This window comes from Haliotis cracherodii, unplaced genomic scaffold (assembly GCF_022045235.1).
Source record: "Haliotis cracherodii isolate W230 unplaced genomic scaffold, xgHalCrac1.p SCAF_7, whole genome shotgun sequence".
Classification (NCBI taxonomy): domain Eukaryota; kingdom Metazoa; phylum Mollusca; class Gastropoda; order Lepetellida; family Haliotidae; genus Haliotis; species Haliotis cracherodii.
In genome coordinates this window covers 8339923-8484101 of record NW_027266330.1, presented here as the reverse complement: position 1 = coordinate 8484101, position 144179 = coordinate 8339923, and the positions used below count along the sequence as shown (strand labels likewise).

The 144179-nt window shown below is 40.5% G+C and overlaps 5 protein-coding genes across 7 annotated transcripts; 2 read left to right on the top strand and 3 right to left on the bottom strand.

Annotated features, from left to right (window-relative positions):
* Positions 1-24842: 24842 nt before the first annotated feature.
* On the bottom strand, positions 24843-28773 carry LOC139447672 (ankyrin repeat domain-containing protein 39-like). Of its 2 annotated transcripts, XR_011652035.1 has the most exons (4): positions 28585-28773; positions 28055-28261; positions 26391-26871; positions 24843-25146 (listed from the first exon to the last, which is right to left on the bottom strand). XR_011652035.1 is itself a non-coding variant. In XM_071229101.1 (3 exons), exons 1-3 carry the CDS (start codon positions 28771-28773, stop codon positions 26734-26736), a joined length of 534 nt encoding a protein of 177 aa, XP_071085202.1. In that variant the 3' UTR covers positions 25636-26733. The 2 variants fall into 2 exon arrangements, 1 of the variants encoding a protein (XP_071085202.1); XM_071229101.1 differs by lacking the exon at positions 24843-25146 and having other exon boundaries at positions 25636-26871.
* A 329-nt stretch (positions 28774-29102) lies between these two features.
* LOC139448010 (putative serine protease K12H4.7) lies at positions 29103-45943 on the top strand. Its single transcript, XM_071229510.1, has 10 exons — positions 29103-29404; positions 30599-30780; positions 31119-31255; positions 33881-33976; positions 34592-34727; positions 37476-37590; positions 38880-39078; positions 39906-39999; positions 41817-42025; positions 44521-45943. Exons 1-10 carry the CDS (start codon positions 29192-29194, stop codon positions 44625-44627), a joined length of 1488 nt encoding a protein of 495 aa, XP_071085611.1. The 5' UTR covers positions 29103-29191; the 3' UTR covers positions 44628-45943.
* A 9341-nt stretch (positions 45944-55284) lies between these two features.
* LOC139448041 (trichohyalin-like) lies at positions 55285-56598 on the top strand. The gene has a single exon (XM_071229542.1). The coding sequence runs from the start codon at positions 55285-55287 to the stop codon at positions 56596-56598; it is 1314 nt and encodes a 437-aa protein (XP_071085643.1).
* Positions 56599-58139: 1541 nt separating this feature from the next.
* On the bottom strand, positions 58140-68474 carry LOC139449101 (uncharacterized). Its single transcript, XM_071230574.1, has 2 exons — positions 68416-68474; positions 58140-65341 (listed from the first exon to the last, which is right to left on the bottom strand). The coding sequence occupies exons 1-2, from the start codon at positions 68435-68437 to the stop codon at positions 64965-64967; spliced, it is 399 nt and encodes a 132-aa protein (XP_071086675.1). The 5' UTR covers positions 68438-68474; the 3' UTR covers positions 58140-64964.
* A 6407-nt stretch (positions 68475-74881) lies between these two features.
* On the bottom strand, positions 74882-128262 carry LOC139449099 (uncharacterized). Of its 2 annotated transcripts, XM_071230572.1 has the most exons (6): positions 128058-128262; positions 90444-90485; positions 89536-89571; positions 85790-85831; positions 83440-83508; positions 74882-80278 (listed from the first exon to the last, which is right to left on the bottom strand). In XM_071230572.1, exons 1-6 carry the CDS (start codon positions 128065-128067, stop codon positions 79902-79904), a joined length of 576 nt encoding a protein of 191 aa, XP_071086673.1. In that variant the 5' UTR covers positions 128068-128262; the 3' UTR covers positions 74882-79901. The 2 variants fall into 2 exon arrangements, with proteins under 2 accessions (XP_071086673.1, XP_071086674.1); XM_071230573.1 differs by lacking the exon at positions 85790-85831.
* Between the last annotated feature and the right edge of the window lie 15917 nt (positions 128263-144179).

Sequence of the window (144179 nt, the reverse complement as noted above, 5' to 3'; positions counted from 1 at the left end):
CATTGCGAGGGCTTCACGTAGTCGTGTTGCCTGCCTAAGACAATCGGGCAGCTTCTTGTTTCCTTCATATTGTCTTCGTGGGCGAAAAATGCCGAATGTCACCGATGATCACACGACGTAAAGACGAAGATGACACGATGTGACCAGATGCCCTCACGATGGCCTAACGAAGGGCAAAATGGACACACGAATTCAATACGAAAATGAACCTTCGCAGGGTCTTTCGGCAATTTTTTGGCATGCCAAAGATTTTGCCACCGCTCACGAAGTTGCTGCCGGAGCCTGAGATACTCCACCGGCGGTCATACGATGGCTAAAGATGCCCTCACGAATGGCCCGATGTTTTACGATCAGAGCCGAATTTGAACATTTCATTTATCGTGTGTCAATCTGGTGTCAATTTCGGGACAGTGTGACGCCTGCATATTCCAATACCCAAAACTGGGCGGGATCATTCTGATCCATCAAATTACCGACCTATCTCTCTAACTAGCTGTGTTTGTAAAACTATGGAACGCATGGTAAATAATCGATTAGTGTGATACTTGGAAACAAATAATCTTCTTACCAATATACAATGTGGTTTCCGGAAAAACAGAAGTACTATCGATCATTTAGTGCTTTTAGAATCGTTCATTAAAAATTCCATTGTAAATAGACAACATGGTGTATCGATCTTTTTCGATTTAGAAAAAGCTGACGATACAACATGGAAACATGGTATTTTAAAAGATCTTCATGATTTTGGATTAAGAGGCCGTCTGCCTCTTTTTATATCCCAGTTTTTAACAGACAGGCAATTTCATGTCTGTGTGGGTACAACCCTGTCTGAGCATTATAATCAGGATCAGAGTGTCCCACAAGGCAGTATTTTGTCTGTCGCTTTATTCAGTATAGAAATTAACAGTTTGTCAAAAGTTTTAAATGATTCAGTTGATGGATCACTTTTTGTGGATGATTTTAACTTATCTTGTCGTGGTAAAAATATGCACACAATAGAAAGGCAATTACAATTATGTCTCAATAAAATTTACAAGTGGTGTCTAGAAAACGGGTTTAAATTTTCCAAATCAAAAACTAATTGTATACATTTCTGCAGAAAATATAAGCCACATAAGGACCCTGAACTATTTTGGAATGGCACCCCTATCAAAGTTGTTAAGGAGGCCAAGTTCTTGGGACTTATTTTTGATAACCACTTAACTTTCCTTCCACATATTAAATACCTTAAAGCTAAATGCCTGAAGGCACTCGATCTATTGAAAGTTGTTTCTAATTCAAAGTGGGTAGGGGATCAAACATCCCTCTTACACTTATACAGGTCACTGATCCGTTCAAAACTTGATTATGGCTCCATCATCTATGGTGGAGCCTGCAAAAATAATTTACAAAAACTCGATACCATCCATCATCAAGGCCTGAGGCTTTGCCTTGGAGCCTTTAGAACGTCTCCCATTCACAGTCTCTATATAGAAGCAGATGAGCCTTCTCTTAAACAACGACGTTTAAAATTATCTTTACAATACATCACTAAATTATATTCTAATCAGTTCAATCCAGCATTTGAATGCATATTCAATCCTCTCTACGAAGATCTTTACAATAAGAAATCAAAACTCACTCCACCACTAGGAATCAGAATAAAATCTGCAATATCAGCTTCTAATATTAAACTCCAAGATATAGCTCCTACTAAACTTTTCTCCTCTCCTCCTTGGCAAATGGGAAAGCCAGAGGTAGACCTGACATTAACCAAACTTAAGAAATCAGATACTAACCAATTAATCTACCAACAAGAATACCATCAACTAAGAAACACTTACGACACTTATAAATCTATATTTACAGATGGATCCAAGGATGGTGGCGCAGTTGCTAGTGCCACTGCCATTGGATCCAGAACAATCTCTTCACGTTTACCTGATAACAGTTCAATATTCACTACAGAAGCAAACGCCATTTTTACAGCACTTAAATATATCAGTAACCAATCTAAACATAAACAATTCATACTGTTTTCAGATTCTCTTTCATGCCTTCAGGCAATTAAAATATGTCCTTTAAACATCCACTTTTAATCCAAATTCTAGATTTATTTAATGATCTTGCTACTGGCCAATATGACATCGTCTTTTGTTGGTTACCAAGCCATGTTGGTATCAAAGGTAACACAATGGCCGATGTTGATGCTAAAGCAGCACTCAACAAATATGTGACTCCACTTCTGATCCCATACACTGCTTTTAAACCCATGATTACATCTTACATCCGAGATTTTATGCAAAAGAAGTGGGGCGCCCAAGTAGGTATCAATAAATTACATGAAATTAAACCAAATATCGGTTAAACCTACCTGGGCTGTCAGTCCAGATTTGAAGAGGTCATTATGCGACGATGTCGTATTGGCCACAGCAGATATACAAGTGAATATTTATTGAAAGGTGAGCATCCTCCGTTTTGTTTCCCTTGTGATGAAAGAATTACGGTCAAGCATGTCCCGCTTGACTGCATTGACTTTTCCATCATAAGGGATAAATGTTTCAATGTTAAAAAAATTAAGGACCTTTTTAATGATGTTAATTCTCGTTTAATATTATGTTTTTTAAAAGAAATCGAACTTCTTCATAAATTTTGATGTGTTAAATGTATTATTTTACCTATTGGTAGTGCTTATTTATAACTGAGATTGTTGGTGGCTGTACCCTCGAGGGGGTTTAAAGTATTATTGTCCCCCTAAGAGGGTATGTAAGTCCCACATAATTCAAAGTATTGTTATGCATGCCAGAATTTTAAAACGTAGGATTTTTTAAGAGATTTGATTTTAGATTTGAAGAGGTCATTATGCGACGATGCTGTATTGGCCATTCAAGATATACACATGAATAACTGTTAAAAGGTGAGGATCCTCCGTTTTGTATCCCTTGTGATGAAAGAATCACGGTCAAGCATGTCCTGCTTGACTGTGTTGACTTTTCCATCATAAGGGATAAATGTTTCAATGTTAAAAAAATTAAGGACCTTTTTAATGATGTTAAATCTCGTTTAATATTATGTTTTTAAAAGAAATAGAACTTCTTCATAAATTCTGATGTACTAACTGTATTGTTTTAAAAAATAGTAGTGCAATTTAATAACTTAGATTGTTATTGGCTATACCCTCGAATTATAGTCCCCCTTAGAGGGTATGTAAGTCCCATATCATTCGAGGTATTTTTCTGCATACCACGCTTTTAAACGTAGTATATTCGTTATTTTAATCTTAGGCTTAACTGGTACACTGTCGCCAGTGACTGAAGGGATGATATAAATCCTGCCGGGGTCCGTGCAGGAAGCTAAGGTACTGTAAGTCCACATGGTCCCCAGTGGCTGACGATTTCTAGCCCATTTTTATTTTGTGGTGTTCATTAATGCTTACTGCTTTTTTAATATTCTCAACTAGTTTTTAATCAAGTCTGTGATATTCTAGTTATTCTACTGTCCATCGTTGACAGCTTTTTATTTAGTCTACATATATGTATCATAAATGTAACTTCTCGTCACGATATGGCTGAAATATTGCCCATATGACGTTAAATAATAACTCACTCACACTCTAATATAGAGAACTCACAGTTGTCCAATTCCCTGAAATCCGTAAAACACCTTGACGGAATGCGGATAAACAAAGGCCTTTCTCACCGGAAAGCATGGTACTCCTTCATACCCCAAGGGAGCTAAAAAAAATACTCACCACTAATGAGAAGAAACAATAAAGCGCTATTAAAATATCTTATTACCATATCTAACTGACTACCGTTACAGTACGTGTACCTTTCTAGCTAGAGCATACGTGTAACCATTTTCCTTCCTGGCAACCAATGCAGAAAAACACATACGCATTAAATTATTGATCTCAATCGCACAAAATGTCAGGATAAACGTAACACTGAAGCAAACTGTCGGCAATGCTGACGTACTTTGTAACAGATTTTCCTGCAAAGGCTGGCTTTATCTGTTATACCACGTGACATGTATTTAACTGTTGTACTATATAGGTGTGTCCCTAATTCACGTGAACACGAAGCGGGAATTTTATTCTGGTTCCATAGACAGGTGTAGGAGGCCTGACTGACAAGGTCTTCTGACTGAATTAAGTGGAACTATAGCAAAGGGCGATCTTATACCAGGTATGACTCACTTGATTAAATTTATTTCATTTGTTTCTTAAGCTGGTCATGTCGTAGCCAGTTGTAACGATGAGGGAGGTCGTCATATGGTTTTGAGAGTCTATTGTGGGTTATTATTTAATCATTCGCGGGCTTCACATGAACACTTACTCAAAGAGGCCGCCTCTGTGATCTTATGGTAGAGCTTCCGCCCGGAGAGCAGAAGGTCCGGGGTTCGATCCCCGGCCGCGTCATACCAAAAGATGTTAAAAGATTGTACTTGTTGTTACCCTGTCTGGCGCTCGGCATTAAGGGGCTTAAACAAGGACTGGTTGGCACGGAGTCAGTATACTGTGTCTGAGTGGAGTATTCATGTTAAACTGCTGCATGGTATCTCAGTGAGCTAGCACTATAAATAGGCATCAGTCCGGACTAGTACAAGCAGCCACACACACACACACACACACACACACACGCACACGTGCATGCGCGTCGATATAAAAGTGCAATAATCTTGGACGCGACGTTAAACCCAATTTCACCTCTTACTCAAAATCCAAACCTTGAATAACATATAGCATGTAAATACAAGCGACAAAACCATTTCCATAATCAAAGAAACATCTGATAAAAGTAGAGTCCATTGTACGATTTCGACTATATCATAAGCATGTGGTTATGAGTCACTATTAAATAGTGGGACCGCCTCCGTGGTCTAGTGAAAGCGTCCGCCTGGAGAGCGGAAGGTCCTGGGTTCGTTCCCGGCCGCGTCATACCAAAAGACGTTAAAAGATGGTACTTGTTGTTCCTCTGTCTGGCGCTCGCCATTAAGGGGCTAAAACTAGTCAGTTCGGAGTCAGTATACTGTGTATGAGTGGGTATTCATGCGGCATGGTATCTCAGTGTGCTAGCACTATAAATCGGCATCAGTCCGGACTAGTACAAGCAGCCACACACACATACACGTGCATTCACGTCGCTATATAAGTGCACTAATCGTGGACGCGACGTTAAACCCCATTTCACCTCACCTCACCTTGTACCGTGGTACATTTAGGTGGTATATAGAACGCATGATTGACCTCCTTGTGATGATTAGTGGTGTACGCGCCACATTTGTATTAGAGGGACATGTGATATCTTAACATGGACTCTGTTGAATCTTTGTTGTGTAAACGTATTCATATCAGTTTCATAGTATGCATCACTGTCGGTAGAAGATAGATCTTGTATTTAGCATGAACATGAGGTAGAAGACACAATCTTGTATTTACATGTAATCCAATATGTAATTTTTAATCATGCATATATTATAATCAAGGATTTTAGGTAAACATGTGATGGTGTTGCAACACACTGTATGTGACATTCAAAACAGACATGAATCATACCACAGTAGCCAAGCTCTCAACATTCGTTACCAGTTAGTTTCGTTTGTTTGTTGTCTTTTAAAAGTCTGTACACAATTAGTGCTTGCGTTGGTTTATGGATGTATACGTGATGGCCGCTATTATGATTCTGTGCGATTGTATTATTATCACAGGGGCCGTTATGTAGCCCAGTGGTTACAGTTTAAGGTTGCCATGCTTTAGACCAGGTTCGATTCCCCATACTGGTACACAGTATGAAGTCTGTTCCTAGTGTCCTAGTCAATATATGGCGGGAATACAGCCTGCCAACCCTACTTACGCAGTGATCATCATCATTAACTTGTTAAACATTGCCACTTTTATCATTATGATAATAATCACAATACTCGACATATTTATTTTCATGATATTAAACCCAGTCTATATCATTATCATCAACTCCTTATATTGCTTAGTACCCCAACATTGCCCAAGAGTCCCCACGGTCCCCAGTAAGGTGGCCTACCTTTGGTTGCTGGTGATCTATAGCCCATTTTTATATTGTGTTGTTGAATTGTTCCATTGTTCTTTTATATACTCTCAAACTAGTTTTAACTAAAATCTGTGATACTCTAGTTATTGTACTGTCCTTTGTCGACAGGTTTTATGGTTCATTTTTTGTGTTTCATGACTTTATAACTTGATTTAGTCACGATATGGCTGAAATATTGCCGATGTGACTATAAACCATAACTCACTCACTCACTCATTGCCCAAGAGTCACTTTCAGCACACAATGTGTAGATTTCCAACTCAGTATCAATGTTCATATTCACAATTAATGACGTCACAGCTCTAACTGGGACAACCCAAAGCGACAATTAATACGCATTCCGTCGGGTGACAAACATCTTTCAGTCGGTGGTTATGGGGTTGATATATAATCACCGCGCATGTTTCACTGCAACGAGGTACATGCTTGTACATGTTTTACAGTTGAACATATTATTTCGCTCGTTCACATTTTGGTTTGAAAGGTAGGTGCCAGTTTTCCTTTCCTGAGTAATTAGGTACCACTAGACTATTAAAGAAATATAATATAGAAAAATAACTTGAAATGAGTTCTGGATGATTCGATTCACATTTGCTGGCACTAATCTTGCACTAACACTGCCTTTCTCAGACTCGATTGTTTACAGGGCGTTGTGAGAGGGTAGGTACAGTATCTGACCATGTCTGATTGTGCTCCGTATACCTAAACGGTAATGTAACACTGCCTTTCCTAGACTCAGTTGTTTACAGGTTGTTGTGAGAGGGTAGGTACAGTATCTGACCATGTGTAAATTGTGCTCCATATACCTGAACGGCATTGTAACATTGCCTGTCCCAGACTCCATTGTTTACAGGTTGTTGTGAGAGGGTAGGTACAATAATTGACCCTGTGTGATTGTGCCCCGATGACCTGAACGGCATTGTAACACTCCCTGTCCCAGAATCGATTGCTTACAGGTCGCTGTGAGCTGGTGATTAGAATTGGTCTTCAGCAATATATGCTCTCGCTTTTCCCTTTGAAGTTTCTGACCTGGCCCGTTTCATAAAACTATGTTACGGATAAGGTGAACGTTACTCCCATACTTTAACATGGGCCTACGACAGTCGCAGCGTTAAGATCGCTTGGTGCAACTGGGCCCTGTTGTTCTGCGTTTCATGTCGGCTGTACCGTTGTTTACTCTCTTATACCGAAATACAGGTATCTTGTCACATGGTACAGGTGTATTGTATAATTGAACAGGTGTGTTGTAACATGGTATTATTTGATTGTTGTATTCACAATAGTCGGCTACATGACGTCGATCTGTAAATAATCGTGTCTGGACCAGACAATTCAGTGTCTGACATCATGAGCATCGATCTAAGCACTTGGATTACGATGGCATGCAGCACCCAAGTAGTGTAGTGCACGTGTGCTGTGTTGTAGTGCACGTGTGCTGTATTGTAATACATGTACATATATGTTGCATTGTACAAGAGGTGTGTTGTACCGTGGAACAGGTATGTTGTGTTTTAGTAGATTTATCTTGTATCTTAGAACATTTGTATCATATATAGGTATGTTGTATGATAGTACACGTGTTGTACTGTGGTACAGGTGTGCTGTACTGTGATCCAAGTGTGTTGTACCGTGGTACAAGTGTGTTGTATTGTGGAACAGATGTGTTGTATCATGGTACAATTGTGTTGTGTTGTAGTAGATGTGTCTTGTATCTTGGAACATATTTATCATATATAGGTATGTTGTATGATAGTATACGTGTTGTATTGTGGTAAAGGTGTTTTATAGTGGCACAGACGCGTTATGTCGTGGGACAGGTGTACTGTGTTATGGTACATGTGTTCTTTACAGTTGTACATATATGTGTATCGTGGTACGTGTAAGTTGTATTGTAGTACAGGTGTGTTGTATTATAGACTCTCAAAAATGAAATGAAATATAAATATAGCAAACATATCAACTATTTTATTGACGACATGTGTTGGTGTGAACAACAGTTATGGCACCTGCCAAGCAGGTGGTCTAAAATGTTTGTAAACTTGTGACTTTAATATTGACCAGAAAGAGAGCTGTTATCATTTTGTTTCCTCGAAGTAAATATATTTGTTGTCAATGTTTAACTTTATCTTGTCACGGCATGGCTGAGATATTGCCGATGTGACGTTAAATCTTAACTCACTCACTCACTCACCTAATCAATAAATGATTGATAATTGATGGATAATTAATAAACATCATATAATTTGAGCAAAGAGTTATGGTTTGTGGGATGTCTGAGCCTATTTAAGTATCATTCCGTCTCTTTATGACTAAAATATAAATTATAACTCACTGATGGTCACTTTACATATTCGTGGATCACGAAGATACATGTTGCATGGTTCTGTCGTTATTTACGAAGTTTCCTATTACAAATGATTATTTATTTGACACACGTATGTGATTGTAGTGCATGTAGCTTGATGACTTTGGATGAACATACATAAAGAAGCTACCAGCCCAAGGAATGTCATTAGACTGCATTCCTATCACCGCATATCATGCATGTAGGGACACATCACAAACTCTAGCTTTACCGTCCGATAGTGATACGTCATGGCGATTTAGTCAGGTGTGACATATGTTGCTGTTTTGAACACTATCATGTTTTCAACTTACTCGTTACTGACGTTCTAGATTGCTTCACTGTTGAACATGGCAGCGGCCATATCAGGCGGTCTATTGCTGTGAACCTCTTTCGTGATATCAAAGTTATTTCATGTATATTGAACACTCTGGCTGATAATAGATTGTTCATGTGTACATTTTGTTGAAGCATTGTGTTTGAAGCCATGAATGTGTTCAGAGACATAATGTAATATATGTTTACTTTATCTATTGAGTTCAGTGTTTGTGTTCGTGTAGATATGAGGCTGTTCAAATATAAACGACAAAATCCTTTCCATCGCCACACGAAATCTCGATTGTCGATTGTACGATTCCATCTATATCATGAGCATGTGTTTATAAATCACTATCAAATAGTGATGGTATCAGGTGTTCGGGAAACGGTATGGTTATCCAGGAAGGAACAGGCATATATGATTTCAGGTTTCATTTTAGCTGGTCAAACATGGGTTTTGGCAAAAACAAATACGTTTCACGAAGTATTTTCTCCATTACATCGCACGATATGACTTACATACCCTCAAATTTGAGATATTGAAGTTTTATATATTAATGCAGTTCAGAAATATGTTTCATACATAACTTCCGTGTGTTTAACCCAATTTATTTTCATAGGAATATTGCTCTATGACAGTTGTTGTATTTTAGTTATACCACTAATTCGAAGCTACATTACTTCCTGGTGTTGTGTCTCTGAAATGTCATATATGGAATGCCATTCCGAAACGGATGCTTATGTGTTTTACCGACAAGGTTTATGTTTTCAGCCATTGGAAAGACTTGAAGAACAAACTAAACAAAACGACATGGCCCACGCTGACCTGAAGGAAACTGTTGAAAAGGAAAGAACTGAAAAGCAGAATGAGGATAATGAGGCTCGTAAGCTGACAGTTAGATTTTCTATTTCAAATCAAGTTTTTATTCGCAATATAAGCATTGACCACATGGTCGTCGTCGTAATACAACTGTACAAGTGTGGAATGTGCCGTTAAGCAACAAAGCAACAAACACACACACATTGACTACATAATGTATTAACTTGAGATACAATTAGTTCCAACATATTTACTGTAACACATGCTATGTAAAGTCAGGATTTTTTATCTTTGCAATTTGCTCATTACAGCTACGAATAAAAACAAAGTTTAACTCTCAGTTTGAGATTGATTAGGTAGTACGTACAGTCGAACCTCGTTATCTCGAACCCCATCATCTCGAATGTACAGATATCTCGAACCTATTCTCCGGCCCCAAACGCCTCAATATATTAATATATATAAAGAATATATTCTGCTTATCTAGAATTCGAGATATAAATACACAGTGTTATCTCGAACTAACTATAAAATTGTCTACCTTTGTCTCGAAGTTGGCATTTGCCACATTAACAGTTTTGAGTAATTTAAACCAATTATTCAACTAATTATGTACTTATATTGTAGGCCCGTAAAAGGTGACTATGCTTGTCCGAAAAGGCCACTAACGGGATCGGGTGGTTTACATGTTGATACATGTCATCGATCCCAATTGCATGGATCGATGCTCATGATATTAATCAGTGGATTGTCTGGTCCAGACTCGATTATTTTACAGACCGCCGTCATATAGCTGGAATATTGCTGAGTGCGGCGTTAAACAACAAACCAAACCAAACAAAAAAAACAACCTATATTGTAATTCAATTGTAATGGTAATCTTAACTGACACACAAAACATCGTGAATAGACACGAGGAAAAACAGGACATCACTTCCTGAAAAAGCCACTTTACGCTACTCACAATATCCCAGCTGTGAAGAAACATGCTTGAGCTGAGAGGGGCACTTTCTTGTTTGTGGGCAGACTAAACAGTGACTGTTTTTTTGTAATAAGGTACATGTTATCAACGGGGAAGTCCAGCATTTCCCGTATTGTTTTCTCAGTAAGCTTCAGATGGCATTTGCTTTCATTTTTGACAAATTGCCCTGGATCTCTGAGTATAGGTACTTAGCTGTATCTGATCACGATGTTTTGTATCAAAAGCCCATGAATCAAGGAATGAAATTTGTCCTTAAGTTTGTCACGTTGGATAGTGAGGTACAAAGTTGATAAAAGTCAAGCAAAACCTTTGGATTTTTAAGAATCCATATGGTATTAATTCCACTTGTCACAAACACTTTCTGTGAATATAAATAAAGTCCTTCCTTGATTGTATTGATTGGAGGATTATGGTTATTGTGTTCCAATTGTTTGTCATGAGCATCAATCCCCGCATTTAAATACAATGACATGCATCAATCAAGTTAGCGATCATGACCACCCGATCCTTTTGTCGCCTCCAGCAGAGAAATCGGCCCTGCTAGGTTGGAGATAATGGGGTCAGACTGAATGTGTTTTTGTAAGTTTGAGGAGACAAATCATGAAGAAGTTGGTTCAAATAAAATGGTTAGCGAGAATCTTGACACTTCACATGCCGTCCATACTTCAGCAGTGTCAACGAAAGACAACGAGGAGCCCAAATCTGATGACAATCTCAAGAAGAAGCCTCCAGGGAATGACACAGACAAGAAAGCTGTGGAAGATGTTGCCGACATATTTGCTGGCCTCGCCCTGGATAAAGATTCACAGTCTGCTTTACAAGGTAAATACAATCAAAAACGTGTAAATTCAAAATAATACTCAGGGCACATTGACTAGTACCTCATTCGACATAAGAGGTTTGCTTAAATGTCTAAATCAACTTAATTGATGATGCAAACACATAAAACAGCATTTAATCCCGAGAGGGTTCAGGTAGCCTAGTGGTGAAAGCGGTCGCTCATCACGTCACGCAGAAGACCCGGGTTCGATTCCCGACATGGGTACAATGTGTGAAGCCCATTTCTTGTGTCCCCCGCCTTGATATTGCTGGAATATTGCTAAAAGCGGCGTAAAATCAAAGTCACTCACTCGCTATTCACGAAATATCTTTGTAGCACTGAACCACACAGTGCGACTCAAGTGCCTTATGAGAATATACATTGTAAAGAGACCATTATTTACTACTAGATATTGGATCTTTACTTCTCTTCATGTCTCCTCCTGAGAGGACAAGACACCAACACGATAAAAAGAATAATTTGAATTCAAGTATTGCTGGAATCATGAGTATAATATTTCTTCTATGAACCCATATGCATATATACACACGGAAAAAAGAGATTGTGCTCCTTTATAAAGCTCACTAAAATATATATTTATTCTGAAATTTTATAACATAACTTTCACTCCATATTCATGAATACATCTCCTCGACTTTAAGGCATGTGCATGCGTTTCTAATACTCACACACGTGTTTTCCTTTTTATGTAAAACAGCACACAATGATTGGTTTACTATCAGGTGCTCCCGAAACACTTGCGTTTAACTGTAAATAATGCTCATGCAATGTCACGGCTTGCTGAAAATCAAAGTCAATGGCGAGAGGAATGGCGAGAAAAGAATTTTCCAGACATTTTATTGTTCATCGAAATACAACATCATCTCCTAGGAGACGTTATCTACAGCAGGACAACACTCATGACTTGCCACGGGCTGATCGTCCACGTGTGACGACAACCATATACTGTTCGTGCATCTATGGAATCGATATCAAACTGCTGCATTAACGGCTCAGCTAATTCCTGGGTTGAGACCTTTTAGTGGCAGAACCTTATGCAACCGGTAGGGGGAGCACAACACCCAGCCTCTATGTCCAGTGATGCAACCAATTTTGCTCGCATGTCTCCGTCAGGCACGCCTTGTTTGGTGTAGACAGCATATGGGGTTCAGAAAACAAGATAGGGACAGTGTATACTGTTCACGTATGAGTCCAGGTTTCATCTGGACATCTGATGGTCGTGCAAGGGTCTACAGGCTTCCAGCAGAACGTTTGGGCGAAGCTTGCGTTACTGAACGTCGTCAGTTTGCGGTTGAAGTGTAATGGTATGGGGTGGCATCAAAACTCATAGGAGAACACATCTCATCATGTCAATTTGAAAAGCGTACGCTACCTGGACGACAACACTCGAGATCATGTTCTACCCTTCAAATGCAGGGAAGTAACGTCAGTGTGCAGTGGAAAATGCCCACCTACATTTTGACGTTTTGAGGTAACATAACACAGCTGTACTGCCATGGCCGACAGTTTCAACAAACCTCTCTCCCACAGAACATGTCCAAGATGAGATAGCGCGATGCCTAAATCAGGACCAGAGCAAGCCGGTAACGCTAGCTCAAATGGTCCAATCTCTGAGTGACAATTAGAACATCTCCGAGGCTGTCTGGTGCCTCGCCTCTATCAACGCAAATGGTGGTCACGCCAATATTGGCATTGTTAATTGAGTTCTTCACCATCCCTCTTTTAGAGCGTACCACTGTCCCCTGTTACCCAGTATGGGTTTTGTTAATGCATTTGTAATGATAAAACATTGATCAGACTAATGACCATATATTATGTTGTTATTTTTAATAACATAACATTTACACCACTTTATATTGATCACAGTTACTTTTTGACGCTTGTATATATTGTTGGATCCAACGGTTCTCTTTGATACATGTGTTTCAGCTACGCCTATTGTGCCCAATGCATTGGTCGTGAATGCGCGGTCCCTACGCAAAAACAAGTCGACCCTACAGCGTCGTCTTTTTCGTGATTTCAATTGGGCGCGCGTCATTCTGGTGTCCGAGACGTGGTACACGGATGAACATACTCAAAGGAACATAACTGGGTACAAAGGTTTCTTTCAAGATCGAAATAAGCGTGTATCAGGGAACGAAAGAGGGGGTGTGGCGATCTATCTGTCAGATGCAGACTGTACTGATGCACAAGAGGTATACAAAGACGCCACTAAGATGGCCGAGGCGTTAGGGGTGACCTTCATGTTCAGAGGCGTGAGATGGTTGGCGGTGTGTATTTACAGTGTACATCCCAAGGGTAACAACATGAAAAAACGTCGAACGGATTGGAACAACACATTCATTACGATGGCACGAAAAGAAGCTGGAGAAATAGATTTGGAACAGACCATTATAGCCGGTGGAGACCTGAATCACAGTAAAGTGACATTGCCTGGTTTCACCAACTACGTAAGAACCAGAACTCTAAGACTGGAAGGGGCAGCTGACACTGAATACATCCTCGACCTACTCTACACCAATCACCCCAAGGGATGGGATTCGGTGATGACCTTGGAAGACGAGGATACTAACGAGCAGATCTCGGATCATTTCATTGTGAGGGCTTTCTCTAATATTGAAACAGAGAACGAGCGTGTAATGACACTGGACATGAAAGTCGACAAAATGGCGGCTGAGGTATGCGAACAACGAGACGAAATCGCTCAGCTTCGTGATGATAATGAAGTACTCCATCAACAGATCAGTGCGATGAGAGACCGACTTGATGACTTCGAATCTCGGAACAAGGCGGAATAACCTTCTGTTCCATGGACTTCAGGAAGATAAGAACGAAACATGGGAAACTACGGAGCGCAAAGTTCGAGAGTTCGAGGAAAAATTGGATATCACTGAAGCAGACGATATACTTATCACATGAGCTCATCGATTACGCAATGAGAAGCAAACCCCGAACGAGACAATCATAAATATCTATAACAATCATTACCTACTACTTGCTGGAGATTTCAATGCAAGGATGCATGCATTTCTGGATTATATCCCAGCTGATGATCTCAACTTCATCCAGGAGAACAGTGATGACTATCCAACTGATGGGTTCGATATTCCCCGTAAAACAAAGGATAACACTCGATACAACAGTTTTGGTGTCAAACTAGCAGAATTATGTTGCACACATGATGTCCATGTACTAAACGGGCGGCTATTTGATGATATGGATGGGAACTTTACTTGTATCACTCACAATGGTGCTAGTGTGGTGGACTATTTCCTGGCAAGTACAGATTTATTTCCACATTTTAGCTCCTTTGGTGTTCATGAGAGAGATGAATCTAATCACTTCCCTCTTTACTGTGCTATTGACTTTCCACTTAATTACTCTGAGGAATCCAACAGCAACCCCAATGTTTTTAATAATAGTCATATTGGTAATGAAAACCATCAAGATTCACCTCAACAAGAAAGATGGACCAAGTATACATGGTGCCCATATAACAGTAAATCATTTATGGTGAATTTCCAAGATCTCTTTTTAACATATTGTGACAGTATATACAAACAGATTGAAGAAAATGTAGAAGACAGTGTAGATGCTTTAACAGACCTTTACCATAGTGCTGCAGAAGAGTTTAAAAGAGTTTTTCAAAGGGACATAACCATGTAGAAGATGAATTCCATGTTCTTATGATTTGTGACCAGTATTCTAGAGCAAGAAGAAACTCTTTTCCCAAGCGTCTCGTTACCCCTCCCTCTATTGAGAATTTTATAAGACTTATGTCAGCTGAAAACGAACAAACTATAAAAGACTTAGGAAAATTTCTCTCAAGTCATGAACATCGAAAGGAAACACAGTGTGGAACGGTAAATCATTATTAAATCTACTCAGCATGCATATGCATATATACAGTAAATTGTATTATGGGCCGGTGGCCTGAAGTACCGATTAAATGTGTCTGTCTGTCTGTCTGTCTGTCTGTCTGTCTGTCAAAATAAGAAGGACAGACATGGTAAGGGGTTGACCATTTTATATTCTGGGGAGGGTTGGGGCCTGGAATTTAATCGAAAAAATATATTGTCGCTGAAAATTCTTCACAAAATGTTTAGGTTTCAGACTGGTGAAACAAACATAATTGACTGCCACAGAAAATGACATAGTTGCAAGGTGCTTCTTCATAGACTTAAATACAAATATATATTTGGTTTTTAAGCTGTGACCGAAAAATTTCTAATCTCAACAGAAACGTTCCAGCCAACATAATTCACAGCCAGGGGTTTATTTGGTGTATTCCTCAATGGTCCAACATTCCTGCTTTTATCTCCTGGAATGCTCGTGTCCCATTTTCACCCTTGCTGAAGCGAAAATAACAATTTTCCACATTATAACAAAGTCAAAACTAGAACTGTATTCAGTAAGCATAAATTAATAGTCTATCCAAAAAGATAACACATATTGTATAATTGTCTAAAAGTTAGGATACACTGTAAATGTGATATCCACATGTAGAACGTCGAATCGGAAATATCTCAGGCTACAGGTATCAGATATAAGTAACACAATTATGAAAAAGTGAGTGCCATAATAAAAAACACCTAACGTAATTTTGTGTCCATACCATAGTCCGGTCTGAAAAGAACAGATTCTTAGCCAGACAAACCAGTGATTGGTATTATGAGCCACGTCCCTCAACCTCGGTCAGAGTACTATTACACACAATCAGCCTTCATTGTATCGCCCCTTAGCAGCTGTTAGTACAAACATAGATAATTGTACATATTTGTCCCGATTCGTTGAAAATTCCTTACACTATTTTAAATCCAATTTATTAAAACTACAGCTTATAGTATAATAAAATATTTCCAACTTAATCTTATATACCTGTATATTCAAATTCTTGTACATTTATTATTCTACTTTTATTTCATTTTAATTATTTTACTTACCATATGTTTTATATAAACTTTATATTCCCCTTAGGCAAAGGATTACCGGAAGGCAAACATTATACCAAATGCATTGTTTTTAGAAAGTAATCCTCTTATCGTTAATGTCAAACAGTAGGTTAGTAAAACTCGGGAAATCAGTCAGTCATTACAAGCTTCAGGTCAGAAATTCTTATCCAATCAAAATTGGCGTTACATACTTTGGACCAATAACAGTAAAGGCGCAGTTCCAGCTCCTCGGCCTCTCAACTATATAAAACCATGCAGATCCTCCCTTTGGTGCGAAATAGCCAGAGACTGAAGCGCTCGTAAAATCTCCAAATATCTCTCTCTCCTTTGGTATCACATCTGCTAGAGAATAAATACTGGAACTGTCGCCATCAACTCTGTGATTTATATTCTCAACTTTATTTTCTAAGGTAAGCTGGTTTCCCTTGTTCAAAATATTTACATGTGTAGTTATTGTTTAGAAATGTTTGAAGTTAGACCAAACAACTCTGTTTAAATATGCAGTAAAGTTATCTCACTTGAACTGAGTACAGGTAATGTATTTATGTTGTCGTTGTACAATGTAAGTAATTATTTGGGATATGTGTGTTTATAACGTTCTATTCAGTGTTGTTGCAATTAATTATAAAATGTTGTTCATATGTTTTTATAATACTGCTAACAATTATCATTAATTGTATGTCACACTTTGTTGTGAATAGTTGAATTTGAAATGTATTATACCGACCTCAACATTGTTGAGTTACCGCACATTTATCGTTAATGTGAGTATTATTAATAATATTGTAAAAAGGCTATTTAAGGAAATGCAAAGGGCAATACCTATCGTAAGCCTCCAGCTGTTTGAATGTGTACATATCCCAGCCAATATTATTAATATACATACATTTTCATAATCTTGATAGATGCAAAGGTGGTAGTCTGTATATCTGTGTAATCTTATGTGTTTGTGCTTAGTCTCGAGTTTAATTATGTCCTTTCTACTTTCAGTATCCAGTTAATTGTAATATTTAAATGATATCAACTGTAGCCAGTCATTTTCCCGCCATTGTCAACACTACCATGCTAATTCCCCCAACAATCAATTATCAACTCTATGAGCTTATTCTCTCATGAATATTCATTGATTAAATGTTAAATTGTAATATTATACAATATCTTATGTACATCTTTATTATTGTAATAACTTGAAATTTTGTATTGAATGTATCTACATAACATCTGCTCAAGAATAAATACTGGAACTGTCGCCATCAACTCTGTGATTTATATTCTCAACTTTATGTTCTAAGGTTACCCAAATATATGTGAGAGCGCACAGCACGCGTTCTCATACCGAGGCATAACAACTAGCAGAGACTGCTTTTGAAAAATGAACTAACCTCAACAACTATCCGGTTCCATTTGCTTCACAGTCACTTGGTTGTAATAAGCCTATGTATCCAGAGTGAGCTTGAACTAAGATGGCGGGTGACAACATATCTTCCGCGATAATGTGACGTCATTCTGAAGAATGGGGTCTGAATATTTCTGAGAATGTTAGCGTGAAAAGTGTAGTTGTACGTGTGCAAGATATATGCATGGGAAAGTATGTGTCTGATTGGAATGAACGGTTATGCAAGCCTGGCGGAAGAACGGGTGGTAACAAATTACGTACGTATAGAATGTTTAAAGATTGGTATGGATGTGAAAGTTAGGCAAGTATGTATATGCCTCGTTCTTACCGCTCTGCCTTTTCCAAATTTAGATCAGGTACTGCTCTTCTGAAGTTGGAAACAGGCAGCTATATGAATATGAATGTGAATGAAAGAGTGTGTTTTCAGTGTAAGGAAAGTATTGAAGATGAATGTCATGTATTACTTGATTGCCCTGTGTACGATGATTTGCGTGAAAGTTTATACGAAAAGGTCAGTTTTACCTATCCCATCTTTCAAGAGTTATGCAATACTGATAAACTTTTTAAATATTATGTATATTTTACAGCCAAAAGCTGCTTTTTAATTCTCCAACGAAGAAAAAATATTTGATATGGCTAGTTAAGGATAGTATATTTTCATATCCCTTTTACACCAATATATTTATGCTGTACATACTGTGATATATTTTAAGTCTCTCGTAACCCTTAACGGGTGGCTCACTTTTATGTCCTTTTATATGTATTTACGTAATTATTTATGTGAGGTGAAACTCAAATAAACAATCTGTCTGTCTGTCCGATATTAAACTACCGTATTTCCTCATTTGGGCGTTACGCCGTCTATTGATTTCGCGAGAGGCGTTGACTCGGCGTGTATTAGATACCTGGCTTGTATTAGAGACCCAGCGTGTAATAGAGGAAATACATTTTACAGTTCATATGGGGGTTGATTGATTTGCAGCTATTTTTTGTTAATCGATATGTAGGCTATCTATGTATTCATACGCACGTTTGTTTGTGTTTTGTTTCTCTCAGCAATATTCCAGCTACATGGCAGCGGTCTATAAATAATCGAGTCTAGACCAGAGCATCCAGTGATTGATATCATGAGCATCGTATTGTGATACGATGACATGCATCAACCAAGTCAGCGAACCTGACCACCCGATCCCGTTAGTCGCCTCTTGCGACAAGCATAGTCACCTAACAACGGGCGTGATAATGGCCCGTCGTCAATTAATATGAGGGCATTATCAAGTTACAGTGGCCCGCTCATTTTTGATATGAGCGGGCCACTTTAAGGATTGACTATGGGTTTTTTTCGGTTCATTGAGGTATGAATCGAAAAGCCGATGTGCAAACTGTATGAATCCGCGTAGCGTTTGCACATCGGTTTTTCGATTCGTATCTCAATGAACCGAAACAAATACACAGTCAATGCCTATAATTAAATTCGACAATGTAAAACATGTTTTATCTACAATAGTTTAATAAAAACAGTTGTACATATCAAAACAGACAAAAATGACGAGATTGATAAACATTCCAGGTGTAGGAATACATACTGTGGCGTGGCATGAATCAGGTGATCGTTTAAGTGATGCACATAACTTGACACGCCTACACCATCATTAACTCAACGGAGAGTAGAATCAAAACAATGTTCATTGAACCTGTCAATAAGGCAAGAGGCGAAAAGAACTGCAACAGTCAGACTGTAACGAACCGGAAGAAATATGTCCGGGAGAAGGCGGCTGTTTCAAATAACATGGTAAGTTACCGCCAGATTCAAACATTACTTCCCTGATTATGGTAAAACACAGATGGAGAAATGCTAGTTACAAATGAAACCCGAAGACATGAAAGTTGAACCGAGGCGGGCGGGACAAAAACAGGCGAGCGAGCGAGCCTGCACGTTTGCTGTTTCATTCATTCTCGGCCTTAGGTTTCAAACGGTAGTTTGGACAATGAATATGCATGAAAGTTGCTAAATGTCCTGTGCATGACGATACACGTGAGCAGAAAGGGAATTCCCTCGACTGTAATATTGGGATTCCCCGACATTCCGCGGTAATAAAAGTAGTGCACCTCGGTGGGAGCGGCCTAATTCTTTACATTCATTGGGAAATGAATGCAATAACACGTGACCAATTCAGCTAATCAGAATGCAGGAACTTCCATGAACAGAAGGAAAGTTTACTAGTATGTACTAGTCCGGACTGATGCCGATTTATAGTGCTAGCTCACTGAGATACCATGCCGCAGCTTAACATGAATACCCCACTCAGACACAATATACTGACTCTGAGCCGACCAGTCCTTGTTTTAGCCCCTTAATGCCGAGCGCCAGACAAGATAACAACAAGTACCATCTTTTAACGTCTTTTGTTATGACGCGGCCGGGGATCGAACCCCGAACTTTACACTCTCCGGGCGGACGCTCTACCATTAGACCACGGAGGCGGTCCTGCTTCCAGGTAGTATCGACCCGTGACGATCTGGGATAGAATAGGTCTTCAGCAACCCATGCTTGCCGTAAAAGGCCACTAACGGGATCGGGTGGTCAGGCTCGCTTACTTGGTTGATGCGTGTCATCGATCCCAATTGCGTGGATCGATGCTCATGACATTAATCACTGGATTGTCTGGTCCAGACTCGATTATTTACAGACCGCCGTCATAAAGCTGGAATATTGCTGAGTGTGGCGTTAAACAACAAGCCAAACCAAACCAAAATCCAGGTAGTATCGTAGACCTTCTCAAGATTGAAGAAAACAGATACTACATGTTGTTTGTTTACAATAGCATTTGTGACAAAGGATTCTAGTCGTACTAAATGGTCTATAGTACTTCCGTTTTGGAATATTCCATTGAATATTTGTAGTTAGATTATTGGTTTCCAAAATACCAAACAAATATATTGTTTACCATTCGTAATTTGAGGGATCTGATAGAATACAGCGGTCAACATTACCACATTTGCCCATGAGCCACCGCCTTCTGACATAAGACTCTAGGCAATATGTTACATAAATAATTTGTAAGTTCAAATATGTTATATACTGGCCGAGACCAAACAATACATGTATATAAAACATGAATGTGCATACACAATTTTATGCACAGGCCTTTGCATGACCAGCCGATTGATAGGGTCGGGCCCATCCTACCACTCGTCTAGGTGAAGTAAGGGTCGAAGTGGTGTGTTGGGCAAAGGAGAGCTATTCCTCCGCCGACACTGGGACGCAAGACACGACAAACGGGCTGCCCGATTCGGTTGCCTTTTACGGCGAGCAGTGGAAATTCAAATATTTACATGTACGTAACACCAACACTGGTGTCGTCTCATACCATTGTGTCTAAGGGACGGATCATTTGAGGGGATGAATTGAGGACATTTTGTAGCTGTAAAACCCGATATTTCTTAAATAAAGTCTATTAGCCTAAATAGAAAACAATGTTAAAACACCTTGCAACAATGAATTTTTTGGGTGGCAGACAATTCCATTTTTTTCAACAATCTGAAGTATTATTCTTGTCTTCAAGCATTTTAAGGGATACCCATTTGTTGTTCTGTTTATATCAAACAGAAAACCCGACCTCTGCAAGAGGTCTTTGGTCATATCGGGTAACAATGTCTTTATTAGTCAATGTATTTGATGATGTTCACATATCCACAATGTAGTCCTAGCAAGTCTTGGGAGTCAATATCAACGAACCGATCAACAAGTGCATTTGATTGTAAGATGGTGAGCTGCCTTGATTTATATATTGTTTACTCAAAGTAATTGGACACCAGGTCGTCACGCTCAGATCTGTACACGTCTCATGTGATGTGGTGTGTGATTAATGCATTACAACCAGATCAACAGACAGACATGTATTTTATTTGAGTCTCGCCTTGTTACATTACATAAAAACACACACATATACTATCATAAAAGTATTTAAAAACATTTTAACAAGGTATGGAGCCACCCCATACGGGCTTAATCATGAAAATGACAAGGTAAGATTTTATGTATGTACAGGTAATATACAAAGTATCACAGATCTCTAAAAGTACTAGAAACAATTACATAGCGAAGTACAATTTATCCTATATACAAGTCAAATACAAAATATCAGATATGTCATAGAGGTTATCACTGGCATTATTATTAAATACATTATATAAATATAATGTAACAGCACATTGTGTGCCTCATCTTCTATTACATCTGGACAGAAAGGACATGTTCTCTGTTCTACTGGACTGTTCGTTTACCGCCTCTATCTTCAGGGGTGCAAGTCCATATCTCAACCTTGACAGGGCGCTTCTCCAATGTTCCAAGTTCGTCAAAGATTTCTTCCATAATTTTGGAGGTCCCATGTTTCTTATCATAGACGTGGTCAAGCGAAATGAAATTACTTGTGCCAAGAGCTTCAAACTGCTTGTGTACACTAAATATCTGATTCCTTTTTCTTCTTATTGCCCACGGATGACCCCGAATGAATATCCGCATATTTCACCTGGGTATATTGTCTTGTAACACCGCGAGTGTCTGTGGGGATGGTAAATATCCTGCATTAGGAATAAACATTGTATTTATCGAGCCTTGGCGAGCTAAATACATAGTGTTTGTTCCTAATACAGGATATTTACCATCCCCAAACACACAAGCGTGATAACCTCTTTATCATATAATGTCATTCTTTAATTCTGAGCTTCAAAATCGCTTTCCCTCTCTCATAAACATTACCGAAACATTGCAAGTTTTCCTGAAATGCGCGCATTAATATTCATTACGTCACAGGGTAAGTGATGTGTCAGTCGGACAGTGACAGTAGCCAATATAGTTCCAACTGAAATCTCTTTCATATACACGGGCGAAGCAACATATACACAAAACAACAATTGTTTTTAATTGCCTTTCGCGGCAATCCATCGGTCTGTCTGCTAGAGTAACTGCCCTTTATCAAAGGGAAGCTACTCTAACCCTAGTCTATGAGACGTCACGGCCACGGTCAGACGTTGTTGACAGTCGGTCTGTCCTGTCATAACGTTAAGAAGTGTAGTCAGATGTACACACAGCGACAAAACGAAACAGGGTAACAATTCAAACATGTTTCGGCCAAATCCAACTTTTTTTTATTTGTGGAGAAAGATTCAAGCCGCAGAGGTCTACAAGCACAGATATGGCTACTGATCCCGCTTGGCTAGGCCTCGTGCCCTCGCAAAATTGTGTCGAAATATATATCTACCAAATTGCCGAAACGTATAAAATGCCTTAGCTACGTCACAGTAAGACACTGATTTTCAGTATATCAGACTGATAATGAAAGCAATTATCTCTGTAGTTTATCCAGATTCCCGATGGTTAAATCTGACTCGATCGCCGAATGACGAGGGCGACGCCATGTTTGTTTATAAACAGTGAAAGAAGTCACTACCTGACCTTTGATATTTGCATCTCTATCCGCATATGACCCCAACGGATATCGCTGTTATCCGTTGGCTTTATCCTGCCGAGAAACCATTATATGATAAATAGAGAATCTCACCCGAGTGTCTTTTGATATCAAACATATCAACAAAAGTTGATAAAAGTGGAAAAACTCCAAGGCTTGCTTGTTAAGATTTTATCTATCATCTAACATCATTCTTCAAACTTTTGCAATTTTTGTAAACAGTAATAAGCAGTGTCTTAAATGTAAAAAGTACTACTAACAGCTTCAGTAGCAGAGCTATTAGTGATGTCATTTTTTGTGGCGTCATGGTAACCAATGACGTCACAATGGTCTGCAATTACAATGTAGATATCGCTTGATCTCACCCAAGCGATATCTCCAGTGGGATCCAGTTTTGGATGATAAATATAGAATACTAAATGAGCCCCTGTGTAATACCAATTTTATGAAACGAGTGAATAGTTTTGGTATCTGACGAGCGATCGCTCGTCAGATACCACAACTATTCACGAGTTTCATAAAATTGGTTTGACACGGGAGCGAGTTTAGTATTTTATTCATTACTGGCCATTTATAAAATAACGTTTTTAGAATTATACTGTTGAGTGTGAATATGCTGACACCTACACGATCCACGGCATAATCGAATTGAGTTTAACACAGTAATACTTCAAACACGTCAAAAGTTGAAACGTATGAATTTAATACCAGACAACGGTCCACCTTTAGAATTCAGGCGTCCGTTCCACAAAATTGTCGTAGCGTTAAGGTTATCGCAACTCAGATACTTTAACTTAGACCTACGAGTGGCGTTGCGCTACCGTACGATCGCCTTGTGGAACGGGGCCTTGCACCTCAAAGTTTACAATCACGTCACAATACTCGATGACGTAATTTGTGGAATTTTGTTGCAAGATCCTTCGTCGAAACAATGCCATGTGACGTCAGCCTAGCAACAAGGTTGCTGGGGTCATCGAGTGTGCATAAGCTCCTCTCGGTGATCTATCATCTCCACACGCAATGTCGTTGAATAAGCCAAGGGATGTTGAGAGTTTTCAATATTTGTTCGTGAAACGTGTTCCGAGAGTACATAAGCACGCGTTTTGGTATTACAAAATGTGTAATACAGCTGTATGTTTATTCACGTGTGTGAAATAAAAAAATATAAGAATTCACTTTCACTTGTGTGAGTGCAAGCTCCGACGTTCATACAGATTAGTCCTCACTCTATGAAGGTTAATACTCCAATGAATGAATTCTTAAATGTGTTTAAATATTTCGCTTCAACTCTGTAAAGTATATATATTTAAATGCCTACATGTAAAGTGGAGAAATGAAATTATTGTATCTAAAATACGCCATATGATGATTAGCATTGTGATGAAAGTGATTGAAGCGGACATATAATATATTAATTTAAGTGTGTACAGGAACGTAATTAAGTTCACAGAACAGTGTGTTTCTTTATTGTCCAGTTTTGCTTCCCCACAACAGTATTTTTGTAATTAAAACAAATTTGCGCTGATAATTTCAAAATTGATTTTTCTAAAAATAAACGTAAAGTCTTCGGTGTACACCAAAATGTTGAGTGAAGCCAAACTGTATTGTGAATTGAATCGAATTGAATATTGTCAGTTGTATGGCAAGAAAGAATTTTCAAACGTACTTGAATCTGCAGTATCATGAAATAAAAGTTGTTCATTTTAAGAAAACAAATATGGCTATATACTATTATATATATATGTGTGTCTTGCTAACACCGCACCCATATGCCTGATGTTGCTGCAGTACACATACACAGCTACAACTATTGTTCGTGACATTGTGATGAGGTGAAATGCAGGGTAACGATGCTTTCAAGGTCATTGCAATGATGTCGCAGGGTACCTTCTTAACTGCGTCTTACAGACTGAAGCGGAGGGTATTTCCGGTCACAGCAGTGTCATGTTTCCATCGACGAGTCGGCGACGATATCCTGAAATGACATCGGGACCAGATGGGTTTGACTGTATATAGTGTCTACAATTGCGTGTATGATCAATAGGTTTTGCTTTTATTTAAAGCCCCAACGGAGAATTGAACTGTCATTTGTGCGTTTGTAGACATTTCCGTGTCATGTTTCGAAAGGGGACAATCTACAATTAATATGTACACATAATCAGATAATCTGACCCTTAACACCAACCAGCCAAATTCCCCTTTCCCCCAACACCCTTGCCTAGTGACCTACATGCTGCCATTGACCAGTGCAACATGTTATGTTCTGTTACTAGCAACGCATTCATTCAATCCTGAAATCGATTCTTGATTCAAAGTTCTAAGCACATTGTGAAAATATGGATGAATCCACCTCAAAATCAAGCCAAATGCAGCGTTTATATTCAGAAGACGTCAGATCCTCGTCGTCCTCAAAGTCCCCAAAACAACAGCCGCACCCATATCAAAATACAACATGACGCTTCGGTAAGAAAAGGTAAATATGCATTAATGTGTCTTTATTATTGGTGGCCAGGAGACGCCCTGATGAAATATGTACATAAATAAACAAATATTACGTTTGGTACATATGACGATGTGATGATGAGATTCAGAGGTGAGGTGAAATAGTGTTTAGCGGCACGTTCTAGGTCATTCCACTTATATAGCATGTGCATGCACTTGTATGTGTGGCCGCGTGTACTAGTCCGGACTTTTGCCTTTTTTTATAGAACTTGCCCACTGAGACATCACGCCTCTTCCTAACACGGATGCCCCATCAGACACATGGAACTGACTCCAAGATGACCAGTCTTTGTTTAATTCCCTAATGCCGAATGCCAGGCAGGGTAATACGAAGTACCATTTTTTACCATATTTTGGTACAACGCGGCCAAGTGATAAAAAGACCGACCTTCCGCCCTCACAATAGACGCTCTATCCATTAGACCATGGAGGCTGTCGAGGTAACAGTGAATGGTTTCAAATTCTGTCGGAAGATATTTGGGTTGCGCTTGTTTGATTAAAAAGACATGTGATGATCGGCAACGGCTGCGTCGACACATGACAGAATAGCGTGAAATTGACAACTAAATATTTTCATAATCGTTAAAGTTTGAAGAAAATGTATAACCTTGTGTGTACCCAATATGGTACACAGCTAAAGGACTTAGGTAATCCTTTGATGAGAAAAACCAATAAACATATTACATATCCTTATTCGGAGCACCATATTTAACTAACAAAATTCTCTTTGAGGGCCCCGAGAAATTAAGCAGAATTTCAAAGAGCTACTCGAGCCAGGCTGAAGCTGCAGATTACACTCGTCATGCGTTACTCAATGCTGACTCGCACAGTATATACACATACTGCAAAGGGGCTATGAATAGGTTTTCAGATATTTTCCACAATAAGAGCACTAGGTCAAAGTTTAACAGTTGGGGTGTCCTTAAAGTTGGAGAAAGTCCTCGTATGGCCTGGCGGCGTCTCCATTGTACATGCTATACACTGTTCTGGAGTGGACAGTCATTGGGACTTCCTACAGAATGTAGATACAGCAAAAGTGTGAATATTTCAATATGACGAGTCAGGACAGCAGGTGTTTTATGGCCTCATCACTGGCGCAATCTGACGGCGTGCGTCCTCTGGAATCACGTGCAGTCCTGGCAACCGAGGCCGCCTCCAGCAGGATCGTCACGCACTCGTGCCGACCTCGTTCTGATGCCTGGGGAGAAACGTGCATGCATTACTTGTCTTTAAAGCGGATTTGTTTGTTTGTTTTTTAACGCCGCATTCAATTCTATTTCATTTATATTTTACGGGGCGTGTGAATAATCGAGTCTGGACCAGACAATTGAGACAATTCAAAAATCCGATCTATGCCCTCGGCGTATCATAGGACACAATCGACCAAATCTCCGAGCCTGACCACCCGATCCATTTGATCGCCACTCCAAACCAGCATAGTTTGCAGGAGACCTGTTCTAACCCGGAATCCGCACGAGTGGTACATTCTTGATTATCCAAAGTAGAACACGTCTAGATTTCCATTCCATCATGATAAATACCGTATATGCCTTGCTACAAGAGCTATCTAATCATTAGCTTCCCAATCTCATTAAACTCAGCCCCCTGACGATCCGGATAGAATAGGTCTTCAGCAACCCATTCTTGTCGTAAGAGGCGACTAACGGGATCCGGAGTCAGGCTTGCTGACTTGGTTGTTGCATGTCATCGTACCCCAATTACGTAGATCGATGCTCATGATATCCATCACTGGATTTTCTGGTCCATATTCGATTATATACAGACCACCGCCATAGAGCTGGAATATTGTTGAGTGTGGCGTTAACAAAAAACAAACATTAAATATTGATAGTTTTCGGTGGGTGTTCAAAACATTTTTACTTTCTGCTGTCTAGTCTATTGAGCATTTTAAGCCAACCAGTAGACCTTCAGCTTGAATACTTCTACATGAAACAGGCTTCCTGACTTGGTTGTTGCATGTCATCGTGGGCCAATTTTGGATCGATGTTCATGATGTCAAGCACTGGGTTGACAAGACTCAATTTGACGGCTGGAATATTGCTGAGAGCGGCGTAAAACAACAAACAAACATGAATATCGAAAAGGCACGTTTAAAAGTTTCCACCGTATGTGATACATCAAGACAAGATATAATAACGATATTTATTTTTTAATTTAATAATTATCGCCACGCTTCAATCTGTACAACCATACCACAACCAAGCCTTTCTCATCATGAAGCAATTTATTTTGATATTTCCATTGATCTTTTGCAATAATATTCCATTCAAATACACTTTTCGGCGATATCTAGACTTGTTACAGGTTGTAAATTGTTAAAACGCAATTAAATTAAAATTGCTCTAATTTGTTGTGCCTACCTTGTGCAGTGGGGTCATTTCATCCAAATCACGTGACACAGGGTCAGCCCCGCGGCTCAAGAGGAACTTGACGATGTCAGTGTGACCCATGTACGCAGCTCGGTGAAGGGGCGTGGCATGTCCAGACTTTGTGGCCACGTCCACGTGGGCACCAGCGTCCACTAGTGTCCGAACTACGTCCAAGTGACCGTTCCTGCTGGCATAATGCTGTAACATTAAGAAAGAAAGCAGCATGACACAACTTGGCTTTTGGTCGATTAACACTCAATACGTGAACATCTCTACCGACCATAACTAACGCACATGTATTTGTTTTGTTTTTTTGTAAATTGTCTCCGTTTTCTATTATTGTCACAACCAAATGAAGCTCCGCCCGTTTTCCAGTTTACCCCTTAATAATTATTATATTTAATCACCATGCATATCAAACAAGTTGAATCTATCCCGCTGAATAATGTTTATTTATACTAATTTGAGAGTGAGCTATCATCATTCGTCCTGAGGGTTACATTTTGTACAAACCCAAGTACCAAAGCAGTGTAGCCCGATTTGTCTGTTTTGTCCGCGTCTATATCCTTCAGTAGATGTCGCTTTACTTCTGTCAGATCTCCATTTAATGCGGCAGACCAGATTCCCCGCTCAAATTCTAATTCATCGAGTGTCTGATGAGCCGATGGGGCACTGAAGTGTCCCGAACATTCGTGATCCGTGTGAGCCATTCAGAGTTGTGTTTTTGATAAACCCGAGGGAGCAGTAATTTAAAAATAATGCCATGATTACGGATAAACGCCCATTATATCTTTGAAATAAAATGCGCTTCAAATGAAAACATTCCAACATATCATAATATATCGGTGTTGTGGGAGAATATATTAAATTGCATATCAACCAAGTGAAAACAGTCGAATATAAATCCATCCTCACCGTATTTGTGTCTTAAAGATTACTCAATTTTCAAGCTCCAAACCAGCGCGTGACTTTGCCTCTTCGATAAACCAGGGATTATCGCTGTGAGGAGCTTGTCATTTTGTCATATGACAGTCACGTGCACTAAGAGCGCTTATCCGCTTATCACATGAGTGGGTTGGCCCAGCTGATTGCCATCATCGAAACAAGGTAGACGTGGTATCAATCAACATGCAAAAACTGGCATTTGTTGTCGTGGTAGTTTTGGCGTGTCTTCATGCATCGGCTGCTTACGTACCTAGATTCCTCAATGGAAGACCGAGAGGTGGAATGGTGGGTCGCCCGGCGTCCAAACGACTGTCCACAGACCCCCTCCCACCCGATATGTGGATGGAGCAGACATTAGACCACTTCAACGATGCCAACACACAGACATGGCAGCAGGTAATGTTGAGAGCTAACTAAGGAACCAATTGTCTTTGTGTTTCATACATCGCGATCGCCTCACTTTCATCAGTCGATCGAGTAGTAGGAATAACCCATCACATGGACACTTAATACGAAAATCTATATTTAGGGTCCATGCCCATCATAAAATCACAGGAACTCGATGATAGCGTGTATAGCATAATATATTCGTATCGAAAAGAAATTCACACCCCTCTATATATATATATAGACATAGAGGGTGTGATTTTTGTCCTTCCCGAATATATTATGCTATACTCGCGATCATCGAGTTCATGTGCATAAAATGAACCAACATTTTTTTTCTCATTAGGGTGGGTGTGTTGGTGAGGGGAGGGGTTGGGGGTGGTCAGCAGTACTGTTTGAGGTTTAAAACACATTTAAAAGAGCAAATAATTCAAAGAGATGTGGAGGGGATTGTTTCATTGTTCACACAGCTGCTTGTAACAACAGTATAAGGATCTATGCTGAAACGTCACCCTTACAGTAAATACAAAAGTTGTTGTCACTAAATTGTGTCTTCCAAGAAATGCCTATCAAACACCACCAACCACCACCTCCCCTTCTTCCCGTCAGTAATCATCAGTCTTTTATTTACTTAGCTGCAATTACTGTGTCTGAAAACATTGTTGTAACTTAAGCATGTTTTTATATGATGCAATAGTGAAATAGAAAAGGATATCACAATATCTCCTTCAATGTCAAATTTGAAAAAATACAGGTAGAATGATCAAATAGATTTAGATGTAAAATATATTTAAATCCGACCCAATCATGCCATGGGCCATGATACAATCCTCTCTGTAACCCCCATTCCTCGGTCTCAAAATATTTTGCAGAAATGCCTTAGGTGCAGGAATGTACCCATTTTGCACAAAACAATTTTTGGTGTGCAGAATTTTGCTTGTATCTGCAACCTATTTCATCAAATACACTGCAGAACATGTAGGGGGAAAGCTGGCTTTAAACATGTAAAAGTTACGTGGGTTTATTGAAACAAAGTCATTATTTGAATTATGCATTGTATAAATTCAATCATTCTGAATAATCATTTGAGGTGTGTGTGTTACATGGAAGAAAAATGAAAATAAGCTTACAAGTTTGCAGAATTTTCAAGATTTGCCATGGAACATTGGAGTATTGTGTTTATTAACTGATGTCTTTTATCAGAGATACTTCGTGAATGAGAAGTACTTCAAGCCGGGTGGCCCTGTGTTCCTGATGATCGGTGGGGAGGGCACTGCAGACCCCATATGGATGGTGGAGGGAATGTGGGTGGAGTACGCCAAGAACTTCAACGCCATGTGCTTCCAGCTGGAGCATCGCTTCTACGGCAAGAGTCATCCCACACCGTATGTGTGAAAGTATATTCTACTGTGCATTAATAATAAATAACTTCACGTCACGTTATGGCTGAAATATTACTGATGTGATGACAAATATTAACTCACTCACTCTCCTATGTCCTATCAGAATCATGCATTCTTGGCCTGCCAGATGTATCAAATCTATTTGACAATGATTTTGCTGATGACAGCATCACAGTTCATAAAGTATTAAAATGGTGTGGGACCACCATTAAGTCACATGTAAAGCAAGCATAGGTTGTTGGGGATATATTGTGACCCAGAAAATCTTAGATACATATTTAAGTATATTTATTGAAAATATGCTGTTACCATGGTTACAGAGACATCAGTGATGACAGTCTGCAGTATTTGAGCAGTGAGCAGGCTCTGGCTGATTTGGCAGCTTTCATTCAATTTGCCAAGAGCAAGTTCAACCTAGATGACAACAAATGGATTTCATTTGGAGGATCTTATCCAGGTTGGTCACAGGATTAACTACGGTTGTGAAATGATTCACAGTTTGAAATTGAGAGGGGACTTGGGGGGGGGGGGGGGGGGGGCATGAAGTTTGCTGCGGTGAATCTTGGGCCCCCGAAGTCTTATTTATTTAACATTAGGGTTATGACAAAGACCCCATCACTTTATCCTTAATTTCAAACACTGATTCACCGACCTCCCAGTACTTTGAGAAGTTCAGGATACAGAACCTCAGACCACAAAGCAACTTCACTGCTACAATCATTCTGAGTCTGTGTTATAAGGGAGTCACATTCTTAGTTCTACAATGTTTGTAAATGTATGTTCAAGTAAGTGAGTCACAATCATCTCAGTGCAACCATCATCATAAAGTTATGTTACAGTATGGGAGTAACTTCTTAGTGCTTCGATCATAGTATATCTATGTTTAAGTAAGGGGGTCAAGATCTTCTTAGTGCTATGATCATTGTAAAATTATGTAAATCAAAGGAGTCATGCTCTTAGTACTACCATCATCGTAAATTTATGTTTGCATGGCTTAAGTAAGAGAGTCACAATCTTCTTAGTGCTTTGATCATAGTATATTCATGTTAAAGTATGGGAGTCACAATCTTCTTAGTGCTTTGATCATAGTATATCTATGTTAAAGTATGGGAGTCACGATCATCTTAGTGCTTTGATCATAGTATATTTATGTTAAAGTATGGGAGTCACAATCTTCTTAGTGCTTTGATCATAGTATATTCATGTTAAAGTATGGGAGTCACAATCTTCTTAGTGCTTTGATCATAGTATATCTATGTTAAAGTATGGGAGTCACGATCATCTTAGTGCTTTGATCATAGTATATTTATGTTTAAGTATGGGAGTCACAATCTTCTTAGTGCTTTGATCATAGTATATTTATGTTAAAGTATGGGAGTCACGATCATCTTAGTGCTTTGATCATAGTATATTTATGTTAAAGTATGGGAGTCACGATCATCTTAGTGCTTTGATCATAGTATATTCATGTTAAAGTATGGGAGTCACGATCATCTTAGTGCTTTGATCATAGTATATTTATGTTAAAGTATGGGAGTCACAATCTTCTTAGTGCTTTGATCATAGTATATTTATGTTAAAGTATGGGAGTCACGATCATCTTAGTGCTTTGATCATAGTATATTTATGTTAAAGTATGGGAGTCACGATCATCTTAGTGCTAATATCGCCATGTGGAACAGGACCAAAAACAATGGATGGCATTTAAATGATTTATATTTATGTTCTATTGCTGATAATATCTCTTGCAATTTCCAATGTCTTCAATTCATTATTGACCCCCGAACTTCAATCTAACATGCGAATTACAAATCTCAATGTTGGGTTGGCGATATCAACAACATTGGTACCAATCCCATTCATTACAATAGAGTTTGCGAGAATCAACATCGAAAAACTGACTGACATGCAAGAGCAAGTCCTCCAAAATGTCTTTGCTGGAATGAATGTCTTCATGTCCAGTAAAACTGGTGGGGGCATGTCCCATTTCCTTTTTCCTTACCTCGACATTTGATTGGTTGGTAAAATGTTAATGAGATCGCAAGAACCATGAGAATGGATCCTGGGGTTAGTGTAGGTTTACTGAAGTGCGAGTCCAGGAGACATAAATTAAGGATGCTGTAAGCATGGTGAAGTGTTTCTCCACACAGGCGTGGGTTCGAATCCTAAATTTGTCAAGACCTCATTGACTCTTCCCCTCAATAAGCTGACACTTTGTATTATCACTGAATGACTGTTCAAAGCTAATCTCATTAAAATCAGATCTTGGTTCTTGCTGCTGCTAAACAAAGATCTGAGGACATTCCATTAGGGTTCACGTCAGAACGACCTTTCATCCCACCAATCAGTGTCGCTTACCAGATTCGGAAAGTGACAGTGAGAATGTGATTTCTTATCATGCAACCTCAAAAGATTTAAGACAGGGTATACCAAACAACAGTTATGGGCAGTATGACTGAATCCGTACAATCTAGGGCATCTATTGGGCCATTCCAGAATGTTTGTATGTTTAGTTTTCAAAGTTTTAATCGATAATACGTCAACATATATTTCAAAGCATAGCCAGCCAGTTTGAAACCTGTGCCGTAAAGGAAGAGAAAGTTAATGTCGCCTTCTTGTCAGTCGTTCCATTGGTCGGTCAAAATTCTGACATGACCCTAAATTGGTATGTCCACAGATCTTTGTTTAGCGGTAGCAAGAAATATGATCTGATTTAGATGAGATTGGTTCAAAGCAGAGTTTATCTCATTCACTGACCTTCTCTGAGGTGGATGGTCGGCCCCAAGTCTGCAGCCAATGTCAGTTAAAGTTCACAAAGTGGAACATTTTTTTGTCTCAATTTCATGTCAATATATTCATAACTAATGTTACGGCTTTATCATGTTTATGGAGGTGACTTTTTTTTTCAATAAAAACTAAGATATTGGAAGAGGCATAATTAAATTGAATGTAATATTAAAATACCTCTGAATGTTAGAACATACAATCGTTAAAATAATAATGATTTCTCAGTTTGACTACCATGGCACTTAGTTAACTGTAAGGAATCTCAGATAGAATCCTGGTGTTGTTTCCTCCGTAGGGTCGCTGTCAGGTTGGCTGAGGATGAAATACCCGCATCTTATCACCGGTGCTGTAGCAACAAGTGCACCTGTGTTGGCTCAACTCAACTTTGTGAGTAAGTATCTGTGACACATTAGTAAGTATCTGTGACACATTAGTAAGTATCTGTGACACATTAGTAAGTATCTGTGACACATTAGTAAGTATCTGTGACAAGTTAGTAAGTATCTGTGACACGTTAGTAAGTATCTGTGACACGTTCCTTTCACCCTGTGAAGATCTGGGTCTTCAGCAACCCATGCTGGTCATAAGAGGGTGGACAGGCTCGCTGACTTGGTTGATTCATGTCGATTGTAGTCTATCACTGGTTTGTTGTAACAAGACGATTGTTTGCAGTTCTCTCAGCGCTAGAAACTAACAGTTATCATGGTTATAGCCCACTAGGCCTTATAATGATAACGTATAGCAAATACAATAAAAATGGCAAATTTATGCTTGTCCTTATGCTACCTTAAGTATTGGGCAATTTGGCAAGGACTACAGGACTAGTGCCAATTTCTAACGCTGTCCTCTGTAACATAGCTTGAACTGCAGGGCCTTAAACAACAATTTTTTATCAATAAATGTTTCATAATATATAGAGATTTTAGCCAAGCGTTTTTTACTATATCATCAATCTCATACCACAGAAATAAACATTATGATATATGAGTTGTGTGTTGTGTGACAGACTACCTGGGCGTGGTGCGGGACTCGCTGGCGACGACGGGGCCGGACTGTAACAAGAACATCCTGGAGGCCACTGTGGAGGTGGAGCTGAGGCTGCAGACACAGCCGGGCAGGGACGAGCTCAAGAAACTCTTCAAGTAAGTCACTGCTAGTGCTTTGGGCCATTTATCAGCAGCATTATTAACAGTCCAAGATTCACTTGGTGGAATAGTGCTGAATTAACATTAAAAAAAACCTAACAAGCAAGCAATAAGTATTAAAAGAAATTTCAATTTCTGCCTTGAATTATTCAGCCCCAAGTCTTCAGTATATTTCAATATGTAAATATTCCCATATTGGAACCAAATATTTTCCAATTCATGTCACGGGTGAACATTGTTACACCTAACACTACAGCTTTGTAGAGGGGACTGTCAGTATGTCACGGATGAACACTGTTACACCTAACACTACAGCTTCAGAGGTGACTGTCAAGATGTCACGGATGAACATTGTTACACCTAACACTACGGCTTTGTAGAGGTGACTGTCAATATGTCACGGATGAACACTGTTACACCTAACACTATGGCTTTGTAGAGGTGACTGTCAATATGTCACGGATGAACATTGTTACACCTAACACTACAGCTTCAGAGGTGACTGTCAATATGTCACGGATGAACATTGTTACACCTAACGCTAGAGCTTTGTAGAGGTGACTGTTAATATGTCACGGATGAACATTGTTACACCTAACACTACAGCTTTGTAGAGGTGACTGTCAATATGTCACGGATGAACATTGTTACACCTAACACTACAGCTCTGTAGAGGTGACTGTCAATATGTCACGGATGAACATTGTTACACCTAACACTACAGCTTTGTAGAGGTGACTGTCAATATGTCACGGATGAACACTGTTACACCTAACACTATGGCTTTGTAGAGGTGACTGTCAATATGTCACGGATGAACACTGTTACACCTAACACTATGGCTTTGTAGAGGTGACTGTCAATATGTCACGGATGAACATTGTTACACCTAACACTACAGCTTCAGAGGTGACTGTCAATATGTCACGGATGAACATTGTTACACCTAACGCTAGAGCTTTGTAGAGGTGACTGTCAATATGTCACGGATGAACATTGTTACACCTAACACTACAGCTCTGTAGAGGTGACTGTCAATATGTCACGGATGAACATTGTTACACCTAACACTACAGCTTTGTAGAGGTGACTGTCAATATGTCACGGATGAACACTGTTACACCTAACACTATGGCTTTGTAGAGGTGACTGTCAATATGTCACGGATGAACACTGTTACACCTAACACTATGGCTTTGTAGAGGTGACTGTCAATATGTCACGGATGAACATTGTTACACCTAACACTACAGCTTCAGAGGTGACTGTCAATATGTCACGGATGAACATTGTTACACCTAACGCTAGAGCTTTGTAGAGGTGACTGTCGATATGTCCCGGATGAACATTGTTACACCTAACACTACAGCTTTGTAGAGGTGACTGTCAATATGTCACGGATGAACATTGTTACACCTAACACTACAGCTTTCCCTCAAGAGAAAAATAACTTTATTCTCCTGTCAAGGAGACACCTCAAGAATAAACTTTTAGGAATGGGGTTCATGATTCTCTGCTTTGATAGAGTTACTTCCCTTTGAACTGTTGTGTTGGGGGAAAACTAGGCAAGTTATCTTGAATCTGCATTAATGACAGTGTGTTTCATGGCATGACGTTTTTTTAAATTTTATTCTTTCATTTTTGAACTTTATATAGCTTGGGTTTCACATAATCGTTAATGTTTCAAGCTTGATTATTTTAAATGTGAGATGGCTACTGCACCGAGACATGACGATAGGGGTGTTGTGTGCCACTTGGACATGTCTACCAGCTCTCTACAAACCTCATCTGCCCTGTGGTTAGAGACATCACCTGGGGAGATGTTGGTGGTTTGTCACAAGGGCTGTAGTTAGCAGCCCCCACATGATGTGTGATTTGGTGGCCCAACATGCCCAATACTTCACAATACTTGCAACAGTCATTATGCTCAAAAGTGTTCATTGTCAGATGATTTATATTTATCACACAAAAACCTTGAGTGTGGTACAGGAAGGGATTTGAGTCACTGCCTGTATGTGGGGATACTGGCTGTTGTATTCTAGACATGCCAGGGGTGAAGTTTACACAAAAAATTACCCCCCAAGTTAGCATCATATTTGGTATAATCCCACAATTCCTCCTCACTTCACTTACACAAAACAAATTCTTTTGAAGGGACAAAATAATGGCCATTCCATATATCATCTGACCAGTAAAGAGACAGGGTAGAATAGGTCCTCAGCAACCCATGCTTGCCGTAAAAGGCGACTATGCTTGTTGAAGGAGGCGATTAACTGAACCGGGTGGTCAGACTTGCTGACTTGGTTGATGCATGTCATCGAAGCTCGTGATATTAATCACTGGATTGTCTGGTCCAGACTCGATTATTCACAGACGGCCGTCATATTGCTGGAATATAGCTGAGTGCGGCGTTAAACAACGAATCAACCAACCAAACAATATGTCATCTGTATTTTCTTGCACAAGAGCGCAAAGGGAAGTAACTCTGTCAACAAAATACAGACTCGTGACTATTTTTGTTTTTGTGGACTCTCCTTGACAGGGGTAAAAAACTGTTGTGTTCTGGAGTTAGGTTTGGTAATAATTACCCCCAATCATACTATTTTGGGTGTGTTAAAGTACAATGTTGTTATACATCGAAATTTAGGAAATGATATATTTTGAACGAAATGTTTTTCTTCCAAATTTCCTTGCGAGGAATGTTATATAAAACCCAGCTCTAATAAAAGTTGTTTTCTGTCTCAGTCTGTGCGATGACATCGACGTAGGAAACGCCAATGATGTAGCTAACCTGTACCAGACCCTGGCCGGCAACTTTGAAGGTGTCGTGCAGTACAACAAGGACAACAGGGCATTTGAGGTCAGTGTGTGACGTACTAGGATAATTACCTTCAAGCAATGAGGAATTACACATTTTACAAGTGAATCTATTTTGTAAGTTCCAAGCCTTGGCGATGGACAGATAATTCATAAGTTTTGAGTTGCGAATAGGCCATTCTTTCTTTCTTTCCATTGTATTTTTTCTGCAAAACTGTTAAAAATGTTGGTTTCCTGATCTCAGATGGATTCATCAGCTCAGTTGCTCCTCTCAGGGAATATTATTACATAACATCGTCATGACATATTGAACAATTGATCACCTTGACAACATGATGCATTGAGTGTACTATTGCAGGGGGGAGAGGGAACCAACATCACCATGCCAACATGATGTATTGAGTGTATTGTTGCAAGGGGTAATAGGGCCAACATCACCATGACAACATGATGTATTGAGTATTGTTGCAGGGGTGAGTAGGGCCAACATCACCATGACAACATGATGTATTGAGTGTATTGTTGCAGGGGGAGTGGGGACCAACGTCACCATGACAACATGATGTATTGAATGTATTGTTGCAGGGGGGAGCGGGGGCCAACGTCACCATGACAACATGATGTATTGAATGTATTGTTGCAGGGGGGAGTAGGGCCAACATCACCATGACAACATGATGTATTGAGTGTATTGTTGCAGGGGGAGTGGGGACCAACGTCCCCATGACAACATGATGTATTGAATGTATTGTTGCAGGGGGGAGCGGGGGCCAACGTCACCATGACAACATGATGTATTGAATGTATTGTTGCAGGGGGGAGTAGGGCCAACATCACCATGACAACATGATGTATTGAGTGTATTGTTGCAGGGGGGAGCGGGGGCCAACGTCACCGTGGGAACATAATGTATTGAGTGTATAGTTGCAGGGGGGAGCGGGGGCCAACGTGACCATGACAACATGATTTATTGAATGTATTGTTGCAGGGGGGAGTAGGGCCAACATCACCATGACAACATGATGTATTGAGTGTATTGTTGCAGGGGGAGTGGGGACCAACGTCACCATGACAACATGATGTATTGAATGTATTGTTGCAGGGGGGAGCGGGGGCCAACATCACCATGACAACATGATGTATTGAATGTATTGTTGCAGGGGTGAGTAGGGCCAACATCACCATGACAACATGATGTATTGAGTGTATTGTTGCAGGGGGAGTGGGGACCAACGTCACCATGACAACATGATGTATTGAATGTATTGTTGCAGGGGGGAGCGGGGGCCAACGTCACCATGGGAACATGATGTATTGAGTGTATTGTTGCAGGGGGGAGCGGGGGCCAACATCACGGTGGACACACTGTGTGGCTTGATGACTGACTCCTCCATCACTCCCATCGAGCGCTACGCCAAGGTCAACAACCTTCTCATGACCACATATGAACAGAAGTGTGTTGACTTTGTCTACTCCAAGATGATTGATGGCTTGAAGATGACTGACTGGAACAGCAGTGCTTCAGAGGGAGGTGGGCAAAGACATCATCATCATCATCACCACCACTATTGTCATCATCACACCTACAATACATGTACAAATATACAAAAATACATACAATCCCGGGCCTCAATGTTTATTTTTTACAAAGTAGCAATATTGCTACAAATACATTTTTTCCATGTAGCCACTGGCAAAATCAAGCCGAAATCAAGAAAGTGAAGACAAAAATATTTAGAATTTTAAATTCCTATTATAAAATCTAAAAGTCATAGCAATAGTCTTGGAATCATACATTATCCATGCATGCTTCATTAGCCACTAATTGCTTTATGTTGTTTTCACAACTAGTTTTGATTTACTTTCAAATGTCAGCTGCATGGACAGTTTCTCCATGTCTTTATTTGCGTCTATCAGCTCAGAATCTCGTCATCCATCACTTTTATGTGATCAAAAGTCATCATCATCATCATTTTGACTCACACTCTTTGATGGTATGATCCTTTTTGGGGGTGCAAAGATGGAAAAGTTCTTTGCCATAATGTCAAATAAAACAAAACAATCAGAAGTTTGTAAACTCGATTCACTGCACACAGTAAAATTATTTAGCAGAACCAAATCCTGGCAGGGCTGCATGGAGCCATCAAAATATTAATGGACCCTGTTTCATTATCTCTATGTTTGATTAGTCGGTAAAATGCTGATGAAAAGCAAGCACGGGTTATTTGAGATCTTGAGAACCAAGGGGATGGATCCAAAGGTTAGGAAAGGTTTACCGACATGTGAGCCCTGGAGATATTGAGGGTGAGTCATAGATAGAATTTTAATTCTTTCATTTTAGTCCATTTTCTGTTCCAGGTCGCCAGTGGACTTACCAGACCTGTACAGAGTTTGGCTTCTTCCAGTCTTCAGATTTAGACGATCAGCCCTTTGGCCACAACTTCCCTGTCAGGTGGGTTTATAGCTACTACACAACCTGTCAGTCTTTCCCAGGGGTGGAGTTTGTCCTCAAAGCTCCATTGCTAGTTGTAGGAGGTGACTATGTCTGGAACCTGTGGGGATCCCAGGTAGTTGGTCCCTAACAACCTCACTCTTTACCCCGGGGTGGAGTTTGTCCTCAAAGCTCCATTGCTAGTTGTAAGAGGTAACAACCTCACTCTTTACCCCGGGGTGGAGTTTGTCCTCAAAGCTCCATTGCTAGTTGTAAGAGGTAACAACCTCACTCTTTACCCCGGGGTGGAGTTTGTCCTCAATGCTCCGTTGTTAGTTGTAGGAGGTAACAACCTGTCAGTCTTTACCCCGGGGTTTAAGTATGTCCTCAATGCTCCATTGCTAGTTGTAGGAGGTAACAACCTGTCAGTCTTTACCCCGGGGTGGAGTTTGTCCTCAATGCTCCATTGCTAGTTGTAGGAGGTAACAACCTCACTCTTTACCCCGGGAGGGAGTATGTCCTCAATGCTCCATTGCTAGTTGTAGGAGGTAACAACCTCACTCTTTACCCCGGGAGGGAGTTTGTCCTCAATGCTCCATTGCTAGTTGTAGGAGGTAACAACCTCACTCTTTACCCCGGGAGGGAGTATGTCCTCAATGCTCCATTGCTAGTTGTAGGAGGTAACAACCTGTCAGTCTTTACCCCGGGGTGGAGTATGTCCTCAATGCTCCATTGCTAGTTGTAGGAGGTAACAACCTGTCAGTCTTTACCCCGGGGTGGAGTTTGTCCTCAATGCTCCATTGCTAGTTGTAAGAGGTGACTATGTCTCGAACCTGTGGTGATCCCGAGTAGTTGGTCCCTAACAACCTATGCTGGTCGTAAAATGCATTTTGAAGGATTGGGTGATCAGGTGCTGTGACTTGGTGGATGTTGTGTCAGCATGCTCAGACAGCATGGATAATTGGTTATGGTGTCAATCACTGGATTGTTAGGTCCAGATACAGCTTACATAGAGCTGGAATAAAAAAAACAAAAAGCATGCACATGCACACACTCACTAATGCTTCTCATCGGCAACTTTTTCATGTTTTCTCTTGTTTTCTTTATGGGCACATTATGAGTAAGAAAAAAATTATTCACGTTGGTACATTGTGGTTTTACTTACCTCTGGTGTTGAGGGGGGCACGGGTGGCCCAGTCGTCTAAGGCGCCGCGATTCGCTGTGCAGAGTTGCGTCCCTTAGGCACGCCAGAAACCTATGATTGTGGGTTCGAATCCCGGTTCGCCCCGATTATGTTTCTAGGTTTGTCAGCACCATACCCGTGCTCGTGGGTTTCACCGAAGTGGTAAACGTCTGACACCTGCATCACTTCGGGCTTTCCTCCCACATTAAGCTGACACGCCCTGATATAACTGGAATACTGTTAAAAGCGGCGTTAAACCAAACTCACTCACTCACTCACTCACTCACTCACTCTGGTGTTGAGACTTTGTCACACTTCCAGGAGTTTGATCTGTGTGTGGCAAGGATGGCCAGTACTTGCAGAGTAGTCTCCCTTAGCCCTGCCTCCACCACGTTGCCTTCAACTCGTTTGTTTTTAACTATTATGATGCATTCACTTATAAGGTTTGATCTGTGATAGGCAGGCAAGTTATGGCAGCCCAAGTAATTAACAGGCTGTTGAAAACCTTAGTAAATAAAACTTTTTGAAAATTTGAAACTTATCACAATACATGAATCGATACATTGCTGGGCATGTCTCATTGTCAGGAGTAAATATGTGATTGATTTCATCAATAAATCATGGCAACCCAAGTAAATATGTCCATGTATTTCAGCTTCTCAGTGCAACAGTGTATGGACATCTTCGGGTCCAAGTTCAACGCTGACCTGATACAGCATGGCATCAACCGCACCAACACCAACTACGGAGCCTATGGAATCAAAATTACTAAAGTTGTCTTCCCGAATGGTTCCATCGACCCTTGGCACGCTCTTGGAATCACAGAAGATCTTGGACCCGATGCCACTGCAGTCTTTATAAACGGTAAACTAATTGCAGGGATTTATCTAGAGCTGCTTTTATCCCGATATTTGACCACAAGCTTGCAGCATACGTCAGTGAATATTCCCATTTTTGAATTACAGGATAACTAATGTGGCCTTATTGAGACTGATTGCCACGATTTCAATAATACAAAATATTCACATGATTTATCAGGGGGTGGTTTGAACCTCATGTCTCCTACCCCCAAATTAAAACAAATTGTAAACCTATAGAAAGAGTATTCTGTGTTGTGATTGGCTAATTTGGGTCACATGAACAAATGTCAAAGGGTGAAAATATGATTTGCATTCCCTAATCACTGTGTAGGTATACATAATTACTCAGCATTTTTTGCATACTAATTAACATGGTATTAACATACTAATTAAACAATAGGTTTACAATATTGATAAATACTATGTGTGTGTCTATTTCCGGGATTTTATCCAGTTTTTGCATCTTGGAAATTTTCATTCGAGCCCCTCAAGCTAACGCTTTCGGGTCTCTAGAGGAATTTCCAAGATGCAAATACTCGATAAAATCCTGGAAATAGACACACCCATAGTATTTATCTTCTAAATACATTTCTGTCCCTGTTGTTCTGTAGTTGAAATAGACACGGCAATGCATAAGAATAAATAAGGAATTTAGGCATATTAATGTCATGGTTATAAGGTTATAATTTTTTACTTGATGGCAAAAGGCGTTTGCAGAATGTAAGATAAATGTAGTTATGATTCTGTCTATGATGGTTTTCTCTGATGGATAAGAATTCAGAAATATACAGACAATGTATATAAGGGACCCTGCATTTATTATTCTGATGGGTGTGAATTAGACAGAAAAGTCTAAAAAGGCTAGTACATACTATTCACTGAAAAGGAAGAAGGGGTTAATAATATGGGAAATACGTAGAGGATATTATATGAGTGTTCATGTCATACTATGTTTACAACACTCGTGTCAAAGTAATACTGGAATTTAGGCACAAGTATCATAAACATTGTATGACATGAACACTTATATAATGTTCTAGTTTATAGGTGAGGTGAAATGGGGTTTAACGTCGCGTCCAAGATTATTGCACTTATATAGCGACGTGCATGCACGTGTATGGGGCTGCTTGTACTAGTCCGGACTGATGCTGATTTATAGTGCTAGCACACTGAGATACCATGCCACATTTTATCATGAATACCCCACTCAGACACAGTATACTGACTCCGAGCCGACCAGTCCTTGTTTTAGCCCCTTAATGCCGAGCCCCACACAGGGTAACAACAAGTTCCATCTTTTAATGTCTTTTGGTATGACGCGGCTGGGGTTCGGACCCTGGACCTTCCGCTCTCGGGGTGGATACTCTACAACTAAACTACGGAGGCGGTCTTGTTCTATTTGTAACCAAAGAAGATGTCTACATACAGAGACGCTTTTTAGTGTTTACCTATAAGGACAGCAAGTGACAACAGCAGCGGTATCACAATTTGTCAAATGATGTCAACAATCTTTAGCTTTTATATCGTTTCTAATGTGACGTCAACAATGCGTTCCGGATGACGGAAACAATTCACTGTTGTTTTTTTCGTGATATAATATGGCCCTAGGTCACATATGATTTTTATGAACCCCGTTTTGTTTGTCCTTGTAGGTAATGAAATGAGTTATAAACCTACAGTAACACTGAAACACACTATCATATTGTCTTGACCAACTGCTTGACTCCTGTGAACGTCTGTGTAAATAAAAGAAGCTTTTCTACTGATATCTGGGTATCTAGAATTTATACTGACCTGTCTTCATTAACCAATCAGATTAACGTCCATTTTCATCGACCAATCAGAATGAAGTCCCTTCTGTGTTTTACCGGCATTTATCTATCACTATTTAATGACAGAATATTTTCAGTCTGTGCTTCAAAACATACAGTCGATTTTTGTGTATGTAAGACCTGGACTCAGACGATGAAGCGCCAGTCAATCACCTCCTCACTGATCAATCACCGATAGATTAGCAACTAGGTTACAAAGAGTCATCATCCTTGAGTAGACAAAACCAATCGCCACACAGTGGAAACCTCTGTGCATGTTCAAAAGACTGGTTGCGAGACCGAATGGGTTTTTGCGACACCTCTCAAACCTTTCAGAGACCCCTGAAACCTTGTTGCGATAGTCAAATATTTTGGTCGCAAGGAGGTTGCATCGCGGTCGCCTTGTCTGTGTGACTGAGGCTCTACGGAACAGATTTTTACATAAATCAAGGGTCAGCCCCCCGTTATTAATTTGGTCTCACGCTGTTGTTGAACTTGACTTGATTACATCTGCATGCAAACATTGCTATAACTGTCTTGGGAATAGAACCTCTTTCACTCACACCCCAATCAATGTAGATGCAAATGCAGGTTGAAGCTTGTGATGCTCTGTGTTTCAGGAACGTCTCATTGTGCCACCATTGTTGATGCAGATGCAGGTTGAAGCTTGTGATGCTCTGTGTTTCAGGAACTGCTCATTGTGCCAACATGTACCCTCCAACCGACACCGACCTGCCAGAACTGGTTCAAGCCAGAGCGACAATACAGAAGCTGATTGGTCAATGGCTCTCATAGACACCTCAATGAATAACGACATATTTAAATATTCTTTTATTCCAATTGCTCAAAGTATGATTGCTAAGACCTGATTCCTTCATTTGTATAATTTACCGTAAGGGAATTTGAAAGCAGGTAATTATATCTAAATTGTCTTATAAAGCATGTTAAGAGAGACATGATTATGCCAATCAGTGAATAAAACTGAGATGTTTAAAAGTAGTGCTTGCACTGAAAATATCAGAAGCCTCGGCAGCAAGGGCCATTCATGTTATCTACCAGCGACACAAACTGTGATATTGTGATAAGAAAAAAATCAAACGAGAAAAAGAATAATTTTTCTTTTCATTCTTTATGAGATACTTTAATTGATAAAAGAAGGCAAGGTTTTTAAATATATTGTGGATTTTAAAAAAATGTCATCATATTTCTTGTTGGTAGATAGACCACAGACCCCCCCCAAATGAAATGATTGTTCTCTTAGTGCTGTAATAATAATAATAATAATAATCTTCATAATAAGATTAATCATAATAATAATAATAAGTGGTATAAAATGGTTCTACCCAAGAGTATAATTTCAACAAAACTAGATATTACCCTAGATAATCTAGAGTTTCTTTCAATAATTGAAGTTACATCACATAATTGAAGTACGAGGATATGAAACATGATTGATTGTTTATTTCTCCACATACCACTTATTATCATTATTATTATGATGATGATGATGATGATGATGATGATGATGATAGAGACAAAATACCCTGGATAGTCAGTGATGAGCTCAGGGTCGCATCATCACATTCATATGCATTTTGTCATGAAGGCTTTTCAACTGTTTTAACTATCATCAGTGATAGAAGTTTAACTGAAATAAAGTTTTTAGACAGAAACTCAAGAATTTGGATCTACATTCGTGGGGATTCTGGGTTGAAATAAAGATCCCCCAGCAACCTATGTTTGTCTTAAGAGGCAATCTTCAGCAACCTGTGTTTGTCTTAGAGGTGACTTGATGCACTGGGTGGTCAGTCTTGTGACTTACTTGGTTACATGTCAGCGTATCCGAATTGCTTGAATTGATGCTCATAATATCAGTCAGTGGAGTGTCTGGTCCAGACTTGATTGTTTACAGACTGCTGTCATTTAACTGGAATATTTGCAGAGTTGGGCATTAACCAACAAAAAAACAAACCTACACTAGTTTGTTTGTTAGTAGTTCTTTTTAGCCATTGCTCTTCCAGCCCAGAGATTGTGTAAGTTAGATGTATATTTTAGTCCTGGCTGGAAGAGTGATTTTATATCTTTAAGTCGAAATGATGAGTCTTTTAAAGAAGTGTACTATTTTTGTACAGTATTTTTAATAAATTTTCATTTGTTTTAACTTTGCTTTGTGTTTTCGATACTGTAATGTATGCATAGAGAGAGTTTGATTCCTAACAGTACTGTATTTTTTTATACATTGTTGTGTCACCTGTCCCCTTCTTTCTAGACACTGATTCTTACACTTGTTCTACCTTCACTTTCACTTATTCTACCTTCGCATACACTTATTCTGCCTTTACTTACACATATTCTACCTTCACACACACTTATTCTACCTTTACACACACTTATTCTACCTTCACACACACTTATTCTACCTTCACACACACTTATTCTACCTTCACACACACTTATTCTACCTTCACACACACTTATTCTACCTTTACACACACTAATTCTACCTTCACACACACTTATTTTACCATCCACACATTTATTCTACCTTAATATACACTTATTTTACCTTCTCTTTCACTTATTCTGCCTTTACTTACACATATTCTACCTTCACACACACTTATTCTACCTTTACACACACTTATTCTACCTTCACACACACTTATTCTACCTTCACACACACTTATTCTACCCTCACTTACACTTATTCTACCTTCACTTACGCTTATTCAACCTTCACAAACACTTATTCTACCTTTACAAACACTTATTCTACCTTTACACACACTAATTCTACCTTCACACACACTTATTTTACCATCCACACATTTATTCTACCTTAATTTACACTTATTTTACCTTCTCTTTCACTTATTCTACCTTCACATACACTTATTCTACCTTCACACACACGTATTCTACCTTCACACACACTGATTCTACCTTCACACACACTTATTCTACCTTCACACACACGTATTCTACCTTCACACACACTGATTCTACCTTCACACACACTTATTCTACCTTTACACACACGTATTCTACCTTCACACACACTGATTCTACCTTCACACACACTTATTCTGCCTTCACACACACGTATTCTACCTTCACACACACTGATTCTACCTTCACACACACTTATTCTACCTTCACATACACTTATTCTACCTTTACACACACAAATTCTACCTTCACACACACTTATTTTACCATCCACACATTTATTCTACCTTAATTTACACTTATTTTACCTTCTCTTTCACTTATTCTACCTTCACATACACTTATTCTACCTTCACACACACTAGATATTCTACCTTCACACACACTGATTCTACCTTCACACACACTTATTCTACCCTCACTTACACTTATTCTACCTTCATATACACTTATTCTACCCTCACACACACTTATTCTACCTTCACATACACTTATTCTACCTTCACACACACGTATTCTACCTTCACACACACTGATTCTACCTTCACACACACTTATTCTACCTTCACATACACTTATTCTACCTTCATATACACTTATTCTACATTCCAAGACAGTCTTAGTCTATCTGCCCAGACACCGATATTCTATCTGTCTAGACATTGATGTTCTATTTGCCAAAATATGCCTTTTGAAAACAAACCAGTGGCACCGGGTATGATGTTGGACGCTTTAGCCTGCAGGGACAAGTGAGATAACATGACCACACTGCCTGGAGGCGTACCGACCCCAAATAGACGTTGCCGGCCAGTGATATAGCAACGCTCGTTATTAAATGTCACTTGTGATGCAGATCAGACATGGCCTTCAGGGTAAATCCAAACAGGCTACAACAAAGAGGTGAGGTATATGCGTTGTCTGTCTTAAAGACTCGCTGGTGTGGAAAATGGCACGCGAGGCCCACCAATGCTTATCAAACAACGTCAGAAGTCATAATCCGACAGGGGCGGTGGGGTAGCCCATTGGTCAAAGCACAGGGGTTCGATTCATCACTTGGGTACAATGCGGGATGCCAATTTCGTTTTTTTCCCGGTGTGAATGTCCTGGAATATTGAGAAAAGGGGCGTAAAAAACAGCTCACTCAGCCGTCACGTGAATGCAATGTGTGATGCCATTTTCTGGAGCTCCCCGATGTGGTCCTGCTGGAATATTGCTCAAACACGCCTCAAACCATTCTCACAAGCCCTATATTGAATATTGTCTCTGTTCATGCTGGTTTTGACATGAGACTCGTAAAGTGGTGAAAAGGATCTGCATACTTTAAGAACTGATCCGAACATTTTAAAATCGTTATGAAATGTTTCAAATATGTTCAATGAAATGAGAACTTAACTTGATATCAACAATTGATGTTTCGGACTTTAAATTTACAAGTAAGAATAAAATGTGTCATAAATGCTGATTTTAGATTTTTGAAGCGCCTTTCTAATAAATGAACATGGGCGAGTCTATGACCCAAGTGATTTTTATAAGTGCTGGACACAAAAACATATTCCAAACATATGGTAACAAGTTCATACTGGGTCACCGAATGACACGCTGATGCTAACCTTTTATTTGAAGCTCATTTTATCATTATACCAGTTCTATCACAGCGTGTAAGTTTAATATCAGAGGGAAGCCCGAAGTCGAGCAGGTCTCAGACGTTTACCACTTTGTTGAAACCCACGAGCACGGGTATGTTGTCGACAAACCTAGAAACATAATCTGGGCGAACCGGGATTCGAACCCACAATCATAGGTTTCTAGCGTGCCCAAGGGACGCACAGCGAATCGCGGCGCTTTAGACGACTGGGCCACCCGTGCCCCCACGTAAGTATTGATCTTATCACATAAAAACATACCCGTGCTCGTGGGTTTCACCGAAGTGGTCAACGTCTGAGACCTGCATCACTTCGGGCTTTCCTCCCACATTAAGCATACACGCCGCGATATAACTGGAATACTGTTAAAAGTGGCGTTAAACCCAACTCACTCACTCAGTACTTACGTTTCTGTTTCACTACCGAGATGAGTGAGTTGTATTTTACGCCGCTCTTGGGGAGGATGCTCATGTAAAACGGCCTCTCAGCTTGATGTGGGATGAAAGCCCGAAGTAATGCAGGTGTTAGACGTTTACAACTTTGGTGAAACCCACGAGCACGGGTAAGGTGCTGACAACCAACACACGTAATCAAGGAGGACCAGGATCGAAACCACGACCCACGCTTTCTTGCACGACGGAATTGTAAGAAAACAAGCATCTAAGAAGGGAGCCAGCGTACGGACATGGTTACAGCTGGAGCTGGAATTAAGATCTAAAAGTTCGATTGGGCTTTGTGTGCATTGCCATAGTGACGGCCCGTCACCCAAGTCGATAGAAACAACAGCAAAAACGACGCAGCCTTACGATGAATCTATTTCTCCATCACCGACTTCAACTATAACTAACGCACGAACTCCCCATTCCAGGGATCGAACTTAGACCTTGTTCATTCCAAACTAACGCCCAAATTGCTACTTTACTATCCCTAGAGAATTTTCGCAATAAATTGTCTACCATTTGTTATCGCCGACTAAGCTATTTCAGCATCCAATGATAATGGCGGCACGTCTGTTTCCATGTGAAGGGCCGAATTCCCAAGTTTTTACAAGAGACAATTGTCGATACTTAATCAGTTTCTGACGTCAGGGTACTGGAATAATATAATGAAGACGATAGGGTAGTTTGATCTCAATGCAAAGACCACTTTAGTTGAAGTGGGATTTCAAAAGATAATGAAATGCCCCCTAGCATATCCCATCGCCATAGCGAACAGGAACGTGCGGAGGATGTGACAACGATCGGGTTTATTGGGAGAGGAATTAGCGGGTATTTTTAGCCCCCCATGCGAAAAGCCTTCAATAAAATCTCTAAAGTTCATGACGGAAGGAGGCTAGTGTGACGCTAGTTCTTAACGCGACGGTCTAATGAATCAATTTGTTCCGATTGGAAGAAGAGAGTGGAACTAGTGTCAAGTGACCGCCGATCTGATCAAATTTGGCCGTGGTGATGCCACAATCATCCGGCTTCAGACTGAGGGAGGTCTTCGACAATAATGGATTTTGCCTTTATATTCAACCACAAAACATACGTGGACAGAAATGATCAATCTGTTGATAACTGAACATGTACAACAAGGATATGGGATTTAGGAACTGCCGTATGGTAATTCTGGCGGTGGTGATGGCGATGTGTTTATACATTGTGTGTGTGTGTGTGTGTGTGTGTGTGTGTGTGTGAGAGAGAGAGAGAGATAGAGATAGAGAGAGAGAGAGAGAGAGAGAGAGAGAGAGAGAGAGAGAGAGAGAGAGCTGGGGGATCTGTAACATTTCAAAGTAATAAGTTCCCCAGAATGATTATACGAATATTCTCAGGATTTTCGACAATATCAAAATCGAATGTCCGGAGGAATATGCTCTCGTAGGTGCCTAAACTTGTTTTTGGCTCATAAATTCATCAACGTAGATGATCCTATCTAAATATGGCACGATAAGCTTCCATAAATACTTGTCTCCATGTGTTGACTGAAAACCATTATGTAACCCGGGAATATTTAATGGATAGTCCCTTGTAAGGAAGATAATTTATGGATGTCAGCTTCTTTATTATGAGGAACACAACGTTTCGGATTATATGCTTACTCCTTCATGAGGTGAATGGATGCTATTAGGCAGAGAGCATATATATGTACATGTAAGAACAACAAAAGTAATACGATAAAAAATGGTGGAACACTTATTTCCGTCCTGGCTTCCAATTGTCCATAACTATCAGCGCTAATAACTGTAAAGTGTTGGCTTCCATTGTCTAATGCTAATCACCTATCAGCGCCAATCATCTGTTGGCTTCCCTTGTTAAGTTTCCACCTTTTGTTATCCTTGATGAAGAAGTAAGCATATACTCCGAAACGTTGTGTTCCTCATAATAAAGAAGTTGACATCCATACATTCTCTTCCTCGTGTATATCACTTCTAAGTGCCTTTCAAAGACTTAGTCCCTTTTAGTCTTACACATTGATCATGTCGGTCACTGTGTACACAGCAAGCCACTCACACCAGTGTAGCGAGTTGTTTCCTGACGTGTTAGCGTCAGAAAGAAAGACATTTAAATGTTGGGAAATGGCAATAATAAGATATTTCACCATACCTTGGGTTCTAACACACATTCCAAAGGTCAATTGTAATGTGCAATGTCATTTTCATTTTGAATTTAATTACTCTTACAAACCTTATGATGCCCATCTTCAGTTCAGTTAGACAATGGTACACTGCAAGAAAATTAGAACGTTTGAGTTGCATCCTTCTAAAAAGCCATAATAAGCCATAATGTGAACCACCCTCGATTATCCAGAGTAGGATATAAATTCTATTTTGATAAATACCAGGACCCACAGGGGCGTTTCGGAAGTGACGTCACCACCTTTCACTCAGCACAGAAGTTCTCCCGGTATTGTTAGTAATTTGATTTGGCTTTAAGAACGTCGCTGAGATGGCGAATGGTTCCAAGGTACTTATTATGATAGAATGAAAATAATACCCTTTATAATCGAGGATGAATATGAACACGGAATTACTTTGAAGTATCGGGGAGTAATACTAAGATTGCTGTTATCAATAACATGCCACCATTTAGTTCAGGTTCAGTTTACAGACTTCTACGTAATGTCATGTCCAACTGTACCCCTATACACGTAACCTAGCGGTTAAAGCGTTCGCTCGTCACGCCTAAAACCAGGGTTCGAATCCCAACATGGGTACAATGGGTACATCGACATGGGTCGTGATACTGCTGAAAACCAACCTCCCTCACTCCTTCACGCACCCATGCAAGGTTTACAGGGGTATATTTGTGCTTGCAACCATTCACTAGTTAAACTAGTTAAACGTCTCCACTATCGCGAGCAATGATGGGGGATGCTGTACACACAGCGGGAGTATCATGCAGGTGGGAGAGGTACTGCAAGCCTGTATGGTCTCCAGCATTGTGGCTACAACGTGGGAAGACAATTTCTGGAATCAATGACCCACAACACATTGTTTCATTACAATCATCATGTTCATTGAACCTCACTCACTCACTTACTCACTCACTCACTCACTCACTCACTCACTCACTCTAGTATTGTGCTTACTGGCAATCTACAGACCGACCGATCTTCTTGTTGTATTATAGTTTTATCTTTTAAAGTGTAATCAAAATAGTTCAAATGAAATTCTGTGTTGTTTCTGTTTGAATAATAGACCATTTATTAATATATTCCAAATCTGTGTCACAATATTGGGATTGGGGCACGTGTAGCTCAGTCCCCTTAGCAATGATACTTACCTTATCCATGCACGAAACCCATCATCACGGGTTCGATTCCAGGATCCCCTAAATCTGTTCTTGTCGTACTAGGCGATTATGTGGATATGTTGGTCAGACGAGATGACTTGTCGCTACCATTCCTTTAAATAGATCAGGTGGTCATTTCGTTGACTTGGTTGAAAGCATGTCAACGTTTCTCGACAACGTGGAGAGTTGATCCTCATACTAATCACATGTTTGTCTGGTCCTGACTCGACTATTTACGTGCCACCGGAAGTTTACAAAATGCGGAGTCAAAATCAAACAAACAAATAATTACAATGAAGGCAAGGTCCATTGGCTAACTTAAAAGCTCTTAATTTTCGGTGTTGGTCGTTGCTCATAACATCAATCACTGGTTTCTCTGATCCAGACTCGAATATTTACGTGCTTCAGTCATACAGCTGAACTCTTTCTGTAAACCTGAGTGAACAACCAAACAGATTTACCATTTAGCGGATGATTCCTTTCATCTTGGAGACTCTGCATCTCAACGTCCAAAATCATTGTCCATGGCAGTTTTGTGTCATTGAATTCCTTCCACGTATTTGGACACACCGTGCACTCTCTGTGATCTGGTTATATGGAGCGTGCGGGGTAATTCTGGTGTTAAGCACTACTTTCTCGTGGCCCATTGACTTTTAGTGTCTGGTCAGCCTTCTTGTGTGGAACACACCAACAAGGCCCTGCTTCCTTCCTTTCCTGAATAGGACATTATGTCTTTATGGGATATCGGACACTTAACACTTTGCTATGAATAATGGCTACGATCGTTAACCGAGCTTAACACACAGGCCTTCATAGCTCATTGTATCTGGGCTCGTGTTCGACGAGGCAGGCGTGAGACTGGGGCAAGCCCATGTGGTATACTCAGCAGACATTCACAATAGTTGCAAGACCAACATTGATTTGTGGACGAGGGGGGACTGACATTCTTGGAAATGATCTCGACTGCGGGTGAAGTCTGGAATGCATCTTTGAGTTAGCGTGTGACCTGAAAAGCACTGACTGAAATACAGCACTTCAAGACATTTACATCTTTCTAAACGATGCCAAACAATGATAGTTGAGCCACAACACATTGTTTCATTACGAAAAACATGTTCCTCACTCACTCACTCACACACTCACACACTGACTGACTGACTGACTGACTGATTCACTCACTCACTCACTCACTCACTTAAAAACATTTTATAGCCACCAACCCACCCACCAACTCACTCACTCAACTATAACTTTAGGTACTAGTTACAGCTGTCATGATTTTGATACTGAGTTGGTAAAAGGAATAGTCGTGTCCTGATATTGTTCTATCAATTTAGAATATTTCTAACGCTTGTGTATTCAGCGGTCGATGCTTTACGTCATTTTCGTGAAATTTATGTGATATTTCAAACATTTAGTTCAAAGTAATTGTCTAAGTGGTTGTTTGTGTTTCCACTTTACTTTGAGCCTTTATATTGAAAGGGGAAGTGTGTTAACGTGCGTGGTTCAATATTGGTATCACACATTGTTCATCGGACAAGCATTAAAACGTGCTACAGCTGGGATCGATCTCAGTCTCCGCTACCAGTTATACACGTTCACCATCATTGGAACACAGCCAGTTCTTTACACCGTCACTGGAAAACAGCCAGTTCTTTGCATCGTCGATGGTACACAGACAGTTCTTTGCACCGTCGATGGTACACAGACAGTTCTTTGTACTGTCACTGGAACAGACAGTTCTTTACAGCGTCACTGGAGCACAGGCAGTTCTTTATAGCGTCAGTGGAACACAGCCAGTTCTGAACACCGTCACTGGTGCACAGACAGTTCTTTGCACCGTCACTGGAACACAGGCAGTTTTTTACACCGTCACTGGAACACAGCCAGTTCTTTACACCGTCACTGGAACACAGTCAGTTCTTTGTACTGTCACTGGAACACAGACATTTCTTTACACCGTCACTGGAACACAGACAGTTCTTTGCACCGTCACTGGAACACAAACAGTTCTTTGCACCGTCACTGGAACACAGACAGTTCTTTACCCCGTCACTGGAACACAGACAGTTCTTTACACCGTCACTGGAACACAGACAGTTCTTTACACTGTCACTGGAACACAGACAGTTCTTTACCCCGTCACTGGAACACAGACTGTTCTTTGCACCGTCACTGGAACACAGACAGTTCTTTACACTGTCACTGGAACACAGCCAGTTCTTTACACTGTCACTGGAACACAGCCAGTTCTTTGCACCGTCATCTGGAACACAGACAGTTCTTTACACCGTCAAGAGGGAGAGAGAGAGAGAGAGAGAGAGAGAGAGAGTGAGAGAGAGAGAGAGAGAGAGAGCGTGCGTGCGTGTGTATGTGTGAGAGAGTAGACATATATCCACACACATAGACAGAAGGCTAGAAAGAGTAAATATACAGAAATAGAGGAAACCGTTTTGACAAACACAAGGCATTATAACATGGGTGGCATTATATACAGGAGCATTATATCCAGGAAGGACAGTAGTCAGAATGGAAGAAGCAGGAAATACAGATAGAGAAAAGCGTCAAATACAGAAAGAAATAATTGGGAAATACAGAAAGTGGGATAGTGGGAAATACAGAAAGAGAGAAATAGGAAATACAGAAAGAAAGAAAGTGGGAAATACAGTTAGAGAGAAGCGAAAGATACAGAAAGAGAGAAGCGGGAATACAGAAAGAAAGAAAGTGCGAAATACAGAAAGTGAGAAGCGGGAAACACAGAAAGAGAAAAGCGGGAAATACAGAACGTGAGAAGCGGGAAATACAGAAAGCGAAAAGCGTGAAATACAGAAGGGAGAAGAGGGAATACAGAACGAAAGAAAGTGGGAAATACAGAAAGTAAGAACCGTAAAATAAAGAGAGAAAAACATGAGAAATACAGCGAGGGAAGCGGGAAAAAGAGGAAGAGAGAAGCGTGAAAAAGAGAAGTAAGAAGCGTGAAATACAGAAACAAAGAAAGTTTGAAATACAGATAGGGAGAAGCGAAAGATACAGAAAGAGAGATGCGGGAAATACAGAAAGAGTTAAGCGGGAAATACAGAAAGAGAGATGCGGGAAATACAGAAAGAGTTAAGCGGGAAACACAGAAAGAGAGATGCGGGAAATACAGAAAGAGTTAAGCGGGAAATACAGAAAGAGAGATGCGGAAAATACAGAAAGAGAGAAGCGGAAAACACAGAAAGAGAGAAGCGGGAAATACAGAAAGAGAGAAGCGGGAAATACAGAAAGAGAGAAGCGGAAAACACAGAAAGAGTTAAGCGGGAGATACAGAAAGAGAGAAGCGGAAAATACAGAAAGAGAGAAGCGGGAAACACAGAAAGAGTTAAGCGGGAGATACAGAAAGAGAGAAGCGGGAAATACAGAAAGAGAGAAGCGGAAAACACAGAAAGAGTTAAGCGGGAGATACAGAAAGAGAGAAGCGGGAAATACAGAAAGAGAGAAGCGGGAAACACAGAAAGAGAGAAGCGGGAAATACAGAAAGAGAGAAGCGGGAAACACAGAAAGAGAGAAGCGGGAAACACAGAAAGAGAAAAGCGGGAAATACAGAAAGAGCTCGAGAGAAGCGGGAAATACAGAAAGAGCTCGAGAGATGCGGGAAACACAGGAAGAGAGAAGTGGGAAATACAGAAAGAGAGAAGCGGGAGATACAGAAAGAGAGAAGCGGAAAATACAGAAAGAGAGAAGCGGAAAACACAGCAAGAGAGAAGCGGGAAATACAGAAAGAGAGAAGCGGGAAACACTGAAAGAGAAAAGCGGGAAATACAGAAAGAGCTCGAGAGAAGCGGGAAATACAGAAAGAGCTCGAGAGAAGCGGAAAACACAGAAAGAGAGAAGTGGGAAATACAGCAAGAGAGAAGCGGGAGATACAGAAAGAGAGAAGCGGAAAACACAGGAAGAGAGATGTGGGAAATACAGCAAGAGAGAAGTGGGAAATACAGGAAGAGAGAAGTGGGAAATACAGCAAGAGAGAAGTGGGAAATACAGGAAGAGAGAAGTGGGAAATACAGCAAGAGGGAAGTGGGAAATACAGGAAGAGAGAAGTGGGAAATACAGCAAGAGAGAAGTGGGAAATACAGGAAGAGAGAAGTGGGAAATACAGGAAGAGAGAAGTGGGAAATACAGGAAGAGAGAAGTGGGAAATACAGCAAGAGAGAAGTGGGAAATACAGGAAGAGAGAAGTGGGAAATACAGGAAGAGAGGAGCGGGAAACAGGAAGAGAGAAGCGGGAAATACAGCAAGAGAGAAGTGGGAAATACAGAAAGAGAGAAGCGAGAAACACAAAAAGAGAGAAAGTTGGAAACAGTGAAAGGGAGAACATGGGAAATACTAACTGGGAGACAGATTCCTGATGAAGACCAATAACTTCAACAAGCGTTTTATTCTAAAACATAACGACGATTGTGTCCTTCACACAGCGGTTATAAGGTCGGACATAAAGACATCGACAATAAACCAGCGTCTTATATTTGTATATTGATATTGCACCCAGGGGGACGCTTAGTTGTGAATTGGGTTTAGTGTCAATGATCTTGTTCCATCACAAAGGACGAGAGTTGGATGGATCCCGTCATAACCTACTCCATCAGATGATTCAGCGTTCTCGCTCAATAAACGTCAGCGTGGGGCTTACGCCGAGTCTATTTATCACAAGTCATATAAAGAATGTGTTTCCCCACATAGTGCCCTATCGGTATTTGTGGGGACTTATTCTGGATCAATTAGCGCCCCGGTGGTGGGCAAACTGGTACAGACTAGTTATTAAATAACGTTAAACGTATTAATATATCGCGATCTTCATAACGTAAATTGCTGTTGTCTAGTCTGGTTGGCACATTATTACATTTTGTAACGTGTGACGATCAACTGCCAGACAGTCCCCGAACTAGTTCAATATCAATGAGTCAGGCTTGGCACCTACTAACACAGACGCCCGTAAGTTTGCTCGGGAATAGGTTGGGTGGGAGACTACATGTGTGTAGTTTCTGTGGAGGTGGAATTTTAAATTCTAAGGAAGTCATTTTTTAATGTTTTTTATGTGCATATATAGTTTTTCTCTAAATAGTTAAGAGTGAGTGAGTGAGTGAGTGGCTGTGTGTGTGTGTGTGTGTGTGTGGGGGGGGGGGGGGGGGGGGGGGGGGGGGCAGTGTGCCAGTTTGATCATAATTTACATTTCTGATGGCCCCTGAAACAGACTAGAGTTACTATGGACCTACTTTGTCCTTGAATTCAAGATTTGGCAAAAGCCTAATACCGGCCTCCAAACATACTTTATCCCGCATTCCAAGTTGGAGGTCAGCCTACTAGAAGCCTAATCCACCCTGGAGTACCAACGGGGGCCATCATGGTCAAATGAAAACCGGCTCGGCCCGGAGTACCAAGAACGGTGGCCATAATAGAGTAAAGAAAACCTAATTGGCCCCGAATTCCAAAGAGGGACAATAAATGCAAGCTAGAGGATCCTTGTCTGTGCCGACATCCACATGATGGACAATCTTCATCGATAAGGGACATCTGAGTCTCCTCTGCCCCGGAATTCCAGTGGGGGTCATACATGATGTACTGTTGGTCTACGCTGTCCTCACGCACTCACTCACTCACCAAAACACCCACATACTCGTTTAAACCCCCACCCCCCCATCCCCCAGCTCACACACAAACACACTCAAATACCCCACACCCACCCACTCACATCATGTGGGCGTTACGACAAAGCAGGCCCCTAGTATATGCGTTTAGAGTCAACTCCGTTCCATGATACGGCGCATCGGGTACCGGGTGCCTCATCTGTTTGGAATGCACATCTCACCGTTCATAACAACGTTTAATGGTTTGTGTCATACAAACATGTGTGTAATGCTATGTGCGTTTCTTGTAGCTGAGTAAAAATGGAATAAAGGCGCTCGTTCTTAAACAACAATTTATTAATAACTTCAACGTTGTACTTTATACAAACAACGCAGCACTCCATGCATAGATTACACATTTCCATAGCAACGTGTTCATCCTCGATTATCCAGCGTATTAAATCTCCATCCTAATAGGACAAATACCCTGGACAATTTCTACCGATTTGAAAAAACACGACGCTAAAAATAACCGTCCAATCAAAGTACACACACGAGCGAGCTTGTGATCAGAGACATGGGGATGGTGGCATCACCTCCGAAACGAATATTCCTAGGAGATGTGCCTAGGGAGCGTATCATAATACAAATAAGACATAACACACTGGATAATCGGGAATTCAACATGCCAAAACAAACAAAATGAACACTTTAAAAATAAACATTTAGTACATAAGTATAAAAAAGTTTGATTAATGGCAATACTAAATAAATGTTCACCAGAAATACCCTAACTATATCATTTTGCGTACAATGCAGATTAGATATGAGAGAATAAGTTTTGATTATTACAGTGATCGCTAACATGAATTACAGCAAATTATTCCTATAGTATTCATAACTATAATCCTACATACGAAATATTTTTTTCTCTGAAAGGATTTATATTTTTTTTTCAAATCCAATGGTGGGCAAAGACTACCAGTGATTTCACATACTGAACGTTCCGAAAAACCGCATGACTGTTCCCGCAGTATCTTAACAATAATACTGTTATGCCAGAAATAAACATCATATGGTCAAATAACATGTTTCACTGTTACAAATTCAAAACTAAAAGCGAGAAAAGTCATGTACATATACATTGTGTAAAAGTGTACATTGGAAATTTATACTCATCTGACGCCTACAGTAACATTTGGGCACGTACATTTACATTTTAGCTATATTTTATGAAAAATGCTGTGTACAAAGAATCATTTGTTTTACCTCACACTTGTCCGCTTAAACGCAGTTTACAGAATATCTCCATTATCTGTTATTAAAGACTTTTGACAAAGTGACAAGTATGGTCTAAGTATATTTAAGGAAGAATCTGCTCATTAAAGCCAATCATTAATTTCCAAATTCGAACATTCAGTAAACTCGTGCAAACAGCACTCCTCATTTCCCCATTAAAAAGACCGTTTTTATGTCGTCAAAGCTTATATATTATTATATATAATTTTTCGAAATCACCTCTAAAACATTGAAATTGAACTCCAATAGAGTTATCTCCTTATGATGGTAATGTTCATTCAATATCAGTAAACTTGCCTTGATTGCGACAAAAAAATCGTTCTTTGTAATTTGTTCCCGTTCTCACACGTGACCTCTCGTGTATTTCCGTGACTGTATTACGGAAAGATACGAGAAGTGACGAGTTTTCTCGAACTGTTAGGGAATGTCACGAACATGGACGAGGAATAAACAGAAGTAACTGTGTCGGCTCTACGAACACATGTAAGGCCCTGACTGTTTAAACAAAGAAACATAATCAGCTTGAATCTGGTATGCGAACCCAATATCACGGGTTTCTGGCACACCTAAGGGACGTAACTCTGCACATCAGCAAATAACGTCGATTTTGATCACTGGACGATCTTTGTCAGCTTTAATAATAAAAAAATAAGAATTCACAATACAATACAAATATTGTAGAATATTTGTCCAATCACAGAAAAACAAACAGTGAATAATCAACATTTAATACGTCTCTCATAATAACATGCTTTGATCATTTCGCAGCGTTCATAAACATATATGGAGGTTCGAACGATTCTGAAGGCGATATGTATGCACAAAATTGTTAACCTTAAGGCTAAAGATATCATGACATAGACTACCGATCACACATCACACCTAGACACATAGACAGTCATGGCAGCGTATATGTAGATTATATGCAATACCCACGAGTCTGAGCTACCAACATTCACCAGACTACATAGTTGACAAAACGTCACAATGGTAAGGACGTGGCCGCACGTCACAATGCATGTACGCGAAGAAACGTCACGATGGTCAGGTGTAACGTGAAACGTCGAACTGTGGACATCTGACCTCATATCATAAGGATGGATATAGAACCATACCAGGGATAGACAAGCGACCATACGTCATAAGGTCAAGATCGCGACTATACTATTGTTAGACAATACTCATTTTCCACAGTAGCAGTAATCAACGTTTTGTCGAGTTATGACGTCATAAATTGGACTGTACATCAGTATTGTCGTTACGAAGCCAGTAAAGTACGTCGAACAAATATGTCTATCCTTTACTTTTAGACAAAATGTTCCAAATAGTAATAAACTGCTCAAATGTATCCGAATGCTTCGTAACGCTTCTATAACTCGAATTTCGCTTCGTCAGTACTTCACGGGTGTGTAAACACAGCGTCCGTCCATCACCCGTGAATACATACAACCAATGCAGTGAGCTGCTATTTTTAACCAACTTATCAAGCCTCGGCCTGGTTCCAGCGAGGGAGAAGTGCTCCGACCAATGAGTGCTCAGGTTACATCGTATAACCGGCAAAACTTCTCGTGCAACACCAGCCACAATCTCGTAGCTGTCTGCTCTCTACATTGCATCAGTGTCATGCGGTAAGGCTCGTTTGACTTCCTCAGAGACACACGTCCTCGTTTCATTGCTTGACTTTAAACTAGGCACGCCTCACTTCAACGCCGCATATTGTACGCATTCACGTGTGATGGTAGAACATAGAGTATACAAATCAATTAGTGCAACATCAACGAGGGAAATGTCGCTGTATGTGAAATATCTAATCGCGTATGTTCTTTTCTTTCCATTTGTAGTTCCATCATTGACATAATTATGTAAATCATGATGTTTTCATGGAGATTAACCTTTTACGAAGTTGGTGTTAGCGTAACTATAACCAAATGCTTGATGCTATTAATGCTTCTTTTCACAAACATGTTGACTCAGTGAGGTGGTATACATTAATGACTCCATAGGAAATATAGATTGACGGTAAATATGGCCGTTTCACCCGACGTTATAGAACGTTGCTCCTGACGTTTAACAATACCCATCTATAACAAATGGTAACGCATTTGATACACCCAAACCAACGTCCCTTTTAGAAGACACATTGGGAGATGCAGGTGCATGATATAGCTTAATAGACATCATTATGTTTGATCAAGTAAAGCATATTCTTTCAGAGGCAATAAGATGTTGGAATAATAAGTAAGGATAAGATATATGTATGAACAACTTAAGATAAGATATATGGATGAACAACTTCTTTATTACAATTGTAATCATCAGTAATTGTAATAAAGAAGTCGTTCATCCATATATCTTATTCTTATTAAGTAAAACATCATTGGTAAGTTATGTATAGTCTCCCTCAATGGCAGAGGATTGAACACATACACGGCGCATAAACATTTTAGACTCTCTAAGATAAATCATACTTTACTCGCAAGGTGGTCAGGTGATCCAGATTGCTGAAAATGTATAAGACCCAGAAGGAATATATTGACACTTCAGTCATTTTATACCTATGAAGTTGTCCTAACTTAAATACGCATTATCCAGCCAACGTGGCCACGACCAGTGGCACATGAAGGATGCGAGGACAAATATATTTTGGTAACGCTTTATTCTTCAGTTGTGCACGAGAAAAAGCACAATATTGGCTAATAGGATTAATTTTTGGGGATTTTCCGAAATCATAAGATACCTTATTCGTCATATTGAGCTCAAGTAAGTCCTTTGGCCAACTTTTAGACCAGTTTGAAGTAATCTCCATATGCGTGCCCTATTAAGACCGAAAATTTACATAACAGACCATATTTTCTTGTGTATATAACATATTTAGAACAGAGACATCCGCAGATATATAACTGCCTAGTAACTATCAGCGAACATCTTTTACTACATCGACGTTCGAACAGTTCTTATATTCTGCCGCGGTTTTGTACCAAAAAGAGTTCTCGCCTTTGTGAAGAAAAAACTATATCCAAACTACTCGTGAATAATCTACAGTACATTGAAAGCGGAAACACATTCTCAAGAGGGAAGAGGACATCCGGATTGACGTAAATCTATGCCAACCAATGGCGTCAGTTATGGTATTCTATGATACGGACATGCACATGACAGACTATATATTGGACAAGGATCACTCGTTTTACACCAGAGCAACCCCGGCCAGCACTGGCATGGATCAACACTAGAACTAGTTGCGTGGACGTGACGTCATGTGACATAACCTTGTGGCAGCCGCCATACATGACAATTCAAATTATTTCCGTTTGCTTTTGTCTTCAAGTTACAGTGTACACCTTATTTCTGTTATGAATAGAATAAATGGATGTCGTGTTGTGCTAACTATATGTACTAGGATCTGGCGTTCCACGTTCACAGAAACCCGCGCAGTATCTTCCATCTTGTGTCGCCCAAGGCATTATTATAGGTAGTAGAATAATCAGAGGGGACCCGAGTGGTGCAGGAATGACAAATTCATGAATAATATTGATTTTTTACAAATGTATAAGGAATAACCTACTGTAACGGTTTTTGAATGCAGTCCTCGACACATGTAAATTTTCTTAGGAGGAGGACATGATTTCACATTTCCCGATCATGAATAAAAACCAAGATATCTATCTGATGCATTCGTAAGTGCAGCTTTGCCAATAGCCATAACGATACCAGACAAGATGAAAACTTAATAATATCTCAGCTACAAATTTCACGAAAATGAAAACAAAATAATGTAATGAATAATAATGCTCTTGTTTCAGTAGCGGAATATACACAGAGAATAATCGTCTTTTATAATGTATAGCTACATGATTACTTGATACGTAAATACATTTGAAGGGAAAATCAACAGTCTCCAACATATGTCCTCTAAGGAAATCCTTGTACTGAATGCAGATTATAATACATTATATGTATATTACACGAAACCACCTCTCTTGAACCTATATCATCTATAAATTGGAAAATGTAGAACACGATAATTTTAACTTGATCTTGGTGATGAATTAATTACGTATCTGAAAACCAAAGAGGTCCTTCAACGCCATTTGTATATGAGCACTATATGTTATCGCGTTTTGTTACTGCAACGCTCTTCAGAAATCGAATACTAAGAGCAGTTCGATGTCCCTAGAAGAGACGTTTTCTTTCGTACTTGGTCTATAATTAATAGTATAAACCGAAACCTTGTTATTGAAATTGAGAACGAAGTGTAATAAATGGCCCTTATCGAAAAAATAAACATGAGGATTTTTCTTTAATTAATTATTCATTACTCAACCGTCGGACAGAAATTATATACCGAGGTAATCAATAATGTTTTGTCTTTAATTTATTATTCATTATTGAACCCTCGTACAGAAATTATACACTAAAGGTAGTACAAGACCCTCAAGGAAACCACGTAATACTTAGTTGAGGGTTAAGAACTGATAATGAGGGAAACTGCACGTAGAAAAACATTTTACTTATGTATCCAATAATGCCTTCGTTACATGTTATTCTGTTTGTCTCACCTCTTCACATCTAGGTCTCTAACAGATATATACTAAGACAGTTATAGTTTCTATTAATGCACAAACAGGAATTGAGAAAAAGGTGTCAACAAAACCTTACATTATATGTGGACGTTTTACAATATACACTTAAAAAACGTGACAATAGGATTTCAACAGCCACCAATATCTTACACATGGTAAACCTTCTCAAAATGTTAAAGGTGGTCATCGACCGATATCCAAGGGCTGCCAGACCTAAGTTAACACGTGACCAAAAAACGTCACAATCCCTTCACTGAACAATACACCGGTGTACTAAACACCAGGGGTTTGTTGTGCGGGACTAACCGTGATGCTAAAAAGCACGAAAATGTGAGCCTCGATTTTGGTGACGTAGCGCTTGGGAAGAACGCCCAATGGTTACTCTAATTAATATATGTTTGAATCTACAATTTTGTCTGGATATAGGGAATAACATCACAGACCTGAGCAGTCTTTTAATTGAAGTATTCGACTGAAGGCAAATAATGTCTATAACCCACTGAGTTCGTGACACTCGAAGTAAAATGTCTATATGTGTATGAACTGCCGGGTAAAAGAAAGTATGCACCCACATTTGACGGTAGCTATAAATGAAACCAACAAGAAATGGTTATTCGATGGTGATGTGTTTGTAACTGGTATCATTGTTATCTTTGGACCTCAAGTTTGCAGTTTTTCGGCGACTGTTTTCAGCGCAATAATGTGTTGATAACGTTTGTAATTCTTGGTCAAATTCAATTTTCAAGTGTATACTTTCTTTTCCCCGGCAGTTTATCTGTCACGAATGTGGATCATCACCGTGACGTCACTCACAACATACTACCAAAATGAGACATGTTAAAAAGACATCGTGACCTTTAACTTCAGAATCTCGTCTCCCTTGGTGCTCTGAAGCTAGTGAAAAGCAAAATAAGGGTATCACTGGTTGCCGAGTTACTTCATGGAGTTTTGCATCTGACATTTCGCATCAGTCTTCATCCAAGCACACAACGCCAAACAAAGTCTAACCTACGACCATCCCTGCTTCAAATCATTCAGCCTCCCGGCAACGCAGCCTTGTTTGCATGTCCTCGAGGCGCTCAGTGGTACTACGTCATAGCTATAGGCACGTTTCATGGGTTGGGTGATGGCGTTATTTTATTGGAACCAAACGGCCATACATTCATCGACAGTTTCATCCTTCTATTCAGTTGTCCTATAAAACTGAATTAACAACTCTCGAAGAGATATTACTTTTGGTAATATATCACTGTGCGCGGGTAGATCTATGCGCTACGAAACCTCATAACGTTGTTACCATGGAAATAGTCAACAATGGAAGTATAGCCAGCATGTTCCATTCTGCCGACGATCGGACGCCGGACCCCGGGTAAAGGCACTTCTTGTATATAAATCCTGGGGTGGAGGTGCACACATGTTCTTTGTCACAGCAGTCGCGGGTCAAGACACAGTTCTCCCAGTAGGGGGAGCAGCATCTGTAGTTGTTGCCACAGTGGAGCCCATCGCGGCAGTGGTAGTCGAAGACGCAGGTCTGGTTTAGGGAACTCCGCGTGCAGCGGTAGTCAGTCCCCTCGTGTGCCAGGTAACAGTTCTTGCTGCAGCAGTCCGTGTTCCCGGAGCATACCTCGTTGGACCAGTGGCACTGTTCTCTGCGATAGGCTGCAATGGAAAAAAATGACACCGTTATGACCATCATCATCATCATCATCATCGTCGTCGTCATCATAATTAGTTAAACCATTAACACCATCAAAATCACCGCACTTAGCATCGTCGTTAGTTTGATAAAATCATGATCACAATTAACACCGTTATCGTGGCTATGAGCATGGTTTTTATCACCATTACCAACGGTACAATCACATCATATTATAACCAGTTTATCAATTAGCACATGGCAGTATGAAGTATTTTATTAGTCTAATCAATGTTATCATTGGCACATCCGTACCATCAACATAGTTAGCATTACCATTAGGATGACCGTTGTCACCATCATAATCGCCACAATCATACATTCAAGACCAACTCGTGTTATTCCGGGACAAGTCTAAAAGCTACTCGTGCCCTTCTCCGCAATCGGGCATGCCTAAAATAATTGTCAACTCGTCGCGCTATGGTTCACATATATTTCCCCATATATTATATATATTTCAGATACAATTCAAATCACATCTTGACATGGGGAATTATCAGTATGATTGGACACATTTAACTGTGCCTTGGGTATATTTTTAGATGCAAGACTCATATAAAATCAAAAATTATTTCTAAGGGATTCTTTAACGAAAAACTTGAAATCATAAGCTCATTCTGATTGGTTTGTCGTATTTTCGCACATAACATTCATCGACAGGTTACGGGAAGAGGCGAGGGGTGACGAATGCACAATCATATTCTCAGTTAAGATTAGTTTTATGACATCTTTATCGCCATTGATATCATCGGAACAGTCTCGGCCATAGATATTACATTTATGATAAATATAAACATTGCAACAATTACCAGCATCGGTCCCATCGTAAACATAACCGTTGTCATGACAAACCCTCATATCTCCCCAGCTTCATATACCCGCAGTCTCCACACCAACCATAACGCCCACGACAATGACTATCAACATCACGGGGACTCCTACTTCGTGTGAAGGTCCTCCGCCACCTCTGGTGGTCGTAAGAGGCGACTACCTGGACATCATCAAGCTCATTGTCGTGGTCGTCTTGCTCATAATGTCAGTCACTGGTTTGTCAGAACCAGTTTCATTGTTTGTGGTCTGACGGTACATTGCTGGCGTGGGGCGTTAAACAACAAAACAATCACGTCAATCATCCCCACGTCGACAATCTGGGGATACATCACCACCACCAGTATACTCACATCAGCATCACCACTTTCGCGTTCATGTTCAACACCATCATCACGTCTACCATCACCGGAGCAAACGTTGTCAGCAGCACTATCAACGCCACCAATACCCCCAAGAAGTGTCAAAATGTGATCTACCGGTATTATCGCCATCATCATCATCATCATCATCATCACCACGAAGATAATATTTCCCATGAGGGAGTATCACTTTATCAGCATGATTATCACCTGGACTGTGCTCACCTCAATATCACCACCACATCATCACCATGATTATCACCTGGACTGTGCTCACCTCAATATCACCACCACATCATCACCATGATTGTCACATGGACTGTGCTCACCACAATATCACCGCCATATCATCACCGTGATTGTCACCTGGACTGACCTCACCACAATATCACCACCATATCATCACCATGATTATCACCTGGACTGTGCTCACCACAATATCACCACCATATCATCACCATGATTGTCACCTGGACTGTCGTCACCACAATATCACCACCACTATCACCAGATCTATCACCTCCACCACATCATCACCATGATTGTCACCTGGACTGTCCTCACCACAATATCACCACCATATCATCACCATGATTGTTACCTGGACTGTCGTCACCACAATATCACCACCACTATCACCAGAACTATCACCTCCACCACATCATCACCATGATTGTCACCTGGACTGTCCTCACCACAATATCACCACCACATCATCACCAAGATTGTCACCTGGACTGTCGTCACCACAATATCACCACCACATCATCACCATGATTGTCACCTGGAATGTCCTCACCACAATATCACCACCACATCATCACCATGATTGTCACCTGGACTGTCCTCACCACAATATCACCACCATAATTATCATCACCATGATTGTCACCTGGACTGTCCTCACCACAATATCACCACCATATCATCACCATGATTGTCACGTGGACTCTCACAACTACCAAATCATCACCACCACTATCACCAGAACTATCACCTCCACCACATCATCAACACGCCTGTCACCACTAACACGATGACCTCGACTCCTACCACTACCATCATCATCACCTCAACCGCCACAACCACCAACAACATCACCACCACCACCACCATCGCCAACACCGACAGCACCAACAACATCACAACTACCACCATCACCATCAGCATCGCCACCATCTTCACAACCATCATCATCTTCACTCTCATCACAACGCCCATAATCTCCACGAGGCCCGGTATTTGCCACCTTTATTGTCAGCTTCCAAAACCAAATAGCGCGTGAAACAGGTTGTGTCCTTAAGCCAGTATGTAGTGTAATGCGTATGGTATGTGTGGCCCTTTATTACGAATGTTGATACGGTACGTCTAGCTTCATGCATTAAGATAAGTCTGGTCCGGATTGTTTACAGACCGCACTCAAATAGATGGCATATAGGTATGCATGATCTTTATACACACATGTGCAACATGTTGCCTAAACACTATCGACTTCTGTTTGTCAATCAAACAACAAATAAACAGGAGCACATCTGTCGTCGTATTGTTATGATCAGTATATACTTACGTTTATGTCAAATGATTGTTGGTGGCAGTACATCAATCAGAATGTCGTCTGCTTTTGTGGCTAGGTTTTTAATCATTGGAAAATTGAATAATTTTTGTTTACTCAATGGATATAATGCTTTCAATCTACATTCATTCTAGGACTTTTCCCAGTGGGAATAACTTTTTATATTCTGAGGTTATTCCTCATTCACTCCACGGGTCAAATTATGTCCATTTTAGGGTCTTCATATGTTACAAATGTACAACTTACTCGCCTTCCTTTACGGAGATGAACTTACCGTATAGCAGCTCATACGTCATGATGTTCCGACCGTGTCTTTGTAAACCTTGACTGAACTTTTAGTTTTCCAAAAGGGTTAAACATTATAACATGATACATAAATATCACTTAAACCCTTTAGCGAAGTCGAAGGATACTATTTCAAACTTAGTCATTAACAAAATTCAAAATCAATAGTTATTCCCACAAGTGAAATTCCATACATCTTGTTGAAACGAATTCGCCAGTCTTCCAATTACGCCTCTTGTATTTCGCTTTTACATCAACACACGAGGGATGTGTGTTTAATATGTGAAGCTCAATAATTGCGTTTCAGAGCGACCATCCTCTTGGCATTTACACACATATTTTGAGTGTAGATTGGGTAATACAGCATAGAAAGCCTGCCTTACAGTGATCATTGTAACAACGAAATAAGAACATTTGCAAAGAGTGCAATTTCATGCTTGACGAATTCTTATCTTTTCTCACTTGATTTTGCCATGTTTGGCATTTCGGCGTATGTGTGTGATTACGATTCTGAAATGCAGATAATCCAAGTTTACCTCTGACTTTATCTTAATGGCTATGTTTTGGACAGGAAACCTTTTCAAATCCAATATATGACACTGCGTAAACTGCCTCAACGTGACGTTGACGTCAACGTGTTTTCCCCGTTGTGATTCAAAGGTGGCCCTTTTCACGTCCCGGCTTATTACCAATATCATCATAACGGAGTAGCTGCCAAGATAGCCAGATGTAAAAGAGCATGTCACAGCAACCTTTTTGTCGACAACTTATTTATCAACGCCGGTTGCATCTATCACATGAGAGCGGTGTTTGGATGCCCGTCGCTTTGTATTGTATATTTGTGGCATCACTTGTGAATTACATCTGTGTAGATAAATCAGTTACAAACAGATCTGTGACGAATATATTAACAATTGTTTCTTCGGGGGTGTAGTAGTTCACTCGAGTCATTTATAGATAGGTGTTGACCCGTGAAGACCCGGGTTAGAATTGGTCTTCAGCACCCATGCTTGCCGTAAAAGGCGACTATGCTTGTCGGGATCGGATGGTCAGGCTCGCTGACTTGGTTGATGCATGTCATCTCCATTGCGTGGATCGATGCTCATGATGTCAATCACTGGATTGTCTGGTCGACCTGGATTATTTACATTTAGCTGGGATATTGCTGAGTGCGGCGTTAAACAAAAACAAACAAACAAACAAAGATAGGTGTAATGTTCATATCATGGCTATTGCAGGTGAGGTCTTTGGCAACAAATTCAAACTGTGTGATATATATTGATCCTTGATCATTAGACGTTTAACATAAGGGTCCGGGCAAAATACAGTATACGCCCATGTTTTATTGTAGATTAAACTGAATCAAACAGGAAATTTGATTCGATGGTGATGTATTTGATAGGGGTGTCATACTTGCGTTCTGGACCGTCTGCAGTGTTTCGGCGACTAGTTTCAACCAAGTAACGTTTTGAAAACGATTGTACGCTTTTGGTCCAATCACATTTCCAAGTGTACACTTTCTATTGCCCGGCAGTTTAATTATATTTAACAGTTGACATAGTGGAAGTAGATCTCATCTCGGTGTGTGAGCTGGGATGGGTAAACACGCAATGACACGTCGCGAAGTTAGTTCAGATTATATCAACAGTGCTGTGTTGTCCAATGGAGATTCTCAGTCCTGCGTAGCTTACTCGACCACGAACAGCTATCCCGTTTTCACAACGATTGTGTCAGTTACATATACCGAAACGCTTTGAAACCTCATAGTGGAATTGGAATCTTGATAAGTTGAAAGTAACTGGAAGCGTATGCAGTGGTGCATGCCTTTAGGCCTCACTGCCAGCCACACACCATTATTTTGTTTTCATTCAGTTCGCTGAAATGTATTTTTTTAAATTTAACTATGCTCTTTATTTTGTGTCAGTATATCACCAATCTCTAAAGTACCCTTAGTGATGTCCGGTAGACTGTTTCAAAGTATTTACCCTTTCTAACATACATATTTCTAAACTCTAGGTTGAATAAACATTTCCAATTGAAAGAGGAAGGCAGTTAGTGTCCGTTATGTTGCGCCAGGCTCTCATATTACTGACCAAGCCAATACAATGGGAAGCCAATAATGTTGCATACGATTAATTCCCTCAATTTGATGTGACAACCGACATTGCTATATCACGAAAAGAGGGAACAATGCGGTGACGTTAGCTTAAAGAATGTTACAACGCTAAACTCATCCACTTTTGCCCTAAGCAATAAGCGACCTGTCGTAAAATAAGAACGAATTCACATTCGTTGGATATTTAACGCCCGATTGTTTACCATTTGACTTTTACTTTATCCTTCTCGTTTCATCGCTCCATTATAAAATGGCGCTAATGTGTCGTTAATTATGTCCATAAAGGATTTCCGATACACCGCAGTTGCGCAGTGATTACAACGCATGTATGTATGTATGTATGTGCGTGCGTGCGTGCGTGCTTGCGTGCGTGCTTGCGTGCGTGCGTGCGTGCGTGAGTGAGTGCGCGCGCTTGTGTGTGTATGTATGTATCCTGATAATATATGATGTGACACTAATACAAGTATGATAGATGAATCTTGGCGGCACGTTTCATTGTTGAATGACGAAATGTTTTGGTACAACAAACGCATGTGTGTACTGTCAGAATATAAATGACACTTATTCTATAATCAAAATCCTTGCTTTCATGAAAAATTTGTTTGTATAAAAGTATTATATGTATCTCAAGAAATGCACTATTTGCTAACTTTAATCAATCCATCCTTTGTAAACAGGTCTTGTATGTGTGACGATACGAATGTGTAAATATTTCTGTTGAGGTTAATAGTTTCAATGACTGGTATATTGCGAACTGAAACGAAAAGATAGTCACATTATTGTATGTTATAAATGAACAATCACAACACGATATGATAGGTTATTATGTTTCTCTGAATATGACAGCGAGAATATGAAATATGGATTTAATTTAAGAATGGTTGCAGCCATATTTGGGAGAACCTGGGAACGTGGGAGGAGAACCAAGATCGAGAACATTTTGCGCACGTCGCCATCCAACCTCTTCACAAACAACAAGCACTGCAAATCATGTATCATTGTAATCATTTTAGAAGAACGTGACCCAAAGCCTTTTTCTTTTCTTTGAAGGCTGTAGTGTGTTGGTGTGTAATTGGTTGAACGTTTTTAGGTATATCTTTTGTGTCATTAAAATTTTGCTTTAATGTTTTTCACATTCAAATTCTGCCTAGAATGTGATGTAATTTCTGGTTATTATATTTTGCCTAGAACGGGATGAAATTGTATGGTTATTATATTCCATGATAAATATGAGCAACAGCTTGAAAGGGAAAGAGCAACTTTTCTAGGCCGTCATAGTTCTTCAACATTTAATGTCTTTGACCCAAGAATAGCTTTGCAGGAGATGTAGTTGACGGATTTACTCCTATTAAATCTTCTGTTAAATCGATATTAGTATATAATCTTTACACATTTTAGACATGGATATGCACAGATTATTCATGTTCAGATTATTTCAGTTATCCGCTTGAAAGTGTAAGAAAAACATAAGGTTGTGTTGTTAGCCATCTGATAAGTTTGTCGTGTATTTAACATTTGCAATTTCCCGCGGGACAAACAGGGCCCCAACCGTCCCTCGTCCATTAATCCCAATACACGTGAAAATGACTTCAAGTTGCACTCGTCAGTTTTGGAAAGTGGTTTCGTGTGTGTACAGTTAGGTTATTGATCGATATGTATCACTGTATTATCATAACAGTTCTTATTAGCGTTTAGTTATCGATAATCTTCAGTGAGTTTTAATTTACTTGAGTATATATCCATACACACGCCATCAGCACTGCAATCAAACAAACCGATGCTGCCTCTGTATCATCTCGTAGCAAGGCTAGTTACACATTGCAGTCAACATACATAATATGATTATATAAAGTCCCAGCGTGATACACCATGAATTGTGGGCTAAATGGATTCAGTTTGGTATGTGAAGCACCAACAAGGGACTTGGATCAGAGTGTCGATAATTTGTCCTCACGCAGCGGAGTTGGTGGTGATAAACGACCCAGGACCTAAGTGGGCTACCGACAATAGTCATAATACAATAACGCTATAACTTGCATTTATATATATATATATATATATATATGTGTGTGTGTGTGTGTGTGTGTGTGTGTGTGTGTGTGTGTGTGTGTGTGTGTGTGTAAGACTATTAGTTTATATTCCCTTATATGCTATATATTTCATGCCTAGAATCACACACAAGTGTACATGTAAGATTATTAGTTTATATTCCCTTGTATGCTATATATTTCATGCCTAGAATAACACACAAGTGTACATGTAAGATTATTAGTTTATATTCCCTTGTATGCCATATATTTCATGCCTAGAATCACACACAAGTGTACATGTAAGGTTATTAGTTTATATTCCCTTGTATGCCATATATTTCATGCCTAGAATCACACACATGTGTACATGTAAGGTTATTAGTTTATATTCCCTTGTATGTCATATATTTCATGCCTAGAATCACACACATGTGTACATGTAAGGTTATTAGTTTATATTCCCTTGTATGTCATATATTTCATGCCTAGAATCACACACAAGTGTACATGTAAGGTTATTAGTTTATATTCCCTTATATGCCATATATTTCATGCCTAGAATAACACACAAGTGTACATGTAAGGTTATTAGTTTATATTCCCTTGTATGCCATATATTTAATGCCTAGAATCACACACAAGTGTACATGTAAGGTTATTAGTTTATATTCCCTTGTATGTCATATATTTCATGCCTAGAATCACACACATGTGTACATGTAAGGTTATTAGTTTATATTCCCTTGTATGTCATATATTTCATGCCTAGAATCACACACATGTGTACATGTAAGGTTATTAGTTTATATTCCCTTGTATGTCATATATTTCATGTCTAGAATCACACACATGTGTACATGTAAGACTATTAGTTTATATTCCCTTGTATGTCATATATTTCATGTCTAGAATCACACACAAGTGTACATGTAAGATTATTAGTGTATATTCCCTTGTATGTCAGATACTAGTAATTCATGCATATAATCACCCATATGTGTATACATATGATTTTAAATTTATATTCCCTTGTAAATAATATATTTAAACCACAAAGTCACACATACTTGTTTTTAAATAATACTTTTCCATAACATTCCCTCATACATGGCATGCATAGAGCGATGCACAGGGTAATGTTCATATTACGAATACAGTAAAAGAACGTCAACACAATATTCCTTTACAATCGTGACGAAATAAAGGATTGCGTCAAATAGTGTAGTTGTCATGACCGACCCCAGGGTTGAAAAATGGTATCAATGACGAGAACCTATCCTGCCGATGTGTGTTCGTAATGTTCGAGTGAAGGTGTTCTCGTGTATGTACAGATCTCGTCTTGTTCAAATGCAAAATGTTCGCAAATGGTATACCAGGGTAGCAGGCGTATTTGAGTAAAGGTGTGTTTGAAGGAAGGTTTTCAGTGTTAGTCTTAGAAAATTTAGGATAGCACTTGCAAGATTCCGATGTTCATCACACGATCTTTTAATTGAAAAAGGTAGATATCAAAATATTCCGAGAGAAAATAGACTCTGTCCACTATGTAACCTAGGATTAATTGAGGACGAGTATCACTTTTTACTAATATGCCCGCATTATGATGAACTAAGAAAAGTATATTTACCAAAATATTTTCATATAAACCATTGTACATTTAAGTTTAAACTATTACTGACCACTAGCAACATGGAAATCATAAGAAATCTTTCTATGTACATATATCATGCTTTTATACAAAGAAAATCAAGTTTGGAAATTATATGATTGTACCAATTGCTCCTGTAATGATGATTGTACTATAGGCCTGTGGCCTCCTCAGTACGTTAAATAAAGAAATTGAAATTGAATTAAAGGAAGGTGCATGTGTTCAATGCCAATGTGTTCATGTCCAGGTGTGTCCGAGGGAGTGTTTGAATGAAGATGTGTTCGAGTACAGGTGTTCATGACGAAACGCAAGGGTGTGCGTATGCAAGTGTTTTCAAGAGCAAATGTTTTCGTTGGTGCTAATCGGGACCTGTTTATGAATGCATGTATTGTTACATAATTTGATAACTGTAGTCTGTGGTTGATCGATCCTAAATATGCTTGAGTATCACTGAATTGATTGATTTGTAATGTCGCCTCCTTCCAAGTAAAGAAAAGCAATAAATATTTTCAGGGGAAGTTACAGACAGTTGTCCAGCGACGTAGAACGCTCTGTCTGAGTATTCAGAAATGCCGGCACACTATAACCAAGCACTTTAGACGTTACCAACATTCCTAGTGACAAACTATCCACAAACACGAAACTCAAACATTTCTCAAAATATTTTATTTTCGCCTCCAGTGCTTTATGTTGAAATCAATAAGTGTAGAGAAAATAAAGATCACATATACGAGCTCACCCTCCTTGCAAAGATCACACTTTTGCAACATGGCGTACATAGTACAGTCACTGTAGCTCACCTACAAAACTAATTATCACCAACTTCAAAGGCAAATATTTGAACAGCCCTAACAACTGTTCTATGACGTAATTTCAATCTGTAATTATGAGCGCGTATTTCGTTCTAGGATTCCAGAGAACGTTCAACATCGACCGCATAGAAACACGCGTCAGTGAAAATCAATGGCAATGACGTGTGTTTTAGTTGATATATACCTCGACGTCCTTGTATAATAACTAATTCTTGTCAATCTGTCAGTACGCCGTATTGATTTTGGGTAATCTAGGTCCATCGTCAATACTTCGAGGGTTTATGTACACTGCATTCCTCTATCACCCATGAATAAATATGGCCACGGCATAGTCCCAGCGAGGGAGAAACCCGCGAGCTCTTCGACCAGTGCGACCTTACTTTAATCGACAATATTTCTTCAGGAACATCTGCAATAGTATCAGTGTCAAATACGTTCGCCCAAATTGCATATATTGAGAATTCCGTGAGGTCTAAATTGTCTCGTTTCATTTCTAGTTAGAACATAGACCAACGTCACTACCACACCGCATGACGGCCGTATGTATTCACAGATTTAGGGGGAACGTGCCTTTCGAGGTATTATGAAGGTGATCTGGATAACTTCAATCATTTAGTCTTTGGAAATAAGTACCCCTCAGGCTTGTATGATATCTCTTGTCAGATAATTAAAGATACATCCTTACATGACTATGATGGTGTATTCATGGGTAACCTATTGCACAGACCGCCTCTATGGTCTAGTGGTAGAGCGTCCGCCAGGAGAGCGGAAGGTCCATGGTTGATACCCGGCCGCGTCATACAAGACGTTGAAAGATGGTACTTGTTGTTACCCTGTCTGGCGCTACGCATTAAGGGGCTAAAACAAGAACTGGTCGGCTCGAAATCAGAATACTGTTTCTGAGTGGGGTATTCATGTTAAACTGCGGTATGGTATCTAAGTGAGCTAGCACTATAAATCGGCATCAGTCCGGACAAGTGCAAACAGCCACACACACACATAAACACGTGCATGCACGTCGCTATATAAGTGCGATAATCTTGGACGCGACGTTAAACCTAATTTGACCTCACCTCACCTAAAAATTGTACATATTTTTAGTAATTCCTAAATAAGAAAATAACATATCCAATATGGCCGCTAGGAAAACTTGGATATCTTCAAACAGCTTGGTTCACGTTATCAATGAAAGTAAATTAGAGCAAAATCAAGAGCAATATCATAAAAAAATTGAAAAATTCCTTTGGGGGTAAAAAGTTAAATGCCCCTGTGTGAAAAGGTGCCGAGAGGGAGTTGTTGGGCTGTTGACAGGTGTCATATTTTCTATCCAAAAAATCATTCTGCGTGATATTCCCGTTCCAATGCAAAAAATAACAGGTCCAACACCATATTTGTACCGCGGAAAATTAACAGTGTCGTTGGTAAAACAAGATGAAATCCAAGAGAGATGGCATCAGATGGAAATAAACGTGTTGGTGAAGGTCTATACACTATCTTGAGTATTTACAGTGACATAGTGTTCATGTTTAGCTCAGTTATGACACATGTTGTTGGTCCTTGGAATGAGTATTGTCTATTTATATAGTATATTCATATGTATTCAAATACATAATGGCATGCCCATTCTGTCAGTTCTACAGTATCATGAAAGATTACTTCATAGTACCTAATAGATGTTCTGTCCTAGGTCCTGCTGAATAAATGTTTCGTCAATCTTAGGTCTTGTTGAATATATAAACATGCACAAACGTTAAGCGCTACCATATTCATAGTCTCTCGATTTCACGTGTGGGAATCAGAAATACGAAATATGATGATGTATGACTGAATAAGGCTTCCATGGTTTCATGAACCCAAATTTGTCCAGATACGACAAGGAAAGCGTGCTTTACGTGTTGCTGCAGTTCCCCTACCCTATAAATAGTGAAATTTAAGTTTCAGACATGCGGTTGCACTTTGCTCCTGTGTGAGATTCCCCTTCCAATAGGGGGTGAAAATCAGCCATGGTGAGGAGAAAGTTAACGAACGCTGAAAGACGGCAAGTGATAGGCATGAAAAATACTGGCATGTCATGCAGGGCCATTGCAAGACAAATTGGTCGTATTCACAGTGTTATTACTCGTTTGATGTCAAACATGGTCAAACCAATGATGTCAATGACAGGCATAGGTCTGGCAGGCCAAGAACGATCTCTAAAAGAGAGGATAGACGTCGATTGAACTTGGCCAACTAGGATCCATTGGTTTGACGAGTGTCGAATGCTGCTACGAACTGTTGATGGTCGAATACGTGTTTGGAGGCAACGTAACACTCGTTTTGCACCAAGGAACATCCAGAAGACCTTAGCATGTGGCGAGGGGTATGTCATGCTATGGGGTCGTGTTTCCTTCGGCTGCAAACTTCCGTTGGTGACAATTCGTGGAAACCTGAATGGCCAACTATACCAAGATGCCGTTCTTCGTCCAGTGGTAGTCCCTCATTTTGACAACCATCCTCTTCAGACAAGACCTGTTTACATGGACGACAATGCTAGACCACACAGATCTCGGGCAGTTTTGGCTTATTTGCGTCAAGAAGCTATTGCCACTCTTCCTTGGCAGGCCTGTAGTCCGGATCTTAATCCGATTGAGCATCTCTGGGACATTCTTGGCCGGAAAATCAGACATCATGATCTCCCAGTTCAAAATTTCGCTGGACTTGAAGCCGCACTTCATGAAGAATGGATCCGTTAGCCTCAGAGAAGCATTCCACGACTTGTAATGAGTATGAGGCGTAGGGTTGAAGCTGTGGTCAATGTCCGTGGATCATACACACGTTACTGACGTTTCTGTCTTGCAATAGACTCTGCACTCCCTAGGGTGTCTATGTGACACCTGATATGGTCTGCTGATATCATGACAGTTACATGATAAAAAATGTTTTTCAAAGTTTTCTAATCCTTCAATTTCTGGTCTTCGGTAAAGTTCCTTTCTGCTCATACTCTTTTGGAACGAAAGATACACTTGCTTTGGGACAACTTTTGCATCACACGAGGTTTACATATACGGCTTATAACAATCGTACATCTCGTTATAATAGTCATTATTAAGTGCCAAAAGTAACAGGTCACAAATATGATGGGTGGCGCTTAACTTTTGTGCATGTGTATATGCTGTTTCTATCCTAGGTCTCGTTGAAAAATATTCTGCTGAATATAATTATGTTCTGTTTATCCATGGTAGTGCTGAATATATGTTCTGTCTGACCTAGGTACTACTGAATATATAGAGGATATTTAATGTGTTTTCTCAAAAACCACTTTTATCCCATTGAGTGAAGTGGGGAGAGTCTAATATTTTCACGAGTGACGAGTGCTGAATATATGTTCTGTCTGACCTCGGTACTGCTGACTATATGTTCTGTCTATCCTTGGTACTATTGAATAAATGTTCTGTCTGACCTCGGTAATGCTGACTATATGTTTTGTCTATCCTTGGTACTGCTGAATAAATGTTCTGTCTGACCTAGGTACCGCTGAACATATGTTCTGTCTGACCTAGGTACTTAGGTACTGTTGAATACACGTTCTGACTACATTAGGTCATGTTGAATAAATGTTCTGTCTGCCCTTGTCCTATTGAATAAATGTTCTTTTTGTCCTTGTCCTCCTACATAAATAAATGTTCTGTCTCTGCTAGATGTTGCTGAATATATATATATATTTATATTGTCAATCCTAGATACAACTGGAGATATGTTCTACTGATCCTGGCGCGTAGCTTCCTCCGATGTGAAATATAGGCAGTAATCGGAGAACCTTTTTGCGACGTTACTGGTCTGTTGTTTTTACGATTAACCTTGCCAATACAATACATCACGTTGTATATGAGCTTCAAAACACAACGTAACATGCACAACACACATTAGAAAAAAAGCAACGTATTACTTGGATACGAATGATGAATGCTAGATATGAGCCATAGGCACAATACAAATACATTGATCATATAGAATGCGACAACTGATGGTGCTGCCAAACTGGTTCCCAAAAGCTGTATATATTCGTTATACAGTGTCAGATGCTTGCTTGGTTGTACTGCTAGAATAACTTTAACATATAGTAATCCATAATAATCGAATTACCATTGTGATGACGTTATGGCATTCTTGTTGCAAATTATTCTGAGCAAGAAATTCGATGGTCATTCTGACAGTGAATTTGATCAGGTAAAACCATTTTGCAGTAGTATTGGAAAGGTGTACATCAACCGTAACTTGGTTAAAGTCGGAGAAATCACAAGAAATCTGCCCCTGGTCCTTCTGAATAAGCGTCCTGTATTTTCTGATCCTGCTGCATAAACGTTCTGTTTGCCCTAGGCCTTCGGGGCTCGTTGATTCGTCTTCCGGTATCAACAGCATCTCATGGTTTTCGCCATTACATTACAGTATATATGTGTCCACAGCTGTTGACTACTAGGAACGATTTCAAGTACTGGCTCAGCAAAATCATAGAGGCAAGTTCAAACAAGAATACATTGATGAAATATCATGACACTCCTGTATGTGCCAGACAGTTAGTCATCTTTACGATGGTGCTCACTGGTATTATTAAAACCCCACGAGAAGATTATCACTACACTAGGCATTGAAGGAAAAACAATGTTGTTACAAATAACGAAACATTACCTCTAAAAAATGAACCCATTACCATAAAATTGTTTTCTTGATGATTTAAACGCCATATTTACCAATGGTCAAATATACAACAATAAATGAAATACATACGTAATAAGGCACATTCTTTGGAAGAAATATTATCTGTGCATAGCATATCTGAAAATGTTATTCTTTCCAATCGGAGGGAGTATATATATATATAGGGAGTAGACGGCTTCACAAAAGTAGTACCATCACTGTCGTTTTCGCCAGCAAGAAAAGAACAGTCAACAATCCCCAATCAGGTGCAATACAGATGGCTTCCGAGAAAAGACATTTTTTGTAGATAAATCCTGGCATTGCCAGACACCTGTGCAAGGGGTTGCAGCATTGCGTGGCCGTCACACATGACTGCCACAACGTGACACAGCATTGTTTCCTGGTGCTACATTCGAGTCTGCCCATGCAGTTGTAGTCATGTTTACAGGTTTTGTCTACAGAACTCTTGAGACAACGGTAATCTGCTCCCGAATGTAACTGGATGCATCTTTTACTGCAGCACTGACTGTCAACGGAACACCTCTCGTTCGAAAGGATACATGTTACCTGGATTGCTGCAATATAAAGTTCAAAATTACAATCGCTGTTGCCAGTGCATATCAATCACCATCACCATTGGTATCAAGTGCGGAAAGACAAATAGAATAAAAAGAAAACATGAAACGTCATTACAGCACCGGAACAGTATTTGGTTGGTTAAATATGGCCATTGCCACTTGTTAGAATAATCAGAATCGTTCAGAACCATCAGAGTAAAGAGACCATTCCCAGAGAGAGAGAGAGGGGGAGAGAGAGAGAGAGAGAGAGAGAGAGAGAGAGAGAGAGAGAGAGAGAGAGAACCAGAACCAGAACCATTGCCAGAAAGAGACATCGTTAGAATTACCAGAACCAGAACCATTGCCAGAAAGAGACATCGTTAGAATTACCAGAACCAGAACCAATACCAGAAAGGAACATCGTTAGAATTACCAGAACCATTGCCAGAAAGAGACATCATTAGAATTACCAGAACCATTGCCAGAAAGAGACATCGTTAGAATTACCAGAACCATTGTCGGAAAGAGCACTCGCTGGAATACACAGAGCCGGTGGCAGAACGACACAACGTTAACTGAACCAGCATCTATTTTATCATTGGGAACGTGATCTTCATAACCAAAATAACCCGAAACTATTGTGCTTTCAACCCTCAGGCACAACTAAACCTATGTAGAATCACAAAAGCAGGTATCACGGTTCATGTCAGTGTATTTTCATGACAGAATCATTTCAGCAGTCAAAGAAGACACACACTACAGTGTTGTTTTATTCATTGAGATAAATCTGCCGTTATGATGCTTTTGTCAAATAGGAGATGTATAGCTTTTTAAATAACAATCAGATTATTATTGTATCGTTACATTATGATGTAAATGTTGCAGGTACAAGTGTTGCCTAGTGTAATGTAGGTTCATACGGTGAAGTCTGCGGAATCTGCCGATTCTCAAGTTCAGATTCTCTAGGTCTGATTGTCCAGCTCCGATTATTCGGCTCCGATTCCCTAGTTCATATTCTCTAGGTCTGATTATAAGATCATATCTTTTCTGATGTAAAGTCAACATAGAAACGTTGCAGTATTGATACTTCAGGGCATATTAAATCTTACGTGCTTGACCAGTTTCATTTGAAAAGCGGGAAAAGCGTAAAATAGACAATAAAAAAACGACAGACGAAAGCGTTCCTCAAGCGAAAAATTCCGCCACTAAGGGGATTTCCCTTACTGGGCTTAAAAAAATGGTTGCCGCTATTTGCTGGGCTGCGCAATACCAACTCACGGATTGGCCCCCAATGGTAGTTCATTGGGGGGTCTTCCTACTTGTCCACCATCTATATTTATAAGTGTATTTTCACCCGACTGTGGTAAGACAATAAGGGATTAAAGGGGGCATCTCATTTATGAATTGGTGAATATCTCGCAAAATATAACGACGCAACTAATTGGTGAACTATTTTGAGAGAAAACTTTTAAAACGTATATCGATGATTGAGTGAACAAATACATAATTTATTACGATTTGGCCTACAAAAGGAATTACAGATAAGACACAGCATTCCACTGTGGTAAATGCATAGGTTGATATAGAGTATATTCCCATTCAGGATAAAGACTGGACGTCAAACGTTCACTCATGAGAGAGAGAGAGAGAGAGAGAGAGAGAGAGAGAGAGAGAGAGAGAGAGAGAGAGAGAGAGAGAGAGAGAAGAGAGAGAGAGAGAGAGAGAGAGAGAGAGAGAGAGCAGTTAGCGATAAACACAAAACAGTTTCACTTTTTGTTGGACTGTGAGTTATGTAAATTTGAGCTGTGAAGGAATAAAATCATCGGCCATACCAAAACAGTCTTTGATATGACCCGCTTCCCCCTTCCACCCTTCAGCTTAAATAAACACGATGGGTATTTCCCCCTGGTGACATGCTGGACAAATAAGAAGTAACCGTTTATGGTCCGCAACAGGTTTTTATTGATAATATGCTAGTACCAGATTTTTAATTGGTATTTTCAAAACCAGTATACATTATTGTTATTTTTGGAGTATTAACTGAGACAGCAGAAACACTATGTGTATAGCTGCTTAGAATCATACATCAGCCAATGAAAACCTTAGACATGCAACGCTACACCGCTGCACTTCAACGCGGCTACCTTAATTTTGGTCACGTCCCCAAATATGTTTGTTTTCTAAGCTGATTACGAAACGTGTGATTTCAGCACTTTCATTTGGACATTAGATATTAGACATTAAATACCTTATAATGATGTTATGATTTTCCCCCCTCGGAAATTGACTAAATATATATAGGGCAATTAATGTTCACACAAAAACATTCCAATGGGTTTTTTTCACTTTACTTGCCATCTAAGTCTAGGTCTCATGATGAACGTCTTAATGTCTCTGTCGAATCTGATACTTCATGATTAATGCTCGTGATTCCACAGACCCAGCACACCTGAGACCCCTTGTTACGTTAATAGTGGCACGAAACACCAACAGATTATAGACCTAGTTTAAACTAAGTTGAAAGACGGTATGTCTGAGTAGGGAGAGTGCTGTTAGGAGCAAAATAGGTTCTGTAGACGAAGATCCTATGTCGTTCAGCCCTCATTCCATAAAAAAAACACCAAAAAACGTACATCCCGTTAATAACTAAAGTAGTCAAATAGATAAGTAAATTTTAATTCCAAAATGTATTAAAAGGAAATGTAGTAATACACACGAGGGTAAAAATAATCAAGCATATAATATAGAATAATGATAAAAATGATAATAATAATAATAATAATGATAATAATAATAATAATAAGAAGAAGAAGTTTGAAAGTTCCAAATTAGTTTGTTTTAAACTTTTGAATGTCTGTGTTCAAGTGTTACAGTGAGGCTAGGTTTAATAGATAAACACTTTCACCAGTTAACGATTAGGATTATCAAGTTTATTTGTTGTCTATATATAATACGTTTGAGAACAATGAAAAAAAAATAGACATTAGTCATAATCGTAGAAGTATTGAATCTATGAAGTAAGAAATAATAGAAAGGGAAAACAAAAATACCACCACCAGATGTTATTTGCGATATTGCGGTTTGAGAGCGAACAAGTGGGAATTGAAACATGGCCAATATCAAATAAGACTAAATACCTAAACTGGATGGTCGAAAAAGAGAAAAAACATATATCCTACCGGATACCCCTTCATTTGATTGTGTGACAGGGGATGCCTGAACGTTATTACTGTTGGTCTCTGTCGCACCTGTGGATGCAGTAATGATGTTTTAGTAGTTGTCAACGTTTTCATCAGCGTTACAGTCAATTACCGTTTGATAGATAGTGTCATGATACGATAAACCATTCCGAGAAACCTGGTATCAGGATCCGATAAATATGCAAACGAGGTCGCCTAGGAGGACCTACCATATAAGTTCTATACATCGATGCGATGTCTATTTGCTTACCAACGTTTGCAGAACATTCCAAAAGCGTTTATGAGGAACGGGATTGGGTTGTGAAGCTGGCTGGCATGGTGCATGCATATCGTCGTATCCCCATTGCGTATTTCGATGCCAATGATGTCAATCACTGGTATTCTGCTCCAGACTCTATTATTGCCAGACCGCCGTTATATTGCTGCAATATTGCTGTATGTGGCGTCAAACAAGAACCAAACCCAAAGCGTTTAAAGAGATTTACGACGCCTTATGTGTGCAATGATGCACACCATTGGCACTATATAATAAACGGAGCGGTTCGCTCCGGCATTGTATTCAAACGGGGTTTATATAGTGAATATGGTCAAAGAGAAAATGACATTATGTGATAAAGAAATTATTACCCTCGTGTACTTTTCCGTCTAGTAAATATCACATATTAGAAAAACAAATTGTGAATATGTAATATGAAAGCCTTTGATAGTTGTTCTTGAGAGTGAGTGAGTGAGTGAGTGAGTGAGTGAGTATGGTTTTACGCCGCTTTTAGCAATATTCCAGCAATATCACGGCGGGGGACACCAGATATGGGCTTCATACATTGTACCCATGTCGGGAATCGAACCCGGGTCTGCGGCGTGACGAGCGAACGCTTTAACCACTAGGCTACCCGACCGCCCCTTTTCTTGAGAACGAGTTGCGACCTTTAGGCGTACAAGGATCCGCTGATCATCGATTCGAATACCAGCGCCTCCCTGATGAAGCCCCTTGGTTTGTCAACACCATACCAGTGCTCGTGAGTTTCACCAAAGTGGTAAACGTCTCAAATCAGCATCACTCCGGGTTATTCTCCTACATGCCAGAGTATCCTCACGCACACATTATTTCGTGTGTGGTTTTTTATAAAATGGCGATGAGAGGAAACAATAGTAAACGATACGTTCAATCTACTCTTTTCATTGTCTATTACATCACAATACCGTCAATAATTGGTTTGTCCGGTTCAAACTCGAATATTTACAGACCGCGTAAAACAACAAGACAAACAAAACATTTAAAAAACAACGAATTAAATTTCCGACAAAACATAAGGACTAACATTAGCATATTCTGGATTTTCCGGTGTACTTTATCTGCATTCAATTATATATATCCAGGACAATTTGCCTCACAATTCATAGGCCTGTTTTAGAAGTCTTTCTGTCCATGCTCTACACCGCGGGCGTTCGGTGGATCTGGGTAAGGGTTGGTCCCTTGCAACCTATGGTGGCCGTATAAGGAGGCCAAATGGATCGGGTGGTCAGAGTGACCTGGTTGATAGCGTTTCACCCTGATTGTTGCTCATAACATCAATCACTGGATTGTCTGTATTGATATGGTTATATACAGGCCGCCGAAACATAGCTGGGGTACTGGTGATTGCGGCGTTAAACAAGACACAAACAGTTAAGAAAAGTTGACCGGTTGAGACAAAAAATCTATAAGCAGCTACTAAGTTAGAAAAAAGTGTATCAAGAGAGAATGTGTTCTTTCTAAAAACATGCACTTTTTAAAGTAAGCCTGATCTGATTGTGTCCAGGGCATTCAATAAAATTATGTTTCATTCGTTAGCCATTAAACATAATAAACTGACTACTTTAAATACACAAAACCTTTTACGGATAATGAACATTTGTATGCATGTACACGTTACGCGCCCGGAAGGTGGGGTTTCTGCATTAACGAGTTCCGGATTAAGGAGGCGCCACTGTATGCGTTCATCATTTACGATATCTACGTTTTCGATGTAAGTGTATGGTACTGCAATAATCTGTAGAAGCTGTGTGGTATAGACTACGGATAAACCGACATATATTGAACTGCAGGTCAAAAGAAAGTATGCACTTGAAAATTTGATTTAAACAAAATCAATATAAACGTTACTGGGATGAAACAGTCGCCGAAACGCTGCAAACGGACCAAAACACAACTATGATACCATATGAAATCCATCACCATCGAAAAACCATTTCTTGTTCGATTACTTTTAGCCACCATCAAACATTAGCGTATACTTTCGTGAAAAATGAATAAATGACAAAAAATGAAATGGAAAAGTGAGGTATATACCTGTCTCCGGAGACGTAGCCTTGGCTGTGGCGTTTGATGCGTCTGTAAGACATGGACGGAGACTTTAAATACGTCCACAGAGTTCAACTTTATTTCACAATTATCACACTAATACAAATAATTGCACACAAAAATGTCGAGTGAACGATTCCGACTATATCATGAACATGTGTTTATCATCAAATTTTGATAATATCAGGTGTTCGCAAAAAATGTGAGGGTATCCTGTCCAACCGGGGAAAATTAGATGTGTGAACGTGCATACACGTGTGTGTGTGTGTGTGTGTGTGTGTGTGTGTGTGTGTGTGTGTGTGTGTGTGTGTGTGTGTGTGTGTGTGTGTGTGTGTGTGTGTGTGTGTGTGTGTGTGTGTGTGAGCTTACTCCCAGCCAGCCAATCCCTGTTTCAGCCCCTTAATGCCGAGTGTCAGGCAGGGTAACAACAAGTACCATTGTTGAACGTCCTTCGTTATAACTCTGCCGGGGATCGAACCCTCGGCCTTACGCTTTCCGGGAAGATGCTATATCTGCTACACCACGGGAGCAGTCCTATCTCCTTGTAACCATGAGCGATAACTATTATCACATGATGAAAAAGGTGGTTACATTCATTTCATAAAATAATCATAACCACAACCTTGAATCACATGTAGTCATACACACTGATTATGTTCATGTGTTTGGTTCCTTGCAACCTTTTTTGGCTGTAAAAGGCCACCCATTCGACCGGGTGGTCATGCTCGGTGACCTGGTTGATAGCGTTCCACCCTGATTATTGCTCATAACATCAATCACTGGATTGTCTGTATTGATATGACTATATACAGGCCACCCATACATAGCTGGGGTACTGCTGATTGCGGCGTTAAACAAGACACAAACAGTTATGAAGAGTTTCCAGATTGAGACAAAAAATATATAAGTACCTGCTAAATTAGAAAAAAAGTGTGTCAAGAGAGAATGTGTTCTTTCTAAAAACATATTAGTAAGCCTGATCTGTTTTTGGCCAGGTCATTCGATAAAATTATGTATCATTCCTTAACCATGAAACATAATAAACTGACAACTTTAAATACACAAAACCTTTAAGAAAATGGTCAAATGCAACAAATATTATATTTGGGAATGCACTTTCGAAGCAAAGTACACATTCTAGTACTTTTCTTTGTGTTGACTCCCATTCGGGAGTGAGGCAGGTTGTGTGCTGGTGAGTAGGTGCCTCACTCTGAGAGTATGCACAAGTTGCACTTATAGCTGATCCAATACAAAAATGTAGGAGAAAACCACCACAAAGAATCCCAGAAACAAAACTACCTTCTGTGTTTCGCGTTACATTAGATGCGTTCCAAGTTCTCGTAGATGTAGACACTTGATTTATTCCGACTTTAAATATAGAGTTAAGACTACTGATGGTGCCAGCCTTCACTGGAAGTGTTGTCTGGCAGGTTGCCCAGCAACAGTAAACACAGTCAATGACGTTATTAGTACAGTAAACTACGGCTATAACGAACTCAAAGGGACCACAAATTTTAGTTCGTTATAACCGTAATTCGTTATAAACATATATACAGCATATACACAGCAAATGGCCGGGACCCAAAAAACAGTTCGGTATATCCGCGAGTTCGTTATAAGCGTGTTCGCTATAAACGTAGTTTACTGTAGTTCTAGAAATGATCAGAACCATCTGAGGGTTTTTTCCAAGTTATCAGCTGAATAGTTAGAAAATAATTGCTAGAATTTGTAATGAAATATAAATACATCACCAGAATTATGCGATATGAATAAAAAAATAACTTAATATTTACTATTACTTTATTTATCATTGTCTGGCTATGAAGTATAGGTTACAGAGAGAAACAGACTATAACCTAATACCCTATTGATTTGGGGATTACCCTGGCTGAATTATTTTTTATATCTGAACAATAGCGACTGGCAATGTGGGAACCCCCACAACAGCACCACCCCCGGGTGGGTTGTCGGCCTTTGCTGTCAATACACGTGCAGTAAACTACGGTTATAACGAACTCAAAGGGACCGCTAATTTTCCGTAGTTCGTTATAAGCATATATACTGCAAATATATGGCAAATATACAGCAAATGGACGGTATCAAAACACATTTCGTTTCATCCGTCAGTTCGTTAAAACGTAGTTTACTGTAGTTTGTTAATACACACTGCAGAAAGCTTAACCTCCACCGAACAAAGAACATAAATCACTTGTATTTTATAGCGAGTACAAGGTTTGGAGCAGCATCTACAGCAACTTTAAATAACATGTTGTAATCATGTCTCTTGCATGAATGGGCCGTCTAGATATGGCCTAAGATTGAAGATTCATTTATCATCCAACATTGGCTTCCACATGAGATATCGCTTGTGTGAGATCAAGCGATATCTCCTAGGAGAAATAGCTACAATGAATTGCATCACAATAGTTTGCACCAGGACACCGGAGAACGCCAGAAATGTGCTTTACACATTGTACCCGTTAAGCGGGGAGCGGCATTTAGAGAGATCCCGCGGCAGAATGGGTTCAACATTCCACATGCCTGTTGGGAACAGTCGAGGTTCGAGGTAAGCAGTAATCGTGTAATACCTACATTTTTTCGGGCTTTCTTAAAAAATTAGAGACATGCTGTGGCATACCTAATATAGTTTCCAAACTCACTCACTCATAACAGGCTAATGTGTATCGGGTGGCTGACAGTGTTTGATCACGCTCAGCAGGCATTGATGGTTGCTCATTATGTCAACCACTGATCTGCGAAGTGGACTTGATTATTATAGGTCGCATGTTTAATATGGACTATTTCTTAATGCAGAGTAACTCGTTCGTTTATCATGAGTTAAACTAAAATAACTGCTTTAATATCAAAATGCAGGAGATGCCATTACAAAAATATGATACCAGCCCACACTATTTGTTGTTCTTGACGCGATATCCGGTTTGTTGGTGGTAGATTTATAGCGGCCATTTGGAATAAGAACAATGATATACATAAGTAGATATGAAAATTAACTAATCTACTTTATGAATAAATTAATAATTTAAAACCTCAAGTAAATACGATGTCATTTCTGAGCAGTGACTATTCAAGCAATGAAAAAGCCGATCAGACAAAACAAAAAAGCATAAAAATGATTTAAAGTCACAGCACAACATATTATTACACTAGTCTTCTAAAATATTACATTTGCCCGATACAGACAAAAGGTGTCCATTGAAATGAACCATAAACTACGTTAGGGCCCATAAATGTATCGTAGAGAATGTGTCAGGAACTGCGCTTCTTAAACTAAGTCGAGACCCGTAAAGGTCCGGGTAGAATAGGTCTTCAGCAACCCATGCTTAAAAGCTTGACGTAAAAGGCGACTGTGCTTGTCGTTAGAGGCGACTAACGGGATCGGGTGGTCAGACTCGCTGACTTGGCTCAAGCATGTCAATGTATCCCAACTGCGTAGGTCGATGCTCATGATGTCAATCACTGGATTGTCTGGTCCAGACTCGATTACTTACAACCCGCTGTCATACAGCTGGAAGATTGCGAAGTTCGGCGTTAAACAACGAACAAACAAACATATTTAGCCTGATCTGATTTTGGTCTGCACATTCAGTTAAAACCTACCAGCCTCGGGAGTATTGTCATTCGTTAACCATGAAATAAACTGAAATAACTGTTTTAACACAAAAAGCTAGGAGAAACCACCACAAGAAAAACTTTGATACCAGTCACAAAACTACCTTCAGATGCATTCCCGGACGTATTGTCAGTCTTTGCTGTGAATACACGTAGTTTGTAGTTAATACACACTATAGGCATAATATTTAACCTCCACCGATCAAGTTACAAACGCATCTAATAAATCACTGTAGTATATAGCGAGTAGAATACTTTGCGCAGTAAGTTTTAGTAAGCTATAGTAAAGTCCCTTGCATGAATAGCCTAGTTATAAACCAGGCAAGACATGAACTGGGATTGAAGATACTTGTAATGGTGTCAGATAAAGTGAAGGTCTTCGCTAGCGTCTGCGAAAGGAAATGGTTACAGTGAAACCCCTCTGATCCGGATTGTATCACTCCAGTGAAGTCCCCAAACAAAACCATCGGATTAAGGAATCCCGTGTACGGATAATGAACATTTGAATGCATGAACACGTTCCGAAATTACCCGTCCGGAAGGTGGGGTTTCTGCATTAACGAGTTCCGGATTAAGAAGGCGCCACTGTATGTGTTCATCATTTACGATATCTCGTTTTCGATGTAAGTGTATGGTACTGCAACAACCCGTAGAAGCTGTGTGGTATAGACTACGGATAAACCGACATGAACTGCAGGTCAAAAGAAAGTATACACTTGAAAATTTGATTTAAACAAAATAAATATAAACGTTACTGGGATGAAACAGTCGCCGAAACGCTGCAAACGGACCAAAACACAACTATGATACCATATGAAATCCATCACCATCGAAAAACCATTTCTTGTTCGATTACTTTTAGCCACCATCAAACATTAGCGTATACTTTCGTTTGCCCGGCAGTTTATATTCAGACTAGCACTTCGTTTTCATGCTTGTTTAAGTCTTACAGTAAGCTGAAGTTGCCTTAAAATGAATGACAAAAAATGAAATGGAAAAGTGATGTATATACCTGTCTCCGGAGTGGTAGCGTTGGCTGTGGGGTTTGATGCGTCTGTAAGACATGGACGGAGACTTTAAATACGTCCACAGAGTTCAACTTTATTTCACAATTATCACACTAATACAAATAATTGCACAAAAAATGTCGAGTGAACGATTCCGACTATATCATGAACATGTGTTTATTATCAAATTTTGATAATACCAGGTGTTCGCAAAAAATGTGAGGGTATCCTGTCCAACAGGGGAAATTAGATGTGTGAACGTGCATACACGTGTGTGTGTGTGTGTGTGTGTGTGTGTGTGTGTGTGTGTGTGTGTGTGTGTGTGTGTGTGTGTGTGTGTGTGTTTACTCCCAGCCAGCCAATCCCTGTTTCAGCCCCTTAATGCCGAGTGTCAGGCAGGGTAACAACAAGTACCATTGTTGAACGTCCTTCGCTATAACGCTGCCGGGGATCGAACCCTCGGCCTTACGCTTTCCGGGAAGATGCTATATCTGCTACACCACGGGAGCAGTCCTATCTCCTTGTAACCATGAGCGATAACTATTATCACATGATGAAAAAGGTGGTTACATTCATTTCATAAAATAATCATAACCACAACCTTGAATCACATGTAGTCATACACACTGATTATGTTCATGTGTCTGTCGGGAACAGACACGTGCTCGTGAGAAGCACCACAGTGGTAAACGTGTACACTTGCCATCACTTCGGGCTTCCCGGGACATAAATATTGTTCAAAGGGGACACAGGTCAAACTCACTCTTTCACTTTATGGATAATAAGTAAAATAATATTTCGGAAGTCTGAAAAATGGGGAATAACGTCTTTCTAGTGAAAACAAAAGTATCATGGCACCTCAACCGCCTGATCGAGTAGAAGATATACCCAGAGCCCTGTTTCACGAAGATATCTTCGTGTAGACCAAAACCGTAATGGAGTGGAGAGCCTCAACTGTTGAAGTCTTACATATTGATTCGACTGATGGTTAAGGCGATTAGGAATTATAACTCATATACAGCTATGAATATATAAAAGTACACATTCAATTTCTTTCACCACAGATATAGTCATGACTGGAAAAACATCGTTCTAAAGATTTAAGAAATATCGACTCATGGAAGTAACAGATTAAAAACGTACTACAATGCATGGGCATGTTTGTAATGCTGCGAACATGTGTGGGTGTTTTTGGATATGTTTCAATAATTTGAAAACTTGTGGCTCTGTTTAAATAGTTGTGGATGTATTTGGAGAGTTGTGGTATTTTTGAATAGTTGCGGGTATATTTGAATAGTTTAGGACATGATTTAATAGTTCCCGACATGATTGGAGGTTTGTGGACATGTTTGAATAGTTGTTGACATGTCTGAATAGGTGTGGATATGTTTGAATAGTTGTGAAAATGTTTGAATAGGTGTGGATATGTTTGAATAGGTGTGGATATGTTTGAATAGTTTCGGATATGTTTGAATAGTTGTGGATATGTTTGAATAGTTGTGGACATGTTTGAATAGTTGTGGAAAAGTTTGAATAATTGTGGATATGTTTGAATAATTGTGGACATGTTTGAATAGTTGTGGAAAAGTTTGAATAGTTGTGGATATGTTTGAATAGTTGTGGAAACATTTGAATAGTTGAGGGGACATGTTTGGAAAGTTATGGATATGTTTGAATAGATGTGGAAATGTTTGAATACTTGTGGACATGTCTGAATAGGTGTGGATATGTTTGAATAGTTGTGAAAATGTTTGAATAGGTGTGGATATGTTTGAATAGGTGTGGATATGTTTGAATAGGTGTGGATATGTTTGAATAGGTGTGGATATGTTTGAACAGGTGTGGATATGTTTGAATTGTTGTGGAAATGTTTGAATGGTTGTGATTATGTTTGAATAGTTTTGATATGTTTGAATAGTTGTGGATATGTTTGAACAGTTGTGGATATGTTTGAATAATTGTGGACATGTTTGAATAGTTGTGGAAAAGTTTGAATAGTTGTGGATATGTTTGAATAGTTGTGGAAATGTTTGAATAGTTGTGGGGACATGTTTGGAAAGTTATGGATATGTTTGAATATATGTGGAAATGTTCGAATACTTGTGGACATTTTTGAATAGTTGTGGAAATGTTTGAATAGTTGTGGATATGTTTGAATAGTTGTGGAAATGTTTGAATAGTTGTGGGGATATGTTTGGAAAGTTATGGATAGGTTTGAGGGTTGTGGATAGGTTTTAATAGATGTGGAAATGTTTAAATACTTGTGGACATGTTTGAATAGTTGTGGAAATATTTGAATACTGTGGACAAGTTTGAATAGTAGGGGATATGTTGTGAGATTCGTTTTGGAAAGGTGACATTTGTGCACAGGTTTTATTTACATCGCTTAGACTTTCCATATCATGATTGGAAATGTTGAGTTTGTTCCAGTGTGTTATGAGTTCCCACCACTCCTAGGGATTTATAGTACTACGATAACATTTTGTAACACCCCAGCACGAAATAGGATAGTAATGAAACAACACATTGTTGAAACCTTAACCACAGATATGACAGGGATTACCCACAAGCGTGTCATAATGATCGGCTAGGTAATGGTACAGTTACTGCTCACGAGTGTTTTATATTGCCGAATCTACTCACAGGGCTGTAACAGTTCACGAGATATTATGATTGTCATACAAGTTATTGGATACTTATCCTGAGCTGCTGGGACTGTTATAATAATAACCTGTAATGGAGTAGTAATTTCGCCGAGTAATGCCATAACAGTTTGAACACAGAAGTAAATAATGTCATCATTGAAATATTACTTAAACCAAGTATACTTTAACACACATAAATAGTGACACTTCGTATCACTATTAATTACTAGGCTGAAAACATTGCTTGGGCGACAGCTCGAACGTAACGTTGTCACAGTACTGTTATATCAGTGTTATTATTTTATCCCAAGTAACCAAGTAGAACGGCTGTACTGTTACATCAGTGCTTTAACGGTACCATCACCATGTAGAACGACTGTACCCATATGGCATTCTTATGTCAGTACCATAACCAAGGATGACGAATATACCGTTATGTCAATGCTATAAGAATACCATCACCAAGTATAACAACTGTACCTATATGCCAATGTTATAACAATTCCATCACCAAGGATGACGAATATACCGTTATGTCAATGCTATAAGAATACCATCTCCAAGTATAACGACTGTACCTATATGCCAATGTTATAACAATTCCATCACCAAGGATGACGAATATACCGTTATGTCAATGCTATAAGAATACCATCACCAAGTATAACGACTGTACCTATATGCCAATGTTATAACAATTCCATCACCAAGTATGACGAATATACCGTTATGTCAATGCTATAAGAATACCATCTCCAAGTATAACGACTGTACCTATATGCCAATGTTATAACAATTCCATCACCAAGGATGACGAATATACCGTTATGTCAATGCTATAAGAATACCATCTCCAAGTATAACGACTGTACCTATATGCCAATGTTATAACAATTCCATCACCAAATATGACGAATATACCGTTATGTCAATGCTATAAGAATACCATCACCAAATATAACGACTGTACCTATGACATTGTTATGACAGTACCATGACCAACTATGACGAATATACCGTTATGTCAATGCTACAAGAATACCATCACCAAGTATAACGCCTGTACCTATATGTCAATGTTATAACAATTCCAACACCAAGTATAACGACTGTACCCATATGCCATGTTATAACAATACCATCACAGTGTATACCGACTGTACCTATATGCTAATGTTATAACAATACCATCACCAAGTACAACGCCTGTACCTATATGTCAATGTTATAACAATTCCATCACCAAGTATAACGACTGTACCTATATGCTAATGTTATAACAATACTATCACCAAGTATAACGACTGTACCTATATGCCATGTTATAACAATACCATCACCAAGGATAACGACTGTACCTATATGCTAATGTTATAACAATACCATCACCAATTATAACGACTGTACCTATATGCTAATGTTATAACAATATCATCACCAAGTATAACGACTGTACCTATATGCTAATGTTATAACAATACCATCACCAAGTATAACGACTGTACCTATATGTCAATGTTATAACGATTCCATCACCAAGTATAACGACTGTACCTATATGTCAATGTTATAACAATACCATCACCAAGTATAACGACTGTACCTATATGCCAATGTTATAAAAATACCATCACCAAGTATAACGACTGTACCTTTACGTCAATGTTATAACAATACCATCACCAAGTCCAGCGACTGTACTGTTATGTCAGTATTGAAATGTTACCATCATCGAGTACGACCACTGTGCCGTTAACTAAAAATATAAACGTATACTAGTATAAGGGAATATGTAATCAGGTTTAATGCTATTACGTATATGTGTATCTCCACCGAGTGAACCTGCACCGATTGTAACGCTAACGGTACCTGGCCGTGGGGCGGCTGATGTCGTGTTGGAATCTCCGGCTGACGTTGCGGGACTCACAGAAACAGCTGTTAACACAATGGTAATATTCAGTTCAACGTATTGAACTCTTTGTTGAGAATGTTGATACAGTGGCAAAATGAAGAAAACTCAAGCGAACGGTTGTCCTATATGTATAGTACTCAATCGTTATAAACGTTGTCAAACAAGTGACACATTTACCTACGACGCAGCAGGCCATTCTAAACGTCACTATGTCGTCCCTGATAGTACTCCACTTTTAACAGGAATATTTTTCCATGAAACACAAAACTGATTCTCATGATATGTCAAGTGTATATATTTTGTTTGTTTGTTTGTTGTTTTGCGCTGCACTCAGCAATAATCCAGCTATATGAAGGCGGTCTGTAAGTAATCGAGTCTGGACCAGATAACCCCGTGATTGACATTATGATCATCGATCCGCGCAATTGGGATACGATGACAGGCATCAACCAAATCACCGAGTCTGACCACCCGATCCCGTTAGTCGCCTCTGACAAACTGTATATGACAATAGATCGATATATCTGATCATCCCTATCAAAGGTTGGGTTGTATAAATATATCGATTTGAGGATGCGTTTTCATGGGTATGTTTTGTGTATTCCTTGCAAATGCTTACAAAGGGTATCAAATTAATCTTCTTTGTCATGCATTATGCTGCAGCGGATTATTTGCGCGGCGGGGATCACAGAGGCTTAATGAGATTGCTTTGTTCATCTTCACGCGCGAAGGTCATTAAAAAGCGCGGAGGAAAGCTGTAGGTTTGTTTTGTTTTGATTTCTTTGCTCCAAACACACAGGCTGCCATCACGGGAGAGGAATGTACAGGCACATAACTGTGCCACGTTCTGTTGATCTGGTATTGTTGTGCATGTGGTTTGTGTACAATTAAAGTGGGAGTTTGGTGTGGGGGGAAGGCTTGATAAGATGCAGTCGTGGACCTCATCGACATTGGTGGACGCCACGAACATGGGGGTTCGTCGCTGTCAAACCTCTACATAGCGAACGGCTGTGTCCATGAAACCACTTTGTGGTCGTAGAATAAGAGAATGTGAGTGTTTTATTAAAAAAATATCAATATCTGTATGAATATGTATGAAGGCTATACCTGTCGTTTAATCTTGTACTGCGCGTTATTGTCGACGACGGTTCAGTGATGCAGCTGTTCAGCTAAACGTGCCCTACTTGTGAAGTCAACCACAAAATTACTCGCGAGAACATGTTATGATCAGCTCTTAGATAGTAAAACAAACAGGGAGGGGCACTCTTCTCGCCAACATATGATGTCATCATTTTCCAATGATTTGTGAATGTATTGTTTTCAAACCCAATTCTTCTATCGTGATAGACCATACATTGTACTTTCAATGTGTGAGTGAGGCGTCAAACCCCAAAAATCTTAAACACGAGTTTAAACCATTATTATGTTACGTCAAAAACCAAATCATTATGCTATCATAGCCGGTACCATTTTTGTGGGTGTGGAGTGTAGGGTGGGGTGTGAGTAGGTAAGTGGGTGGGGTGTTTAGGATGTTCTTTACATATTAAAATGGGGAGTGATCACAGCTGGATCATTCACTAATCAGGTTTGGATCTTGGTTCGATCATGTTTGAATCTTGCTTGAATCAGAGTTGGTTCTTGGTCTGACTATGTTTGTATGTTGTTTGGATCATTGATTGGGCCATGTTTGGATCTTGTTTGGATCATGGTTAATTCATTGTTTGTGCCACGTTTGGATTATGTTTAGATCATGTTTGAGTATTGTTTGGATGCTAGGGCTTTGGCTGGAATGTCTCGCGCATTATGTACGTTAATGTATTCTTGTGTGATATTCATTTATTTATCTCACAGAGTAGATCAAGGTTTAACAAACAATGTTTGCTCTCACTCACCTATCACTCTGCCACACACTAACACACATCTATTCATCAATGTGTATCTTGCCATTGATTTTACACCCTGTAGGACTGAGCTGCACAGAGTTGATTACTGTCGCACATCACGTCGACCTAGCAGCAACTCAGCACAGTCATGAACGGGAGGCGGATAGGCAGACATTGCTTGACAGCATTCTAATCATCATCTACTCAGCAGCAAATATAACGTGCATCTTTACGCGACGTTGTAATGCCTTACCGATAGGGCAGCCTGAACGACGACACAATACTCATGTTAAACTCTTTCTCAATTTATACCTATGTACATACAGTGTGGAGCACATGTATACACCACCCACCTGGTTGTATATGCACAACACGTGGTTTTACAAGTCTACCACGTGGTTGTACATATCTATATCACGTGGTTTTAGATATCTCAACTACGTTTTACGTTGTACATATCTGCCACAAGGTTGTACATATCTACCATAAAGGTTGTACATATCTACCACAGGGTTGTACATATCTATCATGAGGTTGTACATATCTATCATGTGATTGTTCATGTGTACCTCGTGGTTGTACATATCTGCCACAAGGTTGTACACATCTATCACGAGGTTGTACATATCTACCACAAGGTTGTACATATCTACCACTAGGTTGTACATATCTATCATGAGGTTGTGCATAACTATATCACGTGGTTTTACATATCTCAACTACGTTTTACGCTGTACATAACTGTACATATCTATCACTTGGTTGTACATATCTATCCCGTGGTTGTTCATATCTCTCACGTGGTTGTACATGTCTATCATCTGGTTGTACATAGCTATCACCTGGTTGTACATATCTATCACATGGTTGTACATATCTCTCACATGGTTGTTCATATCTACCCCGTAGTTGTACATATCTACCCTGTTATTGTACATATATAGCACGTGGTTGTACATATCTACCATGTAGATGAACGTATCTATCACCTGGTTGTACATATCTATCGCCTGGCTGTACACATCTATCACGTGCATGTACATATCTACCATGTGGTTATGCATATCTAACACCTGGTTGTACATATCTATCACGTGGTTATACATATCTAACACTTGGTTGTACATATATATCATTCGTTGCACATATCTATCGCATGGTTGTACATATCACCCACGTGGTTATACATATCGAATCTGCGGTTGTACATATCTACCACATGGTTGTACCTACCCATCCCTTGTACAAGCATTTCTACCACTTTGCTGTGTATATCTGTCTGGCCGTACAACAGCTTATATAAATAAGCTGTTTTTATCAGCTATGCTTATATGTCACGACAATGTAGATCTACCGGTTGTATATGTCTGAGTAAGCATGAACATATCTGCCAAATTGCATTATACGAGGATGTAAATACCATGGATCTCCTTGGCTATGTGATTGCACATGTCTGCGCCCGTGTTGCTTATAGCTGACACGAGGCTGTTCCGAGCTGACACCTTAAATCACCCGTTGCACGTATAACAAGCACATTTCAACGCAGCCGACTACAATAAAGCTAGGCGCGTATGAATACAAAATCCCGTGAATGAGATCCTGCCGCGCGGGTTGACACCGAGCTTGGCCAGACCGGCTGATGAAGACGTTGGACTGACGGGGAATATATTTATCAACTTCGTATCAAGTGTGACTGAGATATCAAATAGTTCCTTTGCATCAACACTAATCTCCAGAAATCGATAACAACTTCATCCGCTACACGCACACGTCGGGGAAAGGGTGGTGGAGACGTTGTCGGGGCTGGTGCTGCTACTGGTGCACACAGGCGGGGCTTTCTCAATAATGACTTTCGACATTGCCAATAAAGTGTCGCCTTAATATGTCAAAGTATCGTTCAGAACAGAATCCAATATTACGCTTACCTATTCTAAAGTGTGTAAATATGGTTGGATAGTAAGATACTGATTGGGGTGGGCGTGTGTGTGTTGGGGGAGGGGGAAGGGGGGGGGGGGGGTCGGTGAGTGGTGGTGGTGGTGGGGTATGTTTAATTTGACCCAGCTGCAATTGACAGAACTAATACTGTGTAGCAATGTGTGCAATCGAACAGAAGATGGCGTTAAATCAGTACGCTACCCAACAGCTGGTCTCCCAACGTACCCCTAAACCCACCAACCCCACTTACCTCACCCTCATCCACATCAACCCCTCTCCTCCACCCCATCCCCATGTCATTCACTCACACACCCTCTCCTCCACCCCAACCCACTACTGTTAGCAGCACCACCATCTCTACCAGCCCACACACCCTCTCCTCCACCCCAACCCCCTACTGTTAGAGGCACCCCATCTCTACCAGCCCACACACCCATCTCCGCAACCTCAGCCTGTTCTACACTGATCCCACCCCCATCACAACCCGACAACAAACCCCTCTCAGCCACCTCACACCTCTCCACTGATCTCACCCCCATCACAACCCGCCCACACACCCATCTCCTCCACCTCAGCCGTTTCCACTGACCCCACCTCCATCACAACCCACCCACACACCCATCTCCTCCACCACCTCAGACCTCTCCACTGATCTCACCCCCATCACAACCCGCCCACACACCCCTCTCCCCCACCTCAGCCATTTCCACTGACCCCACCTCCATCACAACCCACCCACACACCCATCTCCTCCACCACCTTAGACCTCTCCACTGATCTCACCCCCATCACAGCCCGCCCACACACCCCTCTCAGCCACCTCAGCTCTCTCCAATGACTCACACCCCATCACAACCCACCAACATACCCCTCTCAGCCACCACCTCAGACCTCTCCACTGATCTCACCCCCATCACAACCCGCCCACACACCCATCTCCCCCACCTCAGCCATTTCCACTGACCCCACCTCCATCACAACCCACCCACACACCCATCTCCTCCACCACCTTAGACCTCTCCACTGACCTCACCCCCATCACAGCCCGCCCACACACCCCTCTTAGCCACCTCAGCTCTCTCCAATGACTCACACCCCATCACAACCCACCAACACACCCCTCTCAGCCACCTCAGCTCTCTCCAATGACTCATACCCCATCACAACCCGCCCACACACCCCTCTTAGCCACCTCAGCTCTCTCCAATGACTCACACCCCATCACAACCCACCAACACACCCCTCTCAGCCACCTCAGCTCTCTCCAATGACTCATACCCCATCACAACCCACCCACACACCCATCTCCTCCACCACCTTAGACCTCTCCACTGACCTCACCCCCATCACAGCCCGCCCACACACCCCTCTCAGCCACCTCAGCTCTCTCCAATGACTAACACCCCATCACAACCCGCCCACACACCCATCTCCTCCACCACCTTAGACCTCTCCACTGACCTCACCCCCATCACAGCCCGCCCACACACCCCTCTTAGCCACCTCAGCTCTCTCCAATGACTCACACCCCATCACAACCCGCCCACACACCCCTCTTAGCCACCTCAGCTCTCTCCAATGACTCACACCCCATCACAACCCGCCCACACACCCGCTGCACCTCTCCGGCCCTCTCCACTCATCCTCACCAATCAATACCTAATGTTACTCTCTTTTGCAACATATCTCACAATCACAATATTTCCATTAACAACACTATAATGTGTAACCATAGCAAGCTAAGGGATGAGTTAATCGCGATTTAGAGAGGTATAATGCCGTTGAATCTAAAGCGGTTTTTTTTCGCTTGAGACGGGATGCATTTTAGATACAATTCACAATCCAACAGTCATTCTGTTGCTCCTAACCCAAACACACCCCTGTCAATCTCCACTCCACAAATCCTCCACCCCGAACAACCCTCCCCTCAAATCTAACGTCAATCTCTATGTCTAGTTCACATGTATGGAAAATGGTCCAGATCACTATCCGTTTTTTAACGAGTGACGTTTACAGTGGCAGGCACTCTGCTTTACGAAGGAAACACGATGACATGATGATAATACCCTTGCTCACATTGCTACCCATGTACAAACTGGAGCATCGTTATGTGTCTTTAGCAATTATATTGTCACCTCATTTAGCATCCTTCCACTTAAAAGCAGCATCTTCACATCTTCCGCAGCAGAATACGACTCGTTGCCCCCTTAGTTAACGCTATGATTGATTTCTGTATTATTCCGCGGGGTGATGAAGAAGCCAGACACCCGTCTTGAAAGCAAAGCAGCGCAGGCTCAAACGGACGTGTTAACATGGCTTTCCGTGAAAAAGCGGTGGTACAAACTACATAAAGATAAAAGCTTCCACACTTTGTCAGGCTGAATAAGCAAGGAATAAGTGCCATATATGCAGATAGAATTTTCATTTTTTGTCGGCAATTATGTTGTTGTTTTTTATGGCAATGGTTTTTGCTTCTGACATTTCTGTGGATTGAGTGTACCCGTTCGACACGATGTTGTCGAAACATGCATGTCTGTTCAGGCACGTGCGTTTATACAGCAGATACGAGTTTTTTTTAATATCAGAAACGTGCATGCATATGGCAGACATGTGCGTTTATACAGCAGATACGTGTTTGTTAATATCAGAAACGTGCATGTATATAGCAGGCATGTGCGTTTATACAGCAGATACGAGTTTTTTTTAATATCAGAAACGTGCATGTATATAGCAGGCACCTGCGTTTATACAGCAGATACGTGTTTGTTGATATCAGAAACGTGCATGTATATAGCAGGCAGACGGTTGTACATTTCTCTCCTGAAGTTGCATACATCTTCCACGAGGTTATATTCATTTGCATGCGGTTGTATATATCAGCCCAACTTAACTAAAAAGCGCGTTGAAACACCGTAGCAATATGCCAGGAAGCTGTCATGTCTGAAATTGAAATTGCACGGAGGGTGTGACGCGGAACACCACATCGTGAGTACCATCCTCGCTGTCTAAGAGTTACAGATCACCGGCTACTGGATGTCTAGTAGAAAAACCAACCGTATTGAGCAGCCACAGGATCCAACAGAATCAATGATGCAGATGCTCGCGGCTTCACAAGACGCCAGAGAATGAATACGAAGCAAAAGTCCCATACCGAACATTACCCTATAACCCTACGGATCTCAGACCTGGCGATAAACGATGGCCCCTACACCCAGGGGATCGAACCGTTACATCCCGTATTGGATCAGAAACCCATCGGGATGAGGCACTGCTATTTAATTAACATTCTCCTTGCTAGTCAATTTGTTACTGGTCAGAAAATCCATAAATGATCAGAGGACTGGACACTTGACCATTGATTCCGGACACTCTGTGTGTTTGTGCTGCACGAGGTACCCTGATGCCATGGAGAGATTATACCGGTCTTACTGGGTACATACGCCATACCCACGTTATTGCCAGTTCACCCTTGGTGGAGCTACAGCTTGTCCTCCTGCTGAACTGAAGAGACCCCTGTGGTTAATTTGATATGAACTTCTGAATAGAGAAGACGGATAGAGATTGCGAGGAAAGATCGTTATATTAGGTTAGTTGAGTGCCAAGCCGAGCCCAGGAATTGCCTACCAAGAGAGATAATTAACGCTGATGAAATGGACATGTTGATTGTCGACCTCCAAATTACCGTCTTCTGAGAGTGGAACAAATATGCTGACACAGATGGCACCAAAGTTTCAAGTTTCATTTATTGTCCTTTAATGTCTTCGCTGCTCAAGGACTATTTGAAAAAGAGAATTAACAGACAGCTTGGAATCTTGGAATTGATTAACATTGTTTAAAGGAAATAAAAATATCCATGCAAGCTTGAAATTGATGGAATCTGTTCACAAACATGTCCATTCGTTGCGTGAAAGATTAATTTTAACGTACACGCAGAGAGATGAGGATGAAGTAATGTAATGATATTACATAAAAGCGACAAAACCCGTTCCATATTAATAAGAAATCTCTGCGAAAAGCAGAGTACGGTATACGATTCCCACTATATCAAGAGCATGTGTTTATGAGAAACAAATAAGTAGTGATGATACCGGGTGTTCGCGAAAAGGTGTGCGTATCCTTCCCCACCGGTAGCACCCGTCACAAACACATGCAAAGGCAAGTCAATTGTTCACCTGAAAAAGCACGGGAACATGTGGTACAAGTCAATATAGGGAATTGCATCGGACAGAAGAGGTAATCAAACCTGGTGAACACATCTCCCACTGGACCGCACTGCTGACCACTTTGCGTATATTTTCGGTTTGATGGTTTCTGCGCCAGCTGCGTATTGAAATAGTCTTGTTTGTTTATTTGTTTGTTGTTTAACGCAATAGTGGCCAATATTCCTACTCAGTTTCGTCGGCCTGTAAGTAACTGAATATGGATAAACCCGTGATTGACATAATGAGCTCCACGTCGTCGGGGTATGATGACACGCAGTGATTGATATTACGAGCAATATATGTTTTCCTTGTTTGTTGTTTATCACCTCGTTCAACCAGACAAATTAATGATATATATTGAACAACGTCCCGCTTTGTCAGATAAGATGACACCGGGTTTAATTTTTTTCTAAAATGAAATTCACATTTTCACATTTTATTTCCATTCGTAATGTGTCGCAAGAGTTCGCGTACAATAGGATAGACAACACTGATAAAAAATATTTCCATATTTATAACGTGCTCAATGCATCACCAAAACCGTGCTCAAAGTGTTAAATTATTACCCGGTCAATGGATCAGTGTGCACGTGAATTTCATTGTCTGCTCCTACAACCCAAACTGCCCTATGAGGCGCTAGAAGGTTAACAGTTGACCTCATCTCATCCGACCGAATACCCATTCACTGCTGGGTGAAAAGAGGCACATTTCGAACAAAGTATTTTTCCCAAGGAGGCACCACATGTAACATGTGCTTTATTGTGGGGCAGCCCTGGAAACGTTTAGGAGTCTAAGTACAGAACTCGGTCACCCATCCAACTACTCTCCGAGGTAAGCGTTGCTTAACTTCACCTGCTTTGTAACCTGTGCGCTGTACCATTTGATCACGTGCCACCACAAATGTAAACGGGGACCGCCGCCGTGGTCTAGTGGTATAGCGTCTGCCTGGATAGCGGAAGGTCCGGGGTTCGATCCCCGGCCGCGTCATACCAAAAGACGTTAAAATATGGTACTTGTTGTTACCCTCTCTGGAGCTCGGTATTAAGGGGCTAAAAGAAGGACTGGTCGGCTCGGAGTCAGTATACTGTGTCTAAGTGGGGTATTCATGTTAAACTGCGGCATGTGGGTTAGCACTATAAATTGACATCAGTCAGGACCAGTACAAGCAGCCACAAACACGCGCACGCACAAGTGCATGCACGTCGCTATGTTAGTGCAATAATCTTGAACGCGACGTTAAACCCCATTTCACCTCACATCACCTCACCTCACCTCACCTCACAAATGTAGACAAGATACAGTCACGTTTGCTGTATTATCTTTCTAGTGCGTGAGTAGTGAGTCATAAATAGTTTTCATCATGTGAATAATCGAACCTGGTTCTTTGCTGTGACGATTCACTGCCCGAACCACTGGGCCAACACTTCTCTCTTTTTATCTCTACAGCGAACCCATAAAAACGGATTATGACCTCATGCATGACTCTCGCAAGGGCATTAAATTACGACTGACGAAACCTCGGAAACGCCCAAGAAGCCTGTGAAATATCCGGGAAACCCAAGGAACGACACTCATTGATTCACCAAGGGGATGACATTACAGACCCTGCCTTCATCGACCACTCACTAATTACAGGCAAATTCCTTTCAAACAAACCAATCCCCGCAGTGCATCATTTTACGAAAAATGAAACTCAGAGGAAGGAAAAATTAATTTCCTTCAATAATTGCCAGCCGCACTGCCACAGATTTGACTCATGTTTGAAACTTGACCAAAGACCATGTAGCAAGACCCGGACAAACTATCATTAACGCTGACGATGCATGTCAAAATCCATACTATGCCTTAGATGGCAGAGGCTAGATAGTTGATTCTAGTGTAATTGTATACTGACAAGTACAGCACTGGTAGTGTGAGATCGATACATGCCGTGCTGGGCGAGCCCTACACACCCTCCGGCTTTGGTAGCAGCGACAATGCATAAGAGACAGATCTCTTCTATGTTGGTGCTATTGTTTATGTGAGCTGTAGGCAAAGATGGAATCATTGTGTGTGGTAGGACAATGGTACAGAGGCTGTTTACCTATTGTCCATCTCAGGATGCTGGGGGTTAGAGGCAAACAGTGTCAGAATCGTAAACGCGCCTTCAGCGTCCAATTAGTATCGTTGTGTAGGAAATGCCTGTTGAAATGGTCATGACTGACTTGCCTTTGTAGAAGAGTGAGGAGGGAGTTGAGTTTAACACCGCCTTGACCAAGTCAGCTTAATGTGGGAGGAAAGCCCGAATTGATGCAGGACTTAGACGTTTACCACTTTAGTGAAGCCTACTAGCACACAGATTTAGAACTATAGTCGGGGCGAACCGGTATTCGAACCCACGATTATAGGTGTCTCGGGTGTCCAACGTACGCAACTCTGTCCCTTTTTGCGCAGCTATGAACAGTATATTTCGGTTATATCACGGCATGTTTGCCGAATGGAGGGCGAATGCCGAAGGGATGCCGGTCTTGTACGTGTTCCAGTTAGGGTGATCATAATCAGAGCCCATCTAAGAAACCTAGATCATAGGACTCTGCTACAACGACGGGAGGCAACGCTGCACAGCGAAATGCGTCATCTTAGACTTGTCACTTGTGCCCTTATTATTCGGTGTAAAAGAGGACACATCCGTGATACAATATTTGAAGAGGGGTTAATTCAAGCTGCGGGAAATGTTAATTCACATTTTATTTGAACAGAGATTCAAGCAGGATTTTATCCACGAAATAAGTGCGTCATCACGACATCACTCATATAACCGCCTTATCGTGTTGGCCAAGTGCCAAATAAGCATCTTCTTATTCATGAAGGATCGCTTTTCAGTGTATCATTATCGGAATAATTATTCCTTACCCTTCGCCGTGAACTGACTCGGTTGTGTATGTTTTGAGATGGAAATGTGTATATGATTAGGAGCCTCAGCCGAGCAAATACACGTCTCTTTGTATGTGTTCGTGTAGCTTCATCTTAAGCATCTGAGATACAACCATCACGGCAAATAAAGGCTCTTAAAGATGTTCATCCCTTTCAGTAAATGTTGACGCACATAGTAAAGTGACAGACTGAATAATTTACAAGGGCAATTTTCTAAGTCCTAATGTGGGTCAACAGATTGATTTGTCATCGTAACGACAGGGTTCCATAGATTCATCTTAACTGGAGAAGATGGATTGGTAGTCGCCGGCAGGTACCAATGAGGGGACAACATGGCGATGAGTCTTGTCAAATGTTACCATGTTAAACATCAAATATATGTATGTTTGGATGTAGTTAATCAGGTGAACACAACATATGGGACAGCGTCTCCGATCCCTCACTACCCTGCCTGATTAGTTCAAAGTAGGAAATATTGGTTGGAAAATTGCCTTCAACAGTAGCTGGTTGTATTTTCAGAGACTTGATTTGGATAATTGGCAAATGCATTTTAAGTGTCATTGTAGTGTGGTGAATGCATGTGAGGTCCTCATCAATTGGTGGTTCCTGCCAATCAGCCGGGCACTCCCTTCAAGAGAATGTTTGGGCGTATCTAATCACAGTTCCATCAAAGTCTCAAAACATGTTTTTTTCAAATGCGTCTTCATTCAAGGTTGAAAGGATGCATTCTAGTTATGCTTTGAATTGCTCGTATCGTAACGCATGCTTGTAACTTGTCTTATCCAAGTGCATGCTTCTTTCCAAGAATGGTCGTATCTTAGTGCATGCTTCACGACCGGTCGTATCCTAGTGCATGCTTCAATACTGGTCGCATCTTTTGGAATGCTTCAAGGCTGGTCCTAACTTAGCGCATGCTTGAACACTGGTCGTATTCTAATACATGCTTCAATGCTGGTCGCATAGTAGTCCATGCTTCAATACTGGTCGTAACCTAATCCAGGTATCAAGACCGGTCGTATCCTAGTGCATGCTTCAATACTGATTGCATCTTTTGGAATGCTTCAAGGCTGGTCCTAACTGGTTGTATCCTAGAAAATGCTCCAATACTGGTCGTATCTCTATGCATGCTTCAATACTGGTCGTATCCACAAAACATCAACCGAGATCATTTAGATGGCAGAATTTCAGCGTTTTGCGAGACCAAGACGGACAGACGAGGAGATTGTTGTTTTTACAATGAATGATAAAATATATTCATATTTTTTTAAATAGCTGATTGTACCTGAAAGCGTTGATATCGCAGCCATTATTAAAAAAGACAACGGTTGTGCATCACGTGTTTACTCGGCCGAAAATATGAACAATATGTTTTTGGACAAATATGGCGTTTCCTCTCTAAATGCACACAGATAAATGATATTCACGTTTGTTTGCCAAATGTTTGATTTATCTGATTTGGTAATAGCCAATACTATCTCTTCTCTTAACAGAAATTAAAATGTAATTCGACAAGACAATATGAATATTGTATTACTAACATATTCATCATTTGTAGTATTCCATGAAAAAGTGTTGATTTCAAACAACTCGTTTTACATTCTCTCAATGTAAGCTTCTTAAAACACATATACGTTTGAGGTTTTCCATCAGACAGAAGGTTATTATTGCACTGTTGGATTAGACCAATGCGACTTACATAGCAAAGAGCCTTAATTGCAGGTTTCTTCTGTTTACTTGTTCGGAAATACGATCAGATTCAAGTATTGATTTGTATAATTTCCAACGTAATGAGAGCCAACATGACTTCCAGGTCAGAAACACAATAAAATCGAATGTAGTTACTTATTCCGGATACCAAGGATATTGAAATTCTACAGCCAGTGTAACATACAAGCAATCTAAGCGTTTGCAACCAAACAGGATTGCCCATCAGTTCCTTGGTACACTGAGAAGGAATGTGTTTTCGCTCAATCCGTAACATGGCATCATTTAAGACATCCAGACACTCTGATGCTCTGGTGTCAAATGTTTGACATTCATGATCATGAAGTCTGTTTTACGCAATTATGATTATTAGTATTATCATGTACAGATTAAAATTTTCAAAATGCAGCAAAAAGGGTTTGGGTGGTCCTGGCACAGTTAGACTGTTTTGGCTCATCATCAGCTCAGGGCCCTTGCCCCCTCTACACGCAGCCCAGACAGCGAATGAGACTTCTCCCAGGAAGCGCTGCCAAGTCAAACCCACGCAGAACTCTTCGGAGAATGTGAAGACTCCCCAACACTGCAGCCTTCTGCATTACTATCTGTGGTAGTAGAAGTAGTAGTAGTAGTAGTAGTAGTAGTAGTAGTAGTAGTAGTAGTAGTAGTTCTTCTCATCATTATTTAACGGTTTTGCGAAACAGCTGGTCAGCCTCCCTTCTGAATCGCCGCCTATTGGACATTAATTTCCATGTAACTATCGGCATTTCATGAAATGTAGCATTTCAAATATTAACCAAAACAGTTCGTGGCATCATTAATATATTGTGGAATATATGATAAAAATAGACATAACATAAACTCGATTGCAAACGTCAGATTAAATAATTTCATCATATCACTTTCAAAGCGTGTTTTATGCTTATCATAGTATGAAGAGTGGTATATATATTCGGTTTCCGCTTAACGCTTAAAACAGAAGAAAAATGCATCATACATATGTACAAGTAAACTGTCAAATACGCCAGACCCCATGACTGATATAAACGACGACACGGCTGACCAACAAAAACCTGACATTGTAGAATCGGATCTCCAATCCGCGCTGATTATACTTCAATGCCTGTCAGCATATGCCATACTTATGCTCGTAGTTTCACACAGGCTATACACCTCTGGGACCTGCATCACTTCGGGCTTTCCTCCCAAAACAGCGGACACGCCATGAGATACCAGAGATGCTGTTGAAATCAGTGTTACCCAATACTCACTCGTTCACCTGTCACGGGACCACTTAGTTTTGGGATTTATCAGTATACCAGTGTGTACATCCGGAATACAGTTAACAAACTCATTTGTCATAAGTAACGACATGCTCATACGAAAAGTCATATTGGAAAGAAATGATGTGACTGTATCTTGGTTTATCAAGAAGGAAGAAACACTACTTTAAGCATGAACCCAAATTGTATTCTGGACCAATCACACACTCATTAATTTGTTAGTACAATTTTAAGTACAGCTGTGAATACGGATGAGACAGATAGTGCTTACACTAAGGTCTAAATGAAGAACATATTTATGCGGTGTGTATCATGTTCAGTGTTCCACTACTATTTAGTCATAACTATGTGACTAGCCATACTGGGCAGAGAGGTCATTGCAAATATATCCACTCTTCCTACACTTGGAAATGTATGGTTTTCTAACGACATTATTTCCAAAGATTGGAAAGATGTTATTGTCAAGCATGAAGATGTTTGGAAACGTGTAGAAATGTTTGGCTGTTTAGACAGTCTTCTATGTTTGAACATGTTGCTCTGTCTCAAAGTCCTAGGTTTTAAGTAGCAGGTTATAAGTTCTGCACTTCACACGCACATTGGAATTGTATAATAGTGAAATCGTTTGGTGTGGACATTACACGGTGTCATAGAGTTATTATTTCCTTAAACACATGGGTCAACTGAACAATGGTTTCCCTTTCACAGGCGAGAAAAATAAACAGGCCTTTTGAGAAGGGACAAACTTGTGGTATGTGCAATGATCACGAACTTGCAGATTGTTGTTTGGACACCGGCTGGAAGTGGTGAAGCCAGATTTCATCTATAGTCACAAATCGTTGCAAATTCTTGATCACTGCGCAATCCTGAAAATCGCCATTTGTTCAAATGTCACAAGTTCTGGGTTTTTTTTCATTCATTTGTCACAGCAAAACAATTTTCTCAATTTTCTCAACTTTTTGTTGATTTTCCTCTGTGACATCATGTAATGTCCACTAAACATATTTCACTATTGTACAATCCCTTCTATGTGAGGCTCAGCACTGATCAACCAACCCTTGTCGTAATTACCGTTTTTCCACATTCTTGATTGAAGTTCTTCGTATTTTGCATATTCAGATAAACTGTCATCGTTCATTTCATGTAAATCCTGTACCACACTGCTCTTTACATTTTTGTAAAAGATGATGATGATTGGCATCAGAGATACTTCAAACAAACACACACACACAATTTCAAATAATTATTGTCAAAGAAAATCAAAGAGATAATACAAATGTATTTTTTTAAATAATTATGAGATGTCTTTGCTTGATGATACAGCTGAGAAGATTCAGTTGAAAAGATCCATGATTGAACAAACCCATGATAATTAGACATTGATTTTGTCAGCAGAAGGAATAAAACCCTGGAAATATACCTCTCCTGAATATTACTAAGTTTATAATATCCATCCCCATGAACACAATCACTGATTCGTCAATGTTATTTCACATGTTGCAAAAACTCAATAAACTTGAAAACAATCAATAGGGTATTGCATGAGTAGAAGCCAGTTATGCATCTTTGCCTTTGTTAGCAAATGCATCTCGATTAAATATCGTGTATCTTATTCACTTTATTCGCCAAGAGCCAGTGAGAGTATCTCTCTCTCTTTCTCTCTCTCTCTTGGTGGTTTGGGAGTGAGTGAGTGAGTGAGTGAGTGAGTGAGTGAGTGAGAATTCATTCCGCCGGTGTATTTAGTAACACCATTCACCGAATACAAATTGAAAATTATAACTGTCAAACAATGCCGTCGGGATCATCATATTCGCATGGATGTCATTGAAAACGGAAAAAATTCAGACAGAATGGACGCGATAAGTTTAAGAACCCCTCTCGAATCATGATAGTGTCAAGGCAACGCACTATTGGCTAGACACAATGTAATTTAGATCATGTCGTTATTCAAGTGCGGTTCCACTGGCTGGTAGGATTGATTGTAATGTTACTGATATAGATCCGGTTACGTGGATGCACTGCTGACTTCAGCAACCTGTTTTCTGTTGAACTATAAGCCATTTATAAATATGACGGCGATGTATAATATCATTCCAGAGAATTATGCCAGTACATACAATGTGTGCAAACTCATATACAATATATGCTCACATAAGAATGAATGCACACTCACATACCATGTGTGCACACTCACATAAGAATGAATGCACACTGACATACCGTGTGTGCACACTCACTTACGAATGAATGCACACTCACATACCATGTGTGCGCACGGACATAAGAATGAATGCACACTGACATAAGAATGAATGCGCACTGACATAAGAATGAATGCGCACTGACATAAGAATGAATGCACACTGACATATCACTTACGAAAAAATGCCCACTCACATACCATGTGTGCACACTCACAAAAGAATAATGTGACACTCGCATAGGAATGAATACACACTCACTTAAGAATGAATGCACACTCACATACAATGTGTGCGCTCTCTCATAAGAATGAATACACACTCACTTACGAATGAATGCACACTCACATAAGAATGAATACACACTTACTTACGAATGAATGCACACTCACATACTATGTGTGCGCACTGACATAAGAATGAGTGCACACTGACATAAGAATGAATGCGCACTGACATATAATGTATGCAAACACATAAAACGTATGCAAACTGACATATAATGTATGGAATTCACATAAAATGTATGTTTACTCAGATGACATGGTTGTACATTCACACTAATGTCCGTTAATTCAGGTAAGATATCTGTACAATCATATGGCATACACGTAAATTCACATGGCCTGTAATAATAACATTCACATAACGTGTTAGTTAATTTACAATACATGTCCGTACATTCATATAAAATGCATGTATTTGGGATCCATGTTTTGAAGTGTGCTCCGTCTAAACATAATGTTCCTATGACCAACACAAATCGTTTTAATGTTGCACGTATTTCACAAACAGAACGCCATAAACATGTTACACACAGGAAATACATTCTCACGTTATGAATAGAATTCGAAAACGTCGATTTACCTTTGTGTGGTATCAATACATGTGGGGCACACCTGTTGCTGATCTCATGGTATTGATCTCCACACCGCTCGATATATCCACATGTATACACACATTCATATCCAGGCCATTGTCAGTGCTCAACATCATTTATCAACAAGTGACGATCATGGTGGTAGTGGATTAACGTGCAAACAGAATTACCTATTTATTTAACATGGAAGATACATACATATATGTGCCCAAAATGAATTATCTGGTTCTATTTTCTTATGAATCGAGTCGCCTTTTCTGTCGTCACATAATATCCAAGACAAATATACGTGCAAAGGATAAAACACCTAGCCGTATATTTTAAAATATTCTTGTGTGTTCTTTGCAAGGGCTGAAGTTACTTTTGAATAATGAATCGTATCGCCTTGTAGCCGGCGAAGATGAACGCATGTCTCATGGATAAAATGTCAGCTTCTATATAATATCATATTGAATTAGAAATCTGATCACCTTTTACATACTTACACAATATGTACGCTTAAGACAAGTCCCGAGTATACGATGCACGTTTCATTATGGACGATATCACCTTGTCTACCTATCAGTAACATAGACAGTGATAATCCTTTCCAAATATAAAATATCAGCTTCTCCATCTTTAATAATACAACATTGGCCTTGGGGGGCTTTACATAACGTGGAAAGTGAGCATACGTGACAAATATAAAGCTTCTTCATCTTTAATTATTTATAAACCCTATGACCTTGTTGGTGTTTACGTAAGACGGAAAGTGAGCATACGTGGCAAATGTAAAATATCAGCTTCTTCATCTTTGATTATAAACCCTATGACCTCGTTGCTGTTTACATAAGACGGAAAGAGAGCTCAAATAGAAAATGTAAACTACCAGCTTCTCAATTTCAAATCATGTCATACTGTAGACATGAAGCAACCCGTGTTTACAAAGAGAGTTAAACAAAAAATATTATGAAAATACCTGAAACATGTTTTCCTTCAACCCTAGTGTGTTTCTAATCCATAAAACCCACTGGAAACGGGTAATTGTATTTGTAGCATTTTGTTTGTTTGCCTGTTTAAGGTAATTGAGAGGGGCGGTCGGGTAGCCTAGTGGTTAAAGCGTTAGCTCGTCACGCCGAAGACCCGGGTTCCATTCCCAACATGGGTACAATGTGTGAAGCCCATTTCTGGTGTCCCCCGTCGTGATATTACTGGAATATTGCTAAAAGCGGCGTAAAACCTCACTCATTCACTCACTTAGGTAATTGAGACATTGTTTAGATTACTTTCCCTTTTATATCGAGAAATATTTTAGCATCTCTAGTCTCTGGTGTCTACATTTTACGAATGTTGAGGTACATTAAAGCATGATGCTACTCGTGCGCAAAAGATTTTAACCGCGGTTGCAAAATTCAAAACAAGAAAGCTTCCAAAACCTTTTATCAACGAAAAAACAGCAATAGCTAATAGTAATTACTGTCACGTTTTGGTAACACTATCAAACGGCGAAATATGACGTAAGGTAGGAGTGAAGGAATAATAAAACATTTTTCTTTTTTCCTAATAATGTGTACATTTTTTCGACTCTTAAACCTATTCTGGTGGTAGTCGATTATATTTCATAACAGAATAGCTTCATTGATACATAATGTGTTTACCAGTAGAGGTTAAACACGGACATAATGAATAAAAGTATTCAAAGTGATGATTAATTAGTGTTAAATGTGTATTGTGATTACCATTACAACTGTTAATGTTTCAGGAAAAATTGTCTGTTTTGGGTTCGGCATTGCAAGAGACAGCAAATGTTCTGATAGATATCTGTATTCCATGACCGGGCTCGGCACAGTGTGAGGATGTCCATCACAATCATAACGATATGTCACAGTCACGGGTTTTCACTCAAGACGGATGAGAGAGAGAGGGTAAGGGAAAACAGGTAGCTTGAGCGAGTTACGTTTAACGCCGCGGTGACAGAGAGAGAGAGAGAGAGAGAGAGAGAGAGAGAGAGAGAGAAGGGAGGCAGAAAATGGAAGGGAGGGAGGTTGATATCGAGAGGGAGAGAGGAAGAGTGAGTGAGAGACAGAGCGAGCGAGGAGATAAGTAGGGGGAGAGAGGGAAAGAGACGAGGGAGAGTGAGTGAGGCAGAGAGAGAGAGGAGAGGGAAGCAGGAAGAGAAAGGTGGGAGGCAGGAAGAGAACAGGATGCAGAGTGTGAAAGTGAAGAGGGAGGCAGAGAAGGATGGAATGAAGAGAGAGAGAGAGAGAGAGAGAGAGAGAGAGAGAGAGAGAGAGAGAGAGAGGCAGGGCGAGTGAGTGGGAGGGGGGGTATGAGAGAGTGAGGGAGTGAGTTTGGTTTTACGCCGCTTTTAGCAATATTCCAGCAATATCACGGCGGGGGACACAAGAAATCTGCTTCACACATTGTACCCATGTCGTGATTTGAACCCGAAAGCTTGACGAGCGAACGCTTTAACCATTATGCTACCCGACCGCCCCGGGCATGCAGGGAGAGAGAGGAAGGCAAAGGCCAGGAACAGTAGAACAGACAGGGAAGGAGAGAGAGAGAGAGAGAGAGAGAGAGAGAGAGAGAGAGAGAGAGAGAGAGAGAGAGCGGAGCTATTCAATAACCTGACATCCCCCCCCCCCCCTTCCCATCCCCACCCTCCCATCTGTCATTACGTCTGGCCTATCAATCAATGACTTGACATTCCCGTCGTGCAAACACAGCTGCCAAACCATGAGAAAATATCAGTTCTTATCAATCAGCGTTTATGAATGATTTCCACTGACCAATCGAGTAAACATAAAAGGTTACCATGACTACAGACACATGGTACTACAAGACGAGGTCATCAATGAAATGACAGCAACGTGTCCTCGTTCTAAGACATATTTGTAGGTAATTTGGCCTTAATCCGTGCTCAAAATGAAAGGGGGGCCACGGGCGCCGCGATTCGCTGTGAAGTGTTGCGTCCCTAGGGCGCGCCAGAAACCTATGATTGTTGGTTCGAATCCAGGTTCGCCCCGATTATGTTTATAGGTTTGTCAGCGCTACACCAGTGATCGTGGGTTTCACAGAAGTGGTAACCGTCTGAGACCTGCATCACTTCGGGCTTTCCTCCCACATTAAGCTGACACGCCGCGATATAACTGGAATACTCTTAAAAGCGGCGTTAAACCAAACTCACTCATTCACTCACTCAAAATGCGTGAGTCGGTATTGTGTATTCTGGAAAAACAATATACGATCACTAATATTTACCCATTTATATACCCAGGACAACCACTAAACTGATATAAATCACAGCCAAATCCATCAATCTTCTGTAATGAACACCATCTTATACGAGAGTGCAGTGTTCCAAATAAACGCCTGCAAGTAGATTTTGAGTCGGGTCCGTAGTTTAAAGTTTGTATTGGTCCTTATTGACTGCAGTAAATTTACGCGTCGATTTATTTGTGACAATAAGCTTCTATTTTATTTTTAAATTAGGTCCTGAAGAGTTTAATTGGGACCTGCAGGTTTAAAAATCTGCGGTCCTGATGGCAGCCTCTGTATTCTTCTTATTTCAAACACTGCGAGAGTGAACACACGTGGTAAATCACGGCGCGGCAGCGTGATGTACTATGCACAACGAATTGCTGCACCTTGCAAGACTGGGTCACCCTTGCACGCACATGCATGACGAAAAACGTTACTCCACTGGTCGTAGTCCTTTTCCTCTATGAGCATCAGGAACATACACCACGTGCACAGCAGGAGTCTCACAACGCTGCTCCGACCGATTGTCTAGAAATTACAGAAATATTTACAAATTACCCTTCCTAACTGCCGATGTTGGAGTAAATGAGGGGTTAAGTAATCTCAACAACGCTAAACCTGCTGATAATCACAGGAATGGCAATGTGTGACTCAGAAATAAGCTGGTTGATTTCCATTAGCGATTTGCCATTTAAAGATTTCCATTTTCATGGTCGTTTGACCTTTACTTTAATACATATGTGGAGACTTGATTTCATTGTTTTCCAATTACGTCTTGCTCTCGTGAAGTTAATCCGTTTAGGGCGCACTTTGAATGGCTGTATGTGTTACCTATACATTTATATCAGTTCCTGTGAGTCTTCGTTACATGTCATTAAGTGGTTCACGAGGGACATTTTCAATGGCTGACGAAGCATCAGCGTGTAAGATGAGAAATGGTTTGCAGTCCACATTTGAGTAGTATGAAGGGTGGATGAAAGGTTCTGAGCCTAACTGAGATTGACAGCATGATGGATTTAGTTGCTAATTATTTGTTAACATATCCCCTCCGAGGTCCAATCAATTATACCAGATATCCTGAAGTGCCTGGATCTTAGTCGTGTAAAAGGATTCCTCCTGTTGGTGTAAAACGTCACCTACGGCGACAATGACATTTACATCATGTTTGCCATAGGGTTCTTTCTGTACGTTTGATAAGACGAGAAAATCTGACGGTGACAAATCTAGTATTAAAAAGGAGGATGTTGAATTTGTTCAAAGCCACTCAAATATCTGCCAAAGTAACAACATACTTGTGCAAAGGTGCATTGTCCTGTATTAATATCACACCTTGTGTGACTTCACGATGTATAGCCTTGATATTCTCATCCGCTGATGGAGTCGTTTGCCTTCAAATTATTTTTTTCCAAAAAATTGGGAATAGAAATATTTTTAGAATGACCCCGACAGGACTGGTTAAATTATGTTTTGATCACTTTTTTACAATACTTTCGAAATATGTGTATGATATGCAAAAGTAGTGGCATGAGGACTGGTACACAATGGCTAGACAAAACAGGGTATATGCATCACTAAACCTTTCAAATAACTTGGACCAGAGTCAGGGGACCTCGGAAAGAGTGTTTCAATCTTCACTGGAAGGAGAAAAACATTTCCGAGTTTGGAAGAACGTGAACTGACATTTCCAAGATTTAGCAATATGGTATTTTTGATTGGAACTCATTTATGTCGAAGACTGGAAGTCTGAAAGTGTTTGCAAGTATATCTCATTCTTTCAGTGAACTTGTAAGCCATGCACTTCGTTTCCTAATGCATATTATATTCTGCCTGAACCATATTGCAACAGACTGAATCTGCACTTGTGTTTTACATTACTCAAAGTTGATGAAAATGCGACGCCAATTGCATTTGCGAGAGCCCACGGATTACATTGATCTGACCATCGTGTGACCCTGAAATTGTTTTTGGTAGTTTATAGTCATGTTTTGTAATATGTTCTTGCAACGCATGTATGTCTCATGGCCTGCAAAAAATATGCTTTTATCACAATAAACAATAATCGAGCAGATTATTTGACACATACTGAATTTATTGAGGCATGCATAGCGTCGATATGTCCACTGGTTTGTAGATTCACCTATTTTGTGATTTTACTTGCTTATCGCGAAAACTATTACCATTTCCAATGCATATTATTGTGCAAAAGGTACAAATGTGATAAGGCTACTTATGTAAATATTAATTCACATCAAGCTGACAAGTCGTGACAAACTAGAATAGTGTTCAAAGCGGCCCTACAACCAACGCACTCACTCACTCCTTACATCCACGCACGTTAAGAGGAATCCGTGATGTTATAATATGTCTGTCTACGCTTAAGGCTATAGTATTAGCATTGATGTCTGCGTATACGTTTAAGTCTGTGGTATTTTTATATGTGTTTAAATTTTAAGGCTGAAGTATTCGCATGTGTGTCTACGTTTAAGGCTGTAGTATTAGCATGTGTGTCTACGCTTAAGGCTATAGTATTAGCATTGATGTCTACGTTTAAGTCTGTGGTATTTTCATGTGTGTCTACGCTTAAGGCTGTATTATCCGCATGTGTGTCTACGTTTAAGGCTGTTGTATTTTCATGTGTGTTTACGTTTAAGGCTGTAGTATTAGCATTGGTGTCTTCTTTTAAGGCTGTAGTATTCGCATGTGTGTCTACGTTTAAGGCTGTAGTATTCGCATGTGTGTCTACGTTTAAGGCTGTAGTATTCGCATGTGTGTCTACGTTTAAGGCTGTGGTATTAGCATTGGTGTCTTCTTTTAAGGCTGTAGTATTCGCATGTGTGTCTACGTTTAAGGCTGTAGTATTCGCATGTGTGTCTACGTTTAAGGCTGTGGTATTAGCATTGGTGTCTTCTTTTAAGGCTGTAGTATTCACATTTGTGTCTACGCTTAAGGCTGTGGTATTCGCATGTGTGTCTACGTTTAAGGCTGTGGTATTTTCATGTGTGTCTACTTTTAAGGCTGTAGTATTAGCATCTGTTGTAGCCAAAGCGCTTTTGAATAAATAGCATTAGTTGTAACCATTGTGGTTGAGGTTGGAAGTAGTTTAATATGATATGTTTTTATTCAGATTCCACACTCGAAGAATCACTGGCTGTTGAAACAAACTATGATCAAACTCCCGTCACGTGCTGCAGTTCCAGAACAAGATAAGAAAGTGTGATATGATGGTCCATTATGTTCTATGTAAAGGATCGAAAGAGCGAAACTTAAAGGCTGAACGACCTGTAGGAACACGTGTCCTAAATACGTCACTATAGAATTCCCGTTGTACACAAGACACCAGTGTTATAACTTCCATCGATTTAAGAATCTGTGGAAAACAACCTCGTGTCCAAAATATGCCAAAAATGCTTCGTTTTTGGATTAAGCAGTGCTTGGAATGAACGTCAACTGTTATACTGAATTGAAATACAATGAAGATATTCAAGGACCTAACAAATACATATTTAAACTATTGACCTCCACGCTGATCAACGTAACATAATGAGTACCTTGGGATTGGTAGAATCTAATTAGTTTTATTATTAATGAAGGGTTTGTTGTCATTGACATTTTCAAGACCCCATAGAACGTCATAAGGTTACGTATTCAACATCTCATGGCGTGTTTAAGCTGGAATTGATCATCGCCAAGCAAAATTACCCTAATTACGCCCTAATTATTACCCACATATCGATGTTATTGAATAGAAGATGTCATGATACGAGCGCAAATACACGTTCGTGATATTGAGCAGTTCCTATCCTGGGAATCACATCCATGTACAAAGCACCGCAATCGATTTAGTGGAAGTGTAAAATGGTTTCCTTGCTCAGTGAATTTAACCCTGGTCAGCATAGAACCAGTTATAGAAAGGGGGGGGGGGGGGGGGGGGGACAACGTCCATGAAGAACACTTGGTCAGCATCTTACAAGCAGCACCATATTATTACAATGTCACGCTTATGGTATGGTCGGAATCGTACTATGGACTCTACTCTTTAGTAGATATGTCTTACGATTATGGAAATTGTCGCGTTTTATAATATAATTCTAAGTGACTATTATAGGGTATACACTTTTCGACTGTTATGATAAATTAATTCTAAATTATAAAAATGGTTGTTAAACAAGATTTGCAACGCATACATTATGTAACTCAGTATTATCATAGGTTTCCAATAACGTTCCTGCCATCTAGACTCAAATAGATCGTCGTATATAGCCATCCACAACAAAGCATAAGCATGCTTACGACACTCCTAACAAGTGACTACGAGAGTGTCGGATTGTAGCTTTGCACAAATGCAAAAGAAAACTACTTTATGTTTAAAAACAGTTATATTACTTTTTAACGAATCTTGCGCACGATCCCATCGAAGAAAAATTCAGTGGGTACTCAAACGTTTCATGGTGTATGAATACAAGTGACTGAACCCTTTCCATAATCTTCAGAATGTGTTGCTAAAAGCACATTCCACTGCACGATTCCGACTATGTCATAAACATGTGTTTATTAATCATTATCAGTTAGTCCTGATACCAGGTATTTATGTGCAGGTGAACGTATTCTGGCATCCGTAACAAAACACGTGCAAAGGCAAGTCAAGTGTTCACAAACATGAGAATATGTGGTACAGGTCAAAATAGAGAATCACATCGGACTGATGCGTCGTCAAATTTGAAAACTTCCTCATTTCTAACATTAAACTAATCCTACTTACTCATCTGTGCAATGTTCGATGCATAGATGTCCCAATAATAGCGTGTTATCTGCGATATATGTAAACAATGAAGCAAAAGTGATAATGTTTCCTGTCTGATGTGTTTTACAAGCGTTCATGGAAATCCAGCGCAAATCAACAAAACATATGGGATTTTTAGGCAACCATATGATCGTATTACACAAATCATGCTCTGATGCATGTGAGTATTCGGATTGTTTAATTCATATCATGCTAAGGGACCACTTATCATTCCCTGGTACACGTTACTGCATGCCATATCTAATTCTTGTACATCATCTTGTTTCTATTACGTGTATAATTTCGGATTCTTTTAACATCATGCATGCTTTGTTGGATTTTTACACGCCAAGCATGATTTAGTTAACTGTGTAACGCCATACACATCATTTTGGATTGCCAGTGTCAATATGCCTTTTCGAGCTGTATAAGGTTGTACATGCCAATTCGAAATGTTTAACGTAATGCATGTTATGTGGGACTGCCTAACGTCATGCATGTTAGGTAGGATTGTTTAACGTCACGCATGGTATGTAGGCTTGTTTAACGTCACGCATTTTATGTGGGATCGTTTAATGGTCAAGATTGCTATGTCGGGCGTTTTAACGTCGTGCATGTTATGTCGAACTGTTTAACGTCATGCATATTATGTCGGACTGTTTAACGTCTCAAACTGTCGTTCGTCATCAAGCAATGTCAAATCAACGCCATCGGAGACAGTGAAATAAAATTGATCACATCACATCTACTTTCACATTCATTCGTTTGTTCTGGAAGCATTGAATAACGGGAATGTGCATGTCAAATTGTCGGGGTAAGTATATTCGTATCTATGTCACATGAAAACCCACATATAAGGGAAGCGAAATATTTATAAGCCTACATACACGAATCTTTGTTGAGGTGCGTCAATGATACCAGAAACACAGCGTGTTTCATTTTCAGAAACATTACGGCTCGACGATCAGGGAAGAAAGACAATGTTTACGATATTTATGCACGGCAAAGACAACGAAATGATCGCAATAGAAAATCGCCGTTAACAAAGATGAGGACAAGTTGCACATCGATATTATGTTTTATCATCGATCAATAGTGTGTTCATCTTGGTGATGAATATGTACGGGGCTTAGACAATTCAATTTAGCCGCGAAGATGTCAAATTAGAGGAGCTTTGTTAAATCTGACACTACCAGACAGACATTAATACATGTAATATAGTATATCTGACCATACGGTGTACTGTACGGTTGAAACGCCATCAACAAGATCGAGATGTCATATTGCGAAACTCATTATACATTTCTCCACGAAGGCACATGGTACCAACACTGTAGACACCTCCTTCGACCTGCAACATGTGTGACAATATTTGTGATTTTCTGAAATTATTCATTCGCTTGCGTTCATATTTCACAAAAATGCGTCATGATCTCTAGTAAGGTGGCTGCTATTGGTTGCTGGTAGTCTCTAGTTGTACATTGTGTCGTAGTTAAATAATCTGATCTCATAGCAGTTTCAGACTAGTCTCAAATACAAATCCCTTGTATGTAACTGGTGATTGTATATCCATTGTCCTTTGGGGACAGCTTTTAGAAAATCTAAATGCATTACCGTTTCTACTCACATGGCTAAAATATCGCTGAAGCTACTTAACACTTTAACTCACTCACTCACTCACTCACAAACCCACCCGCCCACTCACTAACTCACTCACTCACATAACACACCATTCACCTTCAACTCCTAACCTGAAACAGCTGATACACGAGCTAGTGCTACTGCTGCCTCTTATTCTGCTCAACAGATATCATTGTGCGTCCCTGTCTTACAGCGTATGCACACACATATAGCATTGTGGGTCCTTGTCTTACAGCGTATGGACACACATAGCATTATATTGTGCGTCTTTGTCTTACAGCGTATGGACACATAAGGCATTGAGCGTCCTTGTCTTACAGCGTATGGACACATAAGGCATTGAGCATCCTTGTCTTACAGCGTATGGACACACATAGCATTGAGCGTCCTTGTCTTACAGCGTATGGACACATAAGGCATTGAGCGTCCTTGTCTTACAGCGTATGGACACATAAGGCATTGAGCGTCCTTGTCTTACAGCGTATGGACACATAAGGCATTGAGCGTCCTTGTCTTACAGCGTATGGAAACATATAGCATGGAGCGTCCTTGTCTTACAGCGTATGGACACACATAGCATTATATTGTGCGTCCTTGTCTTACAGCGTATGGACACATATAGCATTGAGCGTCCTTGTCTTACAGCGTATGGACACATAAGGCATTGAGCGTCCTTGTCTTACAGCGTATGGACACATAAGGCATTGAGCGTCCTTGTCTTACAGCGTATGGACACATATAGCATTGAGCGTCCTTGTCTTACAGCGTATGGACACATATAGCATTGAGCGTCCTTGTCTTACAGCGTATGGACACACATAGCATTATATTGTGCGTCCTTGTCTTACAGCGTATGGACACATAAGGCATTGAGCGTCCTTGTCTTACAGCGTATGGACACATAAGGCATTGAGCGTCCTTGTCTTACAGCGTATGGACACACATAGCATTGGGCGTCCTTGTCTTAAAGCGTATGGACACATAGGGCATTGAGCGTCCTTGTCTTACAGCGTATGGACACATAAGGCATTGAGCGTCCTTGTCTTACAGCGTATGGACACATAAGGCATTGAGCGTCCTTGTCTTACAGCGTATGGACACATATAGCATTGAGCGTCCTTGTCTTACAGCGTATGGACACATATAGCATTGAGCGTCCTTGTCTTACAGCGTATGGACACACATAGCATTATATTGTGCGTCCTTGTCTTACAGCGTATGGACACATAAGGCATTGAGCGTCCTTGTCTTACAGCGTATGGACACACATAGCATTGAGCGTCCTTGTCTTACAGCGTATGGACACACATAGCATTGGGCGTCCTTGTCTTACAGCGTATGGACACATAAGGCATTGAGCGTCCTTGTCTTACAGCGTATGGACACATAAGGCATTGAGTGTCCTTGTCTTACAGCGTATGGACACATAAGGCATTGAGCATCCTGGTCTTACAGCGTATGGACACACATAGCATTGGGCGTCTTTGCCTTACAGCGTATGGACACATAAGACATTGAGCGTCCCTGTCTTACAGCGTATGGACACATATAGTATTGAGCATCCTTGTCTTACAGCGTATGGACACACATAGCATTGAGCGTCCTTGTCTTACAGCGTATGGACACATAAGGCATTGAGCGTCCTTGTCTTACAGCGTATGGACACATATAGCATTGAGCGTCCTTGTCTTAGAGCGTATGGACACATATAGCATTGAGCGTCCTTGTCTTACAGCGAATGGACACACATGTAAGTGTACGTCCATGTCTTAACATGCTTCTTTGTACGTAAGGTCCAAATAATATGTGTTTGTTTATCTCAACATCTGACAATGTGTGAAAGACCCATACACGTCTATCAAATGTGATGGCTTTTGTAAACTTCTTACAGTGGCATATTATATAAAACGCATACATGAATGTGTGTCTCAACACCTCAAAGTGTATCTAAACCACATACCAGTATATCAATGTGTGTCCATGTCTAAACACATATATCAATGTTTGACCTTGTTCAACACCTTATAATGGATCTAAAACAAAAATATTTATGCGGGTCCTTCTCTCAAAACTTTACAGTATGTAAAACACATACTCAACACCCTATACTGTATGGAAGACACATACATCAATGCATGTACCTCTGGCAGCATCTTACAATGTACGTATCTAATACTAAATCCCGTATATCAAAAGTGTGAACTTGTATTAACATCTTACAATGTATGTATCTAATACTAAATCCCGTATATCAAAAGTGTGAACTTGTCTAAACATCTTACAATGTATGTAAAACACATAAATCAATCTGTGTCCTTGTCGCAACATCTGATATATATCTTATAGAAGACACATATTTCAATGTATGTCCCTGTCTGGTCTCCTGACACTTAAATGTTTGAAAGACCCTCGTCGCTAAAGCAACATGCTCGTGCCAGTCTCCACTGTCAAATTACTCCTTGTACTGGTGGCGTTTATTCAAAGGTTACATAAGCTGTAACTGGCGTGATGTTTTATGTCCACGTGACCACGCGCGTGAAAACGTGAGACTTATGAATATTCCAGCCGTTGAAGCGTCCAATAACAAGCAGTTGGAACCAGTCTGTGTCATTAGACCTTTATGGGTTTATTGAAACCTTCCAAAACATAAAAACACGAACCCATAAACAAGAAGAAAAAAATATTTTAAAAATACAGTTTCCGATATTGTAATTTCAAGCCTGCACGAAAGGAGCTCTTGAATAAGAATTACTTTTAAATTGCGTGCTATATTCGATTTGTTTGCTTGAACGAGGAACAAGAAACTGGATATAATTTCAAACGTCTTCACTAATGATGGAGTAGGGTAGGTGTATTTATAAATGAAACAGGGCCATACTGGATATAAAATACATTTGGACAGTGATAAACACATATTTTTCTCTACTGTAAATACTATTCGTCATTTGGGTAGGGTTAAGGCTCCTGTTGGGTTCCGACAAAGAGCAGATCATTTGTTGATCAAGGGGGAGGGATGAGGTTTGGGGGAAAAAAAACATAATCTGTTCCCTAAAATGTGGACCGATTACATCATTCACTCGACATCATGGATGACGAAAATGTGTTGTGTGTAAACAGATATGTTTCTCTTTCATTATCGGAAAAAATGTATATTTTGAAATGTTGGTAAATCAGTAAATGCGCTATCGTGTCACTGGATTGTCTGGTCCATCACTTGATTGTCTTATCATGTCGTGTGGCAGGAGTAAGGTCGTGCAACGTCAGGCAAGAAACAAACACTATTTAAGCAAATAGTGTGAGTGGCACGTGGTACCGGTAGGGTAGGACACGTTTACCCTTGTCGCGAACACCTGGTGTCATCACTGATCATGATGTTTATTCATCCAGTCATATGATTTAATTTCACTGCTATTTTCCCTTCTGTTTCGGAAGGTAATCGCGACTGATTTTTCTCCAGTGTTGGCGTATTATATTTACATCAAACGTTATCATTATTAAGGAACAATAGACAAGTTTGTTATACAATTGTAATGTAGGACAAAGAAACTCTGTCACATCTTAATGTGAAACATGCACAAGTGCTTACTTTCATGAAACGACTTATTATAGTAGGTTCAAATTAATTTGACTTTTAACAGCATATCAATCTAACATCGCAGAAAACACATTCACTTTCTCACTCACCTTCCTACCCACTAGTTTTGATCATTTTTTATTCATCATAAAAAATACTGGGTAGGTAGGTGAGGGAGAAAGTGGATGTGTTTTCTGTGACGACACATTGAATTCACCGCTATTTTGCCTTTACACCCAGTGTTTCGTGGGATAATCTTGCCTTGACGTGTAATATTGCTTTATATCATTGTGCGTCAACTTGTGGAGGAATGTCATGCTTTTCTTAAGTATTCACAGTTTGCAGAAACCAACGATCACGGGTACATTACATGTTTTTATCATCTCTTGACTCAGAATGGAGTGCACATTATTTTTCAGTATTCAATCGTAGTGATAATATTATTCGATACGGCTCTTGAAGCACTCGCCTTGCGGCAAAACAAACCCAAACCTTTTTTTTACAAATATGATATTCATAACACACATTTAGTTCCCATACATCTGACATCAGTTAAAGTTCCCATACATCTGACATCAGTTAAAGTTTTAGCCCTATGTCTCTAACGTAATGTTATAACGGACAGCAGGTAAGACAACATACGAATGTGTGTGTTTGTACGCCTGGTCCAGCATCACGATACACAGGTATATATAATTATATATAACGATCATTGAAGCGACATATGGCAAAATGGTCTCACGTGAATGTCTCTTATGACGTAGCCGGCATACATGAAACATTAATGTCGCAGACCTGTTTGAAATCCAGGAGAGGCTCGAATTACAACTACTAAAATATTGAAAATAACGATCTCCGTGAACTTTTACTTGGTATTGTATTTCAACAACGTCAATTCTGATCGGGAGACACTGGCGCTTGAACGTAGTTTATATCGGTGAAGGAAGGTCAAGCTGCTAAATTCGGCGAGGTGGTGAAATGGTGTGTGTGGGGGGGGGGGGGGGGGGGGAGAGATATTTGTATGACACAAATATACACATTGATTAAGCAGCATGACATGAGTACTAGTATATCAGATTGACTTGATAGGTGAGTGTGTGCGTGTGTGTGTGTGTGTGTGTGTGTGTGTGTGTGTGTGTATGGATTTTATAGTATTAGCTTGGCAAATCTATTTCATATTTCACAATTCCTTATAAAGGCAAGATAATCACAATGTCAAGAGAATGTGGGTAGTCGACCAGTCCATTCAGCATGTAGGGATGACAGGACAAAGCAGACGCTGATGTGATTTTCAAATTCATAAAATCAACCATTCATTCACTATAACATTCAAATATAAACTTTCATTAACACACAATGAAACTTTAAACATGTTTTAGTTGCATGCAATGTGTGAAAATTACCAATCCGATGCGAATAACTTTACAATCAACTATGTCTGCCAGTGGATCATATACGTGGATTAAAGTATCATCGAGACATGATTAGATTGTTGCATTATATCAAGTCAGTCCTAGAAGTTATAAAACCTTTTGGAGTTTTAATTCATGTTGCACATCAACTCACAAAAATAAACTTGTTACTTTATTGATTAGGCAGGGTTACGGCATTACTTTCGATGTGGGTTACGAAATGTCTCATTTGTATTACGAAATTACAACACCCAACTGAGATGCCATGCTGTAGTTTAACATGGATACCCCCTCCGACACAGTATACTCCGAGCAATCCAGTCCTTGTTGCTTCCCGTTGAGGCCGACCGCCAGAAAGGGTAACAACCATTACGAACTCTTAACGTCTTTTGTGACGCCGAACTCATGGAACTTTGAAGAAGAGATGATAAGGAATGCGTTTCTTTGTATCGTCCAGGCTCCGTATATGTATATTCGGTTATTTAGATGACGGTTATACCAGAGGTTAACATGATCCACGTCTTGCCAAATTCCCGGGTTTAATTTCCAACATGGGTATAAGACTTGTAATGGTGTTCTGCTCTGATATTGCTTTCAATACCTCTCAGGTGACACAAACCACAATCATTTTTTAATAATGAAAGCATCAAGTGTACACTATAGTACGCCCTTACCTAAAGCATTGGTATGTGCTTCTAAAAAAGAAATATTATCCAGTCAATGTGAATTAATTGATGAAACCATATTTACAAGCACCAAATAGAAACTTGTAGGCAAATCCCATCTGATCGACATTTTGTGAAATACAATATAACATAGTACCGTAGTTGATCAAAGTAGTCGATTAAAGTAGTTCTATTAACTATCATACTGTTTGTAATTAGTAATGGTCACAACCGATGCCATATTGTCCTAGCCTTAGCATTAGATATGTGAGCAGATTAAGATTTTACCATATAAGGTCATGTTCTCATAACAGTTGGTTATATTTTCTCCGAGTCTTGACACGATTCCTCCGAAATTTTATTCAACTCTCGATGAAGAAAGAAATATGAATACTCGTAGTTCCTTACAAATACAATCAAATGTGTAAACAAAGGTGTTTTCCTCAGCGGTGACATGCTAAATCTCTGACGTTGATCAGCTGAGAGATCACGCAACGCTAAAAAGAATTACGTGTTTCTGTATCCTTTTAGTCGGTACAAAAAATGGTGCTACCCAGCGGGTGATCGTGTGAGAAAAGCTTACGAGGCGCAGGAAGAGTGAGGGAGACGAACAATTGTCGCGTCCGTGCTGCCTCTGTCACAACCGCTGCTTGCACAGCCGATCATTGTGGCGTTTCGCTGAGATAATCGATAGCAGTTGAAACAAACATAGCTCTTACGAAGTAGCAAATCGAACATATAAATGAGCCTACCGTACACCATGGAAAGAAGCAACAGCTCCACCAGCACAATAGTAACACTCCTTCATGTTTGCTTCTTATGGCGCCATCACATCCCGAAAGACTGGGATAATCTTTTCCGGCGAGCAGGCTTCCATCAATAGGTACCTATAGTCCATATATGAGCAGAACTGCGCGCTCCAACTGTCGTCTGCCGCTGCACGCGCCACGAGAACGACTGTCGTCTGGTGCGCTTATCGCTTGTTACAGGCAATACATAGCGAACATTAGGCGATCGACAAAAATCGAAAATCGCCTATGACCGTTAATACGTTTACGAGCACCGTTCGACCAGCCCGCTTGTCGATGATTTCTAAAGTGGGTTGGGAGTACTTCCTAAATGAACTGGGAAGTACCAAGCATGGAGGGGTGAATCATTATTTGCCAAACATCGGCTTAGTGGCCTCAGACCCTGCAAAGCTCCCCCAAGCTAGGGATGCGAGACTCCTTCGTCCTCTTCATCAATACGTGAAGCACTATTCATTAACCCATCAACGGCGTGTTTCAGTTAAAGATGTGAAGCAGACGACACCTAAGTAAGTTTGGAAACTGTCACAATCGTTGGTAAATTTGTAAGCAGAAGTGAGACCGTGCTATGAACTCGTAGAGTTCTGTTGTCACCCTGCTCAAAATTGCAGACGACAAATACTGTTAGAGGAAATGACAAGGTGTAGACGACGGCTAATGCATTGATTATATCGGAATATGGTCTGGAAGAAACTGCGTCATTGATAAAAGAAAAAAAAGCCCAGACCCATCACCATGATCCTAATTCTAATCTAATACTCAAGGAAGATATCGCAGTTAAGAGAGACTGGAGCCTGCCTCTGTAATCGCTGATATTAGGCGAAAAACACTTTGGATGTGCTCTTCTCCGGAAATATCGCTTTCCCCTGATAACCGTATACATTCGTATGTGGCAGGCGACACAAGGCTATGTCCCCTCACGTCATTTTATACATCCCTTGGCCATGCAATTGTCTGGTAAAGAGAATATTTTTTGCTCTATGGCACGCACCTGTCTGCTGCAAGGAATATGTTGCTCTACAGAAACACAGTCGTATGCTTCAGGGGATCTCTTGCTATACATTACACAGCTGTTTGCCAATGGCGACTTCATGCTCTACTTCATACAGTCATATACTATTCGCAATACATTGCTCCATGCAACAATCTGTTACACGAGGTCCCTTCATCTAAAACAATTATGTACAACACGAGATTCTTCCATGTCAAGCAGCAACGTGTCACGTGAGATCCCTCCGTCTAAAGCAATACTGTTCTACATGAGATCAATCCATCTCAAGCAACAATGTGCTACATGAGACCCCTTCATCTCAAGCAAAAACGTGTCACGTGAGATCCCTCCGTCTAAGGCAACAATGTGCTACATGATCCCCCCGTCTCAAGCAACAATGTGTTACATAATATCCCTCCATATCAAGCAACAATTTCCTACATAAGATCCATTTAAATCAAGCAACACTGTCCTACATAAGACCCATCTGAGTCAAGCAACACTGTCCTACATAAGATCCATCTAAATCAAGCAACACTGTCCTACATAAGATCCCTCTAAATCAAGCAACAATGTGCTACATAAGATCCCTCTAAATAAAGCAACACTGTCCTACATAAGACCTATCTAAATCAAGCAACACTGTCCTACATAAGATCCCTCTAAACCAAACAACAATGTCCGACATAAGATCCATCAAAATCAAACAGCAATGTGCTACATAAGATCCATCTAAATCAAGCAACAATGTCCTACATAAGATCCATCTAAATCAAGCAACAATGTCCTACATAGGAGATCCATGTAAATCAAGCAACAATGTCCGACATAAGATCCATCTAAAACAAGCAACAATGTCCTACATAAGATCCCTCTAAATCAAGCAGCAATGTGCTGCATAAGAACCTCTAAATCAAGCAGCAATGTGCCTCGTGGAACAACATCCTCTCATACAACAGTCAGCTACACGAGATCCATTCCTCCCTCCATTTCATGCAACAATGTGCTACACGATATCCGTCCCTCTGAGTTACGTATTGACGGTCGGCAGATGTACCAGTGACAGATGGCGAACGACAAATCGAATTAGGAGCATCTTCTGTAAACAAATACCGCAGATGGATCGATATCTATTTCTTCAGAGACTCCAGCTGGTAATAACCCAGGCTCACAATGAGCGCTACCCCAATACAGTTAACTCGTAGCCGATCCGACAACACTTGTCAGTCGGTAGAGTTTTCTGAACCTTCGGTAGTATGTCTGTCACCTCTGATGAAATTAGTTAGTCCAAATCAATACGAGGGGATTTCCTATTGATATTTGCACGCTCAGGAAACATTTGCGGAACCGGTTGTGCAAAGCATTATCAAGTTACAGGAAAACACGGAGACCTATTATTTTGTTTCTAGGCACACGAAGCATGATATTTAATAAACTTGAACGGTTATTGACATATCTATTGATCTTAAAGGAACATGAGCGGAAAATGTGATCCGGCCTTCGCTGTGTGTTCTATACATAGAGCTTATGACATGCATTAATGGAAACACGTGTATCTAAAGTGTGTCTTAGTACATATGTATTTAAAGCTACCTTGCAACTAAATTACCTATTGTCACTGTTTGGCCGACAAAACGTTGAGCTCTTTATCGTCATAAATTAGTGCGCACATTCCAGGAACCCTTTAGAACTGTTTGTAATAAAAATCGCTATCGAAGATAGAAGTATAAAATCTTATTGTACATATGCGGTATTAGAAATAAACATTGAATAGGAATAAACACTAGGTTCGCTAAATACAAGGTAAATTCCTAATAGAGGATATTTACAATCTCGTTCTTAAATAAAATCTTCGCTTGATATTTCCATCACAAACAGTTCACAAATAGTTCACCCTTTAGCAAGTCAACCAGTGAGAACAGGCAATGCAGTTCCAACTGAAAGGTTAATAAATTTAAAGGAAACTTTTTGAAATAACAGTGAGTGAGTGAGTTGGGTATAACGCCGCTTTTAACAGTATTCCAGTTATATCGCGGCGTATCAGCTTAATGTGGGAGGAAAGCCCGAAGTGATGCAGGTCTTAGACGTTTATCACTTCAGTGAAACCCACGAGCACGGGTATGGGGCTGACAAAACTAGAAACATAATCGGGGCAAACCGGGAGTCGAACCAGCAATCATAGGTTTCTGGCGTGCCCAAGGGACGCAACTCTGCAACGCGAATCGCGGCGCTTTAGACGACTGGGCCACCCGTGCCCCCTTTTTTAAATAACAAATATATATTTGTCAGTATCCGTCTTTTGCGGCAACACAACCGTCCGCCCGCAAGAGTAATTGTCCCTTGTCAAAGGCAACGAAGGAAAGTAGAATTTCGGACTTTTTGAGGCCAACATTTTTAATTTCGGGAAAGGAACGCAGATGTCTACAATTACATGTACGTAAGAGAGGTTGGGATCCAGGCATGCAACAGTTCATTTGGAGCTCTTACTCCTCACATTGGTTCCGTTACTGGGTGGCAAAGCATGCCTTCCCATCTTGATGTGTTTGTGCCTTCATGGTGGAACTTCTATTGTCCACCATACAATTATCTAAACGAGGGTACTTTCTTAATGGGGCGGTCTGAAAATGGGGCGTGGTATTTGAGGGTAAAGGAAAACGAATGAGCGAGTGAGTTGGGTTTAACGGCGCTTTTAACAGTATACCAGTTATATCGCGGCGTGTCAGCTTAATGTGGGAGGAAAGCCCGAAGTGATGCAGGTCTTAGACGTTTACCACTTCGGTGAAACTCACGAGCACGGGTATGGTGCTGACAAACCTAGAAACATAATTGGGGCGAACCGGGATTCGAACCCACAATCATAGGTTTCTGGCGTGCCCAAGGGACGCAACTCTTCACAGCGAATCGCGACGCCTCAGACGACTTGGTCCCCCGTGCCAGCTAAAGGAAAACGAAGATATTACATATGATACAGGGAACTAGTCCCGTGGGTGTGAAAGTGCCTACTTCAAGATATATTCCAATATTCAACAACATGTCCTTCTCATGTTGACCATTGACACCAAATGTACAGTGATAAGGGCCTATCCCCATAACATTATATCTTCTTCAATGCTAATGTTGAGAGTATTTGATTTATGCATTTTTGCGAAACTGACTTTTTAAAAATCAAAACAGGATGTATCAACAAATATGCAGGCAGTGAACATCCGGATTAGAATCTGTTCATTAACCCGATGCTTGTCGTAAGAGGCAATTAACGGCATCGGATGGTCAATCTCGCTGACTTGGTTAAAGATCGATGTCAATCACTGAGTTGTCTGGTTCAGACCAGATTATTTGCAGACCGACGTCATATAGCTGGAATAGTTCTATGTGTGGCGTTAAACAGCAAACGAAATTTTGCCTCTGGTGATTAACTTGCTGCAAATATGTGGAATGCAAAACCGCTCTCTTCTTCTTTCAAGATACTAACTCGTGTTTAACTTCGCTGAAGATGAATTAAACACGAAGAATTTGTTCGTTTTCCGGGTTTTTTTAATTAAAAGTCGGTCAGTTAATTACGATGTTCTTTACACAAATGATGGTGAAATGGCAGGTTATTTTCCATTGTCCATTAGATTTAAGCGCCGCTTTTAACAATATTTCAGTAATATCGCGGCGTGTCAGCTTAATGTGGGAGGAAAACCCGAAGTGATGAAGGTCACAGACGTTTACAACTTCGGTGAAACCCACGAGCACCGGTATGGTGCTGACAAATATAGAGCCATAATCGGGGCGAACCGGGATTCGAACCCACAATCATAGGTTTCTGGCGTACCCAAGGGACGCAACTCTGCACAGCGAATCGCGGCGCCTTAGACAACTGGGCCACCCGTGACCCTACACCGCCAGGAGAAGATCACAATACGGTATCATGTTACCCTGATGTTGCCCAAAGTTGTTGCTTTGTGTTTCTTATGTACATATGTGTATGTCTGTGTACATATGTGTGTTTGTGTACATATGTGTGTGTCTGTGTACATATGTGTATGTCTGTGTACATATGTGTGTCTGTGTACATATGTGTATGTCAGTGTACAAATGTGTGTGTCTATGTACATATGTGTGTGTCTGTGTACATATGTGTATGTCTGTGTACATGTGTGTGTGTGTGTGTGTACATATGTGTGTATCTGTGTGCATAACTGCATATGTGTATGTCAGTGTACATATCTGTATGTCGGTGTACAAATCTGTGTGTCTATGTACATCTGTGTGTGTTTACATATGTGTATGTCTGTGTACATATGTGTATGTCATTGTACATACGTTTATGTCTCTGTGTATATGTGTATGTCTGTGTACATATGTGTATGTCAGTGTACAAATGTGTGTCTATGTACATATGTATGTGTGTTTACATATGTGTGTGTCTGTGTACATATGTGTATGTCTGTGTGCATATGTGTGTCTGTTTTCATATGTGTATGTCTGTGTGCATATGTGTGTGAGTCTGTGTACATATGTGTGTGTCTGTGTGCATATGTGTGTGTGTCTGTGTGCATATGTGTGTGTGTGTGCATATGTGTGTGTATCTGTGTACATATGTGTGTGTATCTGTGTACATATGTGTATGTCAGTGTTTATATGTGTATGTCTGTGTACATATGTGTGTGTCTGTCTGCCTGAATATATATATATGTGTGTCTGTTTGCCCGTTTATATGTGTGTCAACTGTTTTTGTCGTAAGAGGCGACTAACGGGATTGGCTGGTCAGGCTCGCTGACTTGGTTGATGCATGTTATTGATCCCAATTGCGTGTATCGATGTCCATGATGTCAATCACTGGATTGTCGATTATTTACAGACCGCCGTCATATAGCTGGGATGTGTGTGTGTGTGTGTGTGTGTGTGTGTGTGTGTGTGTGTGTGTGTGTGTGTGTGTGTGTGTGTGTGTGTGTGTGTGTGTGACGGTCTCCCCATTTACAAATGTGTGTCTCGTTCCGTTCATGCACGTTTTTCGTACCGTTTATATATACTCAAATGCAAAATGTACTGCGTAGTGTTATATTTGCGCCTACAAACCTTAATATGAATTTTGGGATTTAAAACAGGGGAAGATTTCTGACCAAAGAAACGCACTCAACCAATTGTCACTGGTATTGCGTGTGTTTTCGGGAGATATTATTCCAAGAGTTTATAAAAGGCCAGCTATCCAATCACAAACCATAGTCACTTAAATCCTGACGACCGAACGTCAAGGTCGGCGTCTCCAAAGGTGCAGACAACACTTGCGGGCAATGACACGTCATTTGAGAAGGGTTCTCTTTACTGATGTGTCACGTTTCCCTCTAAACGTATATGTGTTACCCTGGCCTGCAAGGCACCCTGATCTGTCACCAATCGAACAAGGCTGGGGTAGAATGGGGACGACGTTTGCGGCGTCTTCAAAATCCGACAATACACTGGCGTGTCCTGCCTCAGTTGGGGAATGTCATTCCCTAAGTCTTTTTTCCACCTTTAGTAGCGTCTAGTGCCTTATTATGATTTCACCACCGTCAACTGCGTTTTATTCATTTCGTCGCGGGGTCACGGGTGGCCGAGTCGTCTAAGACGCCGCGATTCACTGTGCAGAGTTGTGTCCCTTGGACACGCCAGAAACCTATGATTGTGGGTTTGAATCCCGGTTCGCCCCGATTATGTTTCTAGGTTTGTTAGCCCCATACCAGTGCTTGTTGGTTTCACCGAAGTGGTAAACGTCTGGGAACTGCATCGCCTCGGGCTTTCATCCCACATTAAGCTGACACGCCGCGATATAACTGGAATAATGTTAACAGCGGCGTTAAACCCAACTTACTCACTCACTTTTTAAACCAGCTAATAGGTACCAGTGCACATATCACCTGGGCTTGTACCCATGCTAGAAGGACTCGTGGTTAAAGTCATTGACAGTCTGATGTGGATTCCCTCCCACGTGCATTTATTAACAGCTCAAAAGTGACCAACAAAAAACAAGTTTACAAACCACATGTGGAAAAGTGGACACGAAACTGCGGCTCACGGAACAACCGCTGGCAGAACTCTTCTGACAGGTACTTACATAAATGCAGCTAGAGACTATATTGCTGGAATATTGCTAAAAGCGGCGTAAAACCAAACTCACTCACTATAGGTATTGTCTCTGATACTACACACGAATGTATGACATTCTTCCCACTAACGTAACCCGAAATGCACGTGCTGCGACCTTAAGGTGCAAGGCCAGGGCAGTCTTTCAAATGATCAAACTCCATACATTATTACTAGAAAATTGCTTACAACTAACAAATCTGACAAATTAAATGACTAAATTAAAAACTACATGTGTAAATATCTTATGGATGACAATATGTTACTGGGTCTAATTTTCCCAAGCCTGCTGTACTGCTGGACCCATCCGGCCCGGCTCACAGTACAGTCTAGGTTCTTCTACGCCGAATCAGAATCAGTTTAGCAGTAGAATCTACAAGCAGTTTTTGTAGCCTTCAGTGCAGATTGAATCAGCTGGCAGTTGTGATTATATGATTTTGTGTAAAGATTTTATGATTAAATGTACATTCATCCCGTAATCAAAACTTGCTACGTTTCTATATTAAGTGTTGTCTTTTTAACATGATGACTTATGCTGAATGTGACCACACAGTTTACTGAATGTTGTCGATTATGTTTTAGACTATATAATATGCCTACTTCACGTATCCCCTATGTTGTTCACAAATGGTCTTCTGAGATATTACAGTCCGGGGATAATAGATTTCGTGAGGTTTTAACTCATTTCATTGTGGACTTCTTATTGAGATCGGGTTTGACTATTAAACAATGCTTGCTCATGTTAGAAATGTTCTCACTGCTGATGATAACGATAAATGGTTTGCCGCTCCATTGGATGACAGAAATAAACCAAACGGGAACAAATTACGTACTTATAGAACTTATAAATGTTTTCCTGATGTCGACTTTTATGTCAAGAATGGTACGTTGAAGGATCACAGAAGGATCTTAGACTCTTTTAGATGCGGTAATCTATCACTGCATATTGAGACCTGCCAATACTCCGAGCCTCCCACACCTTTGTCTCGAAGAATATGTAAATATTGTATATACTCGTTTTGGTATTAACAGAGATTCAAAACAATTTTTAAAATTGCAATTTCAACAGCTCATATCTCCGTCACTAAAGCTCCAATGACTTCCAAATTTCTTGTACAGGTACGGAATCAGATGCCCAACAATTTCTTTTCACATCCAATGTAGCGAAATTGCTTCGGTTGGCCGCCATAATGGATTTAAGGTTTTGGCTCTGTTTTTTACCATTTTTCTCAGTACTTGTCTCCAAAAATCTGCTCTGCTCAAACTACCAGCTCAAAAGCTTCCACACTTTCCATACTTTGTGTCCAAGTACCATACTACCAAGTTCGGAGAAAACATACTTCATAAGTTTTCCTAATAGCCCATGTCCTGACGAATCCAGCGTTTGACTGTAGCGCAACAGGCACAGAAGTTACAGCCTTTTAAAAATGGTACTCTTTGGCATGGTACTCTTTGGCACCCGTCCATAAACTTGCCATATAGCAGAACCCTAAACACCCGTAACTCGGCTAAAACCGGTCCCATTTTGACCAAATTGCGTGTGTGTATGTAGATGTGGGATGTCTATTACAAAGCCCAATTGTAGTCACTTCGCAAATAAGACAACGGGATAGGATAAAGAGACAAGAGAGAAAGGATACATAGTTTATGTGTCACAACATCTTTCAACATACTGCTCCTAACCAGATCATTCAATAACTGGCAGACTAGGCACTCTTTAGTATTTACATGTGCAATTCGATATTGAAATCACAAATCCTACATACATCAAACCCTTATCTCACGTGTTTTGAAAATGTCATTTTGTGGGGGTGACAATGGTGCTGTACGACACTTCAAACATAAATTAAAGACACTGAAAGAAGCAGCGGTAAAATTTACAAGTAAGTCCCGTTTCAATCGACAGCAATACTCGTGCATATGATTCCGTTCTCTTCGGTATACGCTACATCATTGTCGGTAGACCAGTGGTAAAGGTTTATTTATATGATACATTAGCACGTAAGCGTTGTGCCTAGTTTTCGGCTATGGACTACAGAAATCTGTTATCAGGGTCAATCAGATACAGTGTTTATACAGCTGATGGACAACGCAAGCAGAAACGGACCATAGAAATAGATTTAGTTTAGGCTGGTATCTTCGACGTGTAGCGGCCATAAAATTTCCGAGTCCCGTCATGGGATTCGAACCAGGGACCTTCTGAACCGAGGTCGGACGCCTTGTCCACATGACCAAAGAGGTTAACCCCGTCAGCAAGCTGACAAGGTAAGGATGTCATCTGTGGGATAACTCCACGTCCTGCTACATACTCCCCCGTCAACAGAAGGCACGTCCCGGGCCGCATAGTAGGGTATTGAGGCTTATTTTGCTCAAATTTAATATGAACATGCTCAGCCCCACGTTGGGCGCCAATGTAGCGGCCATAAAATGTCCGAGTCCCGTCATGGGATTCGAACCACAGACCTTTTGAACCGAGGTCGGACGCCTTGTCCACATGACCAAAGAGGTTAACCCCGTCAGCAAGCTGACAAGGTAAGGATGTCATCTGTGGGATGACTCCACGTCCTGCTACAAACGGTTCTGCATAGAAAACAGTGCATTTTTGTATAATATATCGAGATAGTAGTTTTGGTTATGTGGAAGCTCATATCTGCATTGCCGCGAATTCACAATACACGTTGTCAATAGAGTTAAACAAACAAAGAATGGCGCATGCTTGCTTATTGGCCTCAAAGTGTCAGCGTGCCTGAGTCCCATGCGGCTGGGTCTGTCGAGTGCATATTGGAACGTGATCCACGTGCACAGTTAAGGTATAGCGATCGCGAGACAGCGGTAGGCAAAAGCGGGTTAAATAAGCAGTTGGTAGGGGGTTCACCCGAGAGCCGCGTGCGGAGTGCTTCAGTCAAAACATAACCTACATCCCGCCCGAGAACACGGGCCTTGGTTTTCGAAATGGTTCCAAATCTCTGGCATGAAGGCCCCTCCTTGAACCCAACTGGTTGTCACATAGTCCATGAAGGCAGTCACTTTAGGGCCAGCAGGAGAGTCAGCAATGGCATCAAGCCACACATCATCCACTTTGTCACGAGGTACTAGAGGGAGGGCAGCAGCTCTTCTTACCAGCTTCTTCACCTCCTCATCTTCCTTATAGTCCATCACCAGACCTTCTTTCTGCACCCTCCTCCAGATACATTGGGTGAAGTGAAAGAAACGCCCTCTAACTAATGTCCCAGGAAATACATCAGTCACAGCATTGTGAGCTGCACGTTCAAAGTCCAACTGAATTGTAAGTGGGTCAAACTCTAGACCTCATCTACTAGCAAAATCGCATAGGTACTGAAACATGTTGACATAACACTCTTTTGTTCGATTGGACAACAAACAGTAAACTAATGGAAACGTGGCCAAACACCTCAGCATCTAAACAATAAATATGATCTAACAACTTGGGACAGGCATAAAATGTACCATCACAAAATACAATGTCTGCAGAACACAAATGTTCAATGTTCTTGTCTGTAGTGAAGATGAAGATGTCGTCACTAACACGGTGTAGGAACTGGTCGCCTCCCTCAGTCTGGGAGTATTAAATTAGGAGTATAATTAAAATGTGGGACACTCATATAAAGGTATCGGTAATCGGATTAATTACTTACCCGCTAGAATAGGTGAAATGCACTCAGCTGAAAATGTGGCTCTACCGGCAATAGCCATTTCTGAAATGTGGCTCTCCCGGCTAGACACCAGAGCAGGTATTGTAGAATCACCTGTAAATAATGCCGACACTGTAATTAGATACATCGTACTAATGAGAATATGAGAATTATCATAAGGCTGTTGTTTTTTTCTGAACTGTTACCATTTTCATACCAAAAGTGACAATGCATTTAAAAGTTGCTTTAGTGTCATAATATTCACTCAATCGCACCGCATATAATGAAATAATTATTTCGAGATTTCGTTAGAATGTGAGATATTCAGCTAGACGTTATGCAATGAAAGACGAATCGTTTTTTTCCCCATTAAATACGCGCACGTGTACCTGTATATTGCATATCTATTGTCACTTAATTTCCCAGTGTGATGTACTAACGAGACATAAAATGGGAAGTGAAAAAGAAACAAACTAAACTTTAATTCGTTGAAAAATAACGCCAATGACTTGGTGTACACGCGCATGAATTTGTATGATAAACTGTCAAAACGTTTTGAGAGATAAGGCCGGAATCATTAAAGATCGTTGCAATATGTTAAAAAGGTGAAATTTGTAAAACCTCTGCAAAGGAAACATCCAACCAAATGCCCTTTTAAAATAGTAATGTAAAGATAAATAAAAAGTGTGTTTCACATGATACAATATACTTTGTAAACAATTAGTTAATTCTTTAAAGGGACTGACGAAAACATGGGCGAAATATTTTAATAACGCCAAAAATTAGTTGAATTAAATTAAAATGAATAGAATCATGTGTCCTGCTTATAATCCCTTAATGTATTTGCGAAACTAAAACTGTTGAGCACAGGAAAATATTCTCGCCCATGGGCCAAACCTTTTTCTCGCCCATGGGCCAACTATTTCAATATCGCTATAAAATCGTTGAATTAAGTTAAAATGAGTGAAATTTTATGTCATGATACGTGAAGGAATGCATTTAAATATATTTGCGAAACAAACACATAAGTTTTGTGTAATGGAAAATATTCTCGCCCATGGGCCGAGCCTTTTTCTCGCCCATGGGCGAACTATTTCAATATCGCTATAAAATCGTTGAATTAAGTTAAAATGAGTTAAATTTTGTGTATGATACTTGATGGAATACAAGTTAAATATTTGCGAAACAAAAAAATGAGTTTTGAGTAAAGGAAAATATTCTCGCCCATGGGCCAAACCTTTTTCTCGCCCATGGGCGAAATATTTCAATATCGCTATAAAATCGTTTAATTAAGTTTAAATGAGATAAATTTTGTGTCATGATACGTGAAGGAATGCATTAAAATATATTTGCGAAACAAACACATACGTTTTGTATATTGGAAAATATTCTCGCCCATGGTTTTGAGTAAAGGAAAATATTCTCGCCCATGGGCAGGCTCATGGGCCAATCTTCGCCCATGGGCAGGCCCATGGGCCAAACGTCGCCCATGGGCAGGCTCATGGGCGAGATGGTGTAAATATTGAGTTTTTGAACTTCTTTTTTTCCATTTTTTCTTCCTTAGTATGTTCCCATGAAAACAGCATGCTTATTTTTGTAAATACCTTTGACCGAGACTGGGAAAAGACCGTAGAGTTTCTGGACTTTTGGGTTTCCAGAATTAAAATGGGACGTGTTGTTTTCAGTTGTATCTATACCAACGTCGTATTATTTGTTAGTTAGTGGTGCACGTGAAAGCACATATCTGCATTGGCACGAATTCACAATATACACTGTCACTAGAGTTAAGCAAAAAAAGAATTGCGAATGCATGTTTATTGACCGCACAGCGTGTCAGCTTGACTAAGGATGGGTCAGTCGAATGCATATTGGAGCGCGAGCCACGGTAGCGTATAGCGAGACGCGGTAATTAAGTTCCCTGTAGATTGTGTTAAAGGCACTGTAACACTTATTCCTTCAGCCGGCACTGATAATAGGTAAAATAGAGGATAGGAAAACAGTATAATACTCGGCTACAGATGTTGATACTGTTGTAATGGCGGGTAATCAAGGTCCCAGTTGCCAACGGGACGAATAGAATTACCACCCTTAATAATGCCAAACTGGACCTGCTCCAAAATGGACTGTTTTTCTTACTCAAAATCGGACAAGTGACATATAACATAGTTAATAAAGGCTATATCTTTAAACTTATCCTATCTCACACTTTGCATTTCTCCCTTCTTCTTCGATCCTATGTGGGAACATGTTTGAATCGTGTTTCCAGCTTCTGAAACTAAAAATAGCCCCCCAAGCCCCCTTGCATCTCCATGGTTACGTCCAAAAGCTCGTCTTACGTGGTTGAAGATCGGAACCTAACGCATGGATACCACAGTCCGGCGTACCCTCCCAATCGTGTTTACTATTTTGTCAGCCATGGACGCACTCTCCGTCTTTCTCTCCACTCATTCCCAAGAAGATGCCTTTACTCGGGGATTTATCAGCCTTACACAAGACAAGCTTACGCAGATTTTGGACCTCCTCACTCACCACGCCAGCTCCATGACGGCTCTTTGTTGCGTGAAGTGCTACAACATTCTTCCTGGGATGACCAATTTAATGCCAAACTGTATCAGCAAACCTGGTCTTCCCGCTCCTTGTTTGCTGACGCGATACAACAGGTCGCACAGGACGTGCAGAGAGATTCTAGCCTTCGGGTCACGGTGGACCTTCTACGTCTCCAGAAAAGACAATTGGGGGTTCAACAGAAAAAGGATCGCCAATATCCCAAATTTGTTCCTGCCCAGCGCGATTTACGTCAGCTTATTTCGTCTGGGCCTAATCCCTTTCGAGGGAGCTGCAGAGGTCGAAGAGGTCAACGGGGCTCGAAGCCCTCCTTGGCTCGATCGGTCACCTTTACCGGACCCAAAAGCCCCAGCAAATAGGCACGACTGGGAACTTCCGCCCCCAGCCGTTCCTGTTATAGCAACGCCCGTAGGCGGAAGACTCCAGATTTTTGCAGACAATTGGAAATGCTCGCAGACCCCTATGTGACGCAGCTGCTTCAACAAGGGTATCGATTACCGATGATCTCACCACCACCTACGACACTCCATCCCCATCGGAAAACGTATCCGTCCAGGCAGCTACCAACATTGATCGAAACGGTAGGTACGTTACCAGCAAAAGTTGGAACTCATTCCCACTAAACGACCCCAATTCATAGGAGCCCTGTTTGACACTCGGCAAGTTCGGATGTTCGTTCCCCACGACCGATGGGTGAAGATTCAACGCCTCGTACCGTCAGCACTCAAACAGCCGCTTCAACTGCGTCAATGGCAACAACTCCTGGGCCTCCTAACTTCGGCGCAGGCGCTCACTGTACGGGGTCGACTTCATTTGCGACCTCTCCAATGTTTTCTCGCGCCCTTTATCAGGATCAACGATTGTCACACTCCGATTTTCCTACTAAATCTCCACCCTCATCTTCAATGGTGGCTGGTCGTGTCGAACGTTTGCGACGGGGTCTCCTTGAAGCCATTCGTCCCGTCCCTCCATCTGTTCATCGATGGGGGAGCACATTTTCAAGATCGGCAAGTAGCAGGGCGGTGGTCCGACGTAGAACGTTGCCTTCACATCAACAATCTCGAGTTGAAGGCAACAATTCTGGTGATTTCGCATTGGTCGGACCTCCCACGGTCCTCATCCCTCATGATCCAGTCCGACAACACGGCGGTGGTGTGGTCCATCAACAGGACGGGATCCATGAAGTTGATGTCCCTACTCTCACCTGCTCTCGAGTTCTTTCGTCTCATCGACTCCCCCAACATACACGTCTGCGCTTGGCACATTCCGGGGACATCGTCATAGCAGACTCCCTGTCCCGACTGGACAGACCATCACCAACAGAGTGGTCTCTTCATCCACTGGATTTGTCAACTTTATCGGGCCCGGAAGTAGACCTCTTCGCCACCCGATTCAACGCTCAACTATCCTGATTCATATCTCCCATCCCCAACCCTCGGGGTGGGAGCATGACGCGTTGGCGATCTCGTGGGGAGGTCTCAATGCCTACGCTTTTCCCCCGACAGGGCTCCTTCCCAGGGTCCTACAGAAGGTAGCAGGCACCTATCACCTGTCTCTTATTTTGGTCGCACACTATTGGCCAACGCGCATCTGTTTCCCCACATTGCTGAAGCTCACCGACGAACGATTTCATCCTCTTCCGCTCCGCGACGACCTCCTCATTCAACCGCACTCTCGGTGGCAATCTCAGACAACGCTCCATCTTCACGTTTGGCATCTGCAGAACTCCCTAGCAGCAAAAGGTTACTCCCAGGGGGTAGCAAAGACCATCTCTGCTGCCCATCGTGTTTCCACCAGGCGCCTTTATGACCACATGTGAATGAGTATGGTTTTACGCCGCTTTTAGCAATATTCCAGCAATATCACGGCGGGGGACACCAGAAATGGGCTTCACACATTGTACCCATGTCGGGAATCGAACCTGGGTCTTCGGCGTGACGAGCGAACGCTTTAACCACTAGGCTACCCGACCGCCTCTATGACCGCGCTCGTGATATTTCCACTCCTACCTCAGCTTCGCCTCAACAGATTGCCGAATACTTACATCACCCTCGTTCATCTCGGAAACCTCATGCATCCACGTTGGCAACCTACCTCGCGGCTTTTAACGCCGTCATCGCCACCACTTCCGGTGCTAAGGTTTCAATGGTTACGGAACTACAATCGCTCATCCGTTCCTAAAAATTAGCCGACCAAGTTGCTCGTTTTCGGCCTCCTTCGTGGGACCTAAACGTTATTCTTTAACACCTGGTTTCCGGTGATTACGAACCACTGACGGAGAAGGATTTCGAGACAGTTATGCTGAAGACCGTTTTTTTGTTGGCTTTGGCCACTCCCGCACGGGTTAGTGAAGTTCATGCTTTGCATGTCACTAGGGTCCAGTTTGAAAGTTCCGGAAGTGGCAAAGCGTTCCTGGGGCTTCGTTGGGATGCTGTGGCAAAGAACCAACTTCCCGGACAACCGGACCGACTATTTACCATTCCCCGCTCTCGGGTATTTTGGGATCGAGCGACCATGAAGACCTCTCTTTGTGCCCGGTTCAGGCGCTTCGAATATATCTCGATGCGTCGCCCTTCCAAAGACGTTCGAGGAAGAGACTTTTCATCCCATTGTCAACCGCGTCTACATCGAAAATGTCTCGGACTACGCTATCCTCCTGGCTCCGCTACATCATTCTGCAAACGTCAACTTCTACCTTCACCTACAACGTCCAATCCTCACGAGACTTGTGCGGTTTCTTCCACCAAGGCC

Bases quoted from the DNA above. Each gene is read 5' to 3' on its own strand.
- LOC139448041 (XM_071229542.1), top strand. From the start codon at position 55,285: ATGCGGGAAATACAGAAAGAGTTAAGCGGGAAACACAGAAAGAGAGAT.
- LOC139448010 (XM_071229510.1), top strand. From the start codon at position 29,192: ATGCAAAAACTGGCATTTGTTGTCGTGGTAGTTTTGGCGTGTCTTCAT. The intron at 33,977-34,591 runs GTAAGTATCTGT...GTTGTGTGACAG, and splicing joins GGCTCAACTCAACTTTGTGA to ACTACCTGGGCGTGGTGCGG. The intron at 39,079-39,905 runs GTGGGCAAAGAC...TTTCTGTTCCAG, and splicing joins CAGCAGTGCTTCAGAGGGAG to GTCGCCAGTGGACTTACCAG.
- LOC139449101 (XM_071230574.1), bottom strand. From the start codon at position 68,437: ATGACGTATGAGCTGCTATACG. The intron at 65,342-68,415 runs GTAAGTTCATCT...TTTCCATTGCAG, and splicing joins GACGTATGAGCTGCTATACG to CCTATCGCAGAGAACAGTGC.
- LOC139449099 (XM_071230572.1), bottom strand. The intron at 89,572-90,443 runs GTATATACATCA...GTGTATTCACAG, and splicing joins CGCTACCACTCCGGAGACAG to CAAAGACTGACAATACGTCC. The intron at 80,279-83,439 runs GTAGGATATATG...TTTATATTGCAG, and splicing joins ATCAAATGAAGGGGTATCCG to CAATCCAGGTAACATGTATC.
- LOC139447672 (XM_071229101.1), bottom strand. From the start codon at position 28,773: ATGGCTCACACGGATCACGAATGTTCGGGACACTTCAGTGCCCCATCG. The intron at 28,262-28,584 runs GTACTTGGGTTT...TTAATGTTACAG, and splicing joins AATCGGGCTACACTGCTTTG to CATTATGCCAGCAGGAACGG. The intron at 26,872-28,054 runs GTAGGCACAACA...GTTTCTCCCCAG, and splicing joins AAATGACCCCACTGCACAAG to GCATCAGAACGAGGTCGGCA.